Raw genomic sequence first — 121,896 nt, 5'->3', positions numbered from 1 at the left:
ATGAAGAATGGATAAGATTTTGTGGCAGAGTGATAAAGATTGTTATGGCCAAATTCTGCGAACAGTAGGAAGTCCAGCCAGTCGTCCTGTGAGGAGGACATGAATAAACGCAGAAAGGTCTCCAGATCCTGGTTCACTCTCTCTGTTTGACCATCCGTTTGGGGGTGATATCCTGAGAAGTTTAATTTCACGCCAAGAGCAGAACATTGGGATCTCCAAAACTTGGCCACAAATTGAGGACCTCTATCAGACACGATTTCCTGTGGTAGACCGTGGAGTCGAAAGATCTCTGCTATAAACAATTTTGCCAACTGGGATGCAGATGGAAGATTAGCCAGCGGAACAAAGTGTGCCATTTTAGAGAATCGGTCAACTATAACCCATACGGTGTTCCGCCCACCAGACGTAGGTAAATCTATAATAAAGTCCATAGAAATATGCGTCCATGCTCTGAGTGGTACCGGCAAAGGATGAAGTAACCCGACTGGTGGACCTTTGGGACTTTTATGCTGGGCACATTTTGGACAGGCAGCTACGAATTCCTGAACGTCAGTCCTGAGATGAGGCCACCAGTAGGAGCGCTGAATGAATTTAAGTGTCTTATGACCGCCCACATGGCCCATGAAGGAGTAGGAGTGAGCCCATGTAAGAAGTTTTTTGCGAAGATTTGGTGCAATGAAGATCTTCCCTGGAGGAGGAAGTGGAGAGGTATTAGTTGCAGAAAGAGCTGGATTCCAGGATAAATTGCTCTTTTGAACGGTCAGAGGGTTCTTCTGAACATAGGGAGTGAGATAATGCATCTGCCTTTTTGTTAAGGGAACCTGGTCGGTAACTAAGTTTAAAATGAAAACGGGTAAAGAAGAGTGCCCATCTTGCTTGACATGGGTTCAGACATCGGGCTGACTGTAGATACAGAAGGTTCTTGTGATCCGTGGTCACCGAAATTGGATGCTGAGCTCCCTCCAACAAATACCTCCACTCCTCAAAGGCCAACTTAATTGCCAGTAATTCCTGTTCCCCAATAGCGTAATTCTGTTCAGCGGGGGTGAATCTTCGCGAGAAGAACGCACAAGGATGGACCTTCTTGTCCTCGAAAAGCTGGGATAATACTGCTCCTTCTCCTACAGTAGAGGCATCAACCTCCAGCAAGAACGGACGGCTGAGATCGGGTTGTCGAAGAACGGGAGCAGTCGTGAAGGCCTCCTTTAAAGATGAAAAAGCTTCCAAAGCCTCCGGAGACCACTTGGCAGGATCGGCTCCCTTCCTAGTTAATGCGGTTATAGGAGCTATGACAGAAGAATAATTTTGAATGAATCTTCAGTAGAAGTTAGCAAACCCCAGGAAACGTTGAATTCCTTTAAGGGTAGCTGGAAGCGCCCAATCCTGAATTGCCTGGACTTTAGCGGGGTCCATCTGTAACCTCTGCCCTGAAAGAATGTAACCAAGGAATGGCATCGTGGGTACTTCAAAGGTGCACTTCTCTAACTTACAGAATAACTGATTCCTTCATAAACGAGTTAACACTTCTTTGACTTGTTCCCGATCGGTCTTCAGATCCCTAGAAAAAATGAGGATGTCATCCAGATACACTACCAAGCAGTCATAGAAGAGATCTCTGAAGATTTCGTTAACGAACTCTTGAAAGACGGCTGGGGCGTTACATAGGCCAAAAGGCATTACCAGGTATTCGTATTGGCCGTCGCGGGTATTAAATGCCATCTTCCATTCGTCCCCTGGGCGAATACGTATAAGATTGTAGGCCCCCCGTAAGTCCAACTTAGTAAATACAGTAGCTCCTTTAACACGGTCGAACAGTTCTAGAATCAGAGGTAACGGATATCTGTTCTTAACTGTTATGTCATTGAGACCTCTATAGTCAATACAGGGCCGCAACCCCCATCCTTCTTTTTGACGAAACCCCCCCCCCCCGCTCCGGCCGGAGATGTAGAAGACCTGATGAACCCTTTCTCCAAGTTCTCCCGGATATACTCCGACATGGCCTGTGTCTCGGGTAGTGAGAGAGGGTAAATTCGACCTTGGGGAGGAGTCTTACCGGGTACTAGCTTAATGGGACAATCCCAAGTACGATGCGGAGGCAAGGTGTCCGCCCCATGCTTACTGAAAACATCTTGAAAAGCTTGGTACTCCACAGGAAGGCTGGAAGGGCTGGAAGAACAGAGAGCTCTTTCTGAAGGTAAACAGTTCTGAAAGCAGTCTTGTCCCCAAGAGAGAACATCCATAGTTTGCCAATCTATGTGGGGATTGTGTCTAAGTAACCATGGAAACCCTAGGATTAGTTCATGAGAGGCTTTAGGAATTACAAGGAAAGAGATTTTTTCTGAATGGAGATCTCCGACCTTCATCTTGAGAGGAATAGTACGAGAGGATATAATACCCTCAGGGATATAACTTCCATCCACTGCGGTAACAGAAATGGTACGATCCAAAGGAACCGTTTGTATTCCAGAACGTTTGACCAGAGCTGACGTAATGAAGCTTTCGGCGGCTCCGGAGTCTAGTAGTGCAGGGATGAGAAGAGAAGAAGAAGGGATCTCCAATTGGGTTTACAGGACAGACTCTTTCTTGGTATGTAATTCTGATAATTCTCCTAGCTTAACCTCTCCAGCACAAACTAGGAGCGGGCGTTTCCCGGACGTAGAGTGCAAGTTTTAACAAAGTGATCAGATGCACCACAATACAGGCAGAGGTTCCCTTGTCGCCGTCTCTGACGTTCTTCATTGGAGAGGCGGGAGCGATTAATCTGCATGGCTTCTTCCGCAGTTGGTGCTGATGGTGTTGGTGGAAGAACAACTCTAGGCTTAGGGCGATCTGACCGCAACCTCTCCATACAGCGTTCTCTGTACCTCAGGTCTAACTTATTGCATAAAGAAATTAGTTTATCCACTTATCAGGTACGTTCTGAGTTGCGAGGTCATCTTTGATCTTTTCGGAGAGACCACTCCAGAAAGCTGCAATGAGAGCCTCCTCATTCCAGTTCAGTTCTGAGGAAAGGGTGCGAAACTGGATCACGTACTGACTGACCGGACGCGTGCCCTGACGCAGGCGCAGGATCTCCAATGAGGCGGCAGAAGTCCTGCCCGGTTCGTCGAAGATTCTTCGAAAGGTGGCCACGAATTCTGGATAGTTAGATAAGATGGGATCCATCCTCTCCCACAAAGGTGAAGCCCATTCCAACGCTTGCCCGGTAAGTAAAGAAATTATATAGACTACTTTGGTTCGTGCTGATGGGAAGTTGGCCGACTGTAGTTCGAACTGGATTTCGCACTGGTTAAGAAACCTGCGGCATTGTTTTGGATTCCCATCGAATTTACTGGGAGGTGGCAAATGCAACCATGGAAGTGGTACTGGTACAGGAGGAAACGGGACCGGAGGTGCTAATGTGGGAGCAGCTGTAGATACTTGAGGTGCCGTCATGGCAACACAGAGAGAATCGAGACGTTCGGACATACTCTGCATGAACTGCACGATTTGAGATTGTGTGGCCTCCTGCTTACTTAAGCAAGACCAGATATCTGCAGTTGAATCCCCTCCTGAGGCCTGATCACCCGTCGGATCCATAGGGCCAGTGCTTACTGTCATGTCTAGCAAAGTTTGAGGATCCGGCAGCTGAGATTTGCCCGAGGAGGTAGCAGGCTGTGAATGAACCAGATGAGGGGGCTGGATATAGTTCCTTCGCATGGGACACAGAGCAAAGAAGAACGTAGGCGGGGTTTGAGAGTCAATGAAAAGTATTTATTATGTACAGGGCTGAGGTAAAGAACCGAGGCTGGTGCACGATGGTTAAAGACATGGCTGGGGGCGAAGAACTGTGGACTGTGATTTGAAAGACGAGACTGTAGATGATGAACTGTGGAACTGTGGATGGTGGTTGAAGACGTGGCTGGAGACAAGGACTGTGGACTGTGGTTTGGAAAACGAGGCTGAAGGTAATCTGCAGGCTATGGTCGGTGGTACAAAGGCGTGGCTGGTGAAAGAGATCTGTGTAGTGTGGCTTGAAAGACGAGGCAGAAGATCAGGGGCCGACTGTGCCCAAAGAGTCTTACTGGACCGGGTTTTCCAGGAGCGCTTCCACAGGCAGTAGCAGGCTAGAAACGGCAGGGCTGCAGCAGCAACAGAGAACCGACCAAGCAGGATCAGGAGGAACCAGAATACAGCAGGAATCCTGGGAGCACAGGCTAAAGCACCTACAACAGGGTTGTAACTTGAAGCACTGGCGTCCCTGTCCTAAACCAGCCCCCTTTTATAGGGAGAGCTTCCCCTGGATTGGCTGGAAGAAACCGGAAACAGGAACTATGCTTAAAACTTGGTCTCCAACATGGCGGCGCCCAGTAATGCAGACCTTTTTGCAAAGCCACATTGCTCACTGCCCCTGGTCTCCTAGCAATGGCTCAGCAAAAGCAACTCGCTGTAGCGGCGTCCCGCCGCCACGAGCGGACCCCCTCACCGCCGCTACTGCTGCCCACGGATCCGGCGCAGCAGCCCACCTCCGCCGCTGCCCGCACAACGCCAAGGAAGCCAGCCCCGGGGCCCCAGCGTACCGGTAAGACTCCGGACGCTGACACCCCTCTCACTATCAATCCTGCCTGTCTCATTCCATTCGATAGAGCCCCCTATCTGTCTCTGTCCCATTCACTATCAATCCTGCTTGTCTCATTCCACTCCACACAGCTCCTCCTGTCTCTACCCCCTTACTACCCTGCCTGTCTCATTTCACTCCACACAGCTCCTACTTGTCTGTCCCCCCTCCCTCTCATTATGTACCCTGCCTGTCTCATTCCACGCCACACAGCCCCTGCCTGTCTTTGGCCCCTCTCACATTCCTGCCTGTCTCATTCCACTCCACACAGCCCACACCTGTCTCTGCCCCTCTTATTACCTGTAATGGGGATCTGAGTCACAGTCACGGATTCCTTAGTAAACAGACTTACAATAGAGATCGATTTTATAAAAAAGATGAAAAGTTGAATTAAAAACACACATAGATGAAGATGTAGATTAAAATGTAGATTCAAATTAAAATGAAGATTAAAATTTAGATTAAAATGTAAATTAAGTGGTTGGTTTGGGCAAAACCAGGATGTTAGATAGGGCTCATTAGGTCTTAGTGCAGCTCTGCCTTGCATCTGAAATGACAAAATATAAAAAAAAAAAAAAAAAAATCAGGATGACAGTCATTACAGCTCATCACCTTTCTTTTCTTTACCTCTGACAGTACAAGGCATAATAAGAAAATGGATGCCTTTGTTTTTTGTAACTGTGGGTAGAAAACAAAATGTAACTTGTACATGAGATACGGTTCATATCTTTGAGTGTGGAGGCACCAGCGATGAACGATGCGCGGCCCCGCGCTTGTTCATCACTGGTGCCCCGTCGGCTGTGCATGCAGGCCAATATGGACGATCTCGTCCATATTTGCCTGCACTTCTGTGGAGCCGGCCCCCCTGCCACCGGGTCGCCCGTTGGCCGTATCGGCCGTTGGGCAGCTCAGCGGCGGATCGTTAAATGTGTAGGGCCCTTAATAGTCCAGGCTTTAATGATAGCCAGGTGAATTAACTAGTATCTCAGTTATTTTGATCTGTCTGTGCTCAAGCATAGATATCCTTAAAACCTGGACTGAGTCTTGAGGATCGAGTTTGGGAAATACTGCACTAACTACAACAATAAAAACATCTTATACCACCTACAGACATAAGACCCAGGGAATACACAGGCACGACCCAGATCTATCAACCTGGGAATTTCCTATGTCTCTGTCTGAGTCCCCCATTCACACTTCACCAAATACCTGGCAAATTCCTGGGTTTAGATGCGTTCACACTGAACCCGGGTCTGATCTGGAATTTGGTATTTGAAGGGGCGCTTTCATATTATATAATTCAAAAAAACAACAGAGGACTGAAGATGTTGGCGCTCCAAACCATAAATGTTTCTATAATTGAAACCCTTTTATATTGGGAAATCTTCAAGAAGACCGTATAGACCGAAACGCGACGCACGGAGTTGTTTGTTTGCTGTGATCCAGGATTCGATCTTGCAGGAAGGACTCACCTATTGGGTTATACGATCTGCGGTGGTGCCGTGCTTCCCAGCCCGGGACCCAATCTTTGCTTTAAATTAAGCTTAGCCCACCGCACCACTATTGAATGGTGAGATACAATTTACATCTGAACTGCACCTGCACTTTATGGACCACTTTTATGGATTTATTTGTAATGGTAATGTTTTTTAACCTTTTGAGTGTTTAAGAAGTGTTTTGCATGGACACTTTATTATAATAAAGATTGCTTTTTGCACGTATAAGTGTATGCATTGGCACTTTATATGATTAGAAGATTTCCCAATATAAAAGGGTTTCAATTATAGAAACATTTATGGTTTGGAGCGCCAACATCTTCAGTCCTCTGTTGTTTTTTTGAATTGCTAGTGAAGAGATTGGTGTTTTCTCTTTGGAGTGAAGGGGGCGGCTCTATACCTTTTTGCACGACTCAGAGTATAAAACATTTGTTCTATGTATATAATTCAGCCTTTTATATATGTTAATGCCAAATTTGTTGTTTTATTTCCTATTTAAATACATTTTGATTGAATTGTTCTTTTGTATTTTTTCTTCCTAAAGGTGCTCCCACTCACATCCCCCTCCTGCACCCAGGTATCAGCCAGTATTACCATCCTAAGTGTAAGACCTACCCTTGTCGTGTGTGAGCTTCCTGTAAGTATACAGCATTTGCATAGTCTACTGTGTATTAGTCTAAACTTAGCTTGGTTACGTTATAGCCATTAGCCGAACAGCCAATCAGATACTCTTCTTCCAACCTGGGTCTGAAAACCCCAGGTTGGATGCGTTCTCACTAGAAGTGACCTGGGTTACACCTTGGAAAAACTCTGGTGGAGAGCAGGGTCATGGACTCGGGACTTCAACCTGGCTCGTTTCTGTTTGCACATAGCAAAAACCTGAGTCGATGCACGTTCACGGGCACAAACCTAGGTTTTTGCATTATATCTGAAAGGGGTATTATTAGGGTGGGTATTTTGATGGACAGAAAACAATTGTGCCAAATAACACATTTGATCTTGTGAAGAAAAAAATCTTCACAAATATTCTTTAATCTGGAATTCATTTAAATTACAAAAGTAATTCCCTCTTTGGGCGGCATGGAATGGCTACTAACATTTTTAGTTTGTCCTGATTTCAGTGGAAACTAAAATCAGACATGGGGGGTCATTCCGACCCGTTCGCACGCATCGGTTCTAAGAAAGGGTCGGGACTGTGGCTGCGCGGTGCCTGCAATGCGCACGCGCGTCATTGCCTGGCGACGGCCGCCGCCAGCGGCGATCGCTAGAAGATTGACGGTGGGGAGGCATTCCGGCATGTCCAGGCGTTTGGAGGGCGGATTTCTGACGTCAATCCCGGGACCTTCGTCGCTGGATCCACCGCACAGGGTAAAAAGGTCTGACCCTGTTCTTGTTTTGAAGGAAACTTTTTTAGCATAGCAGGGCTGCACAAGCGATCGCAGCCCTGCTATGCTAAAATACACTCCCCCATAGGCGGTGTGTAGTTGATCGCATGAGCAGCAAAAAGTTGCTACGTGCGATCAACGCAGAATGACCACCATAGACTGATGATGATTGATTGTCATAGGGGTAAATCTACTAAGGTGGGAGTTTTTTAGGACTGGTGATGTTGCCCATAGCAACCAATCAAATTCTACTTAACATTTATCTAGCTGCTTGGTTGCTATGGGCAACATCACCAGTTCTAAAAAACTCACACCTTAGTAAATTTACTCCATAAAATCTAGAACCTCTGAATCATCGGGCTCCTTCAGGCAACAGAATCGGGGAAGTGTGGTGTAGAATACTGCAGCCGTCAGGTAGATATATGGAAAGCTCCAGCTGTAGACTTCAGGTCCATACACACTAGACGACATCGCCCTATGAGCAACGTCATCTAGTGTTTCCCCTCCGCCCGCACACACTGAGCAATATGACTGCTCATATCGCTCAGTGACGTCACGCAGCCGCCAGCCGTGCATGCAGCTCCTAGATGACAGTCCAGATCGAGCTTGCATGCACTGCCAACAGCGATGATCGTTGCCAACCCGCGGGGCCACGCATCAATCGTCACTGGCGGCATACACACTTGCCGATAAAATGAACGACGTCGCTCAGGAAGGGGGAAAATGAGCAACGTCGCTCATTTTATCGCCAAGTGTGTATGGGCCTTTACTGTAGAAAACTGGGCAATCATCTTGAATTAATAAAAGCCTTATGACATATATAGGAAACATGAGATTGTCCGTTTATGGTGATAACAATGCTGCAAACCCAGCAAAATCACAGGTAAATTGGTACTTTTTCAGAAGTGGACTCTATTACATTTCCCCCAGTACTGTACATCTTAACCACAGAATAGCATTGATTATTATTGTACATATGATTATGTATGTAATGGACTGTAAGGTATATTTACTTACTTTTTTTACTTTCTGCCAAACTTGGATCTAAACCACTGGCAAAAGGTTTTTGTGTCCTTTTTCCTGCATAAACAAAAACACCTATGTTGGTAAATGCAGTAGGGTTCTGGTTCTGCACCAATAGGAATTTTCTTTTCTATAGAACGGCAGCATTTTCCCTCATAAGAAAATATGTTCTGCGTGTACATTACTGTGTATGTGTTTCACGTGTAAATAGTTGATGGTGTCGGTCTGGCGAGTTGGGGGATGTATGGAGTACTAAATGGAATGTGGGGAGGTCTGAGGGCATGTGGTAGAACCAGTGCTGTAACTAGACATTTTGGTGCTACGTGCAAGAAACAGCATCAGTGCCCCCCTATATACAAAACAGGGCCAGTGCGTGCACAAAATAAATAGAGGCGTGGCTTAATGGGGAAGGGGCGTGGCCACATAGCTCCCTTTTACACATTACGGCAGGCAACCTTCCTTTTCTTTTTACACATTACAGCAGGTAGAGTCCCCTTTTACACAGTACAGCAGATAGTCCCCCTTTTACACATTAGGCAGGTAGAGTCCCCCTTTTACACATTAGGCAGGTAGAGTCCCCCTTTTACACATTAGGCAGGTAGAGTCCCCCTTTTACACATTACGGCAGGTAGAGTCCCCTTTTACACATTACGGCAGGTAGAGCTCCCTTTTAGAAATTATGGCAGGTAGTGTCCCCCTTTTTACACATTACAGCAGGCAGAGTCACCTTTTTACACATTACGACAGCAGAGTCCCCTTTTTACACATTATGGCAGCAGAGTCCCCCTTTTTACACATTAGGCAGGCAGAGTCCCCTTTTTACACATTACAGCAGCAGAGTCCCCCTTTTACACATTACGGCAGCAGAGTCCCCCTTTTTAGAGTATATGGCAGGCAGAGTACCCTTTTTACACATAACAGCAGGCAGAGTCCCCCTTATTTAACACATTAGGCAAGCAGAGTCCCCCTCTTGTACACATTACAGCAGCAGAGTCCCCCTTTTTACACGTTAGGCAGGCAGAGTCCCTTAAAAGAGCAATGTGAAGTGTCCCATACCTCATAGCTGTACTTGAGGTGTGCACAAAGTACTGACTGAGCAGGATAACCATCTGTCCACCAGACTGCCCCGCCAGTTGGCTATACCTTCCATAGGTATGGGAGGGGCATGACTGCCATTTCCGGGATCTCCCTCCAGCCGGAACGCAGGTCACTGTGGGTCTCAGGAGTCTGCACAGAGGAAGGGGGCGGAGCGTGCAGACATGAAGCTGCAGCACTGCCCAGCTACAACTTAGTATTATCAGTGAAAGAGGGAGGGAGCCAGGGCTTGGGCGCTCCCCTCCTCAGGCAGCACTACAGCTAACTGGCGGCGCTGGCTGGCGGGTGGTAGTGTGGCATGGCCCGGCGGGTGCCTGCAGAGATTTTTCCACCCCGCCCCACAGCACATTGCGCTGTGTGCAAAGCACCTCTCGCCAATACCTAGTTACGGCCCTGGGTAGAACTGTATTCAGGAGTGGAAGGATAATGATACAGGGGGATTTCCGCTACAGGAGCGGGTAGATAATGCTACAGGAGGATATTAGCTACAGGAGTGGGAGGATAATGCTACAGGGGGATTCCCGCTACAGGAGCAGGTAGATAATGCTACAGGGGGATACTGGCTACAGGAGTGTGAGGATAATGCTACAGGGGGGATATTGGCTACAGGAGTGGGAGGATAATGCTACAGGGGATATTGGCTACAGGAGTGGGAGGATACTGCTACAGGGGGGATATTGGCTACAGGAGTGGGAGGATAATGCTACAGGGGATATTGGCTACAGGAGTGGGAGGATAATGCTACAGGGGGGATATTGGCTACAGGAGCAGGTAGATAATGCTACAGGGGGATATTAGCTACAGGAGTGGGAGGATAATGCTACAGGGGGGATATTGGCTACAGGAGTGGGAGGATAATGTTACAGGGGGGATATTGGCTACAGGAGTGGGAGGATAATGCTACAGGGCGATTCCCGCTACAGGAGCAGGTAGATAATGCTACAGGGGGATATTGGCTACAGGAGTGGGAGGATAATGCTACAGGGCATATTGGCTACAGGAGTGGGAGGATAATGCTACAGGGGATATTGGCTACAGGAGTGGGAGGATAATGCTACAGGGGGATACTGGCTACAGGAGTGTGAGGATAATGCTACAGGGGGGATATTGGCTACAGGAGTGGGAGGATACTGTTACAGGGGGGATATTGGCTACAGGAGTGGGAGGATAATGCTACAGGGGGTATTCATCACATACAGTACAACACTATATGTTGTGTTGTCCTATCTTTCCAATCTATTTGTGATCCACAAAAGGTCCACACAACAGGTAAAATACAAGGACCATAAGAGATCCAAAACCTACACTTCACTCTAAAATGATAAGTCTGTTCAGAAAGGACAGAATGAGGGTATAATGATTACTGAGGCTGGTGTCCTACTGTACAAGCTATTATTCAATAATATAGTACTTTATAATGATATACTTACTCTCTATGGTCTCCGGCATTGTCAGGTGTCCTGTTACACAGAATGTGAGAATCAGAAATCACATTATACCTACAATATAGCTTTATAGCATTATTCTTAGTCATTTTCTGTTACTTGATGAAGTTCAAGTTTGCTCGCAAGGAATAGATTACATGGTGATTAAAACAGCATAAAGGTCTGAGAGAAGGCAAGTATTCTAATTATGCGGCTTACAATAACTGTCGTGAACACAGAGCCGGCCCTAGCCAATTTTATGCCCTAGGCAAAATTTTGTCTGGTGCCCCCTAGCACCGCCGCTAGTTCTGCATCTGACCTAGCAACACTTAGGCAGTGGGGCCCACCGGGGGGTTACCCTGTGGGCCAGTTCAACCCTGCATAATGACACTCAGTAATGCCCATAATACACATAATTCCACACAGTAACGCACCTTACACATATGCCCCACATTAGTAATGCTCATAATACACATAATGCCACACAGTAATGCACCTGACACATATGCCCCACATTAGTAATGCTCATAATACACAGAAATCCACACAGTGATGCACCTGACACATATGCCCCACATTAGTAATGCCCATAATACACATAATTCCACACAGTAATGCACCTTACACATATGCCCCACATTAGTAATGCCCATAATACACATAATTCCACACAGTAACGCACCTTACACATATGCCCCACATTAGTAATGCCCATAATACACATAATTCCACACAGTAACGCACCTTACACATATGCCCCACATTAGTAATGCTCATAATACACATAATTCCACACAGTGATGCACCTGACACATATGCCCCACATTAGTAATGCCCATAATACACATAATTCCACACAGTAACGCACCTTACACATATGCCCCACATTAGTAATGCTCATAATACACATAAATCCACACAGTAACGCACCTTACACATATGCCCCACATTAGTAATGCCCATAATACACATAATTCCACACAGTAACGCACCTTACACATATGCCCCACATTAGTAATGCCCATAATACACAATTCCACACAGTAACGCACCTTACACATATGCCCCACATTAGTAATGCCCATAATACACATAATTCCACACAGTAACGCACCTTACACATATGCCCCATATTAGTAATGCTCATAATACACATAAATCCACACAGTGATGCACCTGACACATATGCCCCACATTAGTAATGCCCATAATACACATAATTCCACACAGTGATGCACCTGACACATATGCCCCACATTAGTAATGCCCATAATACACATAATTCCACACAGTAACGCACCTTACACATATGCCCCACATTAGTAATGCCCATAATACACATAATTCCACACAGTAACGCACCTTACACATATGCCCCACATTAGTAATGCTAGTAGCTTTTTTTTTAAAACCTACTTGTGCTTGCAGTCAGTGTGTGCGCCCATGCAACTCCCTGGATCCGTGACTGCGTTTTGTGAGATGGGGGTGGCAGGATGGGTAGGTGGGTGCGTGCTTGCGCTCGCACCCATTAAAGGGGCACCCGTACAAGGGATGTGACCTCACAGGGTAGGCCATCCTGGCAGGGGAATTTTACGGCATGGACTGACTAGGAAATAAAGTGTGAGGACAGTGCCGAAACTAGGCATTTTAGTGCTGTGTGCAAGAAATGTCATTGGCACCCCCCGCCTATGTAAAACAGGGGCAGTGCAAATATAGGGGCGTGGCTTCATGGGGAAGGGGTGTGGCCACAAAATAATACCAATTCATACTACGGTGCACAGTAGTCTCCATTATTCAAATTACGCCACACAGTAGCGCCACTACACCAAGTAGAGCCCGTTTTACACATTACGGCAGCCAGTCCCCCTTTTTACACATTACGGCAGCCAGTCCCCCTTTTTACACATTACGGCAGACAGCGTCACCCTTTTTAAACATTACAGCAGGCAGCGTCCACCTTTTTACACACTGCGGCAGACAGCGTCCCATTTTTACATATTACGTCAGACAGCGTCCCCCTTTTTACACAGTACGGCAGACAGCATCCCCTTATTACACATTACGGCAGATAGAATAGATAGAGAGATAGAGAGATAGATAGAGAGATAGACAGAGACAGACAGATAGATAGAGAGAGAGAGAGAGAGAGAGAAAGATATACAGACAGATAGATTCTTACCATCTCTCCCCGCTGGCTCAGGCAGTCAGGCTCCTTGGTGCAGCAGCTTCTGGCAGATTCCGGGCAGGGGAGAAGGAGGAGGAGGGAGGGGGACTCGGGAGCCGCAGCAGCGCAGTGTAATTGGTGGTGGCGCTGCTGCAGCTGTCCTTCTCCTTCCGCATTGGCTGGCCGCCGCCGCTGTGAATGCTGGGATGGGGCAAGCGCATCCCAGCATTCACAGCAGCGCCGGCCAGCCAATGCGGAAGGAGAGGGACTGCTGCAGCGGCACCGCTACCAATTACATAGTGCTGCTGCGGCTCCAGTCCCCCTCCCTCCTCCTCCCACCCTGCCTCCGGAGCTGCTCCTCTCCTCTTCTCCTCCAGCACGGCTCACACAGCACAGGCGGCTTGTAATGAGTCAATTTGACTCATTACAAGTCGCTGACATAGTTGCTGGCCGCTGCGCCCTAAGGCGACTGCGCTGTGTGGCAGGCACACCTGGCACACACGTAGTTACGGCTCTGTGTGAGGAGAACATGTTATGTCCGTGCAGACACCTGGGTTTTGCACAGGGAAAAGGGATACACACAGGATGGCAGGGTCCCCCTCCCTCATGTGCACAAGCAGTATAGGTGATGTCAGATTTATGTGAAGCAGTCTTCCAAATACACATGCGGTATCATAAGGAGCCATCCAGTAATAACCTTATATAGTCAGTGAAAATGTCACAGGTCCAGGAATTACAGTTACTGGGCTTCTGCTGTCTGTCTGAGGTCTTACAAGTCAGGGGCATTCAAGCATGTCGGAGGGAGTTTAAAGAACTTTAAGCAGCAGCGGAACTAGTGCCGGTGCAAGCGGTGCAATGCACCGAGGCCCAGCGCTATGAAGGGGCCCGCAGCCGGCAGCAGTATTATGAGTCAGCCTGACTCATTACACATTGCCCGCCGCTGCGCCGTGGGCCCTAACACAGGAGAAAGCCTGGACGTGGTCTCCGGCGCCAGCGAGTGAGAAGGGTGATCTCATCACCCTTCCTCTCGGCAACGCGCTGCTGCAGCTTTCTGTTATCTGTGTTTGTCGTCCACCATTGCATGCTGGGAGAAGGGGGAGGGAGGGAGGAAGGAAGGAAGGAGAGTCCCGGCACTGACAGCAGTGTTCTGTGTACAGTGGGGAGGAAACGTCAGCACTGCAGTGAGGAGCCTTGCCACAGCTAGAGTCAGGAGGTGAAAAGGATGTTGTGGAAAAAGAAACACATCTAAATACAAGAGTATTTGTCTGTGTTTTGCTGGCTGTGTGTGTATTTTGCTATGGGTGTGTGTATGTATGTATGTTTAGCTGTATGTGTGTGTGTGTGTGTGTGTGTGTGTGTGTTTGTTTTGCTATGTCTGTTTAGGTGTGTGTGTGTGTGTGTGTGTGTGTGTGTGTGTGTTTTACTATGTGTGTGTGTGTGTGTGTGTGTGTGTGTGTGTGTGTGTGTGTGTGTATATATCCATATCTACAGATGTAGCCACACTCATCCATCCTGTGGTGCATACGCATCACGGCATAGATAGCGCAATTAGTGTGCCCATGTCTATGAAGTGCATGTGTGACACTGTGTAAACACGCACAACATAGACTTCAGATTGCCGTGATGCGTATGCCCATGCCTACACATTACGGCAACAATGAGGCTGGCTACAGCTGTATCTATCTACCTCTCATTCCTGGTAGTAAATATTGGCGTTTGCATCAGGTAGACACCAGCGTAACGTGTGTAAGGAGCTCTCCTGTGTGGTGTAACGTGTATAAGGCTCTCTACTGTGTGACATAATGTTTATAAGCCTCTCTACTATGTTGCGTACCGTGTATAAGCCTCCTTACTGTGTGGCGTAACGTGTATCAGGCTCTCTACTGTGTGGCGTAATGTGTATAAGCCTCTTTACTGTGTGTTGTAATGTGTATAAGTCTCTTTACCGTGTGGTGTAATGTGTACAAGGCTCAATACTGTATTGCGTAATGTGTATCAGGCTCTCTACTGTTTTGTGTAACGTGTATAAGCCTTTTTATTGTGTGGCGTAACGTGAATTGGGAGTATTATTGTGTGGTTACACCCCTTCTCAGTGAGACAAAACACCATTTTTTGGGTGATGTGCTTTCCCTATTTTTAATATGGGAGGGGGGCCCAAGGCATATTGTTGCACCTGGGCCCACCATTCTCTAGTTCCGCCACTGACTTTAAGGGAGAGTGTGCATTTTATTTGACAAATGTAAACAGCAGTGTATACCAGTACTGATTGAATACATTTGGAAAGTAACAGTTAGTTTGCAGAATGTCCCTCCCAGCATGAGATACTGCAGGGACATGTTTGGATTCCCCTAAACATGCTTGGATGCCCTAGGCAAATGCCTAGCCTGCCTATAGCTAAGGCCGGCTCTGCGTGAACATATAAAATATAACCTTTAATAAGAAGCAGTGTACTGTATATTGCTGAGCAGTATCTAGAACATGTACATATGCATGGAAAAGTCTGAATGATTCTTATCAGTTAATGCAGTGTAAGATATAGTTACTTACTTCCTTGACCGTCTGCCACACCTGCCCCGAATCCATTCAAAAAATTTAATTTTGGGCTTTTTCCTGCAAAAAAAAAAAAAAACCCACACACATATGTTGGTACATGTGACAAGGTTTTGGTTCTGCACCAACATGAAATGTTTTATCTACAGAACAGCAGCATTGGTCGGATTTCAAATGTTATCACGGGTCTCCAGGGCCCTCCGGCAGCCATTCAAATGTTTCTGCCACCTGGCGCGAGACCATCATTTCAGCTTGCTGCCCCTGGGGGGTGGCGAGTTGAAATACATGAAAAGTGACCCGTTTGGGACTTTTAGTTTTGTCGGGTTTTGCCGCTTTACAGGAGACAATTAAATATCGCCCGGAGATCTCCCATCATCTTAGACGGGAGATTGGGCGTGATTAAACAATTAAATTTCCCCCTTTGTCACTCAGACACAGCCATTAGACTGCAGATATTGCATTAGAGTGTGTGTGTGTGTGTGTGTGTGTGTGTGTGTGTGTGTGTGTGTGTGTGTGTGTGTGTGTGTGTGTGTGTGTGTGTTGGGAGGGGGGCTTTATAATGTGAGTTTATGATGTTTTCATCATTTGGCCCCACCCCCACTTCTTCTTATGCAAATAGCCAGGCCACCCATCAGCTGCCACCTGCATCTCCTCTCTGGGCTTTTCCTGTTCAGGGCAGCAAAGACCTGATATAGAACATGCCTCCCAACTTATGTGGTCAAGGGCCCGGCATCCCCCATTAGCATCACTGTAGGGGCGTGCCCAGTACTTTGTGATGCTGGGCTGCTCCCAGACTCTCACTGCACTGTGAATAGCATGCACATAGCCAGTGGCGGATCTTGCCACGGGCAAGCAGGACTTTTGCCCGAGGCGCCGCCTTCCGGAGGGCGCCGGCGCCATCCGGAGGGCGCCGCACCATGGCAAGATCCGCCACTGTGCAGTGTGCGCCCCAGCAGTGCCCCCCCCGCTGTGCCCCCCCTCTCGCTGTTCCCTTCATGGAGAGGACCTTTGGTGTGCGGTGCACGATGACGTCATCGCGCACCGCACAGTATTGTGGCACAGACGCTAGGGGTCATAATTGACCTCTAGTGCCTATGCTGTGCTATGGGAGAGACGCGTGCGCATTGACAATTAAATATCGCCCGGCAATCTCCCATCACCTTAGACGGGAGATTGGGTGTGATTAAACAATTGAATTCCCCCCTTTGTCACTCAGACACAGCCATTAGACTGCAGATATTGCATTAGAGAGCATGCACATAAGTGCCGTTTTTTTGCATCATCGCTGCACAGGGAACATTTTCAGCTAGCGATCAACTCGGAATGACCCCCACTGTGCAAGAGATAGCTGTCCCCTGTTATCAAATGTAGCTCATCATAGATAGATAGATCATGTATTTGAATCTATTGTGAATTTGGAGGACCTGCAAGGGAATTGTATATTTATACACAATGGCCCTCATTCCGAGTTGTTCGCTCGCTAGCTGCTTTTAGCAGCATTGCACACGCTAAGCCGCTGCCTACTGGGAGTGAATCTTAGCATAGCAGAATTGCGAACGCAAGATTAGCAGAATTGCGAATAGAAATATCTTTGCCGTTTCTGAGTAGCTCGACACTTACTCTGCCACTGCGATCAGTTCAGTCAGTTTCGTTCCTGGTTTGACGTCACAAACACACCCATCGTTCGTCCAGACACTCCCCCGTTTCTTCAAACACTCCCGCGTTTTTCCCAGAAACGCAAGCGTTTTTTCGCACACACCCATAAAACGGCCAGTTTCCGCCCAGAAACACCCACTTCCTGTCAATCACACTCCGATCACCAGAACAAAGAAATTTCTTCATAAAGCCGTGAGTAAAATACCAAATTTCTTAGCAAATTAACTTGGCGCAGGCGCGGTGCGAACATTGCGCATGCGCATTAGCGACTAATTGCTCCGTTGCGAAAAAAAAAAAAACGAGCGAACAACTCGGAATGAGGGCCAATGTCAGATAGGGGGTTGATAGAGGTATATTTACTTTGACTAAAGTCCTACAGTAATAGGTATTATTCCATAATATAGCACTTTACAATGATATACGTACTCAGATGTTATTTCTTTTTCTACTTTGTCCTCCTCTTCCTCAATTGTCCTATTGTATATAAAGTAAAAAAAAAAAAAAAGAATGTGAGAATAAAAACCGTATTATACCTACAATATTGTAATGTATCCTAACTGGCTGCACAGAACATTACTTCCTGAATTATTTCTTAGTAATTATATTAATCTATAGTTAAATAATGCTACCATATTACATAGCCTTGGAGAGCAATAAATTGTACACTGATAAAGTACCATCCAATCAGCTCCTGTCATTCTTCAAACACAGCCTTTAACATGGCAGTTAGGAGCTGATTGGTTGGTACTTTATCACCTTCAATTTATCACTCTCCAAGGCTTGATAAATCTGGGCCTTAATGTTGGTAGGAAATGGGCAAACAAAATACAGAAAATGTACTCATGGGGTATGAGACGTAAAAGACGTTACAATATTAGATTCAGTACAAGCTTATAAATTAAATAACGTACATTACCTTAAATACATAAAGTACAGTATTTTGTTACTTTTAGTGAAGCCCCTTATTTACATTATATTAAGTAAGGAGATTCATTTCTCACTCTCCAAGGCTTGATACATCTGAGCCTTAAGTCTGTCCCGGCGCTAATAACTAATTACTGAATATTGAACATTACAATGATACTTACACAAGCCTCTCCTCATTTCCATCATCTCTGAGGCTATAATAAAAACAACAACAAAAAAAAAACAGAATGTAAGAACAAAATCCATATTATGCCTACAATCAGGTCTGGCAACAGAAATCTCGGGGCCCCATACAGTGATATCTCTGGGGCCCCCTCAGATATTATATATATATATATATATATATATATTTATACAAATATGTATATCTCCCCCCCCACACACACACACACACACCACAGTCTGTGTCTCCCTCTCTCCTTCCTCCCACACACCCCACAGTCTGTCCCCAATGACTACATGCTGCATTCCCAACTCCCTCACCCCATTCCAAAGCCCTGTATCCACTCACCAATCCACTCTTACCCCAGGGAGGGACTTACCTGCGCTTTACAATGATATACGTACTCAGATGTTATTTCTTTTTCTACTTTGTCCTCTTTTTCTACTTTGTCCGCAATACCCAGACCCGAACATCACACAGCAGGAACCATGCGGCCCTCACACCCCACCAAAGAAGGCCGGCGCAGGTCACGGAAATCCTGGGCAGCTGCTGCCATGTCCTGCAACAGAGCCTGACCCAGAAGAGCAGGTGCACACTGAGGCTACGCATACACACCCTACAGCTCGCTGCCCCATTTTTAGTGCTGGGCACTAAGAGGCATATCTTTAGGGCCCCTGTGCTGTGTGCCAGGTGTGCCTGGCACACAGCACAGTCTCCCTGAGGGCGCAACTGGCCGCATCCCCATTCCAAGGGGACTTTAGTCAGCGGCACTGTAATGAGTCAAACTGACTTATTAAAAGCCGCCTGAACGGGGAGAGGAGCAGCAGTTCCGGGTACAGTGGAGAAGGAGGAGGAGGGAGGGGGACTCGGGAGCCGCAGCAGCACGCTGTAATTACTGGCGGCGCCACTGCAGCTGTCCCTCTCCTTCCACATAGGCTGGCCGCCGCTGCTGTGAATACTGGGATGAGGGAAGTGCATCCCAGCATTCACAGTCGTGGCGGCCAGCCTATGTGGAAGGAGAGGGACAGCTGCAGCGGCGCCGCCACCAATTACAGTGCGTTGCTGCAGCTCCCGAGTCCCCTTCCCTCCTTCTCCCCTGCCCGGGATCTGCCAGCACCGAGGAGCCTGACTGCCTGAGCCAGCGGGGAGAGATGGTAAGTATCTATCTATCTGTCTGTCTCTCTATCTGTCTGTCTGTCTGTCTATCTATCTGTCTATCTATCTATCTATTCTGTCTGCCGTAATGTGTAAAAAGGGGACGTTGTCTGCCGTAATATGTAAAAAGGGGACGCTGTCTGCCGTAATGTGTAAAAAGGGGACACTATCTGCCGTAATGTGTAAAAGGGGGGACGCTATCTGCCGTAATGTGTAAAAGGGGGGGACGCCGTAATGTGTAAAAAGGGGATGCTGTCTGCCGTAATGTGTAAAAAGGGGAACTCTGTCTGCCGTAATGTGTAAAAACTAAAAAGTGGGACTTTGTCTGCCATAATGTGTAAAAAGGGGAACTCTGTCTGCCATAATGTGTAAAAAGGGGGACTGTCTACCGTAATGTGTAAAAACTAAAAAGTGGGACTCTGTCTGTCGTAATGTGTAAAAGGAGAACTCTGGGGTAAATTTACTAAGATGGGAGTTCTATTTAAGATGGGATGTTGCCCATAGCAACCAATCAGATTCTACGTCTCATTTATCTAGCACCTTCTAGAAGATATTAACTGGAATCTGATTGGTTGCTATGGGCAACATCCCATCTTGAACAGAACTCCCATCTTAGTAAATTTACCCCTCTGTCTGCCGTAATGTGTAAAAACTAAAAAGTGTGACTCTGTCTGCCATAATGTATAAAAAGGGGTATGCTGTCTGCCGTAATATGTAAAAAGGGGGACTGTCTGTCGTAATGTGTAAAAAGTGGGACTCTGTCTGCTGTAATGTGTAGAAGGGGGATTGTCTGCCGTAATGTGTAAAAACTAAAATGTGGGACTCTGTCTGCTGTAATGTGTAAAAAGGGGAACTCTGTCTGCCGTAATGTGTAAAAACTAAAAAGTGGAACTCTGTCTGCCGTAATGTGTAAAAAGGGGAACTCTGCCGTAATGTGTAAAAACTAAAAAGTGGGACTTTGTCTGCCGTAATGTGTAAAAAGGGGAACTCTATCTGCCATAATGTGTGAATACTAAAACGTGGGACTCTGCCTGCCGTAATGTGTAAAAAGGGGAATTCTGTCTGCCGTAATGTGTAAAAAGGGGTACAGTGTATGCTGTAATGTGTAAAAAGGGGGGCTGTCTGCCGTAATGTGTAAAAAGGGGAACTCTGTCTGCCATAATGTGTGAATACTAAAACGTGGGACTCTGCCTGCCGTAATGTGTAAAAAGGGGAATTCTGTCTGCCGTAATGTGTAAAAAGGGGTACGGTGTATGCCGTAATGTGTAAAAAGGGGGGCTGTCTGTCGTAATGTGTAAAAAGTGGGACTCTGTTGTAAGGTGTAAAAAGGGGGATGCTGTCTGCCGTACTGTATAAAAAGGGGGACTGTCTGCCGTAATGTGTAAAAAGGGGGACTCTGCCGTAATGTGTAAAAAGTGTGACTGTCTGCCGTAAAAAGTGGGACTCTGCCGTAAAAAATGGGACTCTGCCATAATGTGTAAAAAGGGGGACTGTCTGCCGTAATGTGTAAAAAGGGGGACTGTCTGCCTAATGTGTAAAAAGGGGGACTGTCTGCCGTAATGTGTAAAAAGGGGGATGCTGTCTGCCGTAATGTATAAAAAGGGGACTGTCTGCCGTAATGTGTAAAAAGGGGGACTCTGCCGCAATGTGTAAAAAGCGTGACTGTCTGCCGTAAAAAGTGGGACTCTGCCGTAATGTGTAAAAAGGGGTCTGTCTGCCATATTGTGTAAAAAGGGGGACTCTGTCTGCCGTAATGTGTAAAAGGTGGGACTCTGCCGTAATGTGTAAAAAGGGGGACGCTATCTGCTGTAATGTGTAAAAAGGGGGACTGTCTGCCGTAATGTGTAAAAAGCGGGACTGTCTGCTGTAAAAAGTGGGACTCTGTCTGCCGTAATGTGTAAAAAGGGGGACTGTCTGCCGTAATGTGTAAAAAGGCGGACTGTCTGCCGTAATGTGTAAAAAGCGGGACTCTGTCTGCCGTAATGTGTAAAAAGGGGGACTGTCTGCCGTAATTTGTAAAAAGGGGGACTGTCTGCCGTAATTTGTAAAAAGGGGGACTGTCTGCCGTAATGTGTAAAAGGTGGACTCTGTCTGCCATAATGTGTAAAAATAGGATTTTAATTACCTACCGGTAAACCCTTTTCTCGTAGTCCGTAGAGGATGCTGGGGTCCATTTTAGTACCATGGGGTATAGATGGTTCGGCAGTAGCCTTCGGCACTTTAAGACTTTTCAACAGTGTGAACTGGCTCCTCCCTCTATGCCCCTACTCCAGACCTCAGTATAGGAACTGTGCCCGAGGAGACGGACAACTTTGAGAGAAGAATTTACATTAAACTAGTGGTGAGATTCACACCAGCTCACACCTTACAAAACATGCCGCCTAACATGGCCTTCAACATAACCCATGCCAACGTGCATGTCTAACGCAACAGCAACAGCTGTAAACTTCTTAACACAAGAGAACCTGTGTAAAAGACAAAACGTAATTTTGCAGGAAAAATGAGCACTGCGCGGGCGCCCAGCATCCTCTATGGACTACGAGAAAAGGATTTACCGGTAGGTAATTAAAATCCTATTTTATCTTACGTCCTAGAGGATGCTGGGGTCCATTTTAGTACTATGGGGATGTACCAAAGCTCCCAGTATGGACGGCAAAGTGCTAATGTTCCTGTAGAACTGACTGACTAAACTGAAGGTAGTCAGCAGCCAAGGTGTCAAACTTGTAAAACTTAGCAAACGTGTTTGCCCCTGACCAAGTAGCTGCTCGGCAAATTTGCAACGCCGAGACACCCCGGGCAGCTGCCCAGGAAGAACCCACTTTCCTTGTAGAGTGGGCCTTTACCGAACTCGGTAACGGCAGTACTGCCGTGGAATAAGCGTGCTGAATGGTACCTCTGATCCAGCGCGCAATAGTCTGCTTAGAAGCAGGACCCCCAATCTTGTTGGGGTCATAGAGGACAAACAAAGATTCTGTTTTCCTTATCCGAGCCGTTCTTGCAACATAGTCCTCAACGCTCTGACGACATCCAAAGACTTTGAAACGGCTGAGGTGTCAGAAGCCACTGGCACCATCACAGGTTGGTTAATATGGAAGAAGACACAACCTTTGGAAGAAAATTCTGACGCGTCCGCAGTTCAGCTCTATCTTCATGAAAATCAAATAAGGACTCCTGTGTGATAGAGCCCCTAATTCAGACACTCGTCTGCCTGAGGCCAAGGCCAACAGCATGACGACTTTCCAAGTGAGAAACTTCAACTCCACCTCTTGCAGAGGCTCAAACCAGTCCGATTTAAGGAACTGCAACACCACATTAAGATCCCATGGCGCCGCAGGAGGCACAAAGGGAGGTTGGATGCGCAGAACCCCTTTCACGAACGTCTGAACCTCAGGAAGGGAAGCCAACTGTTTCTGAAAGAAAATGGACAAGGCCGAAATTTGGACCTTGATAGACCCTAATCTCAAGCCAGCATCCACACCTGCCTGTAGAAATAGGAGAAGACATCCTAATTGAAACTCCACCGCAGAAGACTTCTTGGATTCACACCAAGATAGATATTTTCTCCAAATACGATGGTAATGTTTAGACGTTACCCCTTTCCTGGCCAGAATAAGTGTGGGAATGACTTCATTGGGAATACCCTTACGAGCTAGGATCTGGCGCTCAACAGCCATGCCATCAAACGTAGCTGCGGTAAGTCTTGATAAACTAACGGCCCCTGCTGAAGCAGGTCCTCGCAAAGAGGAAGAGGCCGAGGATCTTCCAGTAGTAACTCCTGAAGATCTGGATACCAAGCCCTCCTTGGCCAGCCTGGAGCAATGAGAATTGCTCGAACCCTTGTCTTCTGATGATCTTGAGAACTTTTGGTATTAGTGGAAGTGGAGGGAACAGATACACCAACTGAAACACCCACTGGGTCACCAGTGCATCTACTGCTATTGCTTGTGGGTCTCTCGACCTGTAACAATATTTCTGAAGCTTCTTGTTGAGACATGATGTCATCATATCTACTTGAGGAACGCCCCAACGACCTGCTACCTCTGTAAAGACTTCTGGGTGGAGGCCGCGTTCTCCTGGATGGAGATCGTGTCTGCTGAGGAAGTCTGCTTCCCAGTTGTCCACTCCCGGAATGAAAATTGCCGACAGAGCTTTTGCATGTCTTTCTGCCTAGAGGAGAATTTTTGTCACCTCTGCCATTGCCGCTCTGCTTTTTGTTCCGCCCTGACGGTTTATGTAAGCTACTGCCGTTACATTGTCTGACTGGATTTGTATGGGACTACCTTGAAGAAGGTGTGCCACTTGATGAAGGTTGTTGTACACAGCTCTCAGTTCCAGAATGTTTATGTGAAGGAGTACTTCTTGACTTGACCATCTTCCTTGGACTGCTCCCCAACCTCGGAGGCTTGCATCTGTGATCACCAGGATCCAAGTCTGAATCCCGAACCTGCGTCCCTCCAGGAGGTGAGAACTTTGAAGCCACCACAAGAGTGAAATTCTGGCTTTTGTTGACAGGATTATCCTCCGGTGCATGTGTAGGTGCGATCCAGTAGGTCCCATTGGAACACCCTGGCGTGAAATCGGCCAAATTGTAGAGCCTCGTAGGCCGCTACCATCTTCCCCAGCAGGCGGATGCACTGATGAATCGATACGCTTGCTGGTTTCAAAACTTGTTTGACCATCTTTTGGATCTCCAGAGCCTTTCCACCGGTAGGAATACTTTCTGTGCTTCCATGTCCAATATCATTCCCAGAAATGATAACCTCATTGTGGGTTCCAATTGTGATTTTGGAAGGTTTATGATCCAACTGTGCTGTTGAAGCACCGTCAGGGAAAGCACAATGTTCTGCACTAGTTTCTCCCTGGATCTCGCTTTTATGAGGAGATTGTCCAAGTATGGGATTACGTTGACTTCTTTCTTGCGAAGAAGAACCATCATCTCCGCCATCACCTTGGTGAATATTCTCGGAGCCGTTGAGAGCCAGAAAGGCAATGTTTGGAACTGGTAGTGGCAGTCCTGCACCGCAAACCTCAGGTATGCCTGATGCGGAGGGTAGGTGGGAACATGTAAATAAGCATCTTTGATGTCCATTGACACCAGAAATTCCTTTTCCTCCAAGCTGGAGATCACCGCTCTCAGGGATTCCAACTTGAATTTGAACCTTTTCAAATAGAGGTTCAGAGTTTTTAGGTTTAAAATCGGTCTGACCGAGCCATCCGGTTTCGGCACTACAAACAGGCTTGAATAAAACCCTTTTTCCTGTTGTGACACAGGAACTAAGGAAATTACGTTGTCTTGACATAATTTCTGTATTGCGTTCAGCACCTTTGTTCTGTCCTGAACAGAAGCTAGTAAGGCTGATTTGAAAAATCGGCATGGGGAAGGTCTTGAAATTCCAATTTGTACCCTTGGGGTACTATCTGTAATACCCAAGGATCCAGATCTGAGTGAATCCAGACCTGGCTGAAAAACAGTAGACGTACCCCCACCCGATCGTACTCCCGCAGGGGAGCCCCAGTGTCATGCTGAGGTTTTAGCAGAAGTAGCTGTTGACTTCTGCTCCTGCGAGCCTGATGGTGTTGTAGATTTTTTACCTCTTCCTCGCCCTCTTCCTGCGAAGAAGGGGGTACCCTTTGCCTTTTTGGACTTGTTGGGCCGAAAGGACTGCATCTTATGAGAATGATATCCTTTCCTAGATGGAGCAGCTGCGGAAGGCAGAAATGCTGACTTGCCTGATGTAGTTGTTGAAATCATGGCATCCAGCTTGTCTCCAAAGAGGGCTTCTCCATTGTAAGGGAGCGCCTCAATATTCTTTTTTGATTCCGCATCAGCATTCCATTGGCGGATCCACAGCGCCCTGCGGGCTGAAATTGCCATAGCGGAGGATCTTAAACTCAGCAACCCAATATCCTTCATAGCTTCAACTAAGTAACCTGCAGCATCTTTGATATGGCCGAGAGTTATAGGCCCTACACACTGGCCGATTTTTTGAAAGATATGAATGATCTCGTTCATAAATGAACGAGAACTCGTTCATATCTTTCAGTGTGGAGACTTAAGCGATGAACGATGCGCGTCCCCGCGCTCGTTCATCGCTGGTCTCCCGTCGGCTGTGCATGCAGGCCAATATGGACGATCTCGTCCATATTTGCCTGCACTTCAGTGCAGCCGCGTGACGGGGGGAGTGAAGAAACTTCACTCCCCCCGTCACTGCCCCCCCGCCGCCGGGTCGCTCGTCGGCCGTATCGGCCGTCGGGCACCTCGGCGGCGCATCGTCTAATGAGTAGGGCCCATTAGGACTATTTCATCCCTGTCAACTGTGTCTATGTTAACAAGCAAGTTGTCAGACCATTTTTCCACAGCGTTACCCACCCACGCACAAGCAATGGTGGGCCTGAGCACCGTTCCGTTAGCCGTATATATGGATTTCAGGGTTGTTTCTAATTTACGATCAGCTGGATCTTTTAGAGAGGCTGAACCAGGGGCAGGCAAAACAATTTTCTTAGACAGCCGAGAAACTGAGGTGTCTATCATTGGGGGTGTCTCCCATTTGTGCCTGTCTTCCTCAGGGAAAGGGTACGCTACATGTATCCTTCTGGGAAGGGTAAATTTCTTCTCAGGGTTAGCCCAGGATTCTTCAAAGAACACATTCAAATCCTTTGAAGGAGGAAAAGTCACAACCTGCTTTTTATTTAATTTAAAATAATCCTTTTCCTCTGGGACCAGTGTTGTTTCAGGAAACTCCAGCACTTCCTTTATAGCAACTATCATACATTGTATGCTTTTGGCTAATTTGGGGTCTACCCCTCTCAAATCCCCAGTGTCGACGTCAGAGTCGGAATCTCTGTCTGTGTGCCCTTGCATTATCTGAGCCAGAGACCTTTTCTGGGAACTAGATGGAACCCGAGTGGATGATCTGGAGGGGGTCAGTAAACAGTGCATCCTCCACAGACTTCCTCCAATATTTAGTCTGTTGTTCAGATTCAGAAAATTTCTTTGCAAGCATTGACATATTCTTTTGCAACATTCTCACCCACTCCGGCTCCTTCTGAGAGGGAAGGGCCACCATATTACCCTCTTGTACATCTAAAATGGGTTCTTACACACACACACACACACACACACACACACACACGCACACACGCACACACGCACACACACACACACACCCCTTTCACACAGGGGAGCTATTGGGGACAGACCCACACCAAAGTCTGTCAGAGAGACACAGAAGGATTTACCAGTCCACACACTGCACCTTATATGTGAATTGTGGAAATATTACCCACTTACAGCACATATACCAGTAATAGGCCCACAGACCTAATTATAATGAACACTCTCTGCCCCTTCTATAACACCCTGTACTTGTATCAGCGTTGTCATGAGGAGAAACAGCATTCAGGAGCTTCACACTGGCGTTTCTGCAGGAGAAAATGGCACCGAGTGAGTGTTCTGGGAGGTCTGAGGAGAAGCCCCACCCCCCCTGTAATGGCGCAATTCAGCCTCAGCAATGTAATATTTATACTGTCTGGGGATGGCACATCAGCGGCTGTACATGTATGTACCTTTTTTGCCAGTGAGAGTAAGGTTTTTAAACATGCCCTCAGAGTGCACCCCCCCCCCCACGCTCTGCACACTTGTGCTGAGAGACATGGCGCGCAGCGTCCCGCCGCTGCGCATGTACCTGTATGCCGCCAATGATGACCAGAGGATCCCCTCTCTGCAGGACTCCAGTAATATACTCACCAGCCTTCTGACTTCTGGCTCTGTTAGGGGGTGGCGGCAGTGTTGTGGGAGTGAACGCTGGCCAGGCTTGGGCTTTGTTCAGTACCCTTCAGGAGCTAATGGTGTCCTGTCAACGGAAGCAGAACCATTAACTAATTGAGAAGTTGGTTCCTACTTCCCCCTCTAAGTCCCACGAAGCAGGGAAGCTGTTGCCAGCAGCTTCCCTGTAAAATAAAAAACCTAAGAAAGTATTTTTCCAGCAAAGCTCTGTAGTGTGCATCCAGTCTCCTGGGCACATTTTCTAAACTGAGGTCTGGAGGAGGGGCATAGAGGGAGGAGCCAGTTCACACTGTTGAAAAGTCTTAAAGTGCCGAAGGCTCCTGCGGAACTGTCTATACCCCTTGGTACTAAAATGGACTCCAGCATCCTCTAGGACATAAGAGAAAGGTGGACTCTGTCTGCCGTAATGTGTAAAAAGGAGACGCTTTCTGCTGTAATGTGTAAACAAGGCTCTACCTGGTGTAGTGGCGCTACTGTGTGACGTAATTTGAATAATGGAGACTACTGTGCACCGTAACATGAATTGGTATTATTTTGTGGCCACACCCCTCCCCATGAAACCACCCCCCTATGTTTTTGACACGCGCACTGCCCCTATTTTATATAAGATGGGGGTGGGGGGCGCCGATGCCGTTTTTTGATCACATCGCTAAAATGTCTAGTTACGGCACTGGGTATAATGATTACTGAGGCTAGTGTCCTACTGTACAAGCTATTACTCTGTATGGTCTCCGTCATTTTCAGGTGTCCTGTTGCATATAGAGTATAAAAACAGAATGTGAGAATCAAAAATCACATTCTACCTACAATATAGCTTTATAGCATTATTCTTAGTCATTTACTGTTACTTGATGAAGTTAAGTTTGCTTGCAAGGAATAGATAGCACAGTGAAAAAAACAGAATGTGAGACTAAAAACCACATTATACCTACAATATTATCACATGATGAGTAAGATGTAAGACACTCGGGTTGGCTGGTAATGTATCCTGACTGGCTGCAAAGAGCGTTACTTCCGGAATTATTTCTTGGTAATTATTATTAATCTATATTAAATAATGCCACCATATTACATAGCGGGGCCAGTGACACTGCTTCCGGAGAGCAGTCACGGGCTGCATACATGCCCCCAAAACAGTAGCCGCTACAGCCGCCATTGCAAGACCATGGCAGTACATGTGCAGTGTGACTGAGATCCATGCGAGGTAGGAAAACCATCGGCCCTTTGTGAACACTTCGGAATTGTGCCCCTCTATGTATCGGGCCTAAAGTTAGTTATGCTGGAGATTGCTTTACTCCCAACTCAGAATCAGACCCCAACATCTGTTTGTAAGGTTACTCTGGTGCAAAGATAAGTAACTACCACTGTGGGGGGAATGTAAATACCCTCCTCCAGGTTGTCTTGTGTCCTTCCAGTGTTCCAGACTTATAGGGGGTAAATGTAACAGCAGGCAGAGGTGAGATATAAAATATATCCTAACCCTAACCCCAAGCTATTATTCCATAAAATAGCACTGTATAATGATATACATACTCTGGAGTGATGTCATCCTCTGTGGTGCTGCCCATTATGTTGTCAGGCCTATTACAAATAGAGTTAAAAAAAAAATCAGAATATGAGAATCAAACATACATTATGCCTACAATATAGCTGTATAACATTATTCATAATTATTTTCTGTTACTTTGGATTCTACAATAATATACATACTCTGTGCAGACGGGCTCTGTGGCATCACCGTCCTCATCCTCGTTGCCAATGCTGTTACACATAGAGAAAAAAAAACAATGTTTGAATCAAGATTATATTATACCTACAATATAGCTGTATAATATAGTTCTCTGTTATTCTTCTGCAAGATAGTGTGTCAGATAGCGTGTTGGATGGATGTATAATTACTGTGACTAGAGTCCTACAGTACAAGCTATTATCCCACACTATAGAGCCACAATGATACTTACACAATCCTCTCCTCATATCCATCATCTCTCAGGCTATAAAAAAAACCCAAATAAACAGAATGTGAGAACCAAATATATATTATGCCTGAAATATAGCTGTGTAACATTATTCCAAATTATGTTATACATTATAAAAGTTAGCAAGTATTAGTTGAGGACATGCTGTGACTGAGGGTAGCCAAGACCTGATCTGGACTGAGGGTAACAGTGCCGTAACTAGACATTTTAGCGCTATGTGCAAGAAACAGCATCAATGCCCCTCCCCCCATATACAAAACAGAGCCACAAAACAGCGCACAAAATATATAGAGGCGTGGCTTCATGGGGAAGGGGCATGGCCACAGAGCTCCCTTTTACACATCACGGCAGGCAACCTTCCTTTTCCTATTACTCATTACAGCAGGTAGAGTCCCCTTTTACAGATTAGGCAGGTAGAGTCCCCCTTTTACAGATTAGGCAGGTAGAGTCCCCCTTTTACAGATTAGGCAGGTAGAGTCCCCTTTTTACACATTACGACAGCAGAGTCCCCCTTTTACACATTATGGCAGCAGAGTCCCCCTTTTTACAGTATACGGCAGGTAGAGTACCCTTTTTACACATAACAGCAGGCAGAGTTTCCCTTATTTAACACATTAGGCAGTCAGAGTCCCCCTTTATACACATTACAGGAGCAGAGTCCCCCTTTTTACACATTAGGCAGGCAGAGTTCTTTAAAAGAGCAATGTGAACTAGGACATACCTCATGGCTGTACTTGCAGTGTGCACAAAGTACTGACTGAGCAGGATAACCATCTGCCCACCAGACTGCCCCACAAGTTGGGTATACCTTCCATAGGTATGGTGGGTGGGCATGACTGCCGTTTCCGGGATCTCCCTCCCGCCGGAACGCAGGTCACTGTGGGTCTCAGGAGTCTGGACAGAGGGAGGGGGCAGAGCATGCGGGCATGCAGCTGCAGTGCTGCCTGGCTACAACTTAGTATTATCAGTGAAAGAGGGAGGGAGCCGGGGCTTGGACGCTCCCCTCCTCAGGCAGCTCTGCAGCTAACTGGCGCCGCTGGCTGGCGGGCGGTAGTGTGGCGTGGCCTGGCGGGTGCCTGCAGAGATTTTTCCTGTGCTGTGTGCAAAACACCTTTCGCCCATACCTACTTACAGCCCTGGAGGGTAAGGACATGAATTGACACTGTGCAGGGGGAATCTGTACTGCATGTGACCACAGGTAGCACATCACAGGGGTGGGCTGCTGTCTCTGAAAGTTATGAGGTCCCTGCATACTGAGATACAGTACATCATTATTTTCCACACACTGTAATGCCCATTACACATTATGCCACACACCATAATGCCTTACATATTATACCACATACCATAATGCCTATTACAAATTATGCCTCGCACAGTTATGCCACTGACACCATTTTATGTCCCACACACAAAAATGCCCCTTATAAATTATGCCCCAGTGGTGGTCTGGTGGTACTGAGTACCACCACCATATTTCCTAATGGTACTCCGTACCACCCTATTTTCAGCACTGTGCAGTATAAGTGATAGAGCTACACGATATGAGACTGATCTGTTAGGGAAAAAAAATATTAAAAACATCAGGGAAGGTACTTACTGGTAACTGTATACCTGGAAGAATCTCTCAATTCTGTTAGAAAAATAAAAGTTAGAAAAAATGAAAGGGGTTTCCACCTTCAGTTTGCGTTACTTGCAGAGCTGTCTGCATCTCTTACTACATATATGACTGTTTTTCTGCATTTATTGTGATTTTGAGTCATATTTATGTTTTTTATATGTTTTTTGTATTGTATAGGTGTGTTTATGTGTGCGTATTATGATGTTCTATAGGTAGTTACTATGGAAGTGGTGTTAGGTGTTTTGAGGATAATTAGCTGGGGGCATCTATAGTCCTGCAATGGGTTGTTACACTCTGTGGGGTAAATTTACTAACATTCGTAATTTTCGGAAAAAGGTCAAAGTTCAATCACGAATGACATCGAAAGTGTAAAACTGCAACTTTTTGAATTTATTACGACTAATTTACTAAGCTGTCGTATTCGGGTTTTTCTTTTCTTCCGATGTCGATGTCATTCGTGTTTTTATTTTTATTTTTACGGCAGTGATTAGCAAAACACTGCCGTTTTTTTTTACAATGAATCTCGGCCGGATCTGTGTGATCCGTGCTGGGGTTCATTTTTTTTTGTAAAAAAATTAAACAATGTAAAATCATTAAAAAAAAATGCGTGGGGTCCCCCCTCCTATGCATAACCAGCCTCGGGCTCTTTGAGCCGATCCTGGTTGCAGAAATATGGGGAAAAAAATGACAGGGGTTCCCCCATATTTAAGCAACCAGCATCGGGCTCTGCGCCTGGTCCTGGTTCCAAAAATACGGGGGACAAAAAGAGTAGGGCTCCCCCGTATTTTTAAAACCAGCACCGGGCTCCACTAGCTGGACAGATAATGCCACAGCCGGGGGTCACTTTTATATAGTGCCCTGCGGCCGTGGCATCAAAAATCCAACTAGTCACCCCTGGCCGGGGTACCCTGGGGGAGTGGGGACCCCTTCAATCAAGGGGTCCCCCCCCCAGCCACCCAAGGGCCAGGGGTGAAGCCCGAGGCTGTCCCCCCCATCCAATGGGCTGCGGATGGGGGGGGCTGATAGCTTTTGTTGTAAAAGAAAAGATATTGTTTTTAGTAGCAGTACTACAAGTCCCAGCAAGCCTCCCCGCATGCTGGTACTTGGAGAACCACAAGTAACAGCATGCGGCGGAAAAACGGGCCCGCTGGTACCTGTAGTACTACTACTAAAAAAATACCCAAATAAACACAAGACACACACCGTGAAAGTATAATTTTATTACATACATACACACATACATACATACTTACCTTATGTTCCCACGCAGGTCGGTCCTCTTCTCCAGTAGAATCCAAGGGGTACCTGTTGAAGAAATTATACTCACGAGATCCAGGGGTCCAGGGTCCTCGGGGAATCCAGGTGTAATCCACGTACTTGAAAAAAATAACAAAACGGACACCCGAGCCACGCACTAAAAGGGGACCCATGTTTGCACATGGATCCCCTTTTCCCGACTGCCAGAAACCCACTCTGACTGATGTCTAAGTGGGTTTCTTCAGCCAATCAGGGAGTGCCACGTTGTAGCACTCTCCTGATCGGCTGTGTGCTCCTGTCCTAACTGACAGGCAGCACACGGCAGTGTTACAATGTAGCGCCTATGCGCTACATTGTAACCAATGCTGGGAACTTTCTGCCCTGCGGTTGACCTAAAGTGACGTCACCGCTGAGCAGAAAGTTCCCAGCATTGGTTACAATGTAGCGCATAGGCGCTACATTGTAACACTGCCGTGTGCTGCCTGTCAGTTAGGACAGGAGCACACAGCCGATCAGGAGAGTGCTACAACGTGGCACTCCCTGATTGGCTGTTGAAACCCACTTAGACATCAGTCAGAGTGGGTTTCTGCCAGTCAGGAAAAGGGGATCCATGTGCAAACATGGGTCCCCTTTTAGTGCGTGGCTCGGGTGTCCGTTTTGTTATTTTTTTCAAGTACGTGGATTACACCTGGATTCCCCGAGGACCCTGGACCCCTGGATCTCGTGAGTATAATTTCTTCAACAGGTACCCCTTGGATTCTACTGGAGAAGAGGACCGACCTGCGTGGGAACATAAGGTAAGTATGTATGTATGTGTGTATGTATGTAATAAAATTATACTTTCACGGTGTGTGTGTCTTGTGTTTATTTGGGTATTTTTTTAGTAGTAGTACTACAGGTACCAGCGGGCCCGTTTTTCCGCCGCATGCTGGTACTTGTGGTTCTCCAAGTACCAGCATGCGGGGGAGGCTTGCTGGGACTTGTAGTACTGCTACTAAAAACAATATCTTTTCTTTTACAACAAAGGCTATCAGCCCCCCCATCCGCAGCCCATTGGATGGGGGGGGGACAGCCTCGGGCTTCACCCCTGGCCCTTGGGTGGCTGGGGGGGGGACCCCTTGATTGAAGGGGTCCCCACTCCCCCAGGGTACCCCGGCCAGGGGTGACTAGTTGGATTGTTAATGCCACGGCCGCAGGGCACTATATAAAAGTGACCCCCGGCTGTGGCATTATCTGTCCAGCTAGTGGAGCCCGGTGCTGGTTTTAAAAATATGGGGGACCCCTACTCTTTTTGTCCCCCGTATTTTTGGAACCAGGACCAGGCGCAGAGCCCGATGCTGGTTGCTTAAATATGGGGGAACCTCTGTCAATTTTTTCCCCATATTTCTGCAACCAGGATCGGCTCAAAGAGCCCGAGGCTGGTTATGCTTAGGAGGGGGGACCCCACGCAATTTTTTTTGAAAAAATAAGCACTTTCCCACCCCTTCCCACTGATATACATGCACGGATCTCATGGATCCGTGCATGCCTATCCAATCACGAATAAAAAAAAAAGGTCTGTTTTTTTTTAGCACTTTTTTACGAGTTGTAATTTTTCACGGCAGTGTTTTTTTTTTTTTTGCTTTGCACTTCTTAGTAAATGACCGAGATTCATACTTAAACAGCCGCGTTTTGACCGATGGTGTATTCATTCGTGATTTTTTTCCTAGGACTTCAAAATATTACGAATGCCCTCATCACTGCCGTGATTATTGCTTAGTAAATTACCGAGATGACACTTTGATGAAAAAACGGCATCTCGGTCAAAATCGGGAGCTTAGTAAATTTACCCCTGTGTCCTTGTAAATAGTGCCAGGTGACTGAAACCTACATCTAATTATTAAACCTGCTTCATTTTTATCATGAATGGACAGTGTATGTTATGGAGCCTGGGGTGGAGGGCCATATCACAAGGAACGGGTGCAGCTACGGGTATGGGACTCAGGGTCGACAGTTTCTAGGTCGACACCCATTAGGTCGACACATATTGGTCGACAGTGGCTAGGTCAACACGGCCATTAGGTTGACATGAACAAGGTGGACATGTAAAAAGGTCGACGTGAGTCTTTCATGTTTATTTTGTGTCGTGTTCTTCGGTAAGTTACCGGGAACCCCAATTAGTGCACCGTGTCCCCTCGCATGGCTCGCTTCGCTCACCATGCTTCGGGCAGGGTGCCTCGCTCCACTACCGCTGCGCTTGGCACAGGTTGCTGTTCCCAATCGTAGTCCACGTGGATCATACAGTATGAAAAGGTTTTTAAAAAAAGAAACAAATGTGAAAAACGCATGTCGACCTTTTTTCATGTCGACATTGTTCATGTCAACCTAATGGCCATGTCGACCTAGCCACTGTCGACCAATGGGTGTCGACCCAGAGTCCGGATACCACAGCTACATCCCCTTATTCAGCATAGATTTATGAGCCATACCTGTCACCCTATCAGAGCCCTGATAGCAAAAGAACCTTGACCACTGCTATACAGCATGAGATGTTGTTTAATAGAATTGTATCCAGCAGCTAAAGCAGGGATGCTGGACTCATACCCCTTTTCCACCAGCCAGCATACAACATGGGTTATTGCACATGAACGTGCATAGGGGGTAATTCCAAGTTGATCGCAGAAGGAAATTTTTTAGCAGTTGGGCAAAACCATGTGCACTACAGGGGGGGCAGATATAACATGTGCAGAGAGAGTTAGATTTGGGTGGGTTATTTTGTTTCTGTGCAGGGTAATTACTGGCTGATTTATTTTTACACTGCAATTTAGATTACAGATTGAACTCACCACACCCAAATCTAACTCTCTCTGCACATGTTATATCTGCCCCCCCTGCAGTGCACATGGTTTTGCCCAACTGATAAAAAAATTTCCTGCTGCAATCAATTTGGAATTACCCCCATAATCCATGTTGCTGGCTGGTATAAAAGGGCTGAGTTGGAATAATCCAGGTCGATTGACCCGGTATTCCAACTCAGGTAGCTTGCAGGGTTGAACACGGGTTCAACCCGGTAAGCTGTGCAGTGTAAACGGAAGCGACACGGCTGCCGTTCACACTGTATGGGAAGGCGGCGCTGAGAGATCATGTGATCTCCCAGCGCCGCCCCTGCCTCATCACCGGCAACGTCACCAACCCGGCAATACGCCAGGTTGGAAACGGCAGATGGAAAGGGGGCAGATGTGGGTCGCAGCCGGGTAGCACCCGTGTCAGGCTCCCGGCTGCGACCCACGTAATAGATGGAAAAGGGGTATCAGCAGTCATTGGTCAATAATATAAAACAGGGACTCTGTCAGGGACAACTCTATGTTGGTGACTACAGTATTGTACTCTGCGTTCTTATACATGAATGTGTGATCAAAGTGTGCATGGAAGATGCTGCATAGCACACACACTGCATAGTTCCTTATGGAGTCTCTGTGTAGACAGACAGATTGGTAATGTGTCTCAGTCTATTGGGAGACTTTGGGGTGACCTACAAGGTAATGTGATATATGTATAGACTGTCAGATAGGGGGTAGGATGGAGGTATAATGATGACTGTGACTAGACTACACTACCAGCTATTATTCTGCAATAAAGCACATTATAATAATATACATACTCAGTGTACACAGGCTCGCCACCAGGCTCATCACCCTCACTGCCAATGCTATAACACAGAGCAAAAAAACAGAACGTGAGAAATAAAATCATATTATCCCTACAATATAGCTGTATAATATAGTTATTTTCAGTTATATTCATACAAACCCCAACACAGATAGTTCATTGGTTGGAATCAAACCCACGACCCCAGCAATATGCTGCCGTCATGTTACTAATAACACCAGAAATGGAGTGTCTTTCCAGAGGGCGCAGGGTGATATGACATACGTATGTGATGATTGTGGGGACTAATGATACAAATAGACCCCCACCACCAACCGCTGCCATCTGCATCTCCTCTCCGGGATTCTCCTGGAGAAGACATTATAGGAGTTGGTGTGAGTTCAGGGCAGGCAGTGACTAAGGGGAGGCCGTGGCCTGATCTGGACTGAGGGGTTCTATGTTTTGACCTCAGAGACAAACAAGAATTGACACTGTGCAGGGTCAATATGTATTGCTGAGGCCGTCCCATGTAATGGCAGGTAGCTGATTGCAGAGGTAGACTGCTGTCTTTGCAAGTTTTAAGGTACCTGCATACTGACATACATTCCCTGATGATTTTAAATTTAGTGTCCTGCTGTTATCAGATATTGGACGACGGTCCCTCACAGCCAGAACCTTTCCTGGCTATGGGGATAGTTGGGAGATGCACCCTGCTTGAGTTTAGTGGATGACCCAAACATTGGTACATGATGCATTTCCAAAAAGATGGAGAGGAAAGGGGCTGGAGTGCAGTCTAGTGCTAGGCACGCCACCTCCATGACTGGGCTACATCCCTACTGGTGGCACACTGGACCACTTGGGATATAAATGTTGCCAGACAGCCCGTGTTCCTGGTCCTAACGTTTCCAATGTGTATCATGTTAGGACTTGGCATATGCAATAAGCCTGTATTGTTCTCATTCTATAAGGAAACTATGGGGTCCATTTGTCAAGAAATGTTTGCTGTTTATTCCCCAAAAACACAAATTTTCAGGGGTTAACTGCAAATATTTAGTATCACCTAAATGTAAGTAGGAGGGACCACCACACCTATCATCCGATATCTGCTGTAATCCCTCCACTCCTGTCGGCAGCCACATCCCCCATAGGTTTCTATGCTATGCTGCCACATTCACCAATTGTAGGCCACTGTAGCCTATGGGCTACACCGAGCAGATGCAGCCAGCCGCAGGAACGTTCCCTGGAAATGGTCGCTGTGCATGTGTGGTCAGTGGGACAGCGCATATGCAGTAATTCTGCTTCCACACTGAGCACATGACAGCATATGGGCTCCTTTTAGAGCCTGTGTCCCTGTGGGTGTAAAATGTTACATACCGCCGATGTAATTGCATCCTGTAATGCGATTCTGGGTGCTTATAACATGCCTAGATCACATTGCAAATGCAATTAATAATAAATGGGACCCTATATGAGTAATGCTATCAAATAAATATATATATATATATATATATATATATACACTGCTCAAAAAAATAAAGGGAACACTAAAATAACACATCCTAGATCTGAATGAATGAAATATTCTTATTAAATACTTTGTTCTTTACATAGTTGAATGGGGTGGTATTCATGTGACCGGCGGTCTGCTGACCGACAGTCACATGACCTCCTCCACTATCCCGCCGGCTCAGTATCCCGATGGTCGGCATGCCGACCAACAGGGACTATTTCCACTCGTGGGTGGAATAGAACCCGTGGCGACGAGCCCGCAAGAGGCTTGCTGCACTCGCCCCTCCCCGCCGGGATCCCGGCGTCGGTATGCTGCCGGGATCCCGGCGTCGGTAAGCTGACCGGCGGTCAGGAGACCGCCGGTCAGCCATACTACACCCAGTTGAATGTGCTGACAACAAAATCACACAAAAATTATCAATGGAAATCAAATGTATTAACCCATGGAGGTCTGTATTTGGAGTCACCCTCAAAATTAAAGTGGAAAAACACACTACAGGCTGATCCAACTTTGATGTAATGTCCTGAAAACAAGTCAAAATGAGGCTCAGTAGTGTGTGTGGCCTCCACGTGCCTGTATGACCTCCCTACAACCCACACAAGTGGCTGAGGTAGTGCAGCTCATCCAGGATGGCACATCAATGCGAGCTGTGGCAAGAATGTTTGCTGTGTCTGTCAGCGTAGTGTCCAGAGCATGGAGGCGCTACCAGGAGACAGGCCAGTACATCAGGAGATGTGGAGGAGGCTGTAGGAGGGCAACAACCCAGCAGCAGGACCGCTACCTCAGCCTTTGTGCAAGGAGGAACAGGAGGAGCACTGCCAGAGCCCTGCAAAATGACCTCCAGCAAGCCACAAATGTGCATGTGTCTACTCAAAGATCAGAAACAGACTCCATGAGGGTGGTATGAGGGCCCGAAGCCCACAGGTGGGGGTTGTGCTTACAGCCCAACACCGTGCAGGACGTTTGGCATTTGCCAGAGAACACCAAGATTGGCAAATTCGCCGCTGGCGCCCTGTGCTCTTCACAGATGAAAGCAGGTTCTCACTGAGCATATGTGACAGACGTGACAGAGTCTGGAGACGCCAAGGAGAATGTTCTGCTGCCTGCAACATCCTCCAGCATGACCGGTTTGGCAGTGGGTCAGTAATGGTGTGGGGAGGCATTTCTTTGGGGGGCTGCACAGCCCTCCATGTGCTCGCCAGAGGTAGCCTGACTGCCATTAGGTACCGAGATGAGATCCTCAGACCCCTTGTGATACCATATGCTGGTGCGGTTGGCCCTGGGTTCCTCCTAATGCAAGACAATACTAGACCTCATGTGGCTGGAGTGTGTCAGTAGTTCCTGCAAGATGAAGGCATTGATGCTATGGACTGGCCCGCCCGTTCCCCAGACCTTAATCCAATTGAGCACATCTGGGACATCATGTCTCGCTCCATCCACCAATGCCACGTTGCACCACAGACTGTCCAGGAGTTGGCGGATGCTTTAGTCCAGGTCTGGGAGAAGATCCCTCAGGAGACCATCCGCCACCTCATCAGGAGCATGCCCAGGCTTTGTAGGGAGGTCATACAGACACAAGGAGGCCACACACACTACTGAGCCTCATTTTGACTTGTTTTAAGGACATTACATCAAAGTTGGATCAGCCTGTAGTGTGTTTTTCCACTTTAATTTTGAGGGTGACTCCAAATCCAGACCTCCATGGGTTAATAAATTTGATTTCCATTGATAATTTTTGTGTGATTTTGTTGTCAGCACATTCAACTATGTAAGGAACAAAGTATTTAATAAGAATATTTCATTCATTCCGGTCTAGGATGTGTTATTTTAGTGTTCCCTTTATTTTTTTGAGCAGTGTATATATATATATATATATATATATATATATACAGTATATATATTTTAAAGGATCATCTGTGAATGATCTGATAGACAAATAGATACGTAGAAGAGAAGGTAGGTACTTACTAAAATCTCACTCTTGGGACGAAAGTCTCCTCACTGTTATAAAAAGAAAAGTTAAACAAGAAAAGTTAAGGGGGTTTTCCACCTTCAGATTGCTTTAGTACACTTGCATACCTTTCTGCATCTTTTTCCACATTTATTCTGTGCTTTAAGCAGGGGTTAAAGTGTGGGGGGGGAGACGAGGTGGAACTGAGTAATGGTAGGAGGAACTAGTTCCACCTCCTCCATTGCCCTGCACAGTAATTCCAACAGAAAAGCCCACCCCATCATCTGCGTCAATCGATGATACAGGCGGCTCTAGTGTCGCTGATGAGCTGCAGCACTCATTAGACTTCAGACACTACACAGCAATTCTTTACCACAGATCTAGAATCACTGGGGGTCATTCCGAGTTGATCGCTAGCTGCCGTTGTTCGCAGCGCAGCGATCAGGCTAAAAATCGGCATTTCTGCGCATGCGTATGGGCCGCCATGTGCACGCGTGTCGTACGGGTACAAAGCCCGTTGTGGTTGTGCACAGGTTGTAGCGAAGTTTTCAGTCGCACTGACGGCCGCAAGAAGATTGACAGGAAGGGGGCGTTACTGGGTGTCAACTGACCATTTTCAGGGAGTGTTTGCAAAGACGCAGGCGTGTCTGAAAAAATGCAGGCGTGGCTGGGCGTTTGCTAGGCGGGTGTATGACGTCAAATCCGGACACGAATAGGCTGAAGTGATCGCAAGCGCTGAGTAGGTTCAGAGCTACTCTGAAACTGCACAAATTTTTTTTTGCAGAGCTCGCCTGCACATGCGTTCGCACTTCTGCTAAGCTAAAATACACTCCCAGTGGGAGGCGGCATAGCGTTTGCATGGCTGCTAAAAGTAGCTAGCGAGCGATCAACTCGGAATGACCCCCATTGACTGTAAGAATACAGTCTTTCATTTTCCATCAAGTTTCAATTTGACTTGAAGACATGAAACCAAACAAAAGTGAATGACACCTTTGAGAAGTGGAGAGTTGTATAAACACTACCCGATAGCCAATGTCATGCAACCTACCAGCATGACAAATTAGGTGATGCCTCCAATCTATCCAGACAACACCCAAATCTAGCTATGACACTCCCTTTTACTTGAGGCCACACCCTTTTCCCTCAATGAAATTCAGACCAGTCCCAGTTGGGGGATAAATTAAGTTCTGGAATGGGCCACGGGTAGGTAGGCCAATCCCGGGCCATTTTTTCAATCCCGGGTATTGTGATTGAAAAACGGTCAATCCCAGGTTTGTTTGTTTTTTATGTGTCCGCCCCTCTCGCCCCACCCCGCCCCTCCCGCCCGCACACATAACTCACCAAACAATGGGGGAGGGAGGTAGGCACACATCCTGCGGGGTTGACAGCGGGTCATCCTGCGGGCTCAGCGGGGGCTGCGGTCGGCGGCGGGTCATCCTGTGGGCTCGGCGGCGGCTGCGGTCGGCCATCCTGCGGGCTCGGCAGCAGCTTTGGTTGGCGGCGGGTCATCCTGCAGGCTCGGCGACGGGTTATCCTGCAGGCTCGGCTGCAGCCGGTGGTGTGTGACAGCTGACTGCGCAGCGTGACTGCACATCACACTGCACAGGGGGAGCCGGGAGGAGGGAGCCGGGCAGCGTCTGAACGTCCTGAGGACGCTCAACGCTGCCCGTCTTAAAAAAAACAAAGGGCCGCCTGATCCCTTAATCCCGGGATTGGAGCTTCCCGGACGATTTTTGGCCTAAATCCCGCGATCCTTCCGATCGTGATCCCAGGATTGGCCACCCTAGCCACGGGGAGAGCAAACATCCAAATCTGGCCATAGTAGCATCACACAGTTTATAATACGGCCTAAAATGTGCAAAACTGGGATTACAAAGTATATTCAAGTAAAATGATCACAGATTATGAAAGGCCATCAAATAATATAACAGAAGACCAGCTTGTATATAAATGTGTCTTATATTAATGTGGTTTTATTAGACGTGGATTGTACACATTTAAAATAATACAATTACCTGATCTCTGCCAGGGGCTCTGAAATAAAAAAATCTATATTTCAGCATATGTTTTTTTAAATGTTTGCATAAAATAAAACTGATTAGCAATATTAGCCGGTGTAACCACGTGTAACAGTAGTTTTACAACTCAGCACTTACCATTAATGAGTGTAAGCCCAGCCTGTAAAGGTAAAAAAGGAATGTGTAAGTAGAGAATAAATGTTATCCTTATGTAAAATATATTTATCATTCCTATATATTATTTTGTTCAACTACTTACTGGTCTTTTCTTGTCTCCCTGAGACATTTCCTAAAAACAGAAAATATAAAATGGTATTAAATTGAGAAATCACATAACATACTACATATAACATACAAGGGCGCCCTGCATTTTGTGTTGGCTGAGTCTCAGCACTGTAATCCTGGTGTAATGCTGTGCCATTTACAGTAATGGTCATATCAAGCAAACCAAATCTTTATTAGTCCAGGTGACAAACATTAAGCATGTTAATTTACAACGTGGACCTGTATAATACAATCCAGTTACATTGCATGTATATACACAGTACAGGTACAGGTAAGACTGCATTAGACAAGATAAATAAAAGTACATTACAGGGATGCATGCAGTAGTCACAGTCAGGGGTGCCGACAGCTGTGCCGGGCCCAGTCAATGGGGGTGTGGCCAATGCACGGAGGTGTGGCCAGCCCCCTCCTTCTTATATATATATGGGCGCACGTACTAGGGGGGGGGGGGAGGGGTGGCCAGCTGGATGCGATCAATCACTGGCACATCGTGGTGAGAGACTGTTCTGCAGCCGCCTCTTTACCTAGTGCAGCACACAGCAGCGTGTGCTGTGCTGGGGAGGGAGGCTGCTGCTGCAGTAGTCACTCCTCTTTGCCTGCCCCAAGTGCCGCTGCCTACAATGGGTAAGAGCGGCAGCGGGACTCGGGACCCCCCTGAGCCCCTCCAACAGTCCCAGGTAAAAAGTTCCCTCCGCCCCCCCCAGGCTCCGCTGGTTACATTTTTTCGTATAAACAGTTTTTCTGCAGCGGGTACACTGATTCAACAGGGAATTACATCAGGGTGTAGAGTTGGATCTTGATCCGAGGCACCAACAGGCTAAAAGCTTTGACTGTTCCCAGGATGCATAGCGCCGCCTCCTCTGTATCCCTCCATTTGTAAGTCGGTACCTGCAGTGCAGGCAGCCTGAAAAGAGCTTTTTGAAGAAAAGAAGACTTCAAGGGCCGCAGCACAGGCACTTAGAAGTGCTATATGTCAGTCTGACATATCGTGCTGCAGCTCCCTCACCTCCCCCAGCGGCGCTGTATACTCCAGCGCCCTGGTTACCAGGTACTTACAGCGGAGGGCTCCGGTCACTTCAGTCACACACACGCCGCTGCTCTCCTGGATCGCGTGGCCGCATCTTCGGGAAGAGGTAAGAGTGTCCCCCAGGCAGGACCCGCTGAAATCGCGATCCGGCACGGTCTCCGGAGATGGACCGCACGCGCTGGCGTGGACACTGTGGCTGTACAGGGACCCCACTAGACCACCAGGGCAAGGAAGGGGCACAGGTCGTATTTCTTAAAATCAGTTTCAAATAGGCCCCGCAGTACACGGTGGTGAAGTCCAGCAAGGGGATAAGGCTATGACCTGTAGCCAGAGGCTGGCTGGCAACTTTTAGCCTGGGGGGCAAGTCCAGAGCACTGGCCCATAAGTAATGGCGCCATCTTAAATGGAGTTTTTTTATTTAAAAAAATATTTATTAATGGAAAAAAAATTAGGCCTGGTGTAAATTATCCCAAAGATACTTTATTATAAATTTGTCAGTGCGGCTGCGGCTTCAGCAGAGCTGTGTAGTGCAGGAGTGGCCAACCAGTCAGTGGCAAAGAGCTAGAAAAGATCTGTAATCAAGGGCAAGAGCCGGTGCGCAAGCAAAAATGGGGGCGTGGCATAGTTGTCACAATGCCACACCCCATTTTTATGCGCACACCTTTCGGTTTGACGTTTTTAGGAGTATGACCTTGTGTCATAACTCCATTTTTAGTCATGTTGTGTACAGTGCCACATACAAATAAAGCCCCTGTACAGTGCCACATACATACATACATACATACTGTATAAGAACACCAAAAAATGGGTGCCTCCACAGTGCCAAATACATATATGCCCCCAGAGTGCCAGATACACATGTCCCCACAGTGCCAGATACATATATTCCTCCACAGTGCCAGATACATATATGCCCCACAGTGCCAGATACATATATGTCCCCATAGTGCCAAATACATATATTCCTCCACAGTGCCAGATACATATATTCCTCCACAGAGCCAGATACATATATTCCTCCACAGTGCCAGATACATATATTCCTCCACAGAGCCAGATACATATATTCCTCCACAGTGCCAGATACATATATGTCCCCATAGTGCCAGATACATATATTCCTCCACAGTGCCAGATACATATATGTCTCCATAGTGTCAGATACATATATGCCCCCATAGTGCCAGATACATATATGTCCTCATAATGCAGATATGCTCCCAATGCCAGATACACATCTCCCCAGTGCCAGATATGCCCCCAGTGTAAGATACACATGTCCCCACAGTGCCAGATACACATGTCCCCCCAGTGCCAGATATGCCCACAGTGCCAGATACACATGTCCCCTCAGTGCCAGATATGTCCCCAGTGCCAAATACGCGTCCCCCCAGTGCCAAATATGCCCCCTGTGCCAGAAACACATGTCCCCCCAGTGCCAGATATGCCCCCAGTGCCAGATGCACGTCCCCCCAGTGCCAGATATGCCCCCAGTGTAAGATACACATGTCCCCACACTGTGCCCCTCCAAGTGCTGCTCACCGCCGCGCAGCTGCTCTGCTCAGTCTGCTGCTTGTGAGGGGAGGAGAGCGCAGCGTGCGCCTCTCCTGCCCCTCAGTCCCCACTCTCCAGGGGCGTTGATTCTCTCTAATTAAGTGCCGGTCAGTGAGCCAATCAGAGTTCTCTGACCGGCAGCTAAGACTCCTGATTGGCTGCCGGTCCGCGAGCTCTAATTGGCTCACGGGCTGGCGCCAGGCACTGCAGACTAAGGCAGTGGGAGGCGCCGCAGGAGCTTACGAGCCGCATGCGGCTCGAGAGCCACGGGTTGGCCACCGCTGGTGTAGTGGAAGGTGGCGGCCGGCCCGTGACCCTTGGCAGTAGCGTAGCCCGGGGCGCACATGGCACCCTGCCCCCCGGGCCAGCCCGCCTCTGCATGTAGCCCCTCCCCCAGCCCCAGGGGCCATTTACTGAAATGTTCCCGCCCTGGAGCTGCATCTCTCTCTCTCCCTCACTCCCTGTCAGCGTTTGGGCACCATTACACACAAGCTGAGCTTATTCTGGGACTGCTGGACAATGTCTCCTCTGTAAAGCCGCCTGCCTCATCAGCGCTGTGCCTTTACAGGACACTTGAGTATTCTACATGTCATTTAGACAGTGTTAGTTAAGAACAAGTGCATAACTTCAGGGTTATTTAGTACAAGTACCCTGTGATATACATCCAGTCTTTGCTGTGCATTTTGTTATATATGTATATATATATATATATATATATATATATATACACATAGCTTTACTTAGTAGTCCAGTTACTTAGTATTGCTAGTCCAGTGCAGTTTTATTGTTGTTTGTAATAATTTCTGCATTGTACATGTGACTGTGTGTGCCAATAGCTGCTGTGTGGTCTCTATTCCGTGTATTTCACACATATTCCTTTCCTACCTGTGTCAGTTTTTTTTACCCAGTTTTGTTCTATTACTGTTGTTCTAATTGTAAAGCCCAATGGAATATGCTGCGCTATATAAGAAACTGTTAATAAATAAATAATAAATATTGATATCCCTATATTCTGTACCCTGAAGGAGGCTAAGTGCATCAGGGTTCTCATGATATAGTGTCTCACAGGATATACTACTTTGGTATTTTTCTCTGTGTGCTTCAGTCACCATATACCTCTTAAATTCTCTGTTTGTGCTCTGCTTTGCAGTCACACTATACAGGAGTTTTTTTGTCAGGTAACTTGTCTGCTTTCATTGTACTGTTGCACCCTCAGGTTAGGCTTACAAATAATGTCTGCTAAACAGGGCAGTAGATCCATGGCTGATCCTGTACCATGCAGTGCTGACGCCACGGATTGCTAGGAGGAAAACATTGCAGCTGAGGGTTCAGGTACCGGGGGCTCTATACCCCTCAGTCAGTCTGCAGCACCGGGGGCACTCCAAGACCCACCTTGGGCTGCCTTTTCTAATTTACTGACTACGCTAGTAACTAGACTTGCGCCCCCTGTGGGACCTCCTTTGCCATTACAACCACATATTGTCCCTGCAGTTAATCCACCATGGGCAGATAATCTGTCCACTCAGTTACAGCAATTAAATCAGTCTTTGGCTAAACAAAAAGCTAACCCTAGCCTGCCTAGGACCAATGGGTCCTCTAAGCGGGCCATTACCTCCTCACAATCCACACATGTTTCGGATACTTAATCCGATGAAGATGGTGCATATACTGACCCCTCAGACACTGATGCAGATGCTTCTGATAGGGAATCTATTACACAGGTGGATGTTCCTGACCTCTTGGAGGCTATCAGACTGATTCTTCAAATAGATGATGAGGCAGAACCTCCAGATACCTCTAAGAAACCTGATAAATTCAAGCGTCAGAAGGTTACTAAATTAGTTTTACCCCATTCTAACCATTTGGTTGACGTACGTCAGGAATCATGGGAGTATCCAGGAAAGAAATTCTCCCTGTCTAAGACGATGCTAGCTCGTTATCCCCTCTCTGCAGAGTTAAGTAAAAATTGGGAAACACCGCCGCCGGTGGACTCACAGGTCGCACGTCTGGTGGTTTAATCTGCTCTGCCTGTCACTACTGTCACCTCTCTGAAGGAACCGACGGATAAGCACGTGGAGGGTTGCTTGAAGTCTATTTACACTCTTGCAGGAGCTGTGCATAGGCCCACTATTGCGGCTTCTTGTGCTGCAAAAGCTATTGAAGCCTGGGTTCAGGAAGTTGTAGCGGAACTACCGTCTGATTTTCTTGATAATGCTAGACAGTGTCTTTCATATATTATTACAGCCTCTCATTATATTCAGGAAGCGGCATCTGATGCTGGTGTCCTGGCGGCCAAAGCGTCTACTACGTCCATTCTGGCTCGCTGGATTCTCTGGTTGCGGTCCTGATCTGTAGATCTGGACTCTAAAAAGACCTTGGGGGTGATCCCCTTTAAGGGAAACAACCTTTTTGGGGAAGATCTCAACAAGATTGTTGCTGACTTAACATCCGCTAAGACTGCCTGTCTGCCTAGTACTAATCCTTCGGCTCCGAAGGCTAAAAGTACTTCCTTTCGCTCCTTTCGACCTCAAAGTAAAGCAAAGGGTCAGGTGTACCCAAAACAGGCTCGCACTTCTTAATCTACTAAGCCCAAACCTAAACGTTCCTGGGCTGCCCGTCAGCCTGCTTCCAAAACAGATAAGCCTGCTGCATGACGGGGTGGGCCTCCTCCTGGGGGACCCCAGGGTGGGAGGCCGACTTCTGCGGTTTGCTCACGTATGGTTACAGACCACTTCAGACGCCTGGGTAAAGGAAGTCATCACTCAGGGATACGCCATCTCTTTCAAGAAAAGTCCTCCTCACCAGTTTTGCTCAACAAACATCCCTTCGGATGTGGTAAAAGCAAAAACTCTCCATCTGGTGGTACAATCCATCCTGGACACAGGGGTGATAGTGCCGATGCCTCTGGCACAGAGAGGCAGGGGGTACTATTCAACGTTGTTCCTAGTTCCGAAACCGAATGGGTCTTCCCGGCTCATTCTCAACCTCAAGTCTTTGAACAAATTTGTGAAAGTTTCCAAATTCCGTATGGAATCTCTTTACACTGTTGTTCTGGCCTTGGAGCCCATGGACTACATGGTATCCCTGGACATACAGGATGCTTACCTGCATATACCTATTGCCATGTCGCATCAGCAATACCTGCGGTTTGCTATTGGCAACCTACATTTTCAATTCCAGGCCTTAACTATTGATCTGACCACGGCTCCGAGAATCTTCACCAAGGTCATGGCGGTCATGATGGCTATGCTCCGCCGTCAGGGTATCAGGATCCTGCCTTATCTGGATGACTTATTGATCCTGGCGAACTCTCCAGAGGTTCTCCTCCGTCATCTGGGACTGACAGTCCAATTCCTGCAAGCCCACGGGAGGCTCATCAACTGGAAGAAATCCTCACTGGTCCCTGCTCAGAGCATGGCGCACATGGGGGCATTATTGGGCACCCACAACCAATGGTTGTTCTTGTCTCCAGAGAAAGTCCTGGAACTTCAGACAAGATGAGATGCTTCCTATCTCGCCCACGTGTGTCGATACACTTGGTGATGCAAGTACTTGGCCTCATGATGTCGGCTTAAGACATGGTGGAGTATACTCAATTTCATTCCCACCCTCTGCAGAGGTTAATCCTTTCCAAATGGGATGGCCTGCCTCACCGGATCAGGACTCACATGATCTCCTTAACTCCGGAGGTTCGCCTGTCACTGACCTGGTGGCTACAGGACCAGCAATTGAGCAGGGGTCATCCCTTCTGGGTTTCCAACTGGGTCCTTCTAACGACGGATGCCAGTCTGTGGGATTGGGGCGCGGTGTTCGAGCAACACTCTCTTCAGGGTCGATGGACCAGGGAGGAATCTCTCCTGATAAGCATTCTGCAGTTGCGGGCAGTGTTCAATGCTTTGAAACTGGCCCTGCCTCTGGTACAGAACAGGCCTGTTCAAGTACAGTCGGACAACGCCACCACGCTGGCGTACGTAAATCATCAAGATGGCACTCGAAGCCGCATGGCAATGATGGAAGTGTCAAAGATTCTTCTATGGGCGGAACGCAATCTGCCAGCCATATCGGCAGTGTTCATTCCAGGGGTCCTCAACTGGTAAGCGGACTTCCTCAGTCGTCAGGACGTACACGCCGGAGAGTGGAGCTTTCATCCAGAAGTTTTTCAACTCCTTGTGGACAATTGGAGCCTACCAGATGTAGACCTGATGGCGTCTCAACATAATCACAAGGTTCCGGTCTTCGGAGCAAGGACAAGGGATCCTCAAGCAGCGTTCGTGGATGCCCTGGCAATTCCATGGAACTTTCGGCTGCCATATGTGTTCTCTCCAGTGTCACTCCTGCCCAGGGTAATAAGGAAATTCAAGCAAGAAGGAGGATTACTACTTCTAATCGCCCAGGCGGCATTGGTTCTCAGACCTGCAGGGTCTTTCGATAGAGCGTCCTCTTCTACCTCCGCAACGCCCAGACCTCCTCGGTCAGGGCCCTTGTGTCTACCAGGATCTGGCCCAACTGGCTTTGACGTCATACAAAGGAAAAAATACCAGAGCTGGCTGCTCATGTATTAGAAGGAAGTAAAGTTAAAAATTCTGAAGGCTTGTATAAAATAGAACATTTATTAATACCACATAGTAAATTGACCATATGATTAAATAAAATTAAAACACATAAAAGCCTGTATCTATGAATTTCCACACTACTGGCTATGGAGCACTCAGAGAGGACCAATGTCACTGGATATGACCATCATTAATCGGTAGTTTTGCGTATATCCGATAATTGGCAATCATGAGGTTGTTACCAGTGTTCCAAATGCAGATACCGTCCACCTCAAATATCCCTGGAGAAGTAGTGTTGTGTGTCCTTAGGGTATCGGACAAATCCAGGAAGGTGAAAGCTGCAGTGGAGACTCCAGTCTTTTTGCAAAGGAGTGACCAATGGATGCCAGTATAGTAGTGGATGACAGTGGCAGGCTGAACGGCTCAACGCGTTTCGCTGGTTTATATGTTCCAGCTTCCTCAGGAGCAAGTATGGCTTTGACGGCATGGCTCTTGAAGCTTCAGTTCTGAGTGCCAAGGGATTTTCTGAGGCGGTCATTCAAACTATGTTGAAAGCCCGCAAACCGGCTTCGGCTCAGATTTATTATAGGGTCTGTAATTCTTACTTCACCTGGTGTGCGGCTAAGAATTATGATGCATATAAGTTCAGTATTGCCACACTTTTAACTTTTCTGCAACAGGGCCTGGACTTCGTCTGGCCTCCCACAAGGTTCCTATTTCGGCCTTGTCGGTGTGGTTTCAGAGAAAAATTGTGACTCTGCCTGACGTTCATACTTTCACTCAGGGTGTTTTACGGATTCAACCTCCCTATGTTCCTCCTGTGCCTCCTTGGGATTTGTTGGTTGTTCCGGATTCCCTACAAGAGTCTGCATTTGAACCTCTTAAGTCTGTGGACCTTAAGTGGCTTACTCTTAAGGTCTTCTTTTTGCTGGCTATTGCCTCTGCTAGACGGGTTTCCGACTTGGGTGCCTTGTCCTGTCAGTCATCCTTTCTGATTTTTCACCGTGACCGGGCGGTTCTTAGAACTCGCCCTGGTTATCTGCCTAAGGTGGTGTCATCTTTCCACCTTAACCAAGAGATTGTGGTTCTGGCCTTTGCCTCTCCTGGTTTGTCCTCCAAAGAGCGGTCTTTGGATGTGGTATGGGCTCTCCGTATTTATGTGAAGAAAACAGCTTCGCTTAGGAGATCTGATTCTCTCTTTGTTCTTTTTGGTTTTCACAAACATGGCTGGCCTGCTAATAAGCAGACATGCTTATGCACAGGCTGGACTTCCAGCTCCTGCTACCATCAAAGGCCATTCTACTCGGTCTGTTGGACCTTCTTGGGCGGCCCGCCGCAGGGAACATGTTCATAAGGTTCTATGCCTTCGATACTTCCACCTCCCAGGATGCCTCCTTTGGACGCCGGGTTCTTGTGCCCGCTACAGTGCGTCCCCTCCCATGAGGAACTGCTTTAGGACATCCCAGATGTAATTCCCTGTGGAATCACAGTGTACCCCGCTGCAGTAAAGGAGAGTTATAGTAAGAACTTACCTTTGTTAAATCTCTTTCTGCGAGGTACACTGGATTCCACAGTGTGCCCACCCTGACACACATAGCTTCTTTGGGTTTGTATGACATTAGCCACTGGTACCAGGGGCGTCTCTAGAGAGGAGGGGACCCATGTGCAAACTACGTGTGTGGGCCCCCTCCTCTCCCGTATCCGTCACGCCGTTGCTCGCGCTCTGAGTGCTGTAGACTCTGGCACAGTGCCGGAGTCTACAGCGCATGCGCAGAACTCCGAAAAATGGCCACTGCACATGCGCTGTAGACTCTGGCACTATGCCAGAGTCTCTAGTGGTTGGTGAGCTAGCAGTGGCGCGACGGCTATGGGAGAGGCCCACACACGGTCAGCAATGGACTCCGGAAAGGTAAGTATAGGAGAAATGGGTGCGGTGTGGGCCCCCTCAGGACTCAGGAGCCCGTGTGCACCGCACACACTGCACCCATTATAGAAACGCCAATGGCTGGTACCTTCTCCTGTTGTGAGAATGTAGTTGTATGTGTTAGGCGCCGGGGTCCGCTTGTCTGCGCGGCCCGGCGCCTAGCAACTAGAGACGCCGTGCGTGTACAGCCGCCGGCTCCCTAGCAACGCTAGACGCCGGGCGCGCTGAGCCGCACGGACCCTAGCAACGGGGACGCCACTGGCGGACCGCGTTCCCCGTTGCTAGGCTTTAGGAAATTAAGATATTCACCTGCTCTCTGGCCGTGCAGCAAGGCAGCTGCACGGCATTTATTCTAATCAGCCTTTAGCAGCTGATTGGAGGACTCCTTGTTAAATACACTCCCAGGGCTTCTCACAGACGCCGGTAATAGCTTCCTGCATGCTGCCTTTGTTTGCTGAGAGTCTGTTTCCAGTCCTGCTGTATCCGGTCATTCCAGTCCTCAGAAGTCCGGTATTCGGGAGTTGTCATCTCATCCCAAGAGGTCGTTTGGTTCCCTGGAGTCCTGACTGATCACCGTTTTATATCCAGTGGTGTTCGTGAGTTGCGGCTCTGCCGTGTGTTGCGGCTCAGCCGCTTTACCTTTTATATTTTGTCTTTGGAGCATTTGCGGAGGGTTCCGCTTCCACAAGTCCTCTCTGGTACTCGGCGGTGCCGGGTAGGAGAATTGGACAAGTGGATATTTTGGTTGTCCTTTTCCCTGGCGGTTTCTCCGCACATATTATAGTTTTGAGTTTGCTTAGCCCCTGGCCTGGTTGTTTAGTTAGAGGGCCTCTTGTTATCACCCTGTCTCGGGTTTCCCTTTGTCTCTCATTAAGACCGGGGGGCATCGAAGTTGGGCAGACATAATCCGCCCTTCAAACGCGGCTGCCAAGGGCTCAAGAAACCATAGTCTCGCAGGGGATTTCTGACAACACGGGTGAGACAACAGAGTTAGGGCGTCAGGGGCTATTTTCCTGTCCTGCTCCCTTCCCCAGCATTCCGTTCCAGTGCTCCGGTCCTTGCCATAAGATCTCCTCTGACCAGAGTGCTGGAATCATAACATTATTACCGGCCAAACCAAAACTTAAAATTAAACGGGGTTTAATTTTTTCTCATTCAGTTTTGTGAGAGTTTATCGGCCTCATGAATCCAACAGGTTTAGGGCCAAATCCTGGTCAGCTCTTAGTCAGCCAGATTCAAGAACTTACTCAGATGGTTCAGGATCTTTCTCTTCGGGTGAAGTCGCAGGAAGATCTTTTGCGAGCTTCCCCAAGGGTAGTCCCTGAACCAAAGATGCATTTGCCTGACCGTTTTTCTGGTGATAGAAAAGAGTTTTTTAATTTTAAAGAATCCTGTAAACTTTATTTTCGTTTAAGACCGACTTCCTCGGGTACTGAATCTCAGCGGGTCGGGATTATTATTTCTTTGCTCCAGGGGGATCCTCAGACCTGGGCATTTGGTTTAAGAGCAGAGGATCCGGCATTGTTGTCAGTTGACGCTTTTTTTTAGTCTTTAGGGCTCTTGTATGATGACCCTGATAGAGAGGCGTCCGCTGAAAGTCAGTTGCGCGCTCTCAGACAGGGTAGAAATCCTGCGGAGGTTTATTGTACGGAGTTTCGCCGTTGGTCGAACGACTGTGGCTGGAATGACCCAGCCCTGCGCAGTCAGTTTCGCCTCGGCTTATCAGAGTCTATAAAAGACAGTCTCCTTCAGTACCCCGCTCCTGAGACTCTCGATAAACTCATGGAGCTTTCTATTAAGATTAATCGTCGTCTCAGAGAGCGGAGGGCTGAAAAAGGAGCACCTGTAAGGTCAAGTCCGTGTGTATATTCCATTCCTGAAGACGTAGAGGAGCCCATGCAGATGGGTCTCTCCCGGCTGTCTCCTGAAGAAAGAGCCAGAAGGCAAAATTCTGGTCTTTGTCTGTACTGTGGGGGTAAGGGACATTTTGCTCGTAATTGTCCGAACAAGTCGGGAAACGCTTTGACCAGGTGAATTGTGAGGGGGTTCACCTAGGTCTGCAGCTTATCTCCTCGAATAACTCCCTTTTAGTCCCAGTTAAAGTTTCCTTTGGCAGCCTCAGTTCTTCGTTGTCGGCTTTTGTTGACAGTGGAGCTGCAGGAAACTTTATGGATTTAACTTGGGCTAAGGCCTTAGGCATTCCTCAGTTACCTTTGGGTAGGTGTGTCACCATGCATGGCTTAGATGGGTGTCCGCTGTCTAATGGGATTATTTCTCTCCATACAGGGGCGGATCCAGAAAAAAATTACAGGGGGGGCACCATAAGGGGCGTGGCTTTGTTGGAATGGGTGTGGCTTCGTTTGAATGGGCGTGGTATTGCAGGAAAAGACTACCTTATACCCCAGTTTTGCAACCTGCACGCCCAGACGTTGGCCACCACAGGAAAGAAAAATAATCCTGATTCATGCCCCTTACATTATTTGTCATTTTTCCTCCTTATAGTAATGCCCAGTATACATTATTCCACATACTGCAATGGCCCTTAGACATTATTCCACACACAATAATGCACGTGACACAATATGCACACACTGTAATGCCCCAGACACATTATGCCACACACCGTAATGCCTGTGACACATTATGACAGGAATCGCAATGCCCGTTATACATTATGCTACACACTGCACTGCCCCTGATACATTATAGCACATACAATGTCTGTGACACATTATGCCACACACTGCAATGACCTTGAGACATTATACCACAATGCCCGTGATATAGTATACCATACACCGTAATGCCTGTGACACATACCGCAATGCCCGTTATACCCTATGCCACACACCGCAATGCCCGTTATATGTTATGCCACACTGCAATGACCCTGAGACATTATACCACATACCACAATGCCCGTGATATAGTATACCACACACCGTAATGCCTGACACATTATGACACACACCGCAATGTCCGTGATACATTATGCCACACACTGCAATGACCCTGAGACATTATACCACATATCACAATGCCAGCGATATAGTATACCATACACCGTAATGCCTGTGACACATTATGACACACACCGCAATGTCCGTGATACATTATGCCACACACCGTAATGCCCATTACACATTAAGTCCTACAGTAAGGCTTCTAATTACTTTTCAAATACCTGCTCGTTGTCAGGGGTTTCATGCACTGGGTGTCATGCTCGTTGCCAGGGGTTTCATGCTCTTGGTTCCATGCACGGTGCCAGGGGTTTTCATGCTCAGGGTGTCATGCTCGTTGCCAGGGGTTTCATGCACTGGGTGTCATGCTCGTTGCCAGGGGTTTCATGCACTGGGTGTCATGCTCGTTGCCAGGGGTTTCATGCACTGGGTGTCATGCTCGTTGCTAGGAGGTAGTCCTTGTTGCTAGGGCTGTGCTCCCAGTGCCACATATGTCCCCAGTGCCAGATATTCCCCCACGGTGCCAGGTACTCACATGCCCCCAGTGCCAAATATAGCCCCCCCCATGTGTGCCAGGTACACATATACCCCCAGTGCCAGATATTCCCCGACAGTGCCACATATGCCCCCAGTGCCAGATATCGCCCCCCCCAGTGCTATATATGCCCCCAGTGCCACATATGCCCCCAGTGCCAGATATCCCCCCCCCCAGTGCCACATATGCCCCCAGTGCCAGATATTCCCCCCCCCCCCAGTGCCATATATGCCCCCAGGGCCAGATATTCCCCCCAGTGCCATATATGTCCCCAGTGCCAGATATTCCCCCCCCCCTCCCTGCCAAATATGCCCCCAGTGCCAGATATTCCCTCCCCAGTGCCATATATGCCCCCAGTGCCAGATATTCCCCCCAGTGCCATATATGTCCCCAGTGCCAGATATTCTCCCCCCCCCCCTCCCTGCCAAATATGCCCCCAGTGCCAGATATTCCCCCCCAGTGCGTCCTCCCCCCCCCCTTCCTCCGCCGCCGCCGCTCCCCCCGCTCCCCTGCTGTTAGGAGGGACACGGAGGGCACAGTGCACGCCTCTCCTGTGTCCCTCCTGTGTCTCCGGCGGCCGCGGGTCACTGTAATAAAGGAAGTGCTCACGAACGGCACTTCCTTCATGAGACCAGCGGCCGCCGGAGACCCAGGAGGGACACAGGAGAGGCGCGCACTGTGCCCTCCGTGTCCCTCCTAACAGCAGGGGAGGAAACGAGACCGCAGACTGACATGCGGACGCTCGTCCGCATGTCAGTCTGCACTAAAAATGACAGGGGGGGCACGTGCCTTGGTGCCCCCCCCTAAATCCGCCACTGTCTCCATACACCCCCTGTACTACTTACAGTAGGAGCTCTACATTCCGAGAAAATCGAGTTCTTTCTTACACATTGCCCAGCAGTTCCAGTTGTTCTGGGTCACCCTTGGCTGGCCTTTCATAATCCCACCATTGATTGGCGGTCGGGGGAGATTTCACAATGGGGTACTTTTTGTGATAAGGAATGTATCACGTTTCCAGTCAGAGTAGCAGCTATCATTCCAGAACTCATTCCGGTGGAATACCAGGAGTTTGCTGATGTTTTCTCCAAAGGCAATGCGGACATTCTGCCTCCCCATCGGCCTTATGATTGTGCTATTGAGTTAATTCCTGGTGCCGCATTGCCAAAGGGAAGATTATATGCATTATCCGGGCCAGAAACTGCGGCTATGAATGATTATGTAAAGGAGAGCCTTGAGAAAGGATTTATTAGACCATCAAAATCTCCTTTAAGTGCAGGCTTCTTCTTTGTGGAGAAAAAGGATGGCTCGCTTAGACCTTGCATTGATTTTAGAGCCCTGAATAAGATCTCAGTTAAAAACACCTATCCTTTGCCGTTGATTTCTGTACTCTTTGATCAGTTACGTTCTGCTGTGATTTTTTCTAAAATTGACCTTAGAGGAGCGTACAACCTCATCCGAATTAAATCTGGAGATGAGTGGAAAACGGCCTTCAGTACTCAGTCGGGTCACTACGAATAACTGGTGATGCCGTTCGGCCTGTCCAATGCTCCGGCAGTTTTTCAAGACCTCATTAACGATGTGCTCCGTGACTTCCTAGGGAAATTCGTGGTCGTTTACTTAGACGACATCCTGATTTTTTCTGAATCAATGGAACAACATGTTACCCAGGTGCGTCTGGTTCTTCAAAAGTTACGTGAGAATCATTTATATGCCAAGCTGGAGAAGTGTGAGTTTCATGTCACGGAAGTATCTTTTTTAGGGTACATAATTTCCCCTCAGGGATTTTCCATGGAACCAAAGAAACTCCAGGCCATCCTTAGTTGGGCGCAACCCACCAATTTAAAAGCAATTCAGCGCTTTTTAGGGTTTGCGAATTATTATAGGAGGTTCATTCGTTCTTTTTCTGACCTGGTTGCTCCCATTGTAGCTCTGACAAAGAAAGGAGCAGATCCTACCAACTGGTCGCGTGAAGCTGAGTTGTCCTTCCGGGCCTTGAAACAAGCCTTTGTCTCGGCTCCAGTCCTCAGACATCCTAATCCGGAATTGCCCTTTGTGGTGGAGGTTGATGCCTCGGAGGTTGGAGTGGGGGCTATCCTTTCTCAAAAGGATCCGGAGTCTCTGGAGTTACATCCTTGTGCCTTTATGTCCAGGAAATTCTCCTCCGCTGAATCCAACTATGACGTTGGTAATCGGGAGTTACTGGCGGTAAAGTGGGCTTTCGAGGAGTGGAGGCATTGGCTGGAGGGAGCAAAACATACTATTTCGGTATTGACTGACCATAAGAACCTGCAATACATTGAATCGGCTAAGCGGCTTAATGCCCGGCAGGCACGTTGGGCATTATTTTTTACGCGTTTCAAATTTATAATCACTTTCAGGCCTGGTTCCAAGAATACTAAGGCTGATGCCCTGTCACGTAGCTTTCTTCCGGTTCACAATAACAATCCTGTTACCCCCATACTTCCATCTTCGGTCATCTGGGCGGGCCTCACACAAGATTTATTTACCCAGTTAAAACAGCTTCAACACCAAGCTCCTAGAATTACTCCTGCTGGTCGTCTTTACGTCCCTTAGTTTTTGAGAGCTACTGTTTTAACGGAATTCCATGATAACAAAGTTTCAGGGCATCCAGGAGTCTCTAAGACATTGGAGTTAGTCTCTCGCTCAGTATGGTGGCCTGGTCTTTCTAAAGACGTCAAGGAATTTGTTTATTCATGTCAGGTTTGTGCACAGCATAAGGTTCCCCGTTCCTTGCCCATCGGGCAACTTATGCCCTTAAATGTTCCTCTCAGGCCGTGGTCTCATATTTCCATGGATTTTGTGGTTGACCTTCCCCTTTCAGCCGGATTCCGAGTCATATGGGTGGTAGTGGACCGTTTTAGTAAAATGGCTCATTTTATTGCTCTTCCCCGATTGCCTTCTGCCCAAGGGTTGGCAGTTTTGTTTCTCCGCCATGTATTCAGGCTTCATGGGTTGCCTACTGATATTGTTTCTGATCGGGGTCCACAATTCATCGCACAATTCTGGAAATGTTTTTGTGCCTCATTGAAGATGAAATTGTCATTAACATCCGGTTACCACCCACAATCCAACGGGCAAACCGAACGAGTTAACCAATCATTGAAACAATATTTGCGCTTGTATTCAGCCAAACTCCAGAATGATTGGTCCGAGTTTCTTCCGTTGGCTGAATTTGCTTACAATAATTCTTGTCATTCCTCCACTAAAGAGTCTCCATTCTTTTCAGTTTTTGGTTTTCACCCCAGAGCTAATTCTTTTTTTCATCATTCCTCAGTCTCCTCGCTAACCTTAACCTCCCATCTCAGAGCCATTTGGAAAAAGGTGCACCTTGCTCTCAGAAAAGCGGCCTTTCGAGAGAAGAAATTTTCTGACAGGCTCCGACGTCCTTGCACTTTTAAGGTGGGAGATAGGGTGTGGTTGTCGAATCGCAACATCAGGCTTCGACAATCCTCGGCTAGACTGGGACCCAAATTTATTGGGCCATTTCTTATTATTAAAAGAGTCAACCCAGTTGCCTTTCGGTTACGTTTACCAAGATCTCTCAGGATTGGAAATACGTTTCATTGTTCCCTGTTGAAAGAATACGTTTCTTCCAGTAGATTTCCTCGGAAGATCTCTCAGGGTAGATCTCCAGTGGATGTACAGGGACAACAGGAGTTCTTGGTAGAGAAGGTTCTCGATTCCAAATTGTCCCGGGTTCGGCTGTATTTTCTAGTTCACTGGAAAGGCTATGGTCCGAAGGAAAGGTCTTGGGTCCTGGATAAGGATCTTCATGCCCCGAGGCTCAAGAGGGCATTTTTTCGGGAATTTCCTCAGAAACCTGGCTTTAGGGGTTCCTTGACCCCTCCTCAAGGGGGGGGGGGTACTGTTAGGCGCCGGGGTCCGCTTGTCTGCGCGGCCCGGCGCCTAGCAACTAGAGACGCCGGGCGCGTACAGCCGCCGGCTCCCTAGCAACGCTAGACGCCGGGCACGCTGAGCCGCACGGACCCTAGCAACGGGGACGCCACTGGCGGACCGCGTTCCCCGTTGCTAGGCTTTAGGAAATTAAGATATTCACCTGCTACCTGGCCGTGCAGCAAGGCAGCTGCACGGCATTTATTCTAATCAGCCTTTAGCAGCTGATTGGAGGACTCCTTGTTAAATACACTCCCAGGGCTTCTCACAGACGCCGGTAATAGCTTCCTGCATGCTGCCTTTGTTTGCTGAGAGTCTGTTTCCAGTCCTGCTGTATCCGGTCATTCCAGTCCTCAGAAGTCCGGTATTCGGGAGTTGTCATCTCATCCCAAGAGGTCGTTTGGTTCCCTGGAGTCCTGACTGATCACCGTTTTATATCCAGTGGTGTTCGTGAGTTGCGGCTCTGCCGTGTGTTGCGGCTCAGCCGCTTTACCTTTTATATTTTGTCTTTGGAGCATTTGCGGAGGGTTCCGCTTCCACAAGTCCTCTCTGGTACTCGGCGGTGCCGGGTAGGAGAATTGGACAAGTGGATATTTTGGTTGTCCTTTTCCCTGGCGGTTTCTCCGCACATATTATAGTTTTGAGTTTGCTTAGCCCCTGGCCTGGTTGTTTAGTTAGAGGGCCTCTTGTTATCACCCTGTCTCGGGTTTCCCTTTGTCTCTCATTAAGACTGGGGGGCATCGAAGTTGGGCAGACATAATCCGCCCTTCAAACACGGCTGCCAAGGGCTCAAGAAACCATAGTCTTGCAGGGGATTTCTGACAACACGGGTGAGACAACAGAGTTAGGGCATCAGGGGCTATTTTCCTGTCCTGCTCCCTTCCCCAGCATTCCGTTCCAGTGCTCCGGTCCTTGCCATAAGATCTCCTCTGACCAGAGTGCTGGAATCATAACAGTATGTGGCTACTAACTGTTGTCTCTCTTACCTGCTACTGCATTGGACTGGTTAACAAAACTGAGCTCCAGTGCCTGGAGGCGGGGATATAGAGGAGGCAGCGCTATGCATCCTGGGAACAATCAAAACTTTTAGCCTGTTGGTGCCTCGGCTCAAGATCCAACTGTACACCCCAATTTAATTCCCTGTGGAATCCAGTGTACCTCGCAGAAAGAGATTTATCAAAGGTAAGTTCTTACCATAAATCTCCTTATAAAAGCCAAAACAAATGAAACAGGAGACATATGTCAGGAGAAGGGGACAGCCAGTAAAGACAAAAGGTGCCTGGAACTCAGACTCTTCTGCTCATACTGGGAGTGTGAAGCTGTGCTATGACATAGCCAAGTGCAACACTAACATTGTGATCACGGTGGCTGAGGAGTTGGGTGGGCCGGTAGGTACCGGGGAGAGGAGGAGGGGAAGGGGGGCATGGCCACCAGAGGCAGTGGCGTAACTACTGCCCCCGAAGCCCTCGCGGTGGCTTGGGGGCGAGGGGCTGCGGGGGCGCCACTGACTTAGAACAGATTGACATGCGGACGAGCGTCCGCATGTCAATCTGCAGGTCTCCTTCCCTCCGCTGCTGAACGGAGGGACACGGAGCGCACAGCGCGCGCCCCCTGTGTCCCTCCCTGGCTCTCCGGCTGTCTAATAAAGGAAGTGCCGGTTCCTGAGCTCTGATTGGCTCACGAACCGGCACTTCCTTTATTAGACAGCCGGAGAGCCAGGAGGGACACTGGAGAGGCGCGCGCTGTGCGCTCCGTGTCCCTCCAACACAAAGGAGGGGAGGGGGAGAGCAGGCACTGTGGGGGAATATCTGGCACTGGGGGAATATACCTGGCACTGTGGGGGAATATCTGGCACTGGGGGGGCATATAGCTGGCACTGTGGGGGACTATCTGGCACTGGGGGCATATACCTGGCACTGTGGGGGAATATCTGGCACTGGGGGCATATACCTGGCACTGTGGGGGAATATCTGCCACTGGGGGAATATACCTTGCACTGTGGGGGAATATCTGGCACTGGGGGGCATATAGCTGGCACTGTGGGGGACTATCTGGCACTGGGGGCATATACCTGGCACTGTGGGGGAATATCTGGCACTGGGGGCATATACCTGGCACTGTGGGGGAATATCTGCCACTGGGGGAATATACCTGGCACTGTGGGGGAATATCTGGCACTGGGGGGCATATAGCTGGCACTATGGGGGACTATCTGGCACTGGGGGCATATACCTGGCACTGTGGGGGAATATCTGGCACTGGGGGCATATACCTGGCACTGTGGGGGAATATCTGGCACTGGGGGCATATACCTGGCACTGGGGGAATATCTGGCACTGGGGGCATATACCTCGCACTGTGGGGGAATATCTGGCACTGGGGGGAGCAGGCAGTGAGGGGGCATATGTGGCACTGTGGGGGAATATCTGGCACTGGGGGCATATACCTGGCACTATGGGGGAATATCTGGCACTGGGGGAATATACCTGGCACTGTGTGGGAATATCTGGCACTGGGAGCATATGTGGCACTGGGAGCACGGCCCTAGCAACAAGCACTACCCCCTAGCAATGAGCATGACACCCAGTGCACGAAACCCCTGGCAACGAGCATGACACCCAGTGCATGAAACCCCTGGCAACGAGCATGACACCCAGTGCATGAAACCCCTGGCAACGAGCATGACACCCTGAGCATGAAAACCCCTGGCACCGTGCATGGAACCAAGAGCATGAAACCCCTGGCAATGAGCAGGTAATTTAAAAGTAATTAGAAGCCTTACTGTAGAACTTAATGTGTAATGGGCATTACGGTGTGTAGCATAATGTATCACGAACATTGTGGTGTGTGTCATAATGTGTCAGGCATTACGGTGTGTTGTATACTATATCACGGGCATTGTGGTATGTGGTATAATGTCTCGGGGTCATTTCGGTGTGGCATAATGTATAACGGGCATTGCGGTATGTGTCATACTGTGTCACAGATACGGTGTGTAGCATAATGTATAACGGGCATTGCGATTCCTGTCATAATGTGTCAAAGGCATTACGGTGTGTGGCATAATGTGTCGAGGGCATTACAGTGTGTGCATATTGTGTCATGTGCATTGATGTGTGTGGCATAATGGCTAAGGCCATTGCAGTATGTGGCATAATGTATACTGAGCATTACAATAAGGAGGAAAAATGACAAATAATGTAAGGGGCATGAATCAGGATTATTTTTCTTTCCTGTGGTGGCTAACGTCTGGGCGTGCAGGTTGCAAAACTGGGGCATAAGGTAGTCTTTTCCTGCAATGCCACGCCCCTTTACGTGAAGCCACGCCCATTTCAGCGAAGTCACACCCCTTTTTGGCGGCACGCGCCTAAGGCGCGCGCATATTTGTCCCTTTCCTAGTGCCAATTAATGGGGCTATGGGGGGGGGGGTGCTGGCGCCGAAGAATTTTTTGGCTTGGGGGAGAAAAATTTCTAGTTACGCCACTGACCAGAGGTAGTGTCTTTATGCCCCATCATGGAGTAATTCCCTGTCAAAGTCAGAAAAATATCACGCTACACACTGCCATATTTGCACCTCATGCGAGTGCCTGTTGCACGTTCATGAGCCCTGCCGTGCGTGCGCATACTCGCCGCTGCGGGCACCCGCAGGCGCGCGGTGTGCGCATTTACGGTAAAGTTTATGTGCGTCTAGCGGGCGACTCGTTCGTTACATATTTTAACTATATAATGTATTTTGTAGATCATGGTCCCCTTGATAGATTCTGAAAGTTTAGTTAATATAGCATGTTCATGGACAAAGAGATCCCTCTTTGTTTGATACGAAGGGTCAGACATGGGTCATACAGTGGTGTTTAGTATCCATCGGAAGAGTATTTAATTAGCAATATTCCGGTGTTGGTTTGAAGCAGATTAATCGCTCGTGCGAATAGTTATGGACATAAGAAGTTTATGTACTTTTACTATTATTTGCACTTACTTATCCATGCGGCGGGAAACCTAGTTTCCCACCCACCTGAGCAGTTGGAAATGGTCTCAGCCCACCTGTATGAATCAACCTATGACCTTTTGTTATAATACAAAGACGAATTCCTGTGTCCAATGAACAATGAGATTGTAGGGACCATTGAATTGTATTGTGTGTGGGGCATAAATAGACAAGCCGATCATATCCAGCTCACTCTCTTCAACGGTTCTCATTGCTGATAATCGGGAGCTGGATATCGAGGCGCATGCGATCGTTCCCCTTGTGCGTAAGTTTTCTCCGCAATCATATTGTCTTTATTGTTATTGTGAGCCATATCTCTCTCTCTCTCTCTCTCTCTCTCTCATATCTCTCTCTCTCTCTCTCTCTCTCCTCCTCTTTCTCTCTCATTTTCCCTTAAACGTAATTGTATTGTATTGTATTTCCTGTGTAGTTATCTGGTTAGTTAGTCTATGTTATATTGTAGTGTATGACTTGTATTGTATTATTCTTTTCAAGTATAACATTCATATAAGGCGTTAGACCCTAAGCCCGGTATTTGTGTATTTCTTATAGTGTTAAGTATTCTCAGAGCGTCGGTGACGCTCGAACAGCTTTTGAGTTAATAAGGTTACACTGTGTTGCATCTACACTCTATCATTTCACTAAGGTTTTCCTGTATAATACATTGTTCATGGTTTACATATAAAGGTTTAACATTGTGAGCTTCAGCGCCGCTGGTGATCTCCTCGTGGTCCCGAGCGTTCGCTACGCTATAGCGAACCATTACGTTAGTCGGCAGCCAATAGCGTGCCTGTCTGTGATCTCTTGGCCGTGAGCGAACGTGACGCTTGAGCGTCTCGACTACGGCTAAGCGATCGTTACGCAACGTGCGTACCCTTACGGTATTCCATACGTCAATAGCGTACAGTGTTCTTAGACCTCTTAAAGGGTTTTAAGTAAGATAAATATTTAGCTTTATCAATTGGCGGCTCGTCCGTCCTTCACATATCTGCACTAGGTAATTTCAGCAGACGTTATCCATCAGCAAAGGGCGGGAGGTCATATTCCTCGTAGTGCTGTCTGGATAAGCGTCTACTTTGCTTAGTAAAGGGTGCTGAGGGAATCCGGAACCGGAGGTAAGAACAACACGCTAGTGTCTTTTAAAACTGTTTATTTCTGTCTTGCGTACGCACACACGCATATCTGCATTTCTTTTATTCGTGTATTTTCATATATCACTCTCCTGTTTGCCATTTTATAATTGATAAACGTGCTAAGAGAGATTTGTCGCTATTTCATAGTTAAAGTGTAAAAGTAATACATTAAGGGATAAAGTGCAAAGCACGCACGCAGCTCTACCTAAAGATACAAGGAGAGATTGGTGTGGTGTTCGGTAGATGATCAAGGATCATCTACATTGATAAACGTGTAAATTGTGTTACGGTGGATATTTGCTTTGCGTACACGTGTCTCTAACAAAGGGTGAGACTCGCGTACGCAACTCAAAGGCCGACGCACGCAGCGTATATTACGTAACGGAGCGTCCGGATACGCCCACGTAACTCAAATCACACACTAGTGTTATTGTAACAGGCGAAAAGGTGGCAACGCGATAAATAGCGCAAGTCTATTTTAGTGTCCGAAATTTAGACTAACAGATCCTTCTCCAAATTTACAACACATCTGGTCTAAAGGAAAGAAAATTTCTGCGCAGAAATAGAAATAGAAACAAAAGTGTACATGTGATGAGTGAGTGTTTTGTATATATAAGTTTATACAATTTTTGAGGTTGAACCACAAGAAGTCGAGTTCTCGCAGGGTACATGCATGTAAGTGACGTACATGGTGGCTAGGGAGGCATCCCTTGTTAAACATAGAATCTGAGCATTAGAGTATAGCAGACCAGGAGGTCACACTGTAGCACAGACCAGGAGGTCCAGAACAGACCAGGAGGTCCAGGTACAGCAGACAAGGAAGTCCGCTATAAATAGAGAAAAGAGCACAACCCAGGGGGTTGGTGCAGAACCCATATAGGCCATTAAAGCTCATGCTGAAGGAATTCGCAGCCGAAATTTTCGATTCCACTGGTCGCTCTGCACATAAGATTAGTTGCTTATGTGCTGAACGATTGTACCGCACGTAATTGTGTGCATTAGTTAAATCTGACCAGTACCATTTGTGTACGAAACGGGTCATAAATACTATTTGTACATTCTGACGTGATTTGTGTAATTTTTTATTTTCTAAAGGGAAGTTCGCTGGTCACTCAGGAATTATCCAACAACCAACAGTTACTGGAAAGGGTTAATGCTCTGCGGATCACACTCACATGTTCCAGTAAACAAAGGTTCATAGGGGCCCTGGGTCGAGTACGCCAGCACTAGGGCAGTGTGTAGGTCGTATTGGTCGGCGTGGGCGAGTGAGTGGGGTACTCGGTAAACCGCCACCGTCAGCCTATCTTGAACATTTTGGTTTTTGTAAGGGTTGGCTGAAGAAAGCAACGCCTACAGGTATGGGGGCCAATTGTTCAGGTAGGGGGCGATCAACCTCGGTTCGGGTTGATTCAGTAAACCGACCAGTCGGGTCGGCAAGGTACGTAATGTGTGAAAAATACGGTTCACACACAGAGGTTTTATGTGATGAATGGGAGAGAATGACGGTACATGACGGGGAGAAGTTCCCAAGAGTAGGCAGCTTTAGCCCAGAAGTGTTACAAAATCTAAGGAGGAGGATATGTCTCATTAAATCAACAAAGAGACGAATCAAACATTATGATTATTTGCAGTTATGGCAACAGGAGGGTGAAATACAGAGAGGATTGGCTCAGGCGGCGGGATCTAACCCTATCAAGAAACTGATAGCCACGGCCCCGCCGCCACCATACATATCAGGAGAGAAATTGGTTGCGGAGAATGACGCATTAGGGTGTAACAAACAAACACTTAGCAACTGTGTAAATGTTAATAAGTTAACCAATGCAAGTATTAACCCGTGCAAGTTGTACCCTGTTTTGAACTTTCCCCAGGAGTGTGATCAAGAGGACGAATCGGCAACAATATCGGAGCTCTCTCTAGCAGCCACCATATCAGAAACTACAGTAGGCACGGCCCAACCCTTAAGATTAGTAACAAAGGCCCCTAGCGGAGGGACAGGTGAGGTCGTATCTACGGGTAAGTACGGCACCATACACTATGCTGAAACCATTTCACCACAGGCTGTAGAATCTACACAGAATGATGTTGCTAGACTTAATCCTGTTAGGGTGATAGCTGTTCCAAATGGGAAAACAGACACCACAGGAATCACTCCCATTAGGAACATTGCCATGTATAGCCCATTTTCCCGAATGGAATTAAGAACCATAGTGTCTGAATTCCCTGACCCTAGGAAAGACTTAGTTGCTAGCCAGAAATACATCAGAGACCTAGGGAACACTTTAGAGCCCAATAACAAAGACTGGCAGGTATTGCTGAGGGCTTGTTTACCCTCCAATGTCGACTCAGCTCAATTTTTAGCTGACTGTGGATTGGATCAGGATGTACCTCTTACAGATGTGTACAACAAAGACAATGTAAAAAGGATAAGTTTACAGTTAAAGGAGTATTTCCCAGCTGTAGTTAAATGGAACAAGATATTCTCCATTAAACAAAAGGAGTCAGAAACAGCTGCAGAGTATTTTCACAGGGCATTACTAGATATGGCAAAATACACAGGCATAGAGGACATTAAAACAAACATAAACCATCGAGAAGTAGCAGTGTCTGTACTAATGGATGGCTTAAAAGAGGCATTAAAGACAAGGGTACAGACCACGCAACCATGTTGGCGAGGTCTGTCGGTGGCTACTTTGAGAGAGGCAGCTGTTGATCACGATCGGAATATCACCAGACACAGGGAATTACAAGGTGATAAGTTAATGGCCGTAAGTATACAGGCCCTGACCACAAGGCAGCCTTTGTATAAATCACCAAACCCTGTGGGTAAGTCAAATGTGGTAACCTGTTATTCTTGTCATAGAGAGGGACACTTTGCACGAGACTGTAAATCGAGAAACATACAAAAGTCTTATCAACCCCCTAGACAACGACACGACACACGACATTGGGAGCAGGGTCCACAGAAACGGAGTTATGAGCCACATGCAGGGGAAACAAAAAGATACCCCCCGAACAGAGACTGGCCAGCCTCTGGTAGTTCCCAGTTAACCCCTTCTCAAGTAGTTGCTGCCAGCGGGATTCAGGGAGGTCACCATACCCAATAGGGGTGTGGCCATACCTGTAATCTGCAGCCAGTAAAATTGATTGCAAGTCTTGGAAGTGAACCCGAAATTGCAATTAATGTAGCTGGTAAATCATTAAACTTTCTTGTAGATACGGGGGCGGCCAAATCAGTGATAAATTCGACAGTGGGCATGAGAACCACTGGTAAGACAATTCCAGCCATGGGAGTAACTGGAGTAGTCCAGCATTACCCTGTTAGCAAACCAGCCGAGATTACAATAGGGCCTTTACATACCAAGCATTCCTTTTTGCTGGCTGCATCGGCACCGACTAATCTCCTGGGAAGAGACTTCTTGTGTAAAATGGGGTGCGTCATTTATTGTACTCCTGAAGGTGTATTCTTGGACATACCTGAGAATCACGCTCAGGAAGTGCGAGACATGTTAGACTCCCCATCAAAATTAATGACACATACCATTATGACAAATAAGATTCCATCCCAAATAGAAGAGATGACATCCCAGATACCAGAGTCACTTTGGACTAAAGATGGACAGGACACTGGATTAATGGCAAACGTAGCTCCGGTAGTTGTACAAGTAAAAGATGGTAGGATAGCTCCAAAAATCCCACAGTACCCTCTGAAGCCAGAGGTGGAGTTAGGAGTTTACCCAGTAATAGAGCGCTTGCTACAACAGGGCATTCTGGTAAGAACATCCAGCACTGCCAATAGTCCCATCTTCCCTGTGAAAAAGAGTGGGGGGAGGGGTTACAGGCTAGTGCAGGATCTAAGGGGGATTAACAAAATAGTTGAGAGTCAGTTCCCCGTAGTGCCAAATCCAGCTGTCATCCTTATGCAAATCCCTCCCACTGCGAAATTTTTCACTGTTATTGACCTCTGCTCCGCTTTCTTTTCGGTACCTCTGCACCCTGACAGCCAATATTTGTTTGCATTTACATACAGAGGAGTCCAATACACATGGACTCGATTACCACAAGGTTTCATAGATAGTCCAAGTATATTTTCTCAGGCTTTGCATGATTGTTTACAGTCTTTCCAACCAGAGAGTGGATCAATATTGATACAGTACGTGGATGATTTACTACTGTGTTCAGATTCATTGGAAGCATCCCTGAAGGATACGAAACAGCTCCTGTTTCATCTTTCAGACACAGGACACAAGGTTTCCAAAGACAAGTTACAATTATGCCAAACTAAAGTAAAATATTTGGGACACTGTCTAACACAAGGACTGAGACACCTGACCGCTGATAGAATTCAAGCAATTAGAGACATGACTCTGCCTCAAACCCAGCAACAGATCAGAACGTTTTTAGGAATGTGTGGGTATTGCCGTAACTGGATCCCAGGATTTTCCATTCTAGCATTACCTTTGCAGGAGATGGTTTCCTCAAACAAGCCCGATCGGATTTCGCACACAGACGAGTCCGAGATGGCATTTGAGAGACTTAAACAGTGCCTAACGCAGGCACCAGCATTAGGTATGCCAGACTATGGGAAACCCTTTGAGCTGTACGGAACAGAAAGTGCTGGTTGCGCGGCAGGCGTCCTAACCCAAAAGCATGGTGATGCCAGCAGGCCGGTAGCATACTACAGCGCTCAGCTAGATACGGTAGCGCGATCCCTCCCCACATGCTTGCGAAGCGTTGCTGCGATAGCATTGCTAGTAACAAAAAGCGAAGATGTAGTGCTAGGTCACAACCTCACAATTCATACACCACATGCAGTGTCAGCCTTGCTAAATTCTGCCCAAACCAGGCACGTCTCATCAGCGCGGTTTACAAGATGGGAATTGGCACTAATGGCCCCCGTAAACATCACCATAAGGAGATGCAGTGCATTAAATCCTGCAACATATCTCCCAGGTGTGCCTGGACAGGCACAAAGGGTGGAGGATGAGAGTGGTGGGGAAGGAGGATTTAATACAAAGGAGGACACACATGATTGTATGGAATATTTGACCCAAAATTTTACCGCAAGGCCTGACATCAGTGACAACCCACTGGAAGATGTAGATCTAACTTTCTACACGGACGGTAGTTGTCACAGACAGTCAGACTCGGGAGACTTGTGTACTGGATACGCAGTCGTAGATGACCAAGGCACCATAGAAGCAGAACCGCTAGGCCCACCTCACTCAGCCCAGGTTGCTGAACTGGTCGCCCTAACCAGAGCATGTGAATTGGCTAAGAGCAAGTCAGCCAATATCTACACCGACTCTAGATACGCCTTCGGGGTAGTCCATGATTTCGGAGCCCTATGGCGCCTCAGAAACTTCATGACGGCAGCTGGTACACCGGTAGCGCATGCAGCTCACATCAAAAGGCTTCTAACAGCGATACAGGAACCCGACAGAGTGGCTGTTATCAAGTGTAAAGCACACACATATAGCCAGGACCCAGTATCACTTGGTAACAGCCGAGCAGACGAAGCAGCTAAGTTAGCAGCTGGTACCCCCAGACAAACAGACACCACACAATTGATGGTATTTAATACCATCAACACACAGAAGTTGTGTGAAATGCAAAATTTGTGTTCCACACAGGAAAAGGCAGTCTGGAAGGCAAAGGGATATGGCCAGGAGTCCTCAGGACTCTGGACGGATGGACAAGGTAAACCAGTGGCCCCCAGAGCATATCTTCCATGTTTAGCTGAGGCAGCACACGGGCTGACTCATCTGGGCAAGGAGGGAATGTGCAAGTTGGTAAGAGCATATTGGTGCACCCCAGGATTTTCATCTCATGCGAGTAAGAGAGCAATGTCATGCCTTACCTGTTTGAGAAAGAATATCGGAAAGGCAATACCAACAGAACCATCTCATATCCCACCTACAGGTGGCCCTTTTCAGGTAATACAGATTGACTTTATTCAATTACCCCCTTGTCGAAATTTGAAATATGTACTTGTTTGTATAGATGTATTCTCAAATTGGGTCGAAGCATTTCCTGCGGCCACAAATACCGCTATGTTCACTGCTAAGAAAATTGTGCAGGAATTTGTATGTAGATATGGTATCCCTAGAACAATCGAAAGTGATAGGGGTACCCATTTTACAGGTGATGTCTTTCAAGGAATGTGTAAGTTGATGGGAATTGATAGCAAGCTGCACACTCCATACCGTCCACAGGCGAGTGCGAAGGTGGAAAGAGTGAACAGCACTATTAAAAATAAACTGAGCAAAGTTATGGCAGAGACAGGATTGACATGGCCAGAAGCTTTACCCATTGTACTGTACAGCATCAGAACCACTCCCAGGTCCCCTCTTAATCTGTCCCCCTTTGAAATCTTGTTTGGTCGACAACCGCATGTTATGATTAACCCTCAGGATGATTTGAAGTGTAACAATGAAGTGACTGTAAAGTACCTGGTTGACAAGAGTAAACAGTTAAGGAACCAAAATTATAATTTGAAGTTAGTGATTCCTGAGTTACCAGATAGTAATTGTCATGACATTGAACCTGGGGATTATGTAATGATACGGAATTTTCTACGCTCAGGTTGCCTTATTGACAGATGGGAAGGACCATACCAAGTCTTATTGACTAGCACTACTGCATTGAAGGTTGCCGAGAGAGAGACTTGGGTTCATTCGTCCCACTGTAAGAAGGTTGCTGATCCAGAGAGGTCCCGTGATAAGGAACAGACGGTAGAGGAAGTTGTATCACTGGAGTGTCTGTTCCAGGAGGACTGAGGCGGCACCTGAGCATCGGAAAATCATAAGATCAAAAGCAGTTGTCGATTCCCTGTTCCCTTTTATTGTTTTTCTCCACTTCCCATCCCCTCTCCCTCAATTATTTTTTTTTCCCCTTCTCATTCTTCTCCGTTTCCTCCTATAAGATGGACTTGCCCCAAAAGACTGTGATCCAGATTTTCCTGTTGACCATGATGTTGACCAGAGCAGTCTGTTCCGGCGAGAGTACCATGGAGGTCGAGAGAGGTTCTGGAATGGGTTCTGATGACAAAGATGGAGGCGTAGTTTTCCAAGAACAACTTAACCAACAAGTAAAGGCGAGTATCAGAAAACGATCCGATAGCATTGACAATAGAAGGAATTGTGAAGGATTGTTAGCTGAAGAAAACTGTATCTGTAGGCTCTGTGACAATGTAGTTGAGGATGGGTGCATTAAGAAATGCCAATCCAGTTTTAATATCCACATGGACCGGCATCCCTTGAGTGACTATCACTCCTTAGTGGGTAGTGTGTTAAATCAAACAGATTGTTGGGTATGCTCTCAAGTACCTCAAGGTCATAGCAAATCAGGACTAGTACCATTTCCTTTAACGGTAGGGGAGGTACTTGAGCTAAAGGGTGGGAGACCGGTGGACAGGAGGTTTAATATCTCCAGTCCTCCTAGTTTGAAGCTCCACCAATATCATGTGGATAGATCCCTAATATGTTTTAACATTACCAATCCCCGAAAGCCGGGAAATTGGGAAGTGTCATGGAGTAACCAAACCATGACCTTTTCATATAGAGCAGATAGAATGCCTACAGATACAGAGCTTATACGCCACATAGCCAGTAGAGAAAAATCTTTCCGATATAGGTATACCCTAGGAAGTAGGATTAGGAGAGTTGGAGAGGTATCACCAGGATACTGTGCACATATCGTACAAACTGATACGTGTACTAGACAGATGGGAGAATTAGGGGTGGGAGATTTCACATGGAGGATGTGTAATATGGTTATGTCCTACTCCGTCCCATATGTTCTCCCCGATGATGCATATTTCATATGCGGGAGGAAGGCGTATAAGTGGCTTGCCCCAAACTCTGAAGGATTGTGTTATATTGGAAAAGTACTGCCTGAGGTAATGACTGTATCACATGCCAAAATGAAAGATATACACCGTGGTGCCCAAGCTCCTTATACTCACACCCACTACGAGCACGTAGTTAAAAGGCAACTGACAGAAAGGACAGAGCATTCGGCCTCTGACATGATCCATGAATCCACCGGGATTCAGGTTCTACTTGCGCTAGATTTCACTCGCACCGCTAGAGGAGTGCTGAACTATAGGTATATCTCTGCGCTTGCAAATTTGTTAGATAATATCACAGAAATGTATGATGACACTTTTAGATATACTGGAAGAGAGCTTCAAGCTTATAAAACAGAACTGGTTCAGCATAGAATGGTTCTTAATTATCTCACGGCAGTAACAGGTGGATATTGTGTCACACTGGCAACGCAGTACGGCGTGAAATGCTGCACATATATAACGAATAGTACCGAGGATCCGGTCGAGGTCATAGACCAAAAGATGGATGATATTCTCCAATTAAAGTGGGAATTTCGCAGGAGACACAATCTCACCCTTGCTGCTGTGGGTAATGAGCTGACTGGTTGGGTGTCATGGTTGAACCCGCGAAATTGGTTCTCTGGTTTAGGAGAATGGGCTCAAGGAGTCATAATGGATGTAGGGAAGTTTCTCCTATGTATCTTGGGTGTTGTCATAACGATTGGCTTGATATTTAGATGCGGTCAGGCTTTAACGAAGTGCAAACGTAGTACCAGGGTAATGAGTCTAAGGAGTGAGAAAATTGTAATTCCAATGGATTTGATTTATGACCCAACTGTAGAAACAATGATGTGATGAAAATGCGATTATACGGTCCGTTTCTTTCACCTGTTTTTCTGGTTTTTCCAAGGTAAAAAGACCCACTTTTGACGAGGAATTTGATGATCCTGTATACAGACAACTGATGGATTAAAGAAGAAGTTTTGACAACCTTATACACAGATATTTGATGAACTATGCCATAGACCCCCAGTTTCCCTAGAAATTTTAAAATTACGCTAGCCCAACACTTTTGTAAGTCTATGGACATTGACAAAGCTTTTAGCCCACACCTTTTGGCAAAAGCCCAAAGAAGACTGCATTCAACAGACACCGAACAAGACTTCAACCGACAAATGTACATTAACCTGACATAGAATACCACTGCATTTACCATAATTGTTCTTTATCTTCATCTCTACAACCTTCAGGTAATGACACACATAGTCGATAGGGAATACAGGCACAGATATCAGCAATCACATATCCCCCCATTCATGTATCATCAACTAAAATGTGCTCCCCCATTTTGTTGCAACCAAAATCCGAAAAGAGCTCGGTAAAGTTTGACAGCCCATCCACAGACCCGTACCGCGGGATAAGAAGGAATTCAAATGTATACTTCGCAATACCTCGAAGCTTGATTTAAAACACGTACGGCACGATGATACATGACCCCCCCAAACATGGATTCATACACACATGCTTCTGCTATCTCACTAGGTCATACCCTTTTCCTACCTTCTCCTCTCCTCCCCTACCCAACCATAGAAATGTATTTACACTTGACATATATTTTTCTCTTTTTGAAATGTTTTAGGAAGTGGCAGTTATTGTTGACTGCCAAAGGGTGGACTGTCAAAGTCAGAAAAATATCACGCTACACACTGCCATATTTGCACCTCATGCGAGTGCCTGTTGCACGTTCATGAGCCCTGCCGTGCGTGCGCATACTCGCCGCTGCGGGCACCCGCAGGCGCGCGGTGTGCGCATTTACGGTAAAGTTTATGTGCGTCTAGCGGGCGACTCGTTCGTTACATATTTTAACTATATAATGTATTTTGTAGATCATGGTCCCCTTGATAGATTCTGAAAGTTTAGTTAATATAGCATGTTCATGGACAAAGAGATCCCTCTTTGTTTGATACGAAGGGTCAGACATGGGTCATACAGTGGTGTTTAGTATCCATCGGAAGAGTATTTAATTAGCAATATTCCGGTGTTGGTTTGAAGCAGATTAATCGCTCGTGCGAATAGTTATGGACATAAGAAGTTTATGTACTTTTACTATTATTTGCACTTACTTATCCATGCGGCGGGAAACCTAGTTTCCCACCCACCTGAGCAGTTGGAAATGGTCTCAGCCCACCTGTATGAATCAACCTATGACCTTTTGTTATAATACAAAGACGAATTCCTGTGTCCAATGAACAATGAGATTGTAGGGACCATTGAATTGTATTGTGTGTGGGGCATAAATAGACAAGCCGATCATATCCAGCTCACTCTCTTCAACGGTTCTCATTGCTGATAATCGGGAGCTGGATATCGAGGCGCATGCGATCGTTCCCCTTGTGCGTAAGTTTTCTCCGCAATCATATTGTCTTTATTGTTATTGTGAGCCATATCTCTCTCTCTCTCTCTCTCTCTCTCTCTCTCTCTCATATCTCTCTCTCTCTCTCTCTCTCTCTCTCCTCCTCTTTCTCTCTCATTTTCCCTTAAACGTAATTGTATTGTATTGTATTTCCTGTGTAGTTATCTGGTTAGTTAGTCTATGTTATATTGTAGTGTATGACTTGTATTGTATTATTCTTTTCAAGTATAACATTCATATAAGGCGTTAGACCCTAAGCCCGGTATTTGTGTATTTCTTATAGTGTTAAGTATTCTCAGAGCGTCGGTGACGCTCGAACAGCTTTTGAGTTAATAAGGTTACACTGTGTTGCATCTACACTCTATCATTTCACTAAGGTTTTCCTGTATAATACATTGTTCATGGTTTACATATAAAGGTTTAACATTGTGAGCTTCAGCGCCGCTGGTGATCTCCTCGTGGTCCCGAGCGTTCGCTACGCTATAGCGAACCATTACGTTAGTCGGCAGCCAATAGCGTGCCTGTCTGTGATCTCTTGGCCGTGAGCGAACGTGACGCTTGAGCGTCTCGACTACGGCTAAGCGATCGTTACGCAATGTGCGTACCCTTACGGTATTCCATACGTCAATAGCGTACAGTGTTCTTAGACCTCTTAAAGGGTTTTAAGTAAGATAAATATTTAGCTATGTGATGAAATCCAATGTACAAAATGCTGCGCATATGGATGCTTCTGGTTGGTATTGAGTGACCAGCGGTCAGGAGACCACCGGTCACTGTACCGACAGCCCCTTGTGGGCTCGGTGGTGAGCTGTGCTCGCCACAGGTTCTATTCCCACTCTGTGGGTGTGGTGGACACCCACGAGTGGGAATAGTCCCTGTTAGTCGGCATGCCGACTGTCGGGATTGCGAGGGGGCGGGAAGTTGTTGTCGGTATTGTGAGGACATGTAATATGTTAACCTTATGTGTGTGTTACTGTAACCCAGGGGAAAGGCAGTGACATGGAACAGACCCCGCAGGGAACAAATACGGGATCCGGTCTGAAGATCGACAGTGTCTAGGTCGACAATGTTTAGGTCGACAGTCACTAGGTCGACATGGATGGAAGGTCGACAGGGTTTCTAGGTCGACATGTGCTAGGTCGACAGGTCTAAAGGTCGACATGAGGTTTTTTTTTTTTTTAATCTTTTTTTGATTTTTTTCATACTTAATGATCCACGTGGACTACGATTGGAACGGTAAAGTGTGCCGAGCGAAGCGGTAGCGGAGCGAAGGCACCATGCCCGAAGCATGGCGAGCGAAGCAAGCCATGCGAGGTGACGCGGTGCACTAATTTGGGATCCCGGTCACTCTACGAAGAAAACGACACACACACAAAAAATACTCATGTCGACCTTTAGACCTGTCGACCTAGCACATGTCGACCTAGAAACCCTGTCGAGCTTCCATCCATGTCGACCTAGTGACTGTAGACCTATAGTGGTCGACCTAAACATTGTCGACCTAGACACTGTCGATTTGATGAACCACACCCAACAAATACACCTGTGTATGTATGACCTTACATATTCCTATAACTTAGCATTACCAATTCATAGCTGAAGAGCAATACCAGGCCTATACCAAGAGATACTAGGCATAATGATACCGACTCGGCCTCCAATCACGTCAGACCGGGTCATTTCTGCTATTATTTCATATTCCTACTTATTGCAGATATATTGCTGCATTAATAATTACACCTACTATATCCCAAAGAGTTTGCATAGTAATTAAGTTACTGAAAAAAATATTTCATTTTAGTGTGAAATTGACATTACATTATGGGCCTAATTCAATAAGAGTAGCAGAATTTGCTACTGATAATGCTCTAGGTCAGGCCTTGGCACAGTTTTGCTATTAGGGAATGCTAAAACTGTGGCAGAGCTTGCTGGGCTGTGTAGTTTCCTGTAAGGGGTTTATTTACTAGAGATAGCTTTTCATTACTTTTAATTAGATGAAAATCAATCTACATCAATGTAGGGTTTCATTGGCAGAACTACCGCCAGTGCAAGCTGTGCCTTGCACTGGGGCCCGCCACTGTGAAGGGGCCCAAACTGACTCATTACATGCAGCTGCGGGATGTGGGCCACCGCCGCCGCCATGGAGAGGAGCGCAGCGGCCACGGGGGTGGGGTGGGGGTGTGGAGGAGGGAGGTGGAGGAGGGAGCCGCAGCAGCGCTGTGTAATTGGACTTGGATGGGATGAGGGGGGGGGGGGGGGGGCAAAGCATTTTGTCGCATCTGGGCCCACCGCTCTCTAATTCCGCCACTGTAGGGTTTCCAAGCCTAAAACACACATTAACTAATATTTTAAAATTAATATAAAAAAATCATCTGTAAGAAATGTGTGATTTAACCCTGGAAACCCAACATTGGGCCTAATTCAGACCTGATGAGGGCCCTCACTCCGAGTTGATCGCTCGCTGACGATTTTCGCAGCGCAGCGATCAGATGAAAAAACGGCATTAATGCGCATGCGCATGGTACGCAGCGCGTATGCGCTGGGTACTTTCACACAAACCTTTGTAGTGTAGTTTTACACAAGCTCGAGCAACGCTTTTCAGTCGCTCGAATGTTCGTTGTCTGATTGACAGTGGGTGTTTCTGGGTGGTAACTGACCGTTTTCCGGGAGTGTGCTAAAAAAACGCAGGCGTGTCAGGCAAAAATACGCAGGCGTGCCTGGGGAAACGGGGGAGTGGCTGGCCGAACGCAGGGCGTGTTTGTGACGTCAAAGCAGGAACTAAACTGACTGAGGTGAGCGCAAGGAAGGAGTAGGTCTGGAGCTGCTCAGAAACTGCATGAAAATTTTTACGCACACTTCTGCTAACCTTTCGTTCGCACTTTTGCTAAGCTAAGAAACACTCCCAGAGGGCGGCGGCCTAGCGTGTGCAATGCTGCTAAAAGCAGCTAGCGAGCGATCAACTCGGAATGAGGGCCAATAGCAGCAAATTTGTTAGCAGATGGGCAAAACCATGTGCTCTGCAGGAGAAGGGGGGGGGAAAGGTGGCAGATAGAACATGCATACCTCCCAACTGTCGAGATTTCAGCAGGACAGTCCCGCTATTCGGACACTGTCCCGCGGGCGGAAGGGCAGTTGGGAGAGGCTTTGATCACCCTTTGCTCTGCAAAGCAGCCGGTGATCACTGAGGGCAGTTGGGGGAGGCTTTGATCACCCAAAAGCAGCCGGCACGCGCACGGCATCTATTCAGTGCTGGGAGGGAAGCAGGGGGCTGTCCAGCTGCTCGGGGAGCACTGGGCACTCCCCCAAAATGTCAAAAATGGGTCCGTGGCGCTCGGCCATGCCCACTCAGCCGAGGTCACGCCCCTTCCGGTGCAAGCCACGCCCCCTTTTCGGGTCGCGCGCGGCTTCGCTGGTAATTTACCTATAGTTTTGCTGATATTTTTAAAGAATTATAATGGAAAATTAGATAATGTCTTTAGGGAGAGGAAGTGGGGAAAGTATAGACCCAAATGATAATAATAAAATATAAAGATAACATCACATAATAAAGGCTAGGATTAGAGCCACAAGTATAACCTACCTTCACCCAGCAACTCATATTGAGAAGTGAGGATGCCAACTGTCATTTTTCAACTACATGACAGCTGGGAGCTGATTGGCTGGAGCACCAATTATCATACGCAACAAGTTTTATCATTTACCACGGGTTTCATCGCTTGTTGATAAATGAGGCCCTTAGGACGGTATTTAATTAGCTGCGGTAATTCAATTAGCCCCGATACCCATCACTTATAGGGGATTATGTCTCAGGCACGATATAATCCTCAATAAGCAGCCCTTAGAGCCATGATAACACATGGGATTGGGAATTTATCCCGGATACCACGTGTTATTGCCCTGAAAATGGGACATTTTTCTCCCTGGGAAAATAAAAAGGGCTTTAACTGGATAGCCTGATAATGGCCGTTGGTCAAAAATTGGGAGAAAAATTATTGGGGCTAAATAAATACCAGCCTAACTGCCTGTGACACCACCACCAGCCATCATGGGTTGGGTATGGAATCCCGGTGGTCAGAATACCGACGTCGGGATCACGGCCGCCAGAATGGCGGCAGTGGAGCGAGCGCTTGAAAGCCCCTTGCAGGCAGAGCCATCTTTTCGTATGGGCTCAATGGGCACTTGCCCAAGGGCCCCAGGAGTATAAGGGCCCTAGGCTGATAGCTGAGGGTCTCCACTTTCCAGGGGTACCAGATTTTTGAAAATTGGCCCTGGAGAACCGGAGATATTCGATGTCAAAGCAGTGGTCCCCATCCAAGCCTGTTAATTGCTCTTTCCAGCCAGATATCTTGGGTTCTGTCTGACTTAAAGTTTTTCTGAGGGTATACTCCAAAATCTGGGACTCTCCCCTTTCAGTGGCCACTGGCAGCTTGTCTCTACTTTGTTCAGAACCAGAGATATCAGCCTTCAAGCAGCTGGTCCTTGCTCCAGCTCCACACGCCTGGTATGCAGTTTTATATTTTCGTCTGTAGATTTCTCTGGCTCCTGAACTCTGATCCCCAAGTCCCCAGTACCTCCTGATAGGTGGGGCTCTCTAGTTTTTTTATTCCATTCAAAGCTAAGAAATCTATTTCCAGGAACTTGAGATATCTGCAGTCAAGCAAGCTGCTCTCCCACCGGAAAATGATGAATATTAAGCCCACTCTACTATCCACCCCACTCTACGTATTAAACACCCCCTACCACCCTGGAAGTCATGTACTAGGGACCCTTCATTCAGTACAATGCCCACTTCTACAGTTTAGTGTTCTCCCTCCCAGCACCTGTGCAGTAAAGGAGTAATTAGAAGAAATGACTGCTCCAGGTCCTACAAGCTAAGCGGAAGACAGAACACCCCCTACCACCAGCGAGAAATCAAAGCTGCCGTTGATAGCACCTCCCACCCCTACCACTGGAGGATGGGTAGGGGCCCCAGTGCATTGCTGTGCCCAGGGGCCTATGCTGCTTCTGTACAGTAATACATCCTTATGTACAGTAATACATCCTGGTATCTCCTGCAGATGGTTGAGGGTGACACTCCAATTCCAGTGTAATCGTAGGGGGAAGGGGAGGCAAGCAAACATTATTTTGTTAAGTACCTATTTCAGTGGTTTCCAAACTTTTTTGAATCACTAGAATATCAGAATTTTTTTCACGGCACCCCTAGGCCAAAGATTTCTTATTGAGAAATTTAGAAAGAAATATTACATTAAGTAGATCGCGTTTATATGTCATCCTTAGGGTCAGTTGTGTGGTGAGGGACAAGATTTGCTTCTGTTTGGCCACATATTTTATGACTTGCAGCCACCAGCACTGGTTTTGCCTATTATATTGACCATGAATAATTTGAATTGGTCCAGGACCACCAACCCAGGGCACCCCTGCAAGTGTCCCGAGGCACCCCAGGGAGCCACGGCACACAGTTTGGGAACCTCTGCCCTATTTGATTTAATTGTAACTTTTGTACTTGTTTGTGTGTCTCCCATCAGCTGGGCCTACTTACAGTACATCCGGAAAGTAGTCACAGCGCTTCACTTTTTCCATATTTTGTTATGTTACAGCCTTATTCCAAAATGGAATAAATTCATTTTTTCCCTCAAAATTCTACACACAATGGGAGTAATGCCAAGTTGATCGCAGCAGGAAAGTTTTTAGCAGTTGGGCAAAACCATGGGGGTAATTCTGAGTTGATCGCAGCCTCAAGTTTGTTAGCAATTGGGCAAAACCATGTGCACTGCAGGGGAGGCAGATATAAAATGTGCAGAGAGAGTTAGATTTGGGTGTGGTGTGTTCAATCTGCAATCTAATCTGCAGTGTAAAAATAAAGCAGCCAGTATTTACCCTGCACAGAAACAAAATAAAACACACAAATCTAACTCTTTCTGCACATGTTATATCTGCCTCCCCTGCAGTGCACATGGTTTTGCCCAACTGCTAAAAAAATTCCTGCTGCGATCAACTTGGAATTACCCCCATTGTCCACAGAGCTAAAAGCTTTTCACAGACACAGATCTAGCTTTCAGGGAAGTACTGTGCAATACTTATTTATAGAGATCTCAGAGTATATTCTTTTATCAGTTTCCTAAATTCATATCTGGCACTGGGAACTTTTTATTTATAAATGATTTCTACATTTCTCATACGTCCTAGAGGATGCTGGGGTCACTTCAAGAACCATGGGGTAAAGACGGGATCCGCAGGAGACATGGGCACTTTAAGACCTGGCTCCTCCCTCTATGCCCCTCCTCCAGACTCCAGTTTAGAATTGTGCCCAGACAGACTGGATGCACTATGAGGAGCTCTACTGAGTTTCTCGGAAAAAGACTTTTATTAGTTTTTTTATTTTCAGGGAGACTGCTGGCAACAGTCTCCCTGCTTCGTGGGCTCTGCTTCTTTGGCTACAGGACACCATTAGCTCCTGAGGGTTTGGAACACTAGGTACGCCTAGGGGTTCATTCCCAGAGCCCGCCGTCACCCCCCTTGCAGAGCCAAAAATCAGAAGACAGGTGAGTAGAAGAAGCAAAGAAGACTTCAGTGATGGCTTCTGAGGTACCGCACAGCGATCGCACCCTGCGCGCCATGCTCCCACACACAGAGACACTGTGGGGGGGGGGGGGGCCCTGGGCAGCACATATATACCTCAATTATAAGACTGGCAATAGGGGACATAGGTGCTGGGGCACTGTCCTAACCCCCGCCAGTATAAAAATTTTAACTAAAATATCGGGACTGAAGCGCGCCATTGCGGGGACGGGGCTTAGCTCTCACAGCTCACACAACCAGCGCCATTTTCTATTGTAGTACACTGGTCCTTCCTCACACTGCTGAATGTATCAGGGTGCAAAATGGAAGGAGGGGGAGGGGGCACAGTCAAATGGTGCAATATATGTGTAATATAAAAGCGCTGCAGGTTTGGGGGCATTCTATAATGTTCAGAACTGTTGATTAAGCGCTGGGTTATGAGCTGGCAAACTCTATCTGTGTCTCACTGACATGTTTGGTACACGTGTGTCGGCATGTCTGAAGCGGAGTGTTTCCCACAAACGGCTGTGGGAGTGACCCTGTCGGCACGGCCGACTCCTGATGGTACTTGGTACATGCGTGTCAACATGTAGGTGGATGGATGGTTTTTTTCCCAAGTAAAAACTATATTAGGGGACACAGACGCGGGTGGGTGGCCCTGTCGGCACCACCGATATATGACTGGGTAAAAAATTGCATATTAATGTGATGCATATCAGAAAGGGCTATGTATATACGTATATATGTAGTAAGGTTGAATAAATCGGTGTAAGAGACACAGGAATATCTATGGATGTCTTGTTCATACCTATGTTTTCCTCACACCCCTCGGGGTCGCAAACAGGTTATTTTGCCCAGTTACTACTCCCTTATACCGACACAGATGCTAATTCCTGTGTCGACCATAATGCTTCCTGATGAGATCCCCCCCCCCCCCAAAAAAAGAGCATTTAGTACAAGATTAGTACATAATAAGGACGTATTAACGTCACTGTGGACCGTGCTGTTCCGAACAAAGGGGTCTATGTGTATATATGTATATATATATGTTTGTATGTATGTGTATGTATATATATATATACAGGTTGAGTATCCCTTATCCAAAATGCTTGGGACCAGAGGTATTTTGGATATCGAATTTTTCCGTATTTTGGAATAATTAGATACCATAATGAGATATCATGGTGATGGGACCTAAATCTAAGCACAGGATGCATTTATGTATCATATACACCTTATACACACAGCCTGAAGATAATTTTAGCCAATCTTTTTTATAACTTTGTGCATTAAACAAAGTGTGTGTACATACACACAATTCATTTATGTTAAATATACACCTTATATACACAGCCTGAAGGTCATTTAATACGATATTATTAATAACTTTGGCCCTCATTCCGAGTTGATCGCTCGGTATTTTTCATCGCATCGCAGTGAAATTCCGCTTAGTACGCATGCGCAATATTCGCACTGCGACTGCGCCAAGTAATTTTACAATGGAGATAGTATTTTTACTCACGGCTTTTTCATCGCTCCGGCGATCGTAATGTGATTGACAGGAAATGGGTGTTACTGGGCGGAAACAGGCCGTTTTATGGGCGTGCGGGAAAAAACGCTACCGTTTCCGGAAAAAAACGCAGGAGTGGCCGGGGAAACGGGGGAGTGTCTGGGCGAACGCTGGGTGTGTTTGTGACGTCAAAACAGGAACGACAAGCACTGAACTGATCGCACAGGCAGAGTAAGTCTGGAGCTACTCTGAAACTGCTAAGTAGTTAGTAATCGCAATATTGCGAATACATCGGTCGCAATTTTAAGAAGCTAAGATTCACTCCCAGTAGGCGGCGGCTTAGCGTGTGTAACTCTGCTAAAATCGCCTTGCGAGCGATCAACTCGGAATGAGGGCCTTTGTGTATTAAACAAAGTTTGTGTACATTGACCATCAAAAAACAAAGATTTCACTATCTCACTCAAAAAAGTTCGTATTTCGGAATATTCCGTATTTCGGAATATATGGATATGGGATACTCAACCTGTATATATACAGAGGCAGAACTCTGATAGGCAACGGAGTCATCTGCCGCCGGGCTCCTGCTCTGAAGGGGGGGCACCTCTCCTCCCATTCTGTGACACCAGTGAATTAAGTTAATTGATAGCTGCCGCTATCTTTTCAGTGGCCGACTTCCTCACTGGTCCCTGCACCTTACAAATCACACCCTCTTTATTATACACATTTTACAAGTGTCACACCCAGGATTAGAAACAACAACCTATTACACTGGAAGCAGACACCTTACTGATGAAGCTGTTTGCGCCTGTATAGGAAATATGAGAATTCTAACTATATGAAGATACTTCTCTGACAATTACACGTAACTTCATATAGTTAGCATTCTCATGCTCCCTCTACAGGAGCAAATAGCTCCATCAGTAAAGTGTCTGCTGTTATACACACACACACACACACACACACACACTTATCTTGATATATATCTTGATATAAGAAATATGGGGGCACCAATATTTATCTCGCCTACGGGCAACTGGGACGAACTTACGCCACTGTAAATATATATGTATGTATTTCTATGGTTATATATATATATATATATATATATATATATGTATATATATATATATATATATATATATTTATAATACTGCTGAAGTAACATTCTTCACTCTCATGTGCTAAACGCTCTGTTCGAGAAGGTCTGGGTCAGCCCTGACAAGATGATTTCAAATCCTCAAGAGGATTCCGATTGTTTATTCTTTTCCCACCGCGGATAGAATAAAGTGGGTTTCACCCCCTGTTCTACACGGGGCCTTGTCACAGCGGATCATATGTAGGAAGTTTTCGTTATGTTCTAGTTATGTGTCCACGCGTACGTCAGTTAGACCTGGCCATTACATGCGCATGGGGAATAGTAGTATTCAGTCGGTTGCCTGGTCATCCGTTATAGATACCCTAGGGAGAGATGGGATACTCCTTACGTTGGGTCGTATCAAGGACACTGCAGTATGCTTTCGTGTGACTGCAAGGGATAGAGGACTCTTGGTTTCGCGGGCCGATTCCATGGCGGTTTCGTCTAGGAGGGCGTTGTGGATTCACCAATGAAATGCTGGGGCTGACTCCGAGAAGATATGGAGTCTCTTCCCGAGGAAGGTGAAGCCCGGTTCGGTGACGACATAGTTAATTTGATCTCGGCAGATGCCGCGGGTAAGTCTACCTTCTGGGCTTATGTTCCCTCACAACAGATGCTGACGCATAATTGTCAGATGCAGTAATGTCAGCCCGATAAATACGGATTCCCCCTTCTTTCTTTGCAGGAAGGAGAAAAGGGAAGAGGTCAGCAGCCTCTTCAAGGTCACAGGAGCAGAAATCATCCTCTGTTTCTGCCAGATCCACCGCATGACGCTGGGACTCTCTTGCGGGAGCCCACACCGGTGAAGTCACGTCTAAAACTTTTCAGTCGGTCCTGGAACGGACTTGGACCCGTGGGTTTTACGAATAGTGTCCCAAGGGTGCATACTGGAGTATCCAGGCGTTTTCCCTCACCAATTCTTCATTATTACCGATTCTCCTCCGGACGGGGAGGGAGTATGCAACGCAACACAAGAGTTGTGTCGGGATCAGGTCATGGTCCTGGTGTCCCCTGTCACAATAGGGAGAAGGCTGTTATTCAGGCCTCTTCGTGCTCCCCAAGCCAGACGGCTAGGTCAGACCAGTCCTAAATCTGACATCCCTTCATTTCTATTTAAAGAAATTCAAATCCAATCTAAAAAAGAATAAAGGAGGTCTAATTACATTTTCCTCTGCATTAGATTTACCTGAGGTTTGCTATTCAGGATGGTCATTACCAATTTCACCAGGGTGATGGCAGTAATGATGGTTCTCCTTCTCTAGTACGGAGTCACGTTTGTCCCGTACGGGGACAATCTCCTGATAGCAGCGAGATCAAGAAACCAATTGGTGCAAAACGTTGCACTCTCCCTGACAGTTCTTCAACAACAGGGTTGGCTCCTGAACTTGCCAGAATCACTGATGGCCATCAACGCAGTTGTCGGTTATGGGAATAATACTAGATACTACAGAGAGTTTTTTTCTTCCAGTGGAAAAGGATCTGGAGATCTAGAGTCTGGTCATACGAATCCCAAGACCAGCTGGAGTGTCAATCCATCAATATATTAGAAAAGATGGTTGTGGCTGTGGCCTACAAGGCCGTTCAGTTGGCAGGTTCCTTGCCAAGGTGTTCTCGTGGGTTCTGTTGGACGAGGGGTCCGGTTCCCACCTACACATGCACGGGAAGATAATCCTGTTGTCAAAAGCCAGGATTTCGCTTCTGTGGTGGCTCCACACCTCGCACTTACTAGAGGGACGTAGGTTCAGGATTCAGGACTGGGTCCTGGTAACCACGGATGCAAGTCTCCAAGGCTGGGGAGCTGTCACTCAGGGGAAAAGCTTCCAAGAAAAATGCTAAAGTCGGGAAGCCTGCCTTCACATGAATATGCTGGAATTGAGAGCCATTTACGATGGCCTTCAGAAGGCGGTACATTTCTTCAAGATCACCCCGTGCAGATCCAGTTGGATAAGGTAACAGCAAGATGGAACAAAAAGCAGAGCGGAAATGGCAGAGGTGACGAAGATCCTCCTCTGGGCAGGAAAATATGTAAGGGCTCTGTCGACAATTTTCATTCCGGCGGACAACTGGGAAGCATGGTTCCTCAGCAGACACAATCTCCGTCCGGGAGAGTGGGACCTCCACCAAGAAGTGTTCGCAGAGGTGACAAGTCTTTGGGGAGTTCCTCCAGTAGACAGGATGACTTCTCGTCTCAACGAGAAACTTCAGGAAAATTGTTCCAGGTCAAGAGACCCTCAGGCAATAGCAGTAGATGCTCTGGTAATCCAGTGACTATTCCGGTCAGTGTATTCCTTCCACTTCCACTTATCCCAAAAGTTCTCGGGATAATAAGAATTGTTCACTGCCCCAGACTAGCCAAAGAGGGCTTGTTGCTCAGATCTTCAGGAGTTGCTCATTTAAAGATCCTGGGCTTTTTCCTCTTCGCGAGGACCTACTACGGTACGTACCGGGCGTGTACCTAGACTTGCCGCGGCTACATTTGACAGCATGACCGTTGAGCGCCAAATCCTACCCCTAAAGGGTATTCCCTAGGAAGGGAAAGGAGTAACGTCTAAACATTACCACCGTTTTTGGAAAAAATATATGTCTTGGTGTAAATCCAAGACAGTTTAAACGGAAGTGTTTCAGTTAAGGCATTTTCTACGTTTCCTACAGGCTGGGGGAAATGCAGACTGCAGTTGGACTCCATTATGGTCCAGTTTTCAGCATTGGAAATTTTCTTTCTGAAACTATTAGCTTCCCTTCCGGAAGTTCAGTTTGCGTGAAAGACGTGTTGCATGCCCAACCTTCATTTATGCCTCCAGTGGCACCTTGGGATCGTCATGTGGTGTTGCAGTTCCTTCAATCACATTGGTTTGAACCTTTACAGAAGGTGGATTTGAAATTCCTCACTTGGAAAGTGGTCATCCTATTGGCCTTGGCATCGGCAAGGCAGATGTCTGAGTTAGCGGTCTTGTCTCTCAAGAGCCCTTAGTTGATCTTCCTGGAAGATAGAGCTGAATTGAGGACACGTCAGCAATTTCTACCGAAGGTGGTTCCTCTATCCACATTGACTAACCTATTGTGGTGCCTGTGGCTACTGACGCCTTCGCTCAGTCAAAAAATGGATGTGGTCAGAGCGTTGAAGATTTATGTCGCCAGAACGGCTCAGATTAGGAAAACAGAGGCTCTGTTTGTCCTGTATGCTCCCAACAAGGTTGAGTGTCCTGCTTCCAAGCAGATCATTGCATGTTGGATCCGGAACACCATTCAGCACGCTCATTCCACGGCTGGATTGCCATTACCAGTTTCGGTGAAAGCCCTTTCTACTAAATAGATGGGCTCATCCTGGACGGCTGTCCAGGGGGTCTCGGCATGGCAACTTTGCCGTGCGGCTACTTGGTCGGGGTCAAACACATTTTGCAAAGTTCTACAAGTTTGACACCTTGGCCGATGAAGACCTTAAGTTGGTCAATTGGTGTTGCAGAGTCATCCGCACTCTCCCGCCCGTTCTAGAGCTTTGGTATAAACCCCATGGTTCTTGAAGTGACCCCAGCATCCTCTAGGATGTATGAGAAAATAGGATTTTAATACCTACCGGTAAATCCTTTTCTCTTAGTCCGCAGAGGATGCTGGGCGCCCGTCCCAGTGCGTACTGTATCTGCAGTTATTGGTTGTGGTTACACACAGGCTGTGTTACGATTTTTGTCAGCATATTGCTGCAAATTCTTCATGCCGTTGGCTTGTGTTCTATTGGCTGTCACGTTCTGCGGCATGCTTGAGGTGTGAGCTGGTAAGATGCTCACCGTGGTTTAACAATAAATCCTTTCCTCGAAATGTCCGTCTCCCTGGGCACAGTTCCTTAAACTGGAGTCTGGAGGAGGGGCATAGAGGGAGGAGCCAGGTCACACCATCTGAAAGTCTTAAAGTGCCCATGTCTCCTGCGGATCCCGTCTATACCCCATGGTTCTTGAAGTGACCCCTGCATCCTCTACGGACTAAGAGAAAAGGATTTACCGGTAGGTATTAAAATCCTATTTTTTTAAAGCTAAATGCATTTAGTACATTAACTAATTTTTGATGATGTGAAATACACTCTATATTCAGCTCTGTTGTGAACCAAGATCTAAAATCTGCCCCTATGCTTGAGCTATGTAGGTTTTCAGTTTTTAAGATTTTGGTGGAAATACTTTTTTACATTGTCCCCCAGTGGTCCCAAAATGCCAGGACAGGTTAGTACCATCCGCATTCAGTAAAGGTTACGTTCATCCAGAGAGTATGGGTCGTTGGGTCGACACAAATTAGGTCGACAGTCATTGGATCAACCATGGAAGGTCGACATGCATTAGGTCGTCAGGGACAATATGTCGACGTGGTCATTAGGTCGGCGTGTACTTGGTCGACATGTCAAAAGGTCGACATGGTTTTTTAAAGTTTTTTTGGTGTCGTTTTCTTCGTAAAGTGACGGGGAACCCCAATTAGTGCACTGTGCCCCATCTTCGGGCAAGGTTACCGTTCCCAATTGTAGTCCACGTGGATCGTCAAGTATGAAAAAGTCCAAAAAAGGTGAAAAACCAATGTTGACCTTTTGACTTGTCGACCTAGTACATATCAGCCTAATTACCATGTCGACCTAAGCTGTGTCGACCTAACGGCCATATCCCCATCCAGAAGACATTTTCTTACCAATCCCTGCATTGTGTAAATTGCAATGAGTTACTGTTTTATGTTTCATTGCAAATTATTGCTAGAAAGAGCTGCTGTCACTCTGGTGTAACCGTCCTACAAACACTGGGCTAGGTGCATGCACTGCAGTTGCCAGGTTGCACTTAGTACCGGATTTACTGACTGCAGTACCTGAAATTACACACTCAGGGCCTAATTCATATTTGTAAGGAATTGCTTATCTGCAGGGAAGCTGCGGGTGCAGTTCCATGCAGATAAATTGCAAATGCAGCACGAGGCATCTGTAGGAGACAGACGCCTCCTCCATGCATTTGTGAGATCCGAGTGCTACATCTGAGGACTTAGCTTCGGATCACCATTGCAACTATTGTTTGCAATTTACAATGTTTGCAGACCGCGGTCAGTCTGCGTAAACTGAAGAATACTCAGATTGGCCACAGGATATGGACAGCCAGGCCCAGATAGTCTGCATCCAATGACGCAAACCCTGGAATGGCTACAGAACAGGGGCATCAGGCTTTCATTTTGAAGAACAGTCTAGGTTTCTGTCCATGCTCCGCGCCTCCCCTATGTCAATCATGCTGCAGCTAAGTCTTGTTCCTGCATAATCCAACAAACACTGGATTTGTACGTAAACCATTAGGTTTTTCAGGTGATCTTGGAGATCTGGATCCCACAAGAAAAAAACTATAAAGGGCTAATTGTGGAAGGTTGCCAATGGATATCTACATCTCAACTGATTGTGCCTCTTTATTGAGAACCATTCTGCATGTTTCTTATGTCTAGACTTGGTGGTGCAATAGCCAGCAGGGGGCAGGGAGAGAGAGGGGCAGAGGTTTAATCCCCAGACTGATCCTAGCAGATAAGACCACCAATTGGAAACCAGTAAAGAGTCTATGCAACCGAAACCACAGCCATATGAACCAGAATAAGGATATATAGCTACCGTATACCCAGAGACCAAAGGAACACATGATGATCCTGATGTCTTGGAAAATAATTAAGACCTGCTGGACTATCAAGGATAGAAGGATTACAGGACGAGATATATTCTCCCTTCATATCCAATCTCTGCAGATTTTGGAGGAGATGTACTAAGCCTTGGAGAGTGATAAAGTATAGAGAGATAAAGGCCCTCATTCCAAGTTGATCGCTTTCTAGCTACTTTTGGCAGCCGTGCAAACGCTATGCTGCCGCTCACGGGGGAGTGTATTTTCGCTTTGCAAGTGTGCGAACGCTGTGCAGCCGAGCTCTACAAAAAAAATTGGTGGATTCTTCGTTAAATCCAGCGCTCAGCAATGATCCACTGTGTACCCGTACTATTGAACTAGCAAGACCTCTATTTTTGATCTTCGTGGATTCTGTTTAATCGGGTATGGTTCACAAAGACTGGCGTGTAGTGGAGGTAGTGCCGATATTCAAAAAGGGGAGTAAAGCTGAACCAGGAAATTATAGACCAGTTAGTCTTACATCTATAGTGGGGAAAGTATTGGAAGGGATAGTATTCAAAAGTTCCTTGATGCAAATAAGGTCATTAAAAGGAACCAACATGGATATGTGAAGGACAGATCATGTCAGACCAACTTACTTGGCTTTTATGAAACAGTAAGTGCGAACCTTGATCAGGGTAAGGAGAAGGATGTAATCTTTTTAGACTTTGCCAAAGCTTTCGACACTGTACCACACATGCGTCTTATCTATAAGCTACAAGAAATAGGGCTAGGGAGCACAATATGCACTTGGGTTAGTAATTGGTTAGATAATAGGGAGCAGCACATTGTGGTCAATGGAACATTTTCAAATTGGACTAAAGTACTGAGTGGTGTGCCACAAGGGTCTGTACTCGGACCACATTTTCATCAACGACCTAACAGTAGGTCTAGAGAGCATGGTGTAAATTTTCGCAGACAATACCAAATTGTGTAAGGTTATAAATACGGAGGGGGATGCTCTCTTCAGAACGACTTAAATAAACTGGAAGCATGGTCAGCAAAATGGAGAATGAGATTCAACACAGACAAGTGTAAGGTAATGCACTGTGGTGGCAAGACCAAAAATAACATCTACATACTAAATGGGGTAATGTTAGGGGATTCTGTACTGGAAAAAGACTTAGGGGTTCACATAGATAACAAATTAAGCAGCAGTATCCAAAGTAGGAGTGCAGCAAAGAAGGCTAATAAGATGCATGCATAAAACGGGGAATTGATGCAAGGGATGAGAGTATTATACTCCCATTATATAAATCACTAGTGAGGCCACATCTTGAATACTGTGTGCAATTTTGGGCACCATATTACACAAAGGATATCCTGAAGCTAGAAAAGGTTCAGAGGCGGGCGACCAAACTAATCAAGGGCATGGAGACGCTGTAATATGAGGAAAGGCTTGCAAGGCTAGGTATGTTTACATTGGAAAAGAGGAGACTAAGAAGGGACATGATCAACATCTACAAATATATAAGGGGTCAATACACAGAGCTTGGGAAGGACCTGTTTTCTATAAGATCAGCACAGAGGACACGTGATCACTCGCTTAGGTTAGAGGAGAAGAGTTTCCGCACATTGAGGCAAAAAGTTTTTTTCACAGTAAGGACAATACGTGTTTGGAATTCCCTGCCTGAGAGAGTAGTAATAGCGGACTCAGTTAACACCTTTAAGAATGGGTTAGATAAATTCCTATTGGATAAAGATATTAAGGGTTATGGTGTGTAGGCACGCATTATAGTTAATATAACTAGTCCTAACATAAAAATAACTAGTCCTATAATAAGACTGCATAGGAAACCACAAATAGGTTGAACTCGATGGACAATTGTCTTTTTTCAACCCTAGTTACTATGTTACTATGTTACTATCAGTGGTGTGCGGTGAGGTCTATGGCTGGGGAGGCACTGAGTACTCCAGTAACCCCCCTTAAACGCTAACCTCCCCCATGGCATAACCATAACCTCCAGCCATAGCCTAACCCCCCCATAGCCACTAACCTCCCCTCATAGCATAACCCTAACCTCCAGCCATAGCCTAACCCCCCCCCATAGCCCCTAACCTCCCCCAACAGCATAACCCTGATCTAAGAGTCTTAGTACTTGTTGTAAGATGGCGTTCAGCATGCAGCTGCTTGCGGTGTGTGGTCCCGACACATGGGCACCGGGAGAGGGTTCATGCTTGCCGTGGGTGGAGGATAGCGCTGGCTTCCACTGTACTATTCTCTGGACTTCCCCCCGTCGCTGCCGCCGCCTCCGTGCTGGCCCCGCAGATGGTCTTCCCCCCGCTGTCGCCTCCATGCTGGCCCCGCAGATTAGCTGCTGCTGCTGCTGCTAGCGGCAGGATAACTGAGGAGAATGGAAGCGACCGTCAGGCTCCCAGCAGCAGCAGGTCAGGGGAATGAGTAGGGGGGAGTTTATAGCAGACATAGGCAGATCTGAAAGCCTTGTCCCGCCACCACTTACGGGTAATTGGGCCAGCGGATCAAGCACTGGATCTGCTGACCAATCACTTGTGGCTCGCTGACAGGGGCGGGCTTTGATGTGTGCTGAAAGCCCGTCCATGCCAACGAGGCACTTGTGTAAGTGCCGCTTTCTTCCCTCTTTTTCAATGGGCTGTTACAGCCCAGAGCTTAGCCCCCCCCTCTCTATCCTGTTCTCAATGCCTACGGGAGGCACTGCTATCAGTGCCTCCCAAACTAATTTATGGAATTACAATGATTAGATTAATATTAAGACGATACTTATGACACAGAATATGTGTCATAAGTATCTTCTTTATATTATTTTAATTATTAATGACAGGGGAGGCACTGCCTCCCCTGACTGCACGTCCCTGGTTACTATGACACGCATGTGCATTGCGGTGCATATGCATGCGCAGTAGAGACCTGATCGCTGCGCTGTGAAAAATGGCAGCGAGCAATCAACTTGGAATGACCCCCAAAGTACCAACCAACCAGCTCCTAACTGCGATGTTACAGGCTGTGTATGAAAAATCACAGTTAGGTGCTGATTGGTTGGTACTTTATCTTTCTCCACTTTGGGGGGGGGGGTGTTCCACGTTAATTTTTCTGCCAAACGCAATGGGCTAATATTACAATTTTATGCAATTGTAGCCCTTTATTGGGTGGGGTGTGGCTAAAAAATCTCCCGCTTTCAGCCAAAAACACATATGATTCAGGATAAGTTCCCAAGCCCATGTTTTATCACAGGTCTGAGGGCTGGTTATTGGAGATTATGCTTTGCATGCCTGAGTCATGCAAAGTATAGTCCCCAATAAATGCCAGGTATCAGGGCAAATTGGATAGCCCCCAGCAAATCCATTAGCCGTGGTAAATCACCTCGGCTAATTGGATACCGCCCTTTATCTCTCTACAAGGCTGAAAGCGGATGATGCTTGGAGATCGGTATGAAATACCTACAATCAAAATCCCGACGGTCGAAATCCCGCCAGCAATTGACCGACGGTCGAAATCCCGACAAGGTCAAAATCCCGACATGGACAAAATACCGACATTTAAAATACCAAAAAGGTCAAAATACAGACATGTAAAATGTCGACAGGTCAGAATGCCGACATGAGTTTGTCATTGTTTTTTGTGTGTATGTCAACATAGGTCGACATGGACACCATATAAGTGTATGGCGTCCCCTCGCATGGCTCGCTGCGCTTGCCATGCTACTATTATATTCCCCGTCCAGGTCCACTGGGATGGTAAAGTATGAACAAGTTGGTTTCAATGAAAAACTCATGTCAGCATTTTCACCTGTCAACATTTTACATGTCCGTATTTTGACCTTGTCTGTATTTTAAATGTTGGTATTTTGACTATGTCAGGATTTTGACCTTGTCGGGATTTTGACCATCGGTCAATTGCTGTCGGTATTTTGACTGTCAGGATTTTGATTATTGGTAAATTGACTGCATCCCTGTGCTTGAGCATGATTGCTGTCTTGCCAGAACAAAGCGTGAGGAAACCCTGGTTCCATCTGACCGTGCTCAAGCACTATATATCAGGGCTGGCATACAGCGGGCCTGGCCAACCTGTGGCTCTCCAGCTGTTGTGAAACTATAAGTCCCAGTGGGAAGATATAAGTCTCAGTGGGAGGATATGTTGGTTGGAACTTGCAGTTTCACAACAGGTGGAGAGCCTCAGGCTGGCCAGACCTGGTATAAAGTATTTTGTTAAGGCCAGTACACACTATAGAGATGTGCACTGAGTGATCTGTCACAGACCGCTCAGCACACATCTCTCCCCCCGCTCAGCACAGCACGATGTATGCTGAGCGAGGGGGGGGGGGGGGGGACGCACATTTCACATGAGCGATGTGCTAGATTGTGCCTGTGCCTAGTCAGATTGCTTAGATTTTAAGAACTGATCTCTCCGTGTGTATCCCTCTTAACTGTGATGTGCTGTTTCTATTTATATAGCAATGCCATGTTTTTACAGTGTAATTGCCTGTCCGTTATTTAAAAGTGTGATAACTCTGTGCACATTTCATTAATAAATAGTGTATTTATTTATATATTTGTCTGTGTGATCATTCAATTCCATGTCGACGTTACCGAGTCAGGTAGTAGTCTAAAAGGAGTCCCAGTAAGCGCTGACTCCAACACATTAACTCTGAATACACCCTACGTTTGGAGTTGCACATATGCTAAAGGCCTGCAGATCCATACGCCCCGTCCTTTTCAGTAAGCCACATACCTTATTACAGCAGGTGCTGTTATGTCATACTAATACTTATGGGATATTACATATTGTCTGTTCTGTAGAATGTATGATTAGCTATAAATTGCCTAGAGTCAGCTGCGTTATTAACAGACAGTTACAGTAGGGACCAATGAGAGACACAAAGGGCGGGATTTAATTCTTTTCACCCCTTTCCACACTCGTTCTGTTACTGCCCTCAGGGACGTTGTATCATTATTTCAATTCGCTACCCCCGAAGTAGCGAGGCACTCAAACCTTTACACAGTAAACCTGATTACTATAGGCGCAATATGCGCGATAATGGAGATCATTTTAGAAAGGAAATTGGGCGTGAATCTCACCCAAAGTGGTAAATGTAATAGGCTGTGACTTGCAGGCCTTGGCAAGATCCCGGAGAGCCTGTTCAATGTTTTAAAATGGCAATTATTAAAAGGCGAAACCAGGCAGGTTTTGCCTTCCAAATTATTGCCACTTTAAAACATTGACCAGACTCAGTGGAATCTCGCTGATATCCACAAGTTGCTGGCTACACCTTTACCCCCGAAGAATCTTTGGGGAAGTGAAAAGTCTTGTTTGTTTGTTTTTAATTGATTTGACGCTGAGAAAACAAATGTGAGAAATAAAAGATAAAGATTTTTTTTCAACATATCTTTATTGTCAATGAATATATAGACAAAAAAACAATTAAAAAAAATACAGAGAACAATAACATAAGACATAGAAGTAGAACATAGGTATAACACATAAAATAAGATAAAATACATTTTCTGTTTGTTCCCTGTGGGACAAAATTATTTTGGACACAGGGAACAATGGATGCTTGTAAGAATTTTCCATTGTTAGGAGGCCAGATATTCCTCTAGTCCATGGGTCTTCAACCTGTAGCCCTCCAGCTGCTGTGGAACTACACATCCCAACATGCCCTGCTTCAGTTTTAGCAGGTCTTAATAGCAAAACTGTGCAGGGCATGCTGGGATGTGTAGTTCCACAGCAGCTGGAGGGCCACAGGTTGAAGACCCATGATCTAATCCATACAGTGATTTCCAAAATCATTGAAGATGACTGACAAGCTTCTAAATAAAACCTGGAGCTGTCACAGAGAACTACTGTATAAAACATTTTCCTTTGGATCGCAGCATACAAAGCATATGGTATACTGCTATAGGAAGTCAGGATTTCCAGTAGAATATCGAAGTTTTGCTGATGCTATGGGTCATAATGCAGAAAGGGTTTTGTTGGGTATTTCCTAAGTGGCTGTAACAGAATTTAGACAGGGATGAGGCCTTGTTAGCCTTCAGATCAGTAAGGGCAGTGGCGCACCCAGGGGGGGTTTCCGAGCACCCAGAAACCCCCCTCCACAAAAAAAAAAAAAAAAAAAATTTTTTTTTTTTTTTTTTTTTAGCTGCATGAGTATTATTAATGGCTGTATAGCGTCCTCTGCAGCCTGCTGTCTTCCTGGTAGCATTTGTAAGTGCTTAATAAAAGTTTACTTTATTTTAATTATAGTACATATATATCCATGTGCATACATATATACACATGTATATACATACATACATATAAACACACACACACACATATGATATATATACATGTGTATATATACGTGTACTGTGTGTGTGTGTGTGTGTGTGTGTGTGTGTGTGTGTATATATATATATATATGTATTCATGTTTAATATGCTATGTATATGTGTGTGTGTGTGTGTGTGTGTATATATATATATATATATATATATATATGCAGTGTATATATATATATATATATATATATACAGTATATATATGTGTAGATATGTGTGTGTGTGTGTGTGTGTGTACACACACACACACACACACTCACACACTAGTTTTACGGACCCAGCATATACTGAGTCACCTCAGTCCCCACCCCCATGATTGGCTCCACCCAGTTCTGGAAACCCCCCCATGCAAATCCTGCGTTTGCCACTGAAGGGTCTAGCTTTCTCAGGTCAGAGGTCACAGAAGTGTGCTGTCCCTAATAGATGTCAAATGAAATAACTACTAGCTCATGGTTTTTGAGCCTAATAACAAAATATTTAATAGAGCTCATAGAGATATAAACAAACATTTATCAAACAGCAACTTGCGCCATATTACATTTACCCCTGAGTCCTTTAGTTTGTCATCTACAGAGATGCTCTTCTAATTGTGTTGTGGACTCCAGTGATCTTGTCACTATTCTCTTCTCCAGTGTGTCAAAACTTTCACGAGGGTCCAAGCTAGTTATAAACCTGAGGTTACTGTATGTTTAATAACGCTTAAATTGGAATTACTACCTTCACCAAGAGATAAGGGGTACATTTACTAAGCAGTGATAAGAATGGAGAAGTGAGCCAGTGGGGAAATTTCCCCATCAACCACTTAGCAGCTCTGTATCATTTTATAGTATGCAAATTATAGATGTTACTTCAGTGCTGATTGGTTGCCATGGGCAACTTCTCCACTGGCTCACTTCTCCGCTCTTATCACTGCTTAGTAAATGTACCAGCACCAGGAAAAGCACCAGGAAAAGGAAGCCAGTGTGGTTCACAAAAGAAGTATCAACTAGTGTGAAAGCAAAAAAGATGGCTTTTAGGAAATACAAACAGACTCAAAATAATAACGACAAAGAGGTGTATCTGGACAGACGGAAGGATGCTAAGAAAGTGATCAGGCGTGCAAAGGCAGAAACTGAGGAGAAAATGGCCCAGTCAGTAGATAAAGGGAGCAAAACTTTTTTTAAGTATATAAGTGAAAGGAGAAAATCAAATGGAGGAATAATAAGACTTAAGACAGAGAGTGGGCATTTGGTGGAGGGAGACAAGGCAATAGCAGATCACCTAAATAATTATTTTTGCTCAGTATTTACTACAGAAGAAGGGATGGGGCCACAGTTAAGTTGCAAGGACATTCATAAAAATAAGGTAGATGAAAATACATTTACAGAGGAGAAGGTCCTAACAGAACTTTCAAAACTAAAAGTGGATAAATCAATGGGACCAGATGGGATACACCCAAGGATACTCAAAGAGCTAAAAGATGTGCTGGTTACACCTTTAACAGAATTATTTAACCAGTCACTAAATACAGGTGCTATTCCAGAGGACTGGAAAAGAGCAAATGTAGTTCCACTGCACAAAAGTGGAAGCAAGGAAGAAGCAAGTAACTACAGACCAGTAAGCCTTACATCAGTAGTAGGGAAAGTAATGGAAAAACTATTAAAAGAAAGAGTAGTGGAATATCTTAAATCAAACAACTTACAGGATCCAAAACAGCATGGATTTACTGGTGGGAGATCATGCCAAACAAATCTTATTGACTTTTTTGACTCTGTGATGAAAATAATAGATCAAGGGGGAGCTGTAGATGTAGCATATCTAGACTTTAGTAAGGCATTTGACACTGTCCCACATCGCAGACTGCTAAATAAACTTGAAAGCCTGGGGGTGGATTATAAATCCGTTAAATGGATAAGAACCTGGTTGCAGGATAGGAAACAGACAGTCGTAGTTAATGGAGTGCAATCTATGGAGGGAAATGTTACCAGTGGAGTACCCCAGGGATCTGTACTTGGTCCAGTTCTCTTTAATATCTTTGTTGGTGACATTGCAGATGGTATTGAAGGGAAGATATGCCTTTTTGCAGATGATACAAAGATATGCAACAGGGTAGACACACCGGGAGGGGTCAAACAAATGATTAATGACCTAGGTAGGCTTGAGAAATGGTCGAGAACGTGGCAACTACAGTTTAATGCTAAAAAATGCAAAATCATGCACTTGGGTCTCAAAAACCCAAAGGCTAAGTATAGTATCAAGGGTACTATAATGGAAACTACTGAGGAGGAAAGAGATTTAGGAGTCACTATTTCAAGTGACTTGAAGGCAGGAAAGCAATGCAACAAAGCAATGAGAAAGGCAAGTCAGATGCTTGGTTGCATAGGGAGAGGAATCAGTAGCAGGAAAAAAGAAGTGATAATGCCACTGTATAGGTCATTGGTACGGCCCCATCTGGAATACTGTGTCCAGTTCTGGAGACCCTATCTCCAGAAGGATATAAATACATTAGAGAGTGTACAAAGAAGGGCAACTAAAATGGTGCATGGCCTACATCACAAAACTTACCCGGAAAGGCTAAAATATCTTAACATGTATAGTTTGGAGGAGAGAAGGGAAAGGGGGGACATGATAGAAACTTTCAAATATATCAAGGGTCTTAACAGAGTTCAGGAGGGAAACATTCTTCAAAGGAAAAGAAGTATTAGAACTCGAGGGCATACATTGAGACTGGAGGGGGGGAGGTTCAGGGGAAATTTAAGGAAAAATTACTTCACAGAAAGGGTAGTGGATAAGTGGAATAGCCTCCCATCAGAGGTGGTAGAGGCTAAGACTGTAGGGCAATTTAAACATTCTTGGGACAGGCATATGAATATCCTTACAAAGAATTAAGGTTAAAAAAGGGTTGAGATTGCCTAAAGCGGTGGTTTCCAAACTTTTTTGAATCACGGCGCCCTAGAATATCAGAATTTTTTTCACGGCACTCCTAGGCCAAAAATTTCTTATTGAGAAATTTAGAAAGAAATATTACATTAAGTAGATTGCGTTTATATGTCATCCTTAGGGTCAGTTGTGTGGTGAGGGACACGATTTGCTTCTGTTTGGCCACATATTTTATGACTGGCAGCCACCAGCACTGGTTTTGACCATGAATAATTTGAATTGGTCCTGGACCACCAACCCAGGGCACCCCTGCAAGTGTCCCGAGGCACCCCAGGGAGCCACGGCACACAGTTTGGGAACCTCTGGCCTAAAGGATAAAATAAAAAAGGGGCAGATGGTTCTTATCTGCCGTCAAATTCTATGTTTCTATGTTACTCCTTATAGTAGTGATGAGCGGGTTCGGTTCCTCGGAAACCGAACCCCCCCGAACTTCACCCTTTTTACACGGGTCCGAGCCATACTCGGATTCTCCCGTATGGCTCGGTTAACCCGAGCGCGCCCGAACGTCATCATCCCGCTGTCGGATTCTCGCGAGATTCGGATTCTATATAAGCAGCCGCGCGTCGCCGCCATTTTCACTCGTGCATTGGAAATGTTAGGGAGAGGACGTGGCTGGCGTCCTCTCCGTTTATTGTTGAACTTGATTGTGCTTTATTGCTTAATTGTGGGGAGGACTGGGGAGCAGCTGTATAATATAGGAGGAGTACAGTGCAGAGTTTTGCTGATCAGTGACCACCAGTTTTATCCATTCTCTGCCTGAAAAAAACGCTCCTTATCTGTGCTCAGTGTGCTGCATATATCTGTGCTCACACTGCTTAATTGTGGGGACTGGGGAGCAGCTGTATTATATAGCAGGAGTACAGTGCAGAGTTTTGCTGACCAGTGACCACCAGTATACGTTGTCTGCCTGAAAAACACTCCATATCTGTGCTGCATTGTAGACAGTATATAGTAGGAGTACAGTGCATAATTTTGCTGACCACCAGTATATAATATATAGGAGTACGGTACAGAAGGCCACTGCTGTACCTACCTCTGTGTCGTCAAGTATACTATTCATCCATACCTGTGGTGCATTTCAGTTTTGCACAGTTTGCTGACCACCAGTATATAATATATAGCATTACGGTACAGTAGGCCACTGCTGTACCTATCTCTATGTCGTCAAGTATACTATCCATCCATACCTGTGGTGCATTTCATTTTTGCACAGTTTGCTGACCACCAGTATATAATATATAGCATTACGGTACAGTAGGCCACTGCTGTACCTACCTCTGTGTTGTCAAGTATACTATCCATCCATACCTGTGGTGCATTTCAGTTTTGCACAGTTTGCTGACCACCAGTATATAATATATAGCATTACGGTACAGTAGGCCACTGCTGTACCTACCTCTGTGTCGTGAAGTATACTATCCATCCATACCTGTGGTGCATTTCATTTTTGCACAGTTTGCTGACCACCAGTATATAATATATAGCATTACGGTACAGTAGGCCACTGCTGTACCTACCTCTGTGTCGTCAAGTATACTATCCATCCATACCTGTGGTGCATTTCATTTTTGCACAGTTTGCTGACCACCAGTATATAATATATAGCATTACGGTGCAGTAGGCCACTGCTGTACCTACCTCTGTGTCGTCAAGTATACTAACAATCCATATCTGTGGTGCATTTCATTTTTGCACAGTTTGCTGACCACCAGTATATAATATATAGCATTACGGTACAGTAGGCCACTGCTGTACCTACCTCTGTGTCGTCAAGTATACTATCCATCCATACCTGTGGTGCATTTCAGTTTTGCACAGTTTGCTGACCACCAGTATATAATATATAGCATTACGGTACAGTAGGCCACTGCTGTACCTACCTCTGTGTCGTGAAGTATACTATCCATCCATACCTGTGGTGCATTTCATTTTTGCACAGTTTGCTGACCACCAGTATATAATATATAGCATTACGGTACAGTAGGCCACTGCTGTACCTACCTCTGTGTCGTCAAGTATACTATCCATCCATACCTGTGGTGCATTTCAGTTGTGCGCAGTATATATAGTAGTAGGCCATTGCTATTGATACTGGCATATAATTCCACACATTAAAAAATGGAGAACAAAAATGTGGAGGTTAAAATAGGGAAAGATCAAGATCCACTTCCACCTCGTGCTGAAGCTGCTGCCACTAGTCATGGCCGAGACGATGAAATGCCATCAACGTCGTCTGCCAAGGCCGATGCCCAATGTCATAGTAGAGAGCATGTAAAATCCAAAAAACAAAAGTTCAGTAAAATGACCCAAAAATCAAAATTGAAAGCGTCTGATGAGAAGCGTAAACTTGCCAATATGCCATTTACGACACGGAGTGGATAGGAACGGCTGAGGCCCTGGCCTATGTTCATGGCTAGTGGTTCAGATTCACATGAGGATGGAAGCACTCATCCTCTCGCTAGAAAAAAGAAAAGACTTAAGCTGGCAAAAGCACAGCAAAGAACTGTGCGTTCTTCTAAATCACAAATCCCCAAGGAGAGTCCAATTGTGTCGGTTGCGATGCCTGACCTTCCCAACACTGGACGGGAAGAGCTTGCACCTTCCACCATTTGCACGCCCCCTGCAAGTGCTGGAAGGAGCACCCGCAGTCCAGTTCCTGATAGTCAAATTGAAGATGTCACTGTTGAAGTACACCAGGATGAGGATATGGGTGTTGCTGGCGCTGGGGAGGAAATTGACAAGGAGGATTCTGATGGTGAGGTGGTTTGTTTAAGTTAGGCACCCGGGGAGACACCTGTTGTCCATGGGATGAATATGGCGATTGACATGCCTGGTCAAAATTTAAAAAAAATCTGCTCTTCGGTGTGGAATTATTTTAACAGAAATGCGGACAACAGGTGTCAAGCCGTGTGTTGCCTTTGTCAAGCTGTAATAAGTAGGGGTAAGGACGTTAACCACCTAGGAACATCCTCCCTTATACGTCACCTGGACCGCATTCATCAGAAGTCAGTGACAAGTTCAAAAACTTTGGGTGACAGTGGAAGGAGTCCACTGACAACTAAATCCCTTCCTCTTGTAACCAAGCTCCTGCAAACCAAACCACCAACTCCCTCAGTGTCAATTTCCTCCTTACACAGGAAAGCCAATAGTCCTGCAGGCCATGTCACTGGCAAGTCTGACGAGTCCTCTCCTGCCTGGGATTCCTCCGATGCATCCTTGAGTGTAACGCCTACTGCTGCTGGTGCTGCTGTTGTTGCTGCTGGGAGTCGATCGTCATCCCAGAGGGGAAGTCGGAAGACGACTTGTACTACTTCCAGTAAGCAATTGACTGTCCAACAGTCCTTTGCGGGGAAGATGAAATATCACAGCAGTCATCCTGCTGCAAAGCGGATAACTCAGGCCTTGGCAGCCTGGGCGGTGAGAAACGTGTTTCCGGTATCCACCGTTAATTCAGAGGCAACTAGAGACTTGATTGAGGTACTGTGTCCCCGTTACCAAATACCATCTAGGTTCCATTTCTCTAGGCAGGCGATACCGAAAATTTACACAGACCTCAGAAAAAGAGTCACCAGTGTCCTAAAAAATGCAGTTGTACCCAATGTCCACCTAACCATGGACATGTGGACAAGTGGAGCAGGGCAGACTCAGGACTATATGACTGTGACAGCCCACTGGGTAGATGTATTGCCTCCCGCAGCAAGAACAGCAGCGGCGGCACCAGCAGCAGCATCTCGCAAACGCCAACTCGTTCCTAGGCAGGCTACGCTTTGTATCACCGCTTTCCAGGAGGCACACAGCTGACAACCTCTTACGGAAACTGAGGAACATCATCGCAGAATGGCTTACCACAATTGGACTCTCCTGGGGATTTGTGACATCGGACAACGCCAGCAATATTGTGCGTGCATTACATCTGGGCAAATTCCAGCACGTCCCATGTTTTGCACATACATTGAATTTGGTGGTGCAGAATTATTTAAAAAACGACAGGGGCGTGCAAGAGATGCTGTTGGTGGCCCGAAGAATTGCGGGCCACTTTCGGCATTCAGCCACCGCGTGCCGAAGACTGGAGCACCACCAAACATTCCTGAACCTGCCCTGCCATCATCTGAAGCAAGAGGTGGTAACGAGGTGGAATTCAATCCTCTATATGCTTCAGAGGATGTAGGAGCAGCAAAAGGCCATTCAAGCCTATACATCTGCCCATGATATAGGCAAAGGAGGGGGAATGCACCTGACTCAAGTGCAGTGGGGAATGATTTCAACGTTGTGCAAGGTTCTGCAACCCTTTGAACTTGCCACACGTGAAGTCAGTTCAGACACTGCCAGCCTGAGTCAGGTCATTCCCCTCATCAGGCTTTTGCAGAAGAGGCTGGAGACATTGAAGGAGGAGCTAAAACAGAGCGATTCCGCTAGGCATGTGGGACTTGTGGATGGAGCCCTTCATTCGCTTAACCAGGATTCACGGGTGGTCAATCTGTTGAAATCAGAGCACTACATTTTGGCCACCGTGCTCGATCCTAGATTTAAAACCTACGTTGGATCTCTCTTTCCGGCAGACACAAGTCTGCAGAGGTTCAAAGACCTGCTGGTGAGAAAATTGTCAAGTCAAGCGGAACGTGACCCGTCAACATCTCCTCCTTCACATTCTCCCGCAACTGGGGGTGCGAGGAAAAGGCTAAGAATTCCGAGCCCATCCGCTGGCGGTGATGCAGGGCAGTCTGGAGCGAGTGCTGACATCTGGTCCGGACTGAAGGACCTGCCAACGATTACTGACATGTCGTCTACTGTCACTGCATATGATTCTCTCACCATTGAAAGAATGGTGGAGGATTATATGAGTGACCGCATCCAAGTAGGCACGTCAGACAGTCCGTACGTATACTGGCAGGAAAAAGAGGCAATTTGGAGGCCCTTGCACAAACTGGCTTTATTCTACCTAAGTTGCCCTCCCTCCGGTGTGTACTCCGAAAGAGTGTTTAGTGCAGCCGCTCACCTTGTCAGCAATCGGCGTACGAGGTTACTTCCAGAAAATGTGGAGAAGATGATGTTCATCAAAATGAATTATAATCAATTCCTCCGTGGAGACATTCACCAGCAGCAATTGCCTCCGGGAAGTACACAGGGACCTGAGATGGTGGATTCCAGTGGGGACGAATTAATAATCTGTGAGGAGGGGGATGTACACAGTGAAAGGGGTGAGGAATCGGAGGATGATGATGAGGTGGACATCTTGCCTCTGTAGAGCCAGTTTGTGCAAGGAGAGATTGATTGCTTCTTTTTTTGGTGGGGGCCCAAACCAACCAGTCATTTCAGTCACAGTCGTGTGGCAGACCCTGTCGCTGAAATGATGGGTTCGTTAAAGTGTGCATGTCCTGTTTATACAACATAAGGGTGGGTGGGAGGGCCCAAGGACAATTCCATCTTGCACCTCTTTTTTCTTTCATTTTTCTTTGCATCATGTGCTGTTTGGGGACAATTTTTTTGAAGTGCCATCCTGCCTGACACTGCAGTGCCACTCCTAGATGGGCCAGGTGTTTGTGTCGGCCACTTGGGTCGCTTAGCTTAGTCACACAGCGACCTTGGTGCGCCTCTTTTTTTCTTTGCATCATGTGCTGTTTGGGGACAATTTTTTTGAAGTGCCATCCTGCCTGACACTGCAGTGCCACTCCTAGATGGGCCAGGTGTTTGTGTCGGCCACTTGTGTTGCTTAGCTTAGTCACACAGCTACCTCATTGCGCCTCTTTTTTTCTTTGCATCATGTGCTGTTTGGGGACTATTTTTTTGAAGTGCCATCCTGCCTGACACTGCAGTGCCACTCCTAGATGAGCCAGGTATTTGTGTCGGCCACTTGTGTTGCTTAGCTTAGTCACACAGCGATCTTGGTGCGCCTCTTTTTTTCTTTGCATCATGTGCTGCTTGGGGACAATTTTTTTTGAAGTGCCATCCTGCCTGACACTGCAGTGCCACTCCTAGATGGGCCAGGTGTTTGTGTCGGCCACTTGTGTCGCTTAGCTTAGCCATCCAGCGACCTCGGTGCAAATTTTAGGACTAAAAATAATATTGTGAGGTGTGAGGTGTTCAGAATAGACTGAAAATGAGTGTAAATTATGGTTATTGAGGTTAATAACACTATGGGATCAAAATTACCCCCAAATTCTATGATTTAAGCTGTTTTTTAGGGTTTTTTGTAAAAAAAACACCAGAATCCAAAACACACCCGAATCCGACAAAAAATTTTCAGGGAGGTTTTGCCAAAACGCGTCCGAATCCAAATCACGGCTGCGGAACCGAATCCAAAACCAAAACACAAAACCCGAAAAATGTCTGGTGCACATCACTACCTTATAGTAGTCCTGTTTACAGTTTTCCCCCCTAAATTCATTGGGTGCCAGCTCCACACGAAGAGAACAACTGAAAAACTGCTGGCCATTCACAGATCTTACCTTCGAGATTTCCACTAAACATTCACAAAAGGGTGTGACTCTAATACCAAATTTAGATAACTGGTTAATCAACGCCAAGATATAATGGGCATAATGTGGAGTCTAAATGACATATAAAGTCATGTGAAGGAGTCTGATGGCATATAAGGGGCATGTGGAGGAGTCTATGGGGTATATGCAATTGCGGTCGAATTCCCGAAATTGTCGAATTTCGGGAATTTTTTGCCAAAAAAAAAAAATCGACAATGCAATTCAGTACTTTCCGACAAAAAAACGGACTTTCAAAATTCGACTTTTTGAAATTCGACTTTTGACAAATTCGACTTTTTTGCAATGATACACATGCTGCAATTCGACCAAAGTCTATTCAATTCAAGTTTGGAAATTCGACAACAGTGCTTTTAGACAGTAAATTCGTCATTTTCAATCCGCCACACTTTGGAGGGTGAAACCAATAAAAAAAATTAAAAAAATGTTTTTTTTTTGGTGTTTTTTTTTTTGGCAATAGCATATCTATTTATATTAGAAGGGATTAGGTACTTGGTTTGTCTTTTTTGGAGGCACAAGTATTATTTATATATTTTTTTAAATATTTTCATTTATTTTTTTATAGCTGTAACGGTAAAATCAAGGAAAAAAATGGCGTGGGGTCCCCCCTCCAAAGCATAACCAGCCTCGGGCTCTTCGAGCTGGTCCTGGTTCTAAAAATGCGGGGGGAAATTTGACATAGGTAAGTATGTGTGTGTCGGCAGTATGTAATAAAGTTGTACTTGTCACGGTGTGTGTCTCCTGTTTTTATTTGGGTATTTTTTTTCCAGTAGTACTACAGGTACCAGCGGGCCCGTTTTTCTCCCGCATGCTGGTACTTGTGGTTCTCCAAGTACCAGCTTGCGGGGGAGGCTTGCCGGGACTTGTAGTACTACTGGAAAAAACAATATTCAGACATTTTTCTCAAGGCGATCAGCCTCCCATCCGCAGCCCTTGGATGGGGGGGACAGCCTCGGGCTTCACCCCTGGCCCTTGGGTGGCTGGGGGGGGGGACCCCTTGATTGAAGGGGTCCCTACTCCCCCAGGGTACCCCGGCCAGGGGTGACTAGTTGGATAAAAGATGTAAATACAGCGCTTTTTGACACAATATGTATTTAAAATAAAAATAAGTATTTAATAATAACTTGTTTTTTTATATAAAACAGTAAAATATAATAAAATTAAGGCAGTTATGATTACACCTGTAACACAATATGTCACAAAGAACCTGGTGGACTAGAATTTGTAAATACTGACACTAACTGGTATATTTTGCACACATCAGCATATTTTATGACCAACAAATAAACAGTCAAGTATATGGACCAAATAAATAATAGTTCATCCGAGTGGATGTTGTTACCACATCTGTGTTCCGTTTAAAGAGGTTACCATATAGTGCAAAGTCCGTATGGCAACGGCGACAATTGTTTGGGTCCTGGTTCACAGTTCACTCGGAACTCCGTGTTCCATTGGATGGACTCTCCTGTGGAAATGGTTGGCAAAAGGCAATGCCTGTAAGGGTCCTGGTTCACGGAGATGAAAAGGTGCAGGGTCCTGACTGTAAGAGGTGGCTTGATGAAAGTGCAGGTCAGCAAATGTCCACACAGGTCTTGGCCTAACGCGTTTCGTTGCTCCAGGCAACTTTTTTGACTAGTTGGATATTTAATGCCACGGCCGCAGGGCACTGTATAAAAGTGACCCCCGGCTGTGGCATTATCTGTCCAGCTAGTGGAGCCCGATGCTGGTGTAAAAAATATGGGGGACCCCTACTCTTTTTGTCCCCCGTATTTTTTGCACCAGCATCAGGCGCAGAGCCCGGTGCTGGTTTTAAAAATCCGGGGGATCCGCTGTCAATTTTTACCCCGGATTTTTAAAACCAGGACCAGCTCGAAGAGCCCGAGGCTGGTTATGCTTTGGAGGGGGGACCCCACGCCATTTTTTTCCGGGTTTTTCCCCGTTTTTTTAATTCGCGGCAAAATCCGGCAAATCGGCCGTTTTTCGCCCGCGGGACTGTCGAATCCGTTTTTCATTGAATATGGTGAATTCCGGCAGCCACCTGCCGGAATTCACCTGTCGAATTGTGTCGAATTAAAAAACGGCGATAATTTGCCGCGATTCGCCGTGAATTGCATATACCCCTATCTCTCTTCAGTGGATCAGTCTGTTGTTCTTGTGCTGTTAATGTTATCACAATGTCTGTGCCTACATCTTTGGTGACTTTCTTTTTTTTTTTTCTTCCTTTTATTTCTATACTTGTTTGCTATTGTAGTAATACACCACAAGTGCCCATTTGGGGCTGGATCAACAAGATTTTTTTTCTTCCTATTTTACATGTATCCACAAATGTGACTGCATCTCGTTCATATTTATTATGATATACATGTTATAGGCAACTTGTTTTTCATGAAATCTTACAACCACTTGCTGATATATATTTTTTATCCTCTAATCAAAATGTGGAAATCATTAACCATTTGTTTACTTATTATCTGTATATAAACGAACCTTGGTTACTAAAATACAGCATACCTTAGACCAGGGGTGGCCGTACTTTTGGGACCTGGGATCTACTTTTTGTTCACTTACTTACCGGTGATCTACCGGCATCAAATAACACCAATAATAATGTTCAAATTTAAAAATAGCATTAATAACAATGCCATCAAATAACAACACCAATAATAACGCGCACATTTAGAAATAGCATTAAGAATGACATCAAATAACCCCCTTCTGTGCAAATCCCCGTTTGCAGATCCCCCCACTAGTGCAGATACCCCCCTTCCACTCCCCTGCATAATAGCCCCCCTGTACAATAATCCCCTCTGTGTAGATCCTCCACCCTTTGCAGATCCCCCCTTGTGTAAAAAAAAAAAAAACCCTTTGTGAAGATACCATGCTCTGTGCAGATCCCCCTCTTTGTAGATCGTCCCTCCCCTTGTGAAGAAACCCCCCCTTTGCATAACTTACCTGACAAGTTGTCCCGCTGCCTAGCTTCAGTCCTCCCTCTCCCCGCAGTCACGCTCCCGCTTTCACGCTGCATGGCCTCCCGCTGGCTGCTTCTCCTGTCGTCACCACCGCCGGCTGGATCAAACTGGATCCAACTAGCACCCAGGCTCCTCACATCGTGGGTGACGTCATTAAGTCACCCGTGCACCAGCACACTGCATCCCTGGGTACTGTGAAGAGAAGCAGCGGTGGCAGGCTCCTTACAGTTATTTTCTGTTAAGTCTGTCGCGATCTACCGGCAGATGCTCAGTGAGCTACCGGTAGATCGTGATCTACCTTTTGGCCACCTCTGCCTTAGACCATGGGTGGCCAGACTTTTTTAGTCGGTGATCTACTTTGAAAGCTGAAAAGCTTTTGTGATCCACCTAAGTGGGATAATAGCGGCGCGCTCCCAAAAAAAGGGCATGGCATAACAAAAAGGGGGTGTGGCATAACAAAAAAGGGGCGTTGCCTTGCTGCACAGGGTGCGATGACTGGCTCGCATGAAATCACGCATTGGCCCCCACAGGTAAAACCTCAAACACATATGCCCCCACAGTGCCAGATATGCCCCCACAGCGCCACATATGCCCCCACAGTGCCAGATACACATATGCCCCCACAGTGCCATGTGCCCACAGTGCTAGATATGCCCCCACAGAGCCACATATGCCCCCATAGAGCTGCTCACCGTTTTGCTGCTGTGGTGAGGAGAGCACAGCGTGCGCCTCTCCTGCCTGCCGCCCTTTCCCGGGCCCTCAGTCTGGTCTCCGACGGTGACGGAAGCGTGTATATCTCAAATCAGGTGCCGGTCCGCGAGCTCTGATTGGCGAGACCAGACTGACGGGCAGGGCGGCAGGCAGGAGAGGCGCGCGCTGCACTCTCCTCATTTGTGTGGATGGGCGGCGGATCGCGATCGACTGGTTACATGTCCGATATCGACTGTTTGGCCACCCCTGCCTTAGACCAATTCTATGAAATCACAGTGTACATATTTTGATACATTTCTTTTTCTCATCTAAACTTTTCCTATTCAGCTACTTCTCTCTCTACCAAACTACAAGTGCTCTCTCATCCAAAAAGTGAGGAATTGTATACCCTGTTGCAGTGACACATTTGCACAAGTATTTTTGGAAAGCAGAAGCACTCTTTTTATGTGGAATAAGTACTCTCTCGTTCAGCAAGATTACTGCCATACTCCACAAGACACGCCCAATCTCATCTGATCTTGGAAGCTAATCTTTGGTGGGCCTGGTTAGTACTAGTTTGGGGGACCGCCTAGGAATACCAGGTGCAGTAAATAAATGCTGAGAAGCAGAAGGAAAAGATCCACATCTTAAATACTTATATCCTCTAAACTTACCTCATTACAATTTTTCTTATACACTGTGATTTTCCCACTAGGGAACACTTAATAAGTAAATATTGAACTATTATGATGTGTTTGTTAACTTCATATGATATTCTTTTCTTTGTGGGATGTCTTGGATTTTGGATTAATTCCACTCTTAATTAGATTGTCATGTACCCACAATGTGAGCCACAAGATCAAGACAGTTTTGGTTCATGCATTAAAAGGTTTGTAGACAGAACCCGCCATTACGCTACTAAGGTGGTCATTCCGAGTTGTTCGCTCTGTAATTTTCTTCGCATCGCATCGATTTTCCGCTAATTGCGCATGCGCAATGTTCGCACTGCGACTGCGCCAAGTAAATTTTCTATGAAGTTTGGTATTTTACTCACGGCATTACAAGGTTTTTCCTTCGTTCTGGAGATCGGAGTGTGATTGACAGGAAGTGAGTGTTTCTGGGCGGAAACTGGCCATTTTATGGGAGTGTGTGGAAAAACGCTACCGTTTCTGGGAAAAACGCGGGAGTGGCTGGAGAAACGGAGGAGTGTCTGGGCGAACGCTGGGTGTGTTTGTGACGTCAAACCAGGAACGACAAGCACTGAACTGATCGCACTGGAAGAGTAAGTCTCGAGCTACTCAGAAACTGCACAGAGAAGTCTTTTCGCAATATTGAGAATCTTTCATTCGCAATTTTGCTAAGCTAAGATTCACTCCCAGTAGGCGGCGGCTTAGCGTGTGCAATGCTGCTAAAAGCGGCTTCCGAGCGAACAACTCGGAATGAGGGCCTAAATATCTTGTTTAACAAACTGCCTCATTTATCACACTCCTGCTAATTATTGATGCAGTGAGGGACATACAACGCAACACGAACATCATTTTTTTTATATATTAGGACAGAAATCTCGTAAGGATACTGTATTATTAGATAGGAGACAGCACTCAGCATGTATTGATTTCAATGTAATATAGAAGACTTAACAGGAGTACCCCCACGAGAGTAATTGATCTGTCCAACATTGACAAACAACAAAACAGCTTATACTCTGCATATTACTACTTTAATATTTTCACCCTGACTTGTTCAAAGTTATTAAGCACATATTAGAATACTAGGTGCTTCATCGCGCCCTACGGGCGCTCTTCACACCGTCGCAAGGGGCTACGCCCCCTTAACCCTTGCATGCCTTTCTGGGGTTCAATATTTGTATTATATAAAGTATTACCTGCATTCCTTTGTTAGTGGTTAAATATTGCACAATGAAAGGGCGTGCGATGGTGAAGGAGGCGCAGCCCCTTCCGACGGCGTGAACAGCACCTGCAGGGCACGATGTACAGAATGTAGCGGGTGCGGGGGGGACTGCGGATGGTGTCTGTAGATGCTGCAGGTGGAGGGGGGGCAAAAGTGGGGGTGGGGCCCGGATGGGGAAGAGTCGGGAGGTGCTGCGGGTGGGGGAGGGGCAGAGGAGTGGGGGATGCAGATTGGGGAGGGGTCCGGAGGCACTGCAGGTGGGGGAGGGGCAGGGGTGCCATGGGTGGGAGAGGGGCAGGTGTGGGGATGTTGTGGATGGGTGAAGGGTTCCGGAGGTGCTGTGGGATGGGAAGGGGCGGGAGTGCCGGGGTGGGGTAGGGGTCCGCAGGCGCCATGGGTAGGGGAGGGGCAGGTACGGGTGGTGCGGCGCATAGGGAAGGAGGTCCAGAGGTGCTGCTGGTGGTGGAGGGGCAGGTGCGGTGGTGCCATTGGTGGGGGAGGGGTGGGGGAGGGGGGGACCGCGGATGGAGGAGGGTGTCTACAGATGCTGCGGGTGGAGGGGGGCAGGTGTGGGGGGAGACATATAAAGGGGGTGGATGGTGGAGGGGGCCTGGAGGTGCTGTGGGTGGTGAAGGGGCGGAGGAGTGGGAGCCGCGGGTGGTGTAGGGGGTCTGGAGGCACAGCGTGTGGGGGAGGGGTGGAGTGCCGCATGTGGTGGAGGGGAAGGTGCGGAGGTGTGGTGCATTGGGGAGAGGTCTGGAGGCGCTGCTGGTACTGTACCTGCCAAAAAGGTAGTTGGACGGTATGCAGTAACAGGGCCAGGACAGGGGTGACAGGGTCAGAACAGGGTTGACGGGGCCAGGACAGGGGTGACAGGGTCAGAAAAGGGGTGACGGGGCCAGGACAGGGGCGACGGGGCCAGGACAGAAATGACAGGGACAGGATAGGGGTGACAGGCCAGGGTAGGGGTGGCAGGAACAGGACAGGGGTGACAGGGCCAGTATAGGGTTGACAGGGCAAGCACAGGGGTAACAGGGCCAGGATAGGGGTAACAGGGCCAGCATAAGGGTAACAGGGCCAGCATAAGGGTGAAAGGACCAGGATAACGGTGACAGGGCCAGGATAAGGGTGAAAGGGCCAGGATAAGGGTGGCAGGGCAAGGCCAGGGACATGACAGAACACAGGGCACGGGAGAGATTGGTATTAGGGACAAAACAGTGGTGACAGACAGATGTGTCTTACCGGAGTCACTGCTGCTGGCTGCTGCTGTTCCACTCCAACCTGTTGGGATCTGCTGCTGGTGGAGACTTGGCATGGCTGACTCTCTTAGGCTGGAGTCATGCTTCCTCTGCCCGTCCGCATCCCTCCCCCCCTCCTCAGTCACACACCGCAGACCTCGCGCAGCTGCTGGGCACTGTGGTAAGGGGAGACTGGGAGTGACTGGTTAGCTCCCAGGAGATGCTGCGGCTGGAGGGAGGAGGGGGTCGGAGCCTGCAAGCAGCTCGGACTTCTGCAGCGTTACCCGCCGGCTAAAGTGTGTGGAGGAGCTGGGCGCACCTCACTGTGGGTGGCAGCGCTGCAGCTAGCGGTGGGGTTGCTGGGGCTGGAGATAACAGAGGCAGTACGGAACCTGCACAGCGGCAGGTGCCCCACAAAACTGCAGCTAAGAAGCGTGGAGTGTGCCAGAAAGTGACGCTCCTCCGCGCCAGAGAGGGGGGGGGGGGTCAAGCACACAGTGAGTCGGTGCCCGTCTGTCTGTACGGCATACCCCCTCACACACCCCCATACCTCCCAAATGCCCCGATTTTCGCGGGACAGTCCCATTTTTGGGGGGTCTGTCCCGCTGTCCCACCCGCGGGTCGCAGTGTCCCGCGGTAACGGGGGGGTCAGTTGGAAAGCTCCTGTACTCGCTGTTCTGCTTAGCAGAGCAGCGGTGAATAGTGGAGACAGAGGGAGAGGGGGCATCAGGGGGTATGGATTAAGGGGGGGTTCCAGCAGCAGAGCCGGATTAAGGGGGGGGGCAGGGGGTACGTACCGTTGGCCCCAGAGTTTTAGGGGGCCCCCCGGCTCGAGTAGCTCTGTCCCAGCTCAGAAGCCCCCCCCCCCCGTCCTGCCAGCAACAACGGCAGCATTGTGCTACAGTCAGCACACGCTGCTGCGTATTGGCAGGTCTGCGGTGTTGCAGGGAGGCAGCAGTCTCCCTGCTTTCTTCTGCCTGTGCGGGTGTGTAGCCCCACCCCCTCTGGATATTTACTACTAGCTGAGGGGCCAAAATTCCATGTAAAAAAAACAAAAACAAAAAACCGGAATTTGCGTAAGGGGCGTGGCCTCGCGGGGCGCGATTAGGCCACGCCCCCGACCCACAGCAGGCACAGCAATGAGATAGGGCTCCCCTGTCACAAGTGCCCTGGGCCCCCCAGACTCATAATCAGCCCCTGGGGGCATGCCAGCAGCTCACAGAGCACTGGGCATGCCCCCTCATTGACGAAAACGGGGGCCCTCCCGTGAAGCCACGCCCCCTTTTCGCCGAGTGTGTGTCCCTCCTTCTGCCTGAAGAAAGCTGGGAGGTATGCACCCCTGCCTGTGCCATGCCCATACTATCTGCTTAGGCTCCTAGTCTCCTATAGATTTGGCCAGATCTGTGACTCATTTGACTAACTCCGCCCAGTGTTGTGACTCCGCCCAGCGTTAGCAAATGAATCACAAAGTCACAGATCTGGGCTATTATATAGGAGATAATATCTATGTGTGAGACTTCTCTTTGGTTTATTTCAGTAATGTTATCTTTGCCAAATACTTTTTACTATATCTATTATTAAAAGTGTAATTTTATTACATCTTTCATAACACAAGAGTGCCCCAACTAAGAGTCTTTCTTCTCTATACTGTAGTGTATACAGGCTCGGCACTATCCACTCAGCAAAAGGGATGCAGTGCAGGTAGGCGCCAGGCTGGAGAGGCGCTCTCCCTGCTCTGCATCCCGGCTGCTGTGCCTGGCCTCCCTACTGCTGCCGGCTGCTGTGCCTGTAGCTCGATAGGCGCTCTCCCTGCTCTGCATCCCCGCTGCTGCGCCTGGCCTCCCTACTGCTGTCGGCTGCTGTGCCTGTCACTGTATGACAGGCAGCAGCACCAGCAGCTTAAAGCCTCCACTCCCTGTCCTGTGACAGTGCCCGGCAGTGACCAAAGGGCCGAAAAGGGTGCAGAGCTACACGGGCGGAGCTACACCGACAGAGGGGGTGGCGCTACACTGGGCCAGCAGAGTACAGTCCCACAGAGGAGAATATGCTGCCCCAGATCCTGCCAGCCAGGGAGAGTAAGTGAGAAAGTGTGTGTGTGTGTGTGTGTGTGTGTGTGTGTGTGTGTGTGTGTGTGTGTGTGTGTGTGTGTGTGTATTTCTGTATGTGCATGTGTGTGGGGGAGGGGGGAATATGAATAAATTGCACTTCTGTGGGCGTTACATGTAAGCTGCGCTACTACCGGGGCATTACATGTAAGCGGCGCTACTGGGTTTGTTACGTGTAAGTGGTGCTTCTACTGGGGCGTCACGCGTAAGCTGCGCTACTACTGGAGCGTTACGTGTAAGCTGCGCTACTGCTGGGGCATTACTTGTAAGCTGCGCTACTACTGGGGCATTGCATGTAAGATGCGCTACTACTGTGGCATCACGTCTAAGCTGCGCTACTACTGGGGTGTTACGTGTAAGCTGTGCTACTACTGGGGTGTTACGTGTAAGCTGTGCTACTACTGGGGCATTACGTGTAAGCAGCGCCACTACTGGGGGCATGTTAAATGGGGGTACTATTGTGTGGTCACGCCCCTTCCTTGTGTGACCACACCCCTTTTTCGACATGCTCTGTCCCTTTGTAAAGTATGGGAGGGTGCAAATTTATAGTTTGCAGGGGGGCGCCGAACACCCTAGCACCGGCCCTGACTGTATACACTGTCTAACCCTTACTGACTCTGGGAGTACCACCGACAATGACTAACATACTGTATAAATACAGATAATTTTGGTAAATTGTCGGTATGGGATATATATTCTGAAAAGACATATATCCAAACAACAAACCTTGGGGCTAATTCAGACCTGATCGCTAGGGTGTGTTTATTGCATCCCTACGATCAGGTAGTCGCCACCTACAGGGGGAAAGGGAAATTGCTGTGCAGGGGTGTGATCGCATGTGCAGGAGAGCTGCACAAACAGAAGTTTGTGCAGTCTCTGCACAGGCCAGGACTTACTCAGCCGCTGCGATGATCGGGGACGGAGCTGATGTCAGGAATCTTCCCTCCAAATGCCTGGTCCCTCCTGCGTTTTTCCGGAAACTCCTCAAAAACTGTCAGTTGCCACCCACAAACACCATCTTCCTGACAATCTCCTTGCGTTCGCCGGTGCAATGTAATTTTTCGCACCATCCCATCGCTGCCCAGTGCTCCCCATCACTGCGGACCGTCGCTCCTTTGCATTGTGGTGCACACGCATGCACAATTCAGACCTGATCAGGTCTGAATTGGCCCCCTTGTGCAGAACCACAAAAAAAACCTTTTTTGCTTAAACTGACTTTCTTTCTTACTAGGTGTTTTCCTTTTTCCCTTCCTGTGCCCCTAGGTCTGATTCAGAGGTGGAAGCAATTCAGATTGCTGCTGTGTCTTCGCACACAGCGGATCTGAGAAGTTATGAAAATGCCACAGGAGCCATCAGACTGTCCATCACAACTAAGACTCTGGGGGGTCTATTTACTAAGCCTTGGATGGAGATAATGGGATTTTAATACCTACCGGTAAATCCTTTTCTCCTAGTCCGTAGAGGATGCTGGGGACTCCAAAAGGACCATGGGGTATAGACGGGATCCACAGGAGACATGGGCACACTAAAAGACTTTGACTGGGTGTGAACTGGCTCCTCCCTCTATGCCCCTCCTCCAGACCTCAGTTATAGGAACTGTGCCCAGGGGAGACGGACATTTCGAGGAAAGGATTTTTGTTAAACTAAGGGCGAGAGACATACCAGTTCACACCACAACACACCGTACAACTGGATTAGCAGGAATACCAGATAACAGTATGAACTAGCAACAGCAACAAACTGAATATAACTGATACACAACCTTCGTGTAACCGAAACAACAAGTATCAATACAACTGCAAGTAACAGTCCGCACTGGGATGGGCGCCCAGCATCCTCTACGGACTAGAAGAAAAGGATTTACCGGTAGGTATTAAAATCCTATTTTCTCTTACGTCCTAAAGCACAGGTTCTCAAACTCGGTCCTCAGGACCCCACACGGTCCATGTTTTGCAGGTCACCTGTAGATTTTAAAAATGTGACAGTTGGTGATACACAGTGCAGCTGCTGGGTGACATGGAAAACGTGAACCGTGTGGGGTCCTGAGGACCGAGTTTGAGAACCACTGTCCTAGAGGATGCTGGGGACTCCAAAAGGACCATGGGGTCTATACCAAAGCTCCAGACCGGGCGGGAGAGTGCGGACGACTCTGCAGCACCGACTGAGCAAACATGAGGTCCTCCTCAGCCAGGGTATCAAACTTATAGAACTTAGCAAAAGTGTTTGAACCCGACCACATAGCTGCTCAGCAAAGTTGAAGTGCCGAGACCCCTCAGCAGCCGTCCAAGAAGAGCCCACCTTCCTGGTAGAATGGGCCTTTACTGACTTCAGCAACGGCAACCCAGCCGAAGAATGAGCGTGCTGAATCGTATTACAAATCCAACGTGCAATAGTCTGCATGGAAGCAGGATTTCCAATCTTGTTGGAAGCATACAGGACAAATAGAGCTTCCGTTTTCCTAACAAGAGCCGTTCTGGCGACATAAATTTTCAAAGCTCTTACGACATCAAGAGATTTTGGGACTGGCACAGCATCCATAGCCACAGGTACCACAATAGGTTGATTTATGTGAAACGAAGAAACCACCTTCGGCAGAAATTGTTGACGAGTCCTCAATTCCGCTCTATCCACATAAAAAAATCAAATATGGGCTCTTGAGAGACAAAGCCGCCAATTCTGACACTCGCCTGGCAGACGCCAAAGCCAAAAGCATGACCACTTTCCAAGTGAGAAACTTTAACTCAACCTTTCTCAAAGGTTCAAACCAGTGAGACATAAGAAACTGTAGCACCACTTCAAGATCCCACGGTGCCACTGGTGGCACAAATGGAGGATGGATATGCAGCACTCCCTTCACGAAAGTCTGAACCTCAGGTAGGGCGGCCAATTCTTTTTGAAAGAAAATAGATAAAGCCGAAATCTGCACTTTGATGGAACCCAATTTCAGGCCTGCATCCACGCCTGCCTGCAAAAAATGAAGGAAACGACCCAAGTTAAATTCCTCCGCAGGAGCTGTTTTGGTTTCACACCACAACACATATTTTCTCCAAATACAGTGATAATGTTTTGCCGTGACCTCCTTTCTAGCATTAAGAAGAGTGGGGATGACTTCCACGGGAATACCTTTACGAGCTAGGATTTGGCGTTCAACCTCCACGCCGTCAAACGCAGCCGCAGTAAGTCTGGAAACACGCATGGCCCCTGCAGTAACAGGTCCTCTCTTAGAGGAAGCGGCCAAGGATCTTCTATGAGTAATTCCCGAAGATCCGGATACCAGGCCCTCCGTGGCCAATCTGGAACGACGAGTATTGCCTGAACCCTTGTTCGTCTTATGATCCTCAACACTCTTGGAATGAGAGGAAGCGGGGGGAACACATACACCGACTGAAACACACACGGAGTTACCAGGACATCCACTGCACTGGCTTGGGGGTCCCTTGACCTGGAACAATACCTCGGAAGCTTCTTGTTGAGGCGAGACGCCATCATTTCTATTTGAGGAATTCCCCAACACCTTGTCACCTCTGCAAACACCTCTGGATGAAGGGCCCACTCTCCTGGATGGAGATCGTGTCTGCTGAGAAAGTCTGCTTCCCAGTTGTCCACGCCCAGAAGGAAAACTGCTGACAGAGCGCTCACGTGCTGTTCCACCCAGCGGAGAACTCATGTGGCCTCCGCCATTGCCGACCTGCTCTTTGTTCCGCCCTGGCGGTTTACGTACGCCACCACTGTTATGTTGTCCGACTGGATCAGGACAGGTAGACCTTGAAGAAGGTTCTTCGCTTGCAGAAGGCCGTTGTAAATGGCTCTTAACTCCAGAACATTTATGTGGAGACAAGATTCCTGGCTTGACCATTTTCCCTGAAAACTTCTTCCTTGTGTGACTGCACCCCAGCCTCGGAGACTTGCATCTGTGGTCAGCAGGACCCAATCCTGGATTCCGAATCTGCGTCCCTCTAGAAGGTGAGAACTTTGCAGCCACCACAGGAGAGAAATTCTGGTCCTGGAAGATAGACTTATTTTCCGGTGCATGTACAGGTGAGACCCGGACCATTTGTTCAGCAGATCCCACTGAAACACCCGGGCATGAAACCTGCCAAACGGAATGGCTTCGTAAACCGCAACCATCTTCCCCAGCACTAGAGTGCATTGATGAATCGACACTCTTGCCGGTTTCAGAATCTCCTTGACCATAGTCTGGATTTCTAGAGCTTTTTCCGCCGGAAGAAACACTCTCCGTAGTTCCGTGTCTAGGATCATGCCCAAGAAGGGCAGCCGAGTTGTCGAAATCAACTGAGACTTTGGCAAATTGAGAATCCAACCATGATGTTGCAGAACCATCAGGGAGAGTTCTACACTTCTTTAGCAACTGCTCTTTTGATCTCGCCTTTATCAGGAGATCGTCCAAGTACAGGATAATTGTGACACCCTGCTTGCGTAGGAGTACCATAATTTCCGCCATCACCTTGGTAAAGACCCTCAGGGCCGTGGAAAGCCCAAACGGCAACGTCTGAAATTGGTAATGACAATCCTGCACCGCAAATCTTAGGAAGGCCTGATGAGGAGGATATATCGGGACGTGTAAGTAGGCATCCTTTATGTCGACTGACACCATAAAATCCCCCCCCTTCTAAGCTGGAGATCACAGCTCGAAGAGATTCCATCTTGAACTTGAAAGTTTTCAAGTATGGATTGAGGGATTTTAGGTTCAGAATCGGTCTGACCGAGCCGTCCAGCTTCGGCACGACAAAGAGGCTCGAATAGAACCCTTCCCCCTGTTGGCAGAGCCGGCCATAGGCATAGGCAAACTAGGCAATTGCCTAGGGCGTTTGATATGCCTAGGGGCATCAGCAGCTTCTGCTGATTAAAATGATATGCGGCATGCCTATATTTTGTGTGTAGCATTTCTTATGCAGATACAGCCATAGTCTCACACAATATATAGGCATGCTGCATATCATTTTAATCAGCAGAATCTGCTTGTGCATCCTAGCCACATACCAATGCAAATAAGATGCATTTTCATTAAAAAAAGGTGCCCGACGCATTGAGGCAAGATTTATGAGGACACATCTGTATCCAAGCAGAGGCAGAGGTCACAGTGTGAGTGCTGTGTGCATGTGAGTGGGTTGGTTGTGCAGTAGTGTTCGGAATATGTGTATGGAGCATTATGCAGAGCCGAAACTAGGGAGGGGCTAGGGGGGCATGTGACCCGGGCGCTGGATTGGATAGGGCGCTGGGATCAGCTGCATCTGACACAGCAGAGAAGGTAGTGTAGAAAAATGGGATTTGTAGTCATGTGTGCTACTGCTTAGACTTTATGCAGTAACAAACAGACTACAAATCCCATAATGCATTGCACCGCTGCTGGAGCTTCAGTAGTCTGGACAGCGTGTGTAGCTTCCCTTCCTCAGTGGCGAAAAAGTATACCAGCCGCCCGCCCTAGCTATGAAAGTGGTCATGCTGCTGACCTTTCACTGGCGCCCCACACAGAGCTGCATTCAGGCTGAGTCGCTGACAGCACAGTGATGGATGTAAGCACTGAGCAGGACGGCAGCCTTCACCTCCACCTTAGTAAAGAGCGAGAGGACTGGAGGTAAAACACACACACACACTGTCACTCTCTCTCTCTCATACTCACTGTGACTGGTGTTAACCCCTGCAGTTCATTTATACTGTAGTTTTCTTAAACTTATATACAGTATATTACCCTAATCTATAAATGCTGAGACCGCTTATTTTCACCACTGTGACAACTACAGAATATATATATATATATATATATATATATATAGTGTATGTGGGTGTGTACACACACACACACACATATATATATATATATATATATATATATATAGTTGGAAATAAATGGCGTCACTCCAGGTCTTGCAATCATCAAAATGTGTATTTAAAAAATTAACACAGTGCCAACATTTTGGGGCCCGTAGCCCCTTTGTCAAGGTGTGTGTGGTATATCAGAAAATCATCTTACCTTATACCACACACACCTTGACAAAGGGGCTACGGGCCCCGAAACGTTGGCACTGTGTTAATTTTTTAAATACACATTTTGATGATTGCAAGACCTGGAGTGACGCCATTTATTTCCGACCGTCTGTATACATTGCTATGGAGGGCACCCAGGCAAATTGAAACCGTAGGACCAGGAGTGCCGGGTAATACTGCTACTATATATATATATATATATATATATATATAGTATTATATCATGTTTGTATTACTGGGGTCTGCTGGTCTGAGGGATATCTGTTTTGAATTTTGTTGTTTGTTTCTTACTTACTTATTTTATTTTATTTTTATATATATTTTTTTTCTATGTAATTCTGTATTTAATATATTTCCTTTTTGTGTGTGTGTGTGGGGGTGGGGGGGGGGGGAAGGGGGGGCGCTAAATTACTGTCTTGCCCCGGGTGCCGTTAGTCCTAGTTTCGGCCCTGCATTATGTGTGTCATGTAAAAATGCATTAATAATGTGCAACATATGTGTAAGGGGCACTATGTGTGTAATTATGTGTATAAGTGCATTAATAATGTGTGGCATTTGTGTAACAGGGTACTACTGTATGTGTGTCATTATGTGTATAGGGGCACTAATAATGTGCAGCAAATGTGTAGGGGGCACTGTGTGTGTCATTATGTGTATAAGGGCATTAATAATGTGCGGCATATATGTAAGGGACATTATGTGTAAAAGGGCATTAATAAAGGTTGCCATAATGGCACATTATGTTTATAAGGAAATTAATAATGTGTAAGGGGCATTACTGTGTGGAATTATGTGCATAAATGCATTACTAATGTGTGGCATTATGTGTATAAGGTGCTCTACTATGTGGCGTTGCGTATAGAAAGGGCACTACTGTGTCGTCTAATATGAATAAAGAGCAACAGGGTGTGGTGTAATGTGAATAAGGAGCAATTCAGTGTGATGTAATGTGAATAAGAGCCTCTACTGTGAGGAGTAATGTTTATAAGGTAAAGTAATACTACTGTGGGATGTAATATGAATTATGGACACTATCGCATGATCAAATTTAAATAAAGTTGCAGTACTGTGTGGCGTAATTGGAATTGGGGTTACTATTGTGTGGCCATGCCCCTTGCCAGCAAAAACACACCCCTTTTTGGGCTGTGCGCCAAATGTGCAAAATGTTCCTATTTAAAATATAGGGGGTACAAACACCAAAATAAGGACTGCTATGGGTGAGAGGTGATGGTGCTGGGAAAGAGGTGCAAGGTCAGAGGCGGAACTAGTGGTGGTGCTAGGGGGCACCAGCCAAAATCTTGCCTAGGGCATCATATTGGTTACGGCCGGCTCTGCCCGTTGGGACGGGGGAACCGGGACAATGACCCTCTGTTGACACAGCTTTTGTATCGCAGCGTTTACTACTTCTCTTTCTGGAAGAGAAACTGTCAAGGCCGATTTGAAAAAGCGGCGGGGGGGGGGGGGGCATCTCCTGAAACTCCAATTTGTACCCTTGGGACACTATGTCTAAGACCCAAGGATCCAGGGGCGATTGAAACCAGACCTGACTGAAGATTCGTAGACTGCCCCCCCACCGGCACGGACTCCCGTAGCGGAGCCCCAGCGTCATGCGGTGGACTTGGCAGAGGCGGGGGAGAACTCTTGGTCCTGGGCGCCAGACACAGCAGGCAACCTTTTTCCCCTTCCTCTACCCTTTGAAGCGAGGAAGGACGAACCCCTTCCTTTTTGTATTTATTAGGCCGAAAGGACTGCATCTGATAATGGGGTGCCTTTTTCTGTTGTGCGGGAACATAAGGAATAAAAGATGACTTACCCGCAGTAGCGGTAGACACCAGGTCAGCAAGGCCGTCACCAAACAAGACACTACCTTTAAAAGGGAGAGCTTCCATAGCTTTTTTTGAGTCGGCATCAGCATTCCATTGATGAATCCACAGCGCCCTCCTGGCCGAGACCACCATGGCATTGGCCCTTGATCCCAAGAGGCCAATATCCCTCGCAGCATCCTTCAGGTAATCTGCAGCATCCTTGATATAGCCAAGAGTCAAAAGAATGTTATCCTTATCAAGGGTATCCATATCAGAAGCTAAATTATCAGCCCACTTAGCAATAGCACTACTCAGTAGTAACGAAATTGGCCTTCAGCGTCGTCTCCTGCTTGCGATCCGCCGGATCCTGGAGGGCAGCCGTGTCAGGAGACGGAAGCGCCACCTTCTTGGACAGTCGGGACAGAGCCTTGTCCACGTTGGGTGACGACTCCCATTTCTCCCTGTCGTCAGAAGGGAAAGGATATGCCATAAAAATTCTCTTGGGAATCTGCCACCTTTTGTCAGGCGACTCCCAAGCCTTTTCACAAAGAGCGTTCAGTTCATGAGAGGGGGGAATCTTCACCTCAGGCTTTTTCCCTTTAAATAAACAAACCCTTGTATCTGGAACCGGAGGTTCCTCAGGAATATGTAAAACATCTTTAATAGCCACAATTATGTTCTGAATACTCTTAACCACTTTCGGATGTAAACTGGCCTCATTGAAGTCGACACTGGAATCAGAGTCTGTGTCGGTATCTGTATCTGCCATCTGGGTAAATGAACGTTCTTGTGACCCTGAGAGGGTCTGTACCTGAGACAAAGCGTCCTCCATGGATTTTCTCCATGTTTGTGTCTGAGAATCAGATTTATCCAGCCTCTTAGACAATAACGCCACATTTGCATTCAAGGGCCCTCATTCCGAGTCGTTCGCTCGGTAATTTTCTTCGCATCGCAGCGTTTTTCTGCTTAGTACGCATGCGCAATGTTCGCACTGCGACTGCGCCAAGTAATTTTGCTAAGAAGATAGTTTTTTTACTCACGGCTTTTTCTTCGCTCCGGCGATCGTAATGTGATTGACAGGAAATGGGTGTTACTGGGCAGAAACACGG

General features: G+C 47.0%; 1 protein-coding gene and 1 pseudogene across 3 annotated transcripts; one reads left to right on the top strand and one right to left on the bottom strand.

The window, feature by feature from the left end:
• Window positions 1-4,967: 4,967 nt before the first annotated feature.
• LOC134956737 (uncharacterized) lies at window positions 4,968-41,688 on the bottom strand. Of its 3 annotated transcripts, XM_063938715.1 has the most exons (16): window positions 41,644-41,688; window positions 41,523-41,544; window positions 41,382-41,400; window positions 39,384-39,416; window positions 35,919-35,966; window positions 31,001-31,033; window positions 29,383-29,415; window positions 29,132-29,182; window positions 28,955-29,002; window positions 18,479-18,511; window positions 17,817-17,864; window positions 15,732-15,794; window positions 11,027-11,056; window positions 9,558-9,728; window positions 8,496-8,558; window positions 4,968-5,144 (listed from the first exon to the last, which is right to left on the bottom strand). In XM_063938715.1, exons 1-15 carry the CDS (start codon window positions 41,668-41,670, stop codon window positions 8,501-8,503), a joined length of 717 nt encoding a protein of 238 aa, XP_063794785.1. In that variant the 5' UTR covers window positions 41,671-41,688; the 3' UTR covers window positions 4,968-5,144; window positions 8,496-8,500. The 3 variants fall into 3 exon arrangements, with proteins under 3 accessions (XP_063794785.1, XP_063794787.1, XP_063794786.1); XM_063938717.1 differs by lacking the exon at window positions 9,558-9,728 and having other exon boundaries at window positions 4,972-5,144; XM_063938716.1 differs by lacking the exons at window positions 4,968-5,144; window positions 8,496-8,558 and having other exon boundaries at window positions 9,563-9,774.
• Window positions 41,689-108,217: 66,529 nt separating this feature from the next.
• On the top strand, window positions 108,218-108,336 carry LOC134963368 (5S ribosomal RNA; annotated as a pseudogene).
• The last annotated feature ends 13,560 nt before the right edge of the window (window positions 108,337-121,896 follow it).

Source organism: Pseudophryne corroboree, chromosome 9, assembly GCF_028390025.1.
Source record: "Pseudophryne corroboree isolate aPseCor3 chromosome 9, aPseCor3.hap2, whole genome shotgun sequence".
Lineage (NCBI taxonomy): Eukaryota > Metazoa > Chordata > Amphibia > Anura > Myobatrachidae > Pseudophryne > Pseudophryne corroboree.
Note: the sequence above shows the minus strand (reverse complement) of the source record. Positions and strands in the feature narration are given on the sequence as shown.

Coding starts and splice junctions, on each gene's coding strand:
- LOC134956737 (XM_063938715.1), bottom strand. CDS start 41,670: ATGTCTCAGGGAGACAAGAAAAGACCA. Junction 15,795..17,816: donor GAAAAAGAAATAACATCTGA/GTACGTATATCA, acceptor TTTTTTTTGCAG/GAAAAAGCCCAAAATTAAAT. Junction 11,057..15,731: donor TGTGGCAGACGGTCAAGGAA/GTAAGTAACTAT, acceptor TCTGTGTAACAG/GACACCTGACAATGCCGGAG.